This window comes from Cydia fagiglandana, chromosome Z, assembly GCF_963556715.1.
Source record: "Cydia fagiglandana chromosome Z, ilCydFagi1.1, whole genome shotgun sequence".
In the NCBI taxonomy this organism is placed as follows: domain Eukaryota; kingdom Metazoa; phylum Arthropoda; class Insecta; order Lepidoptera; family Tortricidae; genus Cydia; species Cydia fagiglandana.
Genome location: NC_085959.1, coordinates 22,089,132 through 22,233,310, shown reverse-complemented (window position 1 = coordinate 22,233,310; position 144,179 = coordinate 22,089,132). Strand labels below are relative to the sequence as shown.

The 144,179-nt window shown below is 39.3% G+C and overlaps 5 protein-coding genes across 15 annotated transcripts in view; 2 read left to right on the top strand and 3 right to left on the bottom strand.

The window, feature by feature from the left end:
* The window catches only part of LOC134678220 (uncharacterized), a 4,221-nt gene extending 4,039 nt beyond the window's left edge, over window positions 1-182 (bottom strand). Inside the window, exon 1 of the mRNA XM_063536690.1 lies at window positions 24-182. Coding sequence (XP_063392760.1) covers window positions 24-98 — 75 coding nt within the window. The 5' untranslated portion in view covers window positions 99-182. The remainder of the gene's footprint in view (window positions 1-23) is intronic.
* A 3,935-nt stretch (window positions 183-4,117) lies between these two features.
* Window positions 4,118-17,653, top strand: LOC134678071 (E3 ubiquitin-protein ligase UHRF1-like). The gene is made up of 16 exons (XM_063536513.1): window positions 4,118-4,345; window positions 5,084-5,246; window positions 6,395-6,779; window positions 7,241-7,381; window positions 7,632-7,834; window positions 8,422-8,522; window positions 8,749-8,953; window positions 10,354-10,442; window positions 10,811-10,895; window positions 11,908-12,034; window positions 12,409-12,558; window positions 12,969-13,107; window positions 13,778-13,982; window positions 14,347-14,516; window positions 15,178-15,276; window positions 15,773-17,653. Exons 1-16 carry the CDS (start codon window positions 4,196-4,198, stop codon window positions 15,917-15,919), a joined length of 2,559 nt encoding a protein of 852 aa, XP_063392583.1. The 5' UTR covers window positions 4,118-4,195; the 3' UTR covers window positions 15,920-17,653.
* Window positions 17,654-18,191: 538 nt separating this feature from the next.
* On the bottom strand, window positions 18,192-54,190 carry LOC134678711 (proton-coupled amino acid transporter-like protein CG1139). The gene is made up of 8 exons (XM_063537368.1): window positions 53,993-54,190; window positions 30,579-30,658; window positions 26,638-26,775; window positions 22,373-22,645; window positions 20,868-21,228; window positions 20,605-20,786; window positions 19,726-19,901; window positions 18,192-19,461 (listed from the first exon to the last, which is right to left on the bottom strand). Exons 1-8 carry the CDS (start codon window positions 54,059-54,061, stop codon window positions 19,133-19,135), a joined length of 1,608 nt encoding a protein of 535 aa, XP_063393438.1. The 5' UTR covers window positions 54,062-54,190; the 3' UTR covers window positions 18,192-19,132.
* Window positions 54,191-64,735: 10,545 nt separating this feature from the next.
* LOC134679386 (intermembrane lipid transfer protein VPS13B) lies at window positions 64,736-130,618 on the bottom strand. Its single transcript, XM_063538284.1, has 94 exons — window positions 130,518-130,618; window positions 129,961-130,086; window positions 128,993-129,170; window positions 128,342-128,405; window positions 127,058-127,242; window positions 125,716-125,854; window positions 125,009-125,208; window positions 124,050-124,228; window positions 123,360-123,542; window positions 122,901-123,056; window positions 122,223-122,380; window positions 122,069-122,171; window positions 121,881-122,023; window positions 121,710-121,826; window positions 120,521-120,651; window positions 119,858-120,071; window positions 118,216-118,448; window positions 117,388-117,519; window positions 116,804-116,923; window positions 116,077-116,134; window positions 115,039-115,199; window positions 114,879-114,946; window positions 114,571-114,696; window positions 114,220-114,425; window positions 113,297-113,394; window positions 112,398-112,675; window positions 112,004-112,077; window positions 111,858-111,882; window positions 111,419-111,544; window positions 111,272-111,361; window positions 111,125-111,214; window positions 110,978-111,067; window positions 110,831-110,920; window positions 110,684-110,773; window positions 110,537-110,626; window positions 106,727-106,854; window positions 106,409-106,512; window positions 105,967-106,147; window positions 105,481-105,594; window positions 105,043-105,106; window positions 104,815-104,960; window positions 104,272-104,383; window positions 103,889-103,935; window positions 103,529-103,661; window positions 102,969-103,069; window positions 102,341-102,511; window positions 101,564-101,685; window positions 101,220-101,376; window positions 100,758-100,893; window positions 100,080-100,208; window positions 98,233-98,355; window positions 97,642-97,789; window positions 97,229-97,347; window positions 96,913-97,012; window positions 96,510-96,723; window positions 95,566-95,746; window positions 93,191-93,333; window positions 92,371-92,509; window positions 91,918-92,041; window positions 91,323-91,432; window positions 90,580-90,761; window positions 89,894-90,040; window positions 89,485-89,692; window positions 88,950-89,152; window positions 88,454-88,524; window positions 87,244-87,419; window positions 85,811-85,926; window positions 85,104-85,192; window positions 84,706-84,836; window positions 84,131-84,270; window positions 83,217-83,342; window positions 82,771-82,882; window positions 82,258-82,434; window positions 81,427-81,582; window positions 81,094-81,195; window positions 80,939-81,030; window positions 80,021-80,252; window positions 79,595-79,738; window positions 79,140-79,299; window positions 78,042-78,184; window positions 77,196-77,270; window positions 76,856-76,895; window positions 76,295-76,537; window positions 75,800-75,913; window positions 74,293-74,441; window positions 73,278-73,515; window positions 72,437-72,657; window positions 71,928-72,063; window positions 71,455-71,733; window positions 70,889-71,076; window positions 69,579-69,731; window positions 69,010-69,105; window positions 68,857-68,928; window positions 64,736-68,221 (listed from the first exon to the last, which is right to left on the bottom strand). Exons 2-94 carry the CDS (start codon window positions 130,045-130,047, stop codon window positions 68,039-68,041), a joined length of 12,822 nt encoding a protein of 4,273 aa, XP_063394354.1. The 5' UTR covers window positions 130,048-130,086; window positions 130,518-130,618; the 3' UTR covers window positions 64,736-68,038.
* Window positions 130,619-131,784: 1,166 nt separating this feature from the next.
* On the top strand, window positions 131,785-142,834 carry LOC134679055 (protein angel homolog 2). 11 transcript variants are annotated; one of them, XM_063537890.1, is made up of 11 exons: window positions 131,799-131,928; window positions 132,736-132,840; window positions 132,980-133,234; window positions 133,699-133,850; window positions 134,302-134,459; window positions 134,920-135,084; window positions 139,383-139,594; window positions 139,994-140,083; window positions 140,498-140,618; window positions 141,275-141,483; window positions 142,661-142,834. In XM_063537890.1, exons 3-11 carry the CDS (start codon window positions 133,173-133,175, stop codon window positions 142,812-142,814), a joined length of 1,323 nt encoding a protein of 440 aa, XP_063393960.1. In that variant the 5' UTR covers window positions 131,799-131,928; window positions 132,736-132,840; window positions 132,980-133,172; the 3' UTR covers window positions 142,815-142,834. The 11 variants fall into 11 exon arrangements, with proteins under 11 accessions (XP_063393959.1, XP_063393964.1, XP_063393962.1 ...); XM_063537889.1 differs by lacking the exon at window positions 132,736-132,840 and having other exon boundaries at window positions 131,785-131,849; window positions 132,983-133,234; XM_063537894.1 differs by lacking the exon at window positions 132,736-132,840 and having other exon boundaries at window positions 131,792-131,834; window positions 132,983-133,234.
* Window positions 142,835-144,179: the final 1,345 nt, after the last annotated feature.

Below are 144,179 nucleotides of genomic sequence, written 5' to 3'. Positions count from 1 at the left end.
GGTAACTACTAAGTTATATTTACCAGCGATGGCAAACCACTAAATACATTCTGAATCCAAAAAGCGAGGAAAATAAAATAAAATCCCAACGCGTGCATTTCTGCTCTAAGCAAACACGAACAAAAGCCAATTGTTAAAATAATAACGAGAGTAATCAATTTCTCCAATTAGTACCACAGTTTTAGTTTTTTTTTAACATTTAATTGACGCAGTAATAGATTACTCACCTAACGCGCTAGATAAAACATATACCTATACCTACCTAGGACTACTACGAAATATTTAAATAGAAATACCGACTCAAAGTGTTGGTAGGTAAATATGTACACCTACTTGTACTATACTTATTATAATAAATAATAACTTACTTAGTTAATGCGAATGACACTACTTCGTCCCTGGCCTCGATAGGGTCAAATGACAATGCTTATGTGCGTCAAGCAAATCTTGTCAGTAGCAATGTAAAGCAAACTAAAGAAGGGCAACACTCAAAGAGTAGTATTGCGCTAAGAAAAGCAGCAATGTACAATGTACATCGAACCAAAACTTTTTTTTCCGCTGAGCGCGCCTTGTCACGTACGTCAATTCAAATTGTCACTCGCGGATTCTCTATTGAAAATGTTTGAAATTGTTATTAATAGGTATGGACGGACAATTTAAAAGCGGTGTGTGATGTTGATAAAAATGATTAACTAATTTGAAGATCTCAAAATAAAATTGTAAGTGGACTATGCCGTTAAACAAGAATGTATGAATAAAATCATTGCTTCAGCAGGTAGATGTCATACTGGATTTTCATATTTTATTAGATTTCTCAGTTGGCACTGTAGGCATTGTAGGCACCTTAGATTTAATTAAGCACAGTCTTATTTAATATATTGGTATTTAATGGTGACACAGCAGAAATATCTCTTGAAATAGAATCGATTCAGAATGTAAACATTGTAAACCATTTGTAAACAAACAAGATGATGGCTGTCATTCGCGATCCACATTCCACAGATAAAACACAGATGACACGCGATTTTCGAATTATTCGAACACAGTGTTGCTAACCCGCGATTTTTCAAATTTGCCGCCGTTTGCTACTGACAAGATTTGCTTGACCCAGTATAGTTTATTCTTACATTCTTCATACAAAGTTTAATTTTGGGATCGAAGGAATGATAGGCAGGTGCAGCCATTAACTACCTATAGGTAACTTATAAGTACGTAGTTCTATGGGACGATTAGAGTACCTACCCTTCGCGCATAGTAAAATTTTTAAATATGCCGCTTTCTTTCTACTGGCGGAAATGGCTTGACAGACTTATAGAGTCTGTGCGGAAAGAGAAGAGTCGTGGGATTTGAGGGCGCGCCAGTGCTATTTTATGGTTTTTGCTATGCTGACAACACTGGTCACGTGATTATAGTACGACACTAAAGGTCATGATACTTGAATCCCTTTTGTTCCGGTTTTTTACCACGGCTTACTAAATGGAGCGGGTGGTGCTGTCGGCTCGTCAACTCAATCCTCTGATTTAGCACAGGCACTAGTTTTCTTTTTAAAACACACTTGTTTTTATGTCTCAGATTCTAAAAAGTGACAGTGCGATTGACAAAACTGCTAAAACTAGTTAAGAATCTGCCCAATACAACTGTAATTTTAGTACCAAACAAGATTTATGTACTGCCTAATAAGTGCAGTTCAACAGTTATTAAAACCTGGTAGATCGTGTAGAAATTGGGCAATAGAACTGTAATTTTATCTGGGATATATTTCCCATTGTAAAATTGACTTGTATTTTAATGTCTTCTTCTTCCTCGCGTTATCCCGGCATTCTGCAACGGCTCATGGGCGCCTGGGGTCTGCTTGACAACTAATCCCATGATTTGACGTAGGCACTAGTTTTACGAAAGCGACTGCCATCTGACCTTCCAACCCAGAGGGTAAACTAGGCCTTATTGGTAAACTTGACTTGTAATATATGTGTACATTATTAATAATAAATAATACCTATGAATAAAAATAGTGCATAAGTAGGTAGGCCTTATTGGGATAAGTCCGGTTCTCTCATCTCACGATATTTTACTTCGCCGAAAAGTCACTGCTAAATATGAAATATAATTTCGTAACTAACAGAACCTACAAATAAAGAAATATTTTATTAGAAAAAGTTTTATTCAGAACCTAGTAAACGAACTTACAAATAAAGAAATATTTTATTTGAAAAAGTTTTATTCTTTGTAATCGAAGTCTGAATTAAAATATTCTTATGTTTGAGCTAGCTTCAGAACAACCGGGGACACTCATAGAACTATCTTCATCTGAACTGGATGTGCTTGAATCCGGCACGTAGATTACGAATTCTTGCATATCACCTACTTAGCGGTCTTTTATTCCGATACCGTAGGTACTTTTACAGAATCCTGAAAAATAAATTACATATAATATATGCATAAAATGACAAGTATCAAGACTATTTGTCAGTTATTTTAAAGATCATGAATGACCTGCATATTTATGAAAATTAATATATTTTGAATGAATATACTTACCGATTATGTACCGGAGACAAGTTACTTAGGGAGCTTATTAAATAGGTAATTATTTAATATTAAATACAACATCAATACCCGCGAATAGCGGAAACACGTTCCGCGACTTTTTGTAAGTCGATAGTCGGCTTTTAGCCGTTTTCTTCCCGCTGACAAAACCGAACAATGTTAAATATAATTTTCCTTGTGGTTTTATGTACGGTTTAATCGTGTTTTGAAAATATTTTATACATAAAACATGCGGTTTTTGTTAATAAAAATATACATTGACAGAAGTTTGTTTATTTTTACAAGACAGGTGTCAAAGGTTTGATTGCCATATAAAATTTAAAATGTTAGTTCCCGTTTCTGCCACGACTCTTCTCTTTCCGCACAGACTCTACAGTCATAATAGAAGAGGACGAAGAGGATTAAAGCCCCCCATTCACACTTCTACCGTGTAGTCCGCCTCGTTGGGTAGGATTGTGTATGGAGGTTGCGGACTACGTGCCGTCCTACAACACCCAAGTAGGATGCCTCTTGGGTCCTACGGATCCTACGAGCCCCGCCCACCGTTGTAGTCCGCCGCGTAGGATTGTGTGTGGGTTGTCGTCCTACGTTGCGGCCTACCGTGATTGACGTATGACGTTTGCTCCGTAGTCCTGCAAGGCGATCTACAGCGTAGGATGGTGTGTGAGCTATAATCCTACGCCGTAGTCCTGCGAGGCGGACTACAAGGTAGGAGTGTGAATGGGGGCTTAAGGAGTTAGAAGATATAGCCGGCAAGACAACTTTTTCAGTGGAAAAGCGCCAAATTATAGTTGGTCAAGCAGATCAGTAGAAAAAGGCGGCAAATTTGAAAAATGTAGCTGCGCAGGGGTATTGTCTCAGAAAATTAAAATTTCGCGCCTTTTTCTACTGACAAGATTTGCTTGACCATCTTTGATCTATATCTATGAGAACAAAACCCTTCGCACCTACTTTTTTAAATTTCGTTTTTTTATACTGACGGAAATGGCTATAACTAGACCAATAGACAGACTTTATCTAAATCCTTATCGTCCTATAAAGTAATCTTTCTGTAATAGTGCTTATAATTAAATGAATTGGTTGCGAGTTTAATTTTTTTAGGTATACTGCTAATGAAAGAACAATGAGTGCAAACCTCGTATGTCCAAACTTGATCCAAACGTCGCGCATTAACGTCGGGGTGTCGTGCGGTAGTCTGTTACGGCAGGGGTAGGAAACTAAGAGAGTTAGACCAAGAAAAGTCTGCAATCGGTCTGCAATGATTTTGATAGCCCACGCAGTGCAAGTATTATTTTAAATGTAAAATTTCTATGAAATTATGGCGTATAAATAACACTTGCACTGCGTGCGTTACGGTTATAACACTTCACGCCTACCATGCGCCTTCATTTTTTAAATTTTCCGGCCTTTTCTACTGACGGAAATGGCTTGACAGAGTATATTCATTGTGTTAAATGAAACATAGGTGGCAACACTATCATAAAAACCGCGCCTGAACCGCCAAACCACGCCAAACAAGTAGATCATAAAAAAAAAGTCATTTGACGTTTGTCGCTGCCGTTGAGTCTCGCGACTGCTGTTATTACACACAATTTCGCGCCATTTCAATGATTACTACTTTTCATTGCTGTTTGGCTTTATTTAAATAATGCACGTACGTGTAAGAATATTTGGCAAACCCGACACCGTGGTCGCGGTTAACTCGAAACTAACTAAAATAGAACAATTTCGACATATCATAAATGATACGTTTAACATAGACCCAAAATCTCAACGGCTGTTATACGGCGGCAAATTGGTATGTATTCTTCAAATATTCATCTTGGTTCAATTTTGTTACAAAAATAACATGTCTCGTAACGATATGCATGATATGCGACTCTTTTTTGTATGTTTTGTTGCTTTTCTAACTTTGAGAAAACCATTGAATTGTGAAAAGTCTATTGTTGGCTTGGAGATATGGAATAAGAAATCTTACACTCATTGATCTGCTATGGCGAAATTAAATTCAATGGCGTCTTTGCCAAAATGAAACAGGGCCCATGGCCAACGCCTCTTACATTACACTCCCTGTCCGCAACCCAGCCACGAACATTATGCCGCAAATATACATGGGGGCAGTCTAGATACTTGTTTATGTGGCCCTAGCGAAAGACCACACCAATTTAGTAGATACCAATTAGTGACATACGTTACTAATTGGTATCTACAGTAATCTCATGTTTTCGTTCCTTGTATTTAGTTATATTAGGCCCACTTGCACCATTCCACTAACCCGGGGTTGACCGGTTAAACCTGGAGTTACCATGGTTACCGGTACAATTTGACACGGTTAAAGATTTAACTGCTTAATCCCGTGTAAGTGGGATGGTGCAAGTAGGCCTTAGCTCTCTGATTTCTATGGACTCTATTGAGTCTGAAATGATAACAAATTCGATTCTGAATTTAAAACCTACAGGTTGTTATATGGCTGGTAAATTTAGGTCCTTGGGACTAAATTAACTATACACATATTAAAAATAAACTAATATTACAGCTGGATGATGGATACACATTCCATGATTACAACATTAAACTTAATGATGTCATACAACTCATGGTGTGCTCACAACCCGAGGCAACTGCCGAGGTCAAAAAAGAGGCTGAACCCAAAACTGAATCTAAAGAAGACATCAAGACCAAAGAGAGGAATTATATAGGTATGAATCATGTTGTTAGTATTTAGTAAGTTTTAATAATAGATGAGAACAAAATTATGTTCTCTTTACATTGTTGAAAACAAATTGTTGTAATAAACTAAGAATACTTGTTCTACATATATGTAGAGACAATATCTCTTTTCGTTAAGCTGTTAGTTTTGTGGCTTGTGGTACATTATGTTGTAGTACTGTATTGAACTGATTAATAATAAATTTCTGTTTTGTTATGGTTGTTCTGAGCCCTTTTACTGTTTTATTGAATCCTGTGTATGATGTTAGTTAGGACTCTTTAGATAATAATTGTGTGTTTGTGTTTTTTCAAGCATATATACCCCACAACAAAGTATCTCACTAACTTGATAATTTGAAATGGCCCTGGCTTGTACAAGTAGTATTTATGTTTAATTTTATCTTATACAGGATGATTCAGGAGACGTGAGCAGGACTAACACTGCGCATTTCGTAAATTATAAGCAACTGTTTCGTATCAGTATTAGTGAGATAAACGTTAATTTTCTAGTCAAGTTGAAAAAAAAAGTTATTAATTTATTTACGACATGCATGGTCACCCTAAAATTACAACACTAAACTACCGATACTCTGTGTCAAATTTAATGTCATCACTATGTCATCACTGTCATCAAGGTCTGGTTACTTTTGAAAACTCGTATCTCACTCAAGTTTGACAGTTATTTTCTTCGTAATCATAACGCTGTCATTACGGTTAAAAAGTTTTTATGTTCAGTGATTAGGTCTTGTAGGGTGACCATGATTGTAGAGAATTAAACTAACCCTCACTAAAAAGTTAAAAAATAGGAAAAACTGTTGTTGTTCGCCTAAATACGACGGTGATCGATCAATTATTAGTTACTGAATGTGCAGGATTAGTCCTGCTCACGTCTCATGAATCACCCTGTATAGCTATTATAAAATATTTTTGTGTTAAATTGAAATAAGATCTTTCTGTACCAAGTGTGATGAAAATTATTTTTTATCCCTTGCTTTTTTTTTAGGATAGATAAAATACTAGATGTAGTATTTTTAGTTAAAGATACTAGAATATTCAATTCATGAAATATTTTACTTTGAGCAGAATATGCCCAAAGAAAGCTAGATGTCACATTTTAAGAATGTTTTATTTTTTTAAGATGCTGAAAGCATAATATATCAAATTGGAGATTTAATTGACATGAAAGATCGTGAACAAGGTGCCTGGTTTGAAGGTAAAATAGTGAGGATAGTGCAGGATCCTGATGCGCCCGCTCCAGCGCCAGCCATTACCAACACTACCACCACTAAAGAAAGTGCAGGGGAAGAAAGTGATTCAGAGAACAAGCCTCCAAGCGACTCAGAAAACAAGCCACCAAGTGAGACTGCTAATAGTAACTCTGCAAAACCAAAAAAGAAAGGTATTGCTGATTATTTCACAAAAACGCCAAAGAAGAAATCTATTGAGAAAGTAGTGAAGCCTAAGAGTCCAAAGGATCTGCCCACCAGCGGGCACTTGTTGTACAAAGTGCAGCTGGATGACGAGTAAGTACCAAAATGTACCCCCAACACAGCCGAGTTGAGTATGCTGCTGAATACCGGGCCGGCAGTATCCAATGAAGATTCCCTCCACCTCGCAGCCGAGTCGGGCATGCTGCAGGATACCGGGCCGGCAGTGTCTGATGAGGATTACCTCCACCTCTGACAAAAAAAAAACCCTGTCCATAAGATGTATATCAAAATGACTTAAGCAGATGTTTCTAGTGAGCCCAAATTCGATGGCAGTAAAGTATTGTGTAACTGTGGGGAACCAGGGTACAAGTTCCATACGACTTCCCATGAGACTTATACCTCTTTCACCTAAGCTACAGAAATAATACATTAAAATTGGACAGAATTCAATAGTTAATATTCAAAATTCAATAATTTATTTTACAAGTAGAACATGTTAACTCTATTATGAAACCATAAATGTTAATATTAATTAATTTTTTTTTCAATTACAGTGATTCTGACACATTCCACTATTGTAAATTGAAGGAGATAAGACCAAGAGCAAGAACGGCCATAGATATTAAAGATCTGAAAGTAGGACAAACAGTTATGATAAACCATAACCCAGAGAGCCCATTAGAAAAAGGATATTGGTATGTTATTGATTTTATAAATAACTCTGATGCTAATTTTATATCAATGTAATTATTTTATCTTTCTTAATTTAATATTATGCTGGTCAAGCCGATCTTGTCAATAGAAAAAGGCGGTAAATTTGAAAAATGTAGGTGTAAAGGGTTATCGTCCCATAGAAAATTTAAATTTCGCGCCTTTTATTTACTGACAAGATTTGCTTGACCAGCTATAAATGTATTTTAAGTGGCAAAGACAACTGGTTTGTAGGTATGACTTTAAAGTAGAAGAAATAAAGAAACTGCGTCTTACTCATGAGCTCATGGGTACACTGTACCTGGGCCCCGAAGCAGTACCGCAGAATGACACTAGAGCCCGTGTGCACGACAAAATCTTCGCCATTGAAGACATCGTGCCGCTCGCCGAGAGAACTGACCAGTACAACCAGATGATGATAACTCAACCTGACAAACGTAAGTAATATTATCCTTCTAAGGCCCAGCTATACAAATGAATAACCCAAAATTTGCCACTGAAATTTGAACCTATAGTGCAGGGAATAGAGTTCATTTTTAATTGTTTGAAAATTTAACGAAACAACAGAAATGCAATGCTGTTCCAATTGAATATGTTAAATTTGGTACTATAGGTAGGACCTTGGGCCTTAGGAGGTTATTAAATTTCTGCGAGTGTCCAAGTGTGATTTGTTCGACTCAGTGTATTTTGTAGTGTAGTGGAGGCCTTGGTCACTTTTTCTTAGTATATGACATTTATTTCAGTTTATATTTTAGTCACATTTTTGGTTATGTCTATGTCTTCCTTAGTCTACATCAGTGGTCGGCAACCTTTTAGCAGCCAAGGGCCACATAGTAGTTAACGGAGGTGACGCGGGCCGTACTTTGTTAATATTTATGACTTTATGAGACATTGTCGTTTGTCACTATTACATACAAAACAGCCAAGGCGGCACTCGGGCCGCAAGTGACAGGTTCACGAGCCGCTTGCGGCCCGCGGGCAGCATGTTACCGACCGCTGGTCTACATCATAACTAAATTTTCAGGTTCAATGCCTCTGAACTGCTTGACATGCCGCGATAATGAAAATGCGCGTTGTAAGGATTGCGGATGTTTCCTGTGTTCAGGAAAAGAATTTCCTGATAAAGTAAGTATTTTACGTAATATAGTTAGAATGATATTTATAAAGCAGGTCAAATCGTGATGTCAGCAAAATTTGATGATCATGAATCATGGATAATTCTTTATATTTATTTATTTGTATACAGTGGCAGGACGTCCACAGACTACTCACCTGTCATACTTATACTCATCTGTCATACAAGTAAAGACACGATCAGTGTGGTGATATTGTATTGATTTCCGCATTGCAGATAGTGCTATGCGACGAGTGCAACAAGGGCTTCCACATGATCTGCCTGGAGCCGCCGCTGACGGAGCTGCCGGAGGACGACTGGTACTGCCCGGAATGCAAGCGCGACGCCAGCGCGGTGGTGGCGCCCGGCGCCAGCAAGCAGCGCAAGAAGGCGCCCGCCTCCACCACCACCAGGGACTGGGGCCGCGGCATGGCGTGTGTCGGTAGGACACCAGTTTTTTTTTACTCCTATGACATGCATTTGAATAACTGGAAAGCAGGGTAATTTTAAAATCTGAAAGTATCGACTAAACTAGATGCACTTGTAGCACGCAAGATGTCTTGATAAGATAAGCATTGCAGTAGCCTAAGGCACTGGTCCCACCGCGAGCTAGTAAGCTATGAGCTATCGGCTATAAACACGAACAAAAGATAAGCACTCCCGTGTAAATAAAAGAGACACGGCGATATTTATAGTTACTCGCCCAGCGGTGAGCTATAAATATCGCCGTGTCTCTTTTGTTTACACGGGAGTGCTTATCTTTTGTTCGTGTTTATAGCCGATAGCACACAGCTTACTAGCTCGCGGTGGGACCAGTGCCTAAGGAACGCAAGCAGTGCATATAGATGTTGTGTGTGGCAAGTTGTCTGGTGCATGTTTCGCATTGAGCAGATTGGCCCGAATCTTGCCCCACCAGCAGCTAAGGACTAGCTACTTCTCGTTATTCCATTCGGTGATGTGTTACGGTCTAGAATTCTGGGGCACAGCTGCGGAATGGCAGCGTGTATTCATTTTACAAAAACGTGCAGTACGGATTATATCATACGCTCCACACGGAACCCCCGCTAGGCAACTCTTCATAAATTGCAATATAATGACACTCACGTCACAATACCTATTTTACATAGTTAAATATATTAGAAGTAACATACACCAATTTCCAATAAAAATATTCAAAAGTGCACGTATTACACAAAAACACAACAATATGTTGGACTCGACATGTTGTTGACTTGCTAAATCCAACAAAACGGTATCCGTTGCAGGGCCAGGTATCTATAATAAACTACCCGACACCATTAAAAATATTGAAAATGACCTGACATTCTACTCCGAATTAAAAAAATGGCTAACTAGAAATGCATTTTATGACATGTCAGAATATAATAATTATGATTTAATCGTTACTTAATTTAATATTTTATTTATTTGAATTGTATTGATTATTTTTATATTGTTTTATTTTATTTTAATGAATTGTAATTTAATTGAAATGGACCTAATTAATGAATAACCCTTTTGACATGTAAAGTTTGTAATTTTATGAATAAATGAATATGAATATGAATAAGTGTTGCTCAAGTATAAAGTACTTCTGGTTTAGTATTTAGTATCGATTATTTAATTTTAACTTATTTAAATTTTATTGCTCGATAGAAATAAGTGCAAATGGCGGACTTTAATACTTAAGGCATTCTCTACCAGTCAACCACAGGGCGAAACAGAGATGCAGTATAGACTGAATATACCTTTATGAAAATACCAGTATAAAATAACCAATTAAATCTTGATCCTCCACTGTGTTTTTAATGTTACACACCAGTGATGGTTGTTTCGTTTTAGGAAAGACCAAAACTTGCTCCATGCCTGCCAATCACTTTGGACCCATTCCCGGCATCGAAGTCGGCATGTGCTGGAGGTTCCGGATACAGGTATGTCACGTTTCGCTCACGCTTACGCTCGGTGAGAGTGAGAGAAGGACACGAACGTCCAGTATGTTCGTTACAAAATTATACATGCTGTAATTGCCTACTTTCCTACTAGTCAAATCAGCTTCTATTTTAGAACTGTCAAAACGATTTGCTAATATGGAATTTATATGAAAACGTGTGTAGCGACGTCACAGTCAAATCACGTACTTTTCATACTTCCATCCGATTTATTAAATAGAAATTGTGTTTAAAAATAACTGCTATGTTTTTCTAATCATGAATATCATGATCTGGTGCTTTATTTCGTGCACGGTGTGAAATAATTTATTTTAAGTAGAGGAAAGTACCCAATAGTAATGTGGTTTCAGCTGTCGGAGTCGGGCGTGCACCGGCCGCCCGTGTCGGGCATCCACGGCCGCGACGAGGAGGGCGCCTACAGCATCGTGCTCTCAGGTACCGCTCCTACCCAACTCCCATACTTTGTCTCCGTCATACAAAGCAACAACAACAACTCATACTAACGTGCCTGTGTTCTCACATTTTAGAATAATTTTTGCCATGTAGTAGTTTCAAACAAAATATTTGTAATATATTTCAGCCAAAGTTAAAGTAAATAATAAATAAATATTATAGGACTATTCTTACACAAATTGTCGAAAAGGCTTATGTTGTGGGTAGATGCCTACTTAGATAATGTTATTTATGATATGATATATAAATATGATAGAACACACCAATAACTCAGGAACAAATATCGGGTGTTGACAGCCCCTTAACATAAAGCCTGGTCCATGTTCACAAATTATCAAACAGCGTCTTATTCATATTGCCGATTTTGGAAGCAGGCCATGTCGCGAGTTTCGTGATCCGTCGCGGTAATATCATCAGATTGTGGAGCGAGCTATTCTGTTGCGATTTACGTAGTCCTTATTGATGGTTGCTAACAGATAATATCACGAATAATCAAACATCAACATTTATTCAGCAAATAGGCCACAAGGGCACTTTTACATGTCAACATTGAATTTACATAAAAGCAAAAATAATAACATCAACAATTTTATAAATAAAACTAACAATTCAATCTAACGTATTACAATTACTAAGAGATGTATATGGTCTCTTAAGGTCGAATTACATACAAAATACAGATACAAAACACACAAAAAATAAAATCTCTATTTAGAGGTGTAAAAGTCTCTAGGTGTCAGAACTATAAGATTATAGTTTATCAAGTTATCCTTAGAGATGTATAGGGTCTCCAAGAGCCAATATCCTGTATAATTAATAATACATTAGTTAAGAGAAAAGAAACATACGAGAGCAGAATGAGGCGTCTCACTGTTATTAATTAATAAAAATATACCTAATTGTTTTTTTATAGTCGATACTGCACGACGAGGTACCTAAGAGCACTATAACTATACGACTTAAAAATGACAAAGAGACGTGTGTGATTGTGCAGGCGGGTACGAGGACGACGTGGACCACGGCGACGAGTTCACGTACACGGGCAGCGGTGGCCGCGACCTGTCCGGCAACAAGCGCACCGCCGGCCAGTCCTGCGACCAGACCCTCACGCGCGAGAACAAGTTCGTTATTTACACTACTTTCACAACACGAGCGTTGTGTTTGCGTTGGAGGCGGTTTGACGCGCTATTTCCTCAGCGTTCACTGCAAAAACTGCCTCGCTTTATATTACGCTCACACATATTCCCGTCCACTGTAAACCACAGAGAGGTTTTTAATTCTGTTTTGTTTTTTAGTTTAACGTATTTGCAGTTAATTATTACTCTTTTTTGAGTTTCCATAGTCAAAAAGTTAATAAGTTTTGTCAGGAATAAAATAAAGTATGATTTTCTGTGCTTATGCTCCACTGACAAATAACTCCAAACTATACCCATTATCATCAAATCGGCATCTGATGACGGGTTAGAAATAAAGGGTGTTTTTCCGTATTGTACAGAGCGCTGGCTCGCAACTGCGCGGTGGCTAAGGTGTCCGAGGAGGGCGGCGACGCGGGCGACGCGTGGCGCGCCGGCAAGCCCGTGCGCGTCGTGCGCTCCTACAAGATGCTCAAGCACTTCCCCAAGTTCGCGCCCAAGGAGGGCATCAGGTAGGCCGCAGTTGCTTCCATGACAGGACGAGTTCCGGGGACTTGTACAGAGGGGAGAAATTTTACCTTTTCGACGCTGTGTCAAACACAAAAGCTGTTATTCGGACGCCACGTCACCGAAGTGTCAAAACTGAAATTGAACTGCACGTATATAGCATATGCACGTAGGTCTATGTTGCTGTGACCGATTAAGCCGTCTTTGGCGTTGGACCTGCGGTGCGGATATATCGGTCATTGGCGTCCAAAAGGTTAAACAACATTTCCATAATACTGTGTGGCGGTCGGTTCATAGACAATTGGACATCAATGCGATTTAGGCGATTTTTACAAAGTCCCACTCGCACGTGATTCACAAGCAAAGGATGACGATTTCATACATATTATGTAAAAATTCAACATTTGTATTTTAGATACGATGGCATCTACAAGGTTGTGAAGTACTACCCGGAGCGGGGGCTGGCCGGGTTCCGCGTGTGGAAGTACCTGCTGCGCCGCGACGACCCCGAGCCCGCGCCCTGGGCGCCCGGCGCCAAGAAGTACCCGGCCATCGTCAGTATACTCCACTATTCCGACTGACTGTCAACCACTTTTCACTTTCCACTATACCTTGTATTCACAAATGTCCCTCAACTATCGAAGCAAAAATACCTCAATTCATTCACTAAGCTGAAGATCATCTTTTTCAACACCCGGGTTGAGTTCAACCGGGCAAAAAACGGCGCACTACCCCAGAAACCGGTCGTCTATATCTGCGTACAAAACAACCCGCTGGGCGGGTTGCACGGCATCTGAGCAAACATTACGAGTGCCTACCAGGCGGGTTCTCGGTAGTCAAAGTGTTAACAGACTGTTTGTACACTCAGCTGCAACAGTGCATGGCCAGATTATAAACGAATTCTTATCATAATAGGTCCTAGCAATATTGCAAAATGCTGTACGTTACATCTCGTAACGCTCGTTATAAAAGAGCAACATGTTTTTAACGCTACGTCTACAGTATGTACCATCATAAACCTTATCGGAATGTATGAAGGCCATATTACATACACTAACAGCGCGCTTATGAACGTCTGGCGGTCAAAGGGTTAATTCGTAAGCAAAATAACATAAATGTAACTCTTGTGATGCTCTTCTGTCTTTGTCTACATTAAAAAAACCCTATATTTAAAAAATAAAAGTTAATGTTACCTTAACTAATACATTTACGTTTAAATTCTAGTACCCCGAGGGCTACTTAGAGGCTGAAGCACTGAAGCTGGCACTGAAAGCAAAAAATGCTAAGAATGCCAAAGCGCAAAAAGCAGGGAAGAAACGTGCCATCCGCGAGATGTCCAGCTCCTCCGAGGAGGACGAGGCGCCTCCGAAGCGACGCAAGAATAATACTCCGGCGCAAAAGAAAAAGAGCCCAGTTCAAAAGAATAAAAGTAAATAATTGAACCCTTTATAGTCGTATATTCTTAAGTACAATAGATGATATTATATAAACTGAAATATGTATCATACACCAAAGAAAAAGTGATTAAGTTCACAACAAGTGGTCAAGTCGGTGGACTTGGTCACTTTTTATTTAGTGTATGATATGTTACAAGTCCTACAGATTTTGTACGAATGTTTTATACTACAACATTAATAACTTCCATTTCTGTGTATGTAATATGAAATATTGTCTTTTTTCGTTGACTTTAAACTAAATGATCACGATTATTCGCAGCTCTCTATATTTCTCTACATTTCATTGTTGGCATTCCTTTTAGATTAGAGCCTAATAAATCTTACCGTTTATTTCAGTATTAAAATTCACATCTCCGACGAAAAAAGCGGCCGCGAGTGAAGCGAGTCCGCCAGTGAAGACCGAGAGAGGGCTGAGCGAGGAGGAGCGGCAGGTGATCGCGGCCGACGAGCTCAACGCCAAGCTGTGGAGCGAGTGCCTGATGGTGGCCGAGACGCGCGGGAAAAAAGTGCGTACCTTGCATACATACATACAGTCTGCAGCAGAAGTTGCTAAGCGGGCGAGGTGTTCAAAATTACCTTGACGCGCTCTTATTCTCTTGACAATAAAGCCGCGTCAAGATCATTTTGAACACCTCGCCCGCTTAGCAACTTCTGCTGCTGACTGTACATGTCCCGTATATTTTACTGACGAAGCTCCTAGCAAAATGGCAATATATCGTGACGTCACCATGTCATAGAAATTACGATTTTGGCGGTGAAATATTGCGTTTCGTTATTTATAAAAAGAACTTAAATTAGAAACTGCTGCAACAGGTCTTATTGTGATAAATTGCTAATAGTCAATCTATTTAACTATATTTAGTTATAAAATTCAACACGTGTCAACAACCCTATAGAATCGTACGCAGCCGTTCAGCATAGAGTAGAGCAGAGGTCGGCAACCTTTTAGCAGCCAAGGGCCACATAGTGTTAACGGAGGTGACGCGGGCCGTACTTTCTTATTATTTATGATTTTATGAGACATTGTCGTTTGTCACTATTACGTACAAAATAGCCAAGGCCGCACTCGAGCCGCAAGTGACAGGTACACGAGCCGCATGCGGCCCGCGGGCCGCAGGTTGCCGATCGCTGGAGTAGAGTGATAAGAAGTGGTGTGTTGTGTAACAGGAGTTCGTGGAGTACGTGGGCCAGATGTTCCTGTGCATCATCTGCCAGGAGGTGGCGGCCGGCGCCGTCACCACGCCCTGCCTGCATAACTTCTGCGGGGTCAGTAACACACACCTTGTCGTTATGTACATTATAATTCATTTTTTGATAAGTTGGAGAGAAACTACATATATTAATTACTAAAAAAATTCGAATCGTTTTTAGTCTATTCTTACCCCCTTATTTATAAAACTTTACGGGTCTGATTTAACTCAATTATGTTTTATCCCTTTCTTACAAATACATGAAGTCAAATAGACAGATAAAGACAAACGATTAGCTAATTGAGTCTTGTAGCGCGTTTATGAATAAGGGGGTTAGAAAACAGGCATTACTCAGTCGTGAAATCTGAAACAAATGAAATTGTAAGTGTATTTGGATAGGTTATAATAATTATCAGCTTTCATTAGATACCTATTTCTTTAGGATTGTATGAAATTTTGAAAAGTCATTGAGCGGAGAAGCCATACATGTGATGCGATTTCGTTTGTTTTCTCGCCGTGTAATACCAAGCTTAGTTAGGTTCCGAGTTTAGGAGTCAAATTGTTTTTTTCAGGCATGCCTGAAGTTAGCTTTCAAGTCGACGGGAGCGCGCACGTGCCCGTGCTGCCGCGCGGAGCTGGGTGCGGAGCCGGCGCACAACGCGCAGCTCACGGCCGCGCTGCGCGCCGTCATGCCCGGCTACGACGCCGGACGGAACTAGCCACCACCGCCCGCCTACAGACCCACACTGCCTACCAGGTACATGGATATTTTGCGGACACCAAACCGACCTCGATTTTAATTACCAGCGATGATTGTTTTACTTATTTTATTTTTTAAAGTTGATTTTAACTGTTACCGAATAACACAGGAGGCATATTAGTTAACCGTAATTAACAATAAAAGTAACGACTTGTTCTGATACACTTTATTGGAACATGTTTTTCACAAGTTGATTTATCGGGGACTTCGCCCAGCGTCAGATATTATGCAGAATAATGGGCAAAATTGTTTTAATATACAGAGGTAATTAAATTTATAACGTTTTTTTAATGCTTAACTCGAATCACCTGAGACTGATACTAGAATCCATAGTACAAATTTCGATCAAAATATAACAAACCGTAAAACTTACGTACCTAATACGAGTTGGGCGACTAAATGAAACAAATTGAAATGTTCAACAAAATTATGCAAACATTATAATTAATATCGAATCAACGCCGCACATAGACTATAATAATTGGAGTTGATTATCTCAATTTGTATTAATCAAAATTAACTTCGATCGTATTAATTTCGTCATAATTAAGCTAAAATGTACCTACGTGATTAAGTGTTAAAGACTGTTTAGTCTAATGTTGATTATTTTACTACCTCTATAGATTTAAGCAGGCATATTGTATTACAGGAAAGCTAAGAAATGATTCTCAGGCAATGTGGCTTGTTCATATGACATATTGCAGCACAAGGTTATAGATATAATGATAATTATACGTTAAGTATTTAAATTGTGTAAGATGGGCAGCCCGAAGAAGCTGAGCTTCTGTTGCTGACGCTGCGCTCGACAAGTTGCACTTAAAAGTACAAGTCACAAATAGAGCCTTGTAATAAGGTATTTACAGACATCGTACATTTCGTAACTTTATCGGTGCAGCGTAGTTGAATCAAAGGTTAGTAGTTGAATTAAAGGTTAAACTTATTGCTAAAGACAATTTTTAGAGAGATGCTCCATTCAGGTTAGTTTAACTGTTATTCATTATGGCCGGCTCATGTAGCCTGGGTTCCTTGTGCTTGGCTCATAGTCCCAAGAATTGGCGTAGGCACTCGTTTCTACGAAAGTGCCATTGACCTTCCAACCCAGAGGAGAAACTAGGACTTATTGGCATTACTGGTTTCCTTACGATGTTTTTATTTTTGCTCCCTTTGATCCCTTTAACGCAACAATGCTGCACTGCAATAGATACAAAATTTACCATAAAATATGCCATTTAATTAATCTCCATAAAAAAATACTACACCGTAAAGTCAGTTTTTTGTTTGGCCATATACCAATAGAGGATAACGCTAATGGCTGTGTACTGGTATATTGTGTCAAACGATTGTGTTTGTCGAGCGCAGCGGTTAACCGCAATAAATCTTCGTAAGAATTCCACTGTTTTTGTTGACGTTTTTTGTTTTTTATTTCTTGATTTTAGTGGAGATCGCAATGACGTTCTTAATTGACCTTTTAAATTATGAGAATACCCAACTGGCAAATTAATACATTTTTTAAATTTAATAGATGACTAGTTCTTTTTATTAATCTAAGTATACTTTTATATATTTTACCTCGCGAAAAAAAAAATACACCCTTCAATTAAATTTTATCATTTCATTTGTAACAGTATGCTAGTTGGGTACATTTTCTTAGCACATACTATTTAATTTTTTTAATAAAATTTTAAAACTTTAATTTTTCGTTGTTTCTTTCATAACAGATTTATGATACTTTATCCAGTTCTCATAGTTGGCATGTAATGCAGTCTTCCTATAACTTGCCCAACCGTAATATATTCTAGAAAAAAAATCATGCCACACGTAACCTAGGTAGGCGATAGCTAAGTATACATTAAATTTTTGAGTTCTCGTAATTCGAAATAATTCCGAATATAAATAGTAGATCCTGCTCTTACATCATAGTTGCGCCCGAAAGTTACTGGACAAAGACGCCAGTGCTGCCACGATCCACTCACCCATATTATAGCTGCCGATAATGTAGATACGTTGGTTGCCGCTGAAGCCTAGTCAAACAAAGTACTTTCGCAATTGTATCGAATGTATTTATGTGCATTATTACTTTGTAAACGGCTGCCGTCTCGTCACAAACAACTCTGAACACGTCTGTCGCTGGAAAATACCCATCTGCTGAATATACTTATCACATGTATGTGCGAAATAAAACTGTTATACTCGTACTAAAACTCTTAAGCAGGTAATGAAAAGTCACAGGATAATTTGTAAATAAGATAATAGTTTATTTATTGACCATACAACGTCGCTCTGAGCACATTATCAGTATTATCACTGACGTGTGAAACACGTCCCATATACAATATCAATAAAATAGTCAACCAAAAATAAATCCTATAAATATTTTATAACTATCACATCACAGATTTCAATATTATAATTTGTGACCGAAACATGACGACTAAGAAGACTTTCTGGTTAATTTTCAACATACAAATTCACAATTAAGATTTTCTCTTTCATGTAAATGTATTTATTTGGAGAAGGACTGGCAACGTACGCCACGCGACTCCGGTCACAGCAGCATTGATTCATTACAGTAACTACAAGTAGTTGCGAGGCCAACCACGGTAGCGCAGTGTCCGGTCGGTACGGCGCGCCGACTCGACCAGCGATTACAACCATTGGACATTCATCAACAAACATTTTATAATTTATTCGCCATCATTTTTTATTTTGTACTAAAGTACTTAATATTTAACCTTAATCTATCGAAATGCCATGCTTCACTTTAAAAGATTCTCACTGTCATAGGATTGTAAGCTTCAACGTTCTCTAGTAAACTATACTTAATTTAACTGTAACAACCGTAGCGTCTACTATCTACACTATACAAGTTCTAATTTACTCGCGACCCCTCATAGTGGCGCGGCACAGTTGTCTCGAGTTACAGATTATACCACTACCTTTGTCACAATCTAGGATACATCTGGGAATACTGTCAAACGGTTGCGGCAAATAATTCTATAAAAATCTTACAGTAAAAAAATAAAAAATGACAATAATTACCTAACTTCTATCTTAATGGTACCTACCTACGTTTAAAACGCTGCAACAATTGTACTTTAAATTTACAATGTATGCCACGGACGGTTACTAGCATAATGGCACTGTCATTAAAACTACACTTGAACAGAAAAGTCTACTCCGGGAGAGCGGTGGTGTTGAAGGGCGCGAGTGTGGTGCTGGTGAAGTTGGTGTGCGAGGGGCTGAGGTCGGAGGGCGGCGAGCCGAACTTCTCCACGATGCGCTCCAGCGACGTCCACGTGCCCACGATGAGCCCCAGCACGCCGAACAGCACCACGATGGCGTTCTTGACGAGCATGCGCAGTCGCTCCGACCGCGACACGTAGTACCAGTAGGTGCACGTCTGGATGATGGCGGGGAAGGCCAGCCCCAGCGCCGACAGGCACAGCGCGCCGAACAGCGAGATGAACGCCTCCAGCTCCGGCACCATCGCCGCGATGCCGACTGAAACATTACAATTTCGTTACATTATCCAAGTGAGTTTTGCTGTTCATATCTGTAGGTACTGTACATAACACCAGAAATATTAAAATGATCTAGCTATTGTTAATATGGTTTATAATAAGGTTATCCGGGAATCCAGGGCGATTCTTAATCTATGAGCGATTAACGCTGCAAATTAATCATCAACAATCTTCTAATACGTGTACTTGAGTAAAAACATTAAAGTTAGTCTTAAAGTTATAGTAGTACATTCGTGTTACTCACATGTAAGAAGGACTATAACAGTTCTGAGTAGGTATTCCCAAACGATCCTAATCTTGCTGTTGGAGAGGCGCACGCCAATGTACTCGTTCCACAGGATGTCGATAGCCACGTAGCAGGCCAGCCCGTGCGTGATGAAGATCGCTACTGCCAGCAGACACTGCACCGTGCATGCCAGCCTGCGCAAAACAACCTTGCTAAATTGTGCTTATGCGTACCGACGGCAGGCCCGGATTTAGATACCTAGCTTGGTATTAGAATTTAAAAGGGGTTCTTCTCAATCTCAAAAAATGTTTTTTACAACAGTAACTCAAAAGTTCATACTAATAGCGATTGCCTTACGGCGCTACCGTGGACAAATCGAAGACCGTCTATCTCCATCTCATATTTAAGGATAAATACAGAATCTTTGAAGTTCCGGGTGGCCCCTCTGGAAAGACCGAATAAGTATTTAAATAAAATTAACTCATGTCACCCAAGTCAATGGCTATTATTTACCTACCCGATACGCACGCGTAGTTACGGTACCTATGCAAACTTGGCCTTGTGTAGCACTTACTAATGAGTTCTTATAGCGAATAGTTTTAGAAGTGATTGCATAAAACCATTGAACCGCGCCAATGAACTGTCGCGCTGTAGGTACTATTATTATTAGACTTACCTATCTTAACCTAACCACAATTTTATTGACATTAATAAAATAGACTTTAGTGCTATTTTATAGTTGTGCGAACGATGTAAGGTTTAGGTACAGTCGAGCTATTAATTTTTTTTTGTGCTTAATCATTTATTTACCTACAATATATATACAGTGGTACAACTAAACAATGTACAATTAATAATTAAAATTAGAGTAGAATATTGAAAGTGAGTTTATCTTACGTTTCCGTGTCGCCGGGCAGGTTGAGCGTGATGCTGCCCTTGGCGTCCTCGCCGTACTGTAGGTAGCCGAACAGCCCCATGCCCACGTATAGTAATATGATGCTAATCATTGCCCTGTTCAGTACTCCGAACTTCCCTACGAAATCCTTAGGCGTCTTCATCTCATTCTCCAGTGGTAAAATCTGCAACAAATAGACGTAACCTTAGAGTCTGTTAAATGTGTTATTTATCAATTTTAATTTGAAACGAATGCTGAAACTTACCACACCGATTGCTTCCAGCGCAAATAGCACGGTGCCAAAGAACAGCGGGAAGTTGCTAAGCTTCCCAACGGGCGACTTGCCTTCGAGGGTCAGCGTGTCTCTGAAGATATAGTAGCAAATGATTCCGAAGCTCACTATCGTAATCACGTTGGCCAGGGCTGAGAATGGCGCCAAGTATTTTAGGTCCCGCACATAGTTGATGAGGATGAGCGGCACGAGGAACCCGCACATGACTTGGAACACAGTCACTTTTAGGCCCAAGTAGTTGTGTAACACGAACTCGATGTTCTCCGCCACGAACACGACGTACACGCAGCACGTCCCTATTTGGTACACCAGCAAGAACGCGTTTACCACGTGCCTGCAACAAAAAGGTAACTCTTTACTCACCTATACTTACGTTTATGACTAAACGTTACCTATATAGCATATAAACAAGAGAAATGAGAAATAGTAAATACTAGCAAATTTTTAAACAACACTAAGCTATCTGACCTTTAAACGAGCAATTCTTGTATATACTATATATTTATTTCGGGGATATAGGAAACGGCTCTAACGACTTCGCTTACCAAATTATTACGTGACATTGCGGTCAAATACGTACCTTTTTTCTAATAAAACATGTACTTTGCTACCCTTTATTAGTACAATATATAGTACCTTCAAATCAGTGTGTACCTACTAGGTAGGTACATACCTTCAAAACAGGAAAAGATAGGTACTGTTTGAGCAGTAGACTGACAATCAAACCTATAGTAAAGAAGGGTTAGGTACAGGTGACAATGGAATCCTTAAAATGATTGGTATGTGTACCTAGAATTAAATCCGATTACTAACGCAACGCGTGATGCAACGTGGTTTTCCACGGAAAAAATACCACTCAACCTAAATAGTTGTAGTGCCAGCAAACAAAAGTCAGGGACATTATATCGATAAACGATAAGCGGAGACATGTTGAAGTGTTTTCATCTATTATAGGCTCTTTAAACTGGTTTCAACTGTATAAACATATCACTCATTACTTAAGGCCGGTACAGACGTAGGTACTATAACCCGTCTGTAATTTAATTGTATGGGAACTTACGCCGACGTTGCAGGCCGTCTGTATCGGCCCTTAGAAATGTGCCTACTGAATGATTATCAATAGAGTAGGCCAACAGTTATTTATGTGAGTGTGCAATTCGAGTTTTTCGACCAACGAATACAGTCAACAACAAAAATATTTAAGCGGGTGAGGTTCTCATTACTCACACTCTTAGTAGTATTTATTCCGTTAATTTTGAACACCGCGATTGATTAGCAACTTTTGTTTCTGACTGTACCTACATATATATTACCTACCCGATTTTCAAGATCATATCAAAATATTAGCCGATAACAACAATATCTTAGTATATTTTAGGACGCCTGTTTGAAACCGGAGCCCGTTAATTATACGTTATCGGTAGTACATATCAGTTGGACATGAGAGTTTAGGAGTTTAAAAGTAGGTAAATACTTACGCAGCATATGGCGCGCACGCCTTGCACCAATCGGGCCCCTCAGAGAGCGCGGCCTCGGCGGCGGCGGTGTAGGTGAGTGAGGGCTGCTTGCGCCGCTTGCACAGCACGTAGCAGGAGTCGATGAGCACGTGGATGCAGTAGGTGCACAGCACGCCGATCACCACGGTGCCGATGGCGCCTACCACGTAGCCAGAGTTGGCAAACGCGCGCGGCATCGCCAGGATGCCCGTGCCCAAGCTACCTTTCATCAGATGGAGGAGCGTTTCGGTATTCCTATGCAACACACAAGTTAGTTCATCGTTAATATAACATTTATTTCCAATAACAAACAGATTGACCTAGTTACCTAGTCGCAACCGAACGGGGTTTGGGACTTGCATTTCAGGTTCTAGGCGAGAATATACATAGAACCCACCTATGATACACAGATTTCTAGATTATAGAGAAAAGACCAATTGTTAACTTAAAACACAATTACCTATACGTGTATAAGGTACTTATTCTGAGAAAATTATTACATATAGCCAGGTATCTATCTATTTATAAAGTTGTCATCGAAAGATCTCTCTGTAAGTACCTAGAGCGTAATAGGATCAATCTATTAGATGAGTGTTTGGATTTTCTAAGGTTCTATGGGCTAGAAATATTAAGTAAGATTTGTTATAAATAATACTTATAAATCATACTATAAACGGGCGTCAAACATATTAAACAAGCCCATTTGACTTTAATTACTTTGATAAATTTATTTTTCAGTGCAAGAATGCTGCCGCACCGCACAGATATTTTAATAATTTTCCTAGGGAGTTTTTCCGAGTCGGGAGGGGCAGCAGTAGGGTTATTGAGGAAAGTAGTGAACGGATTTAATAAACGGCAATGTACGATCGAATTGCAAGCGTCGTGCGTAAGTAACCGGTATCATATAATGGCCTCTTTTGGCCATTATCGGGCTATGAAAAAGCTAACGTCTTTAAACATGTGGTTTTTACCATTTGTGTGGTAAAATTGTTGCATAGATAATAAGTACATGTTATCTTTATCCTTATAATTTACATAAAATAAATGACGGTAAGTATGTGGAAAAACATGTACCTAACTTAAATCTGTTTAACTTGTTATTCCCCTCACATTGGTTTGCCTAGGCAAATCGCATAATGAAAGGTTTTCCTCAACGATTTGCAAATCACAAAGTTTTGGCGAGGCGGCCCCTGTAATGATTCCTCCGACTTAGGGATCATCCATTAATTACGTCACACGAATTTCTAGGTTTTTTGACCCCTCCTTGTCACACTTGGTCACATTTTGCAAATCCCTCCCCACCTGGTGTGACGTCACATTTTAGGCAATTTTGTTTTCAACGAAGTCAGATTTGTTTCTTTTTAAAAATAAAGGAATGTCTCCTTTAAGTAAAATGAGCCAGCTTAAGGATTTAAGGTAGTTTCCCTCCAGGGCCCGACTTATCTTTCCACACTGTATACCTAGAAGTAAAATACTACGAGTAATATATTTTTCTTTAAAATCCTGTAATTATATTGCGGATACCTACTATACCTAGGTTCCATTGAAAAAATGGACCCTCCACAGTCCATTATAATAGACAGTCTAAACAGGCTATAGAATAGGGAAACAAAACGTAAGTAATGTTTAATTCATGAGACGTTTAGCACATAAAACTGTGTAACATGTAATAATATTTATGTACGGAATATTATAGGTACGACTACACTTCCGTATGAAAAGATCGACAGTTTATATATTTATGTAGTATACATATTATGAATACCTAGGTAACTTAATATGTAATTAAGTATGTGAATAGGTATATATGTATATGTGCTAGTTATACTCTGTATAATAGGTGCAAAGGTGCAGTGATATTATTGTTAACGGTTTGAACCCGTTTTAAATTTTGGTTTTAATGACTGGGCATGTAACATTACATTTAACTACCATCTACCATTGCGTGTGCTCCTTAGAAATAGGTAGCGTAAATGTAAGAATTTTGCTCAAGGTGAAGTGTAGCGAATAGCAGAAAGGTATTGTAGTACCTAACGAGTGATTTTGAAAGGTATTTGTATTTCCATAACAAAACGCGCTTGCACTATATTGTGCACGGCCTGACACCATAAGCGGTGAAGACATCCTTACGGTAACGGCGCAGATTATACATGGGCAATACTGAAAGTATCTATAATGAGCAACTATTTTTATTAGAAAATATCTCTATGTCTATTTTTTGAGATCCAATTTATTTTGTTTATGAACGCTGGCAGTTAGAAAATTGTATGTCGAACGTTTTTTTTATAATTTTAACCCGAGATAGTTTTCATGTTAGAATTTTATACGACTTTCAACATGCCCTCAGTTGACACAAAATATATAACTTATAATGAAGTTCACTTAACGTGCGACTGATTGTAGTAGGTACCTAGGTTTTATAAATTTAGTCTTTCGTATTAATCTTTGGTAAGTACCTACGGGTCATTATCGAGAAGGACAGCAGCGGTCTTTCAAAAGCGACACCCTAAACTAAATAAAATCGCATTTGTGTGCTCGGTGATACAAGTTACTTACATACAAAATCACTGAGATCCAAATTTTCATACAAAAAGTGCCCGAGGAAAAATGGGTCATGTACTTTTCAAGTTGATCCCATCTTAAAGAAATATTTGTACGCACTTTAAAAAAAAAAATTGCATGTATACCATAGTTTTTTGAGACTAGGTATAGCCTCCTAAGGCCCAGCCATACAAATGAAAAATTTGTCACTGAAATTTGAATCAATAATGCAGGGAATAGATTTTAGATTTTGTTTCGTTTGAAATTTTAATATAACAAAACAATTGCAACTCTATTCCTATTTTAACCCTTTAACGGGCAAGACTGAAAAAAATCCTCAATTCAAGCCTCATCGCCAATCACAAGTCCAAAAAATTCTGTACAAGAAATAAATACAAAAAGATGATGTTACAGAGTGGTCTTTTTTGAGACCTTTGCCCTATAAAGGGTTAATACCTATGGTTTAAATTTCATCGAAATGATTAAGTACTTATAGGTAGGACTTTCAGTTTGACCTCGTACCGAGAGTCACAAGGTTATACACCGTGAAATTTTAGTGGTTGTTTTCCCGCGGCAGGGCGCTTTGCTATCGGTAGTACTTCCGAATTATGATAGACAAACTTATAAATAAACTGTTTTCCAAAAAAAAAAATACAAAAAAATAACCTAAACTCGAACAAGCGAAAAACAATAGTAACACACTAAAACTGCAAGTCGACGACAGTTCCCGATATTGTAAACAGATAAACAAATAAACAAGCACATGTTACTTTTTTAAACTATGTAACAGGCTAGAGTGCTTTACTGTTTGACAACTGAAATTAAAATTTACTTAGACTCTTCCTTCACGATTAACAGTTGAAATAAAACCTTTTTATTAGTTTGATGATTGCCATTACGTTGTGTCAACTTTGGTAAATCGAATAATTACATCCTCTTCGCTTATTAAACTAATGTGATAACAGATCCTGTCAATGTCATCACTGCTATTTGTAGTAAAATGGATCGGCATTACGAATATTCTAATTTAGAGTACGTCGCGATGGTGCAGCTGTACGCTAGGGCTAACTACGACTCCCACGCCGCCCGGCGACTTTACGCGGAACCGGACCATTTACAGTCGCTGCGTCTTCGGGGGATTTTAAACCCCCAAGTTCCACACGGACGAACAATTGTCGCCGCAACACAGCGGCTGCTTAACCACGGGCAGTTTCAAACGCCAGCACATGCACAGGGCAGAGGTAATTGTGTACGTCGTACGTTGAACGTGGCGGATTGCAGTTCGAACAATTATTGCGGTATCGGGAAGTTTAAGTGTTTGTTTAAGTTTTTGATCATTAAAAGTTTGATCTTAACTTGTTATGTTTACTTTTAAGGATCTGCAAACTAACTGCACGTTAAATGTGTGAAGGAAAAATAAATGGAACTACTTTTTAGGTTATTTTGTTTCATTCACTCAAAAGAATTAGGTAGGTACTACTGCAGTGCTACTACTGGTGTTAGGTCACTTTCGAGTTTCGTTCGACACATTTATAAATCTGGCATTTCTTAACATTATTTAAAAAAAAGATTACACATCGACTGTATATCGATAGCAGAATCATTTCGTTGCGGGAAAACAACCACTAAAATTTCACGGTGTATAGGTTACATGTTAAGTAGGTAGGTACCTATGTACAAAAGAGTAGGTGTAGGTACAAACTCACGTGGTGGGATGGTCGACGACTCTGTTGTCGTAGGGCTCGTACTCCTCCACGTCCTGCATGTTTTTCTCCTTCATGTTGACCAGGAAGATCCCCTTGTCGTTCCCGCGCTTCTTCTTCTCATCCTTCACCGGTGATAAGCTGTACATGCAAACAATACATTGATATTAAATAATAAGTTTTTGGCAAAAATTTGATTTTTGGTACAAGCTTTTATCGCTGACTGTACTTGTCTTTCGACAGACAACTAATACTCATCGAGACAATTCTAAAAACCACTAACACAATTAGATTGCGTTGTTTCATCACAGAGTTCCTATGGCCACCTCCTGTCTCCATCATCAGATCAGCTCGATGGTACCATAATATTGCATTGTCATCCGATTTATACATGCATGCAAAATTTCAGCTCAATCGGAAACCGGGAAGTGGATCAAATTTAACTTGCAAGATTTGATTACAGACACAACGGTCAGGTGAATGAAACTAAACAAAAGCTTGTAAAAACACTGATATTTTTATTATATTTTAATGTCTTATATACAGGGTGTCCCAGAATTCGACGTCAAGCCGTAAACGGATGATAGACCAAGTCATAACAGTTATCATAAAAATACAAAAAAAAATCCACCTCAAGTTCTTTAAAAATTATGGTCACTTTAAAAATTCACTAAAAAATCCACACCCTGTAATTATTCAAGATTACACAATAATAAAAAAATTAGAATAAATTATGGAATTTGTAGTAACAAGAGTTAAAGAACCATTACAGGGTGTGGATTTTTTAGTGAATTTTTAAAGTGACCATAATTTTTAAAAAACATGAGTTGGATTTTTTTTTTGTATTTTTATGATAACTGTTATGACTTGGTCTGTCATCCGCTTACGGCTTGACGTCGATTTCTGGGACACCCTGTATAATTAGGGGTGAACTGAAAACCAGCGTTGTGACAGCTGCTAGTCTGTAACACAGCAAATGCTGAGTCCATCCCTATTGTCACACTATTGGTTGTTTATAAGTTTTATAACATAAGAACGAATGTCAAGCTACGTTAATTTCATTGTTGCTGGTTCAACATGTGTATTTTTTGTTTGTTTTGTTTTCATCGTCTTTGTTTTCTTGTATGTGTGTGGCAATAAATAATTCTTATTCTTATATTTAACAGGTGTCTAAATACTTAAGTATATAAAAATCAGTCTGGGAAAATAATATCTTTCAGCTTTTTTAACGACGGTAAAAAATCTAAATTAGAACGAATATTTTACGAGGGCTACTCGCACGCAGAGTTTATAATTAAAAATATTTAAGGGTATCACTTACACAAAATCTAACTATTATGTATATCGCTCTAACATAACTCCTAATGTTGTGTTTAAAAAAGTATATAAATTTAACGTATTCTTGTTATAGTAGGGAAGTACTTAGGGGAACCCAAGTGGAGATCACCTTACTACTTAACCACTTAGCCATCTACATTATTGACAAAAATAATAAATTGTACTAAAACCATACTGCGGTAGGTAATCGTGCCTATGACCTCTTTTACTGTCCTTTATTATTTGTGAGAATATATTAGGTATCTACATACATACTTATATACACCGTTTTTTGTATAGTCACATAGGTGGGTAGGTATTTATTACTTCAAATATAAACCCGTTGAACTTAATATAAGTACTTAAACTTATTTTAGAGTTCGTTTCAGCTAGCTTTGCGCTTACTTGAACCTTGAACACAACAAAGTGTGAGAGTGTCATGTCATTATAAACGTTAAATTTTGCAGAGGTAGCATAGTCCCACTCTAGAATAGTTTTACTTTACAGAAGTTAGACTTAGCAGAGTGCTCGTCACTGTTCCAGTACTTGCCATCTTTAGGTACACTTTTCATTGTTAGTACAGGTGACAGCACTAGGACGTTTACCCTACTAAGTGTTAATTTTAATGAATATTTGGACTACATACAACGGTAATATTTTAATAATGAAGTTGGCAAGCGCTCCTGACGGAACAAAGCACATGGGTAAATCAAGTAACCCTGCGTAACTAGGTAATTTTATGTATTTATTCTCACAATTGCATGGCAGTTGAGATCTAAAGACAATGAAAGAAGTATGTAACCACAAGTCAGCGCTTAGCAGCATTCACATTTTATTACAAGTGATAAAATAAAAACGAAATATAACGCAGGTAAGTTGGTACCTAAGTAGGCACCTACTTTACTGATTAATTGTAGGCACACCACTCTCACCTGGCCATTGCTTGATAGTAATAAAATATATTTAAAATTTACATGTCAATCACCCCTTCATATCACAATTTTAATATGTATTACACTGAATATAGATATAGTACAGAACACTGCTATTTGTAAAAAAATACATACTTATTTTAAAGTTAAATATTGTAATTATATAACCGATTTTTAACGTGCAAAGGATTGAGTACGCGTGCAGGTAGCATGATTCAAGTTCGTTTCGCGGAGTTTGTTTGCTAGGAAACGCCGGCCGTTATATGCACTGTGTATTGATTTATACGGTTACAGCTGTTGGTGCGGCTCTAACCTACTCCAGCCCCGTGGCTCAACAACTATTACTCGGAGCCGGTAGAAAACTCTGTCAGTGAATCATGTATGTAAATACTACCTAATTGTTATAAATAGGTATGCTTGTTTAATTGTCAAAGGTACTAAAGTAACACTACTTACCTACTTAGTCATATTGTAGTACCTAATCATCTTTTCTTAGTTAACATACCTAGGTAGGTAAATACCATTACATTTTTTTGTCATAAATAACTGCATTCCTGTTGCCATGGAGGTTTTGGGATTATACTTAGCAACTATTACTATGGGACCAACCCCAAATTCGAGACAAATAATTATCCTCCCGTAGAAAATCGACCAGCCAAAATGCATGAAACAGCCAAAAATTTTTATCGCTATTTCGTGGTTGGTTCCATAGTAAAAGTTGCTCAGTATAATTCCAAAGCCTCCTTGGCAGTTATTGTGGGAACGCAGTTATTATGTAGCTACCCTGTACTTCTATATGATCATCGGTCTTAAGACTCTTAAGAGGTGTTCATGTTCCAAAACTATGGTTCATTGACGCGTGTAGTTGATTCTGTTTTCGTGACTCAGCGGTAGTGGCAATAATAAAAAGTATACAATGGGTTGTTAAAGGTGGCATCGGCAGACGACGGGCATGTATGACCATGGCCAGTTTCTAAAGGTGTTCCGCGAAGATCGCGTAGGATCGTAGGTACTCGCGTAATACTCGTAACATTATTGCAATTAATGGCTGCATTCGTCATTCCAATTATCTATTATAACATATATATATATAATATTAAACGGTGGCATCCAATTTGATGCTTAGGCCGGTAGTTATTAACTGTCTTAACTGAACTAGAATCACTCAATGTTTGGCGTATTGAAAACAACTGGTTCACTAAGCCAAAGTAATATAACTTAACCGAACATCATAAATTCATTAATGTCTAATTTAACTAAATGACTACACAACAATCAGCCCACTGGTTTAACGTTGCGATCAATGACTTGGCTGGTTGTTCTTCAGTCATTTAATTAGATGTCGGCATTTAATAAAAGGGCTAGCCGTATAATTAGCTGACTAAATTAACCAGTTGCCTGCGAGTCCTGCGACATATCCACTATTGGGTTGGGTACTGTTGAGAGCATATTAATTTATCAAGGCACATTAAGCGTGGATGTTAGGTACGAGTATTTAACTGAATAAGATGTCTGTCATAATCAGACATCGTAACTTTTAACATTCGTAAATTATCTATACCAATTCCGTTAACACCACTCTGCTGCACCAAAAATGCTGGAAAATATACGATGTCTGGTCATAATTTAGTGCTTCGCGCCGGTAGTCTACTACGCTACGTGAGGAAACGACCTAAGTAAGTATATGTTACTTACCTTTGTGGAAGGAAGTCGTCCGGCTCGAAGGACGGGTTGACCATGGGGCCACTCGACCGCCGCGCCCATTCCTCGGCTTCCTGCAACATACATATAAAACTAATAATGTTGTAATGTCTTACAACTTGTTTATACGACAACGGTTTCACTCACTTGAATTTTTAGTCGCTATTGGCGACATGTTTCGGGCCCGTCGGGGGTCCTTCCTCAGGCTCGAGTGCTCGCGGCGGCTGCAACTCGTGCACTGATCGCGCCGCTCGCCTCGTCGCTCGTTGCGAGGCGAGCGGCGCGATCAGTGCACGAGTTGCAGCCGCCGCGAGCACTCGAGCCTGAGGAAGGACCCCCGACGGGCCCGAAACATGTCGCCAATAGCGACTAAAAAAAAATTCAAGTGAGTGAAACCGTTGTCGTATAAACAATTTAAAATATGTCTCACGAAAGTTTAATATCGTCTTACAACTTGCTAGTTACTTAAAACATATCTAGATTAGAGGAGAGTTAAACCGATTGGACTCCAAACAGGCACTCATTTACACACGGAAATTATACCTTATTCATTTACTTTACTTTATAATTTGCCAATTTGGCCAGCTGTTTGTGTCAGCGCTGGTGGCGTAGTGGTTAGAGCGTGCGACTTTCAATTCAGAGGTTGTGGGTCAACGGTGTAACGTTGGCTCGTACAAATGAGAACTTATGTATGAAATATTATTTGATATATTTGCCAGTGTCTTTTCAGTAAAGGAAAACATCGTGAGGAAACTGAACTAATCCCAATAAGGCCTAGTTTTCCCTCTGGGTTGAAATGTTAGATAGCAGTCGCTTTCGTATAAATTATATAGTACCTACGTCAAATCATGGGATTAGATATCAAGCGAAACCAAGGCTCCTATGAGCCGTGGCAAAATGACATATACTTACATACGAGTTTAGGTCTTGCCATTTTAGAACAGGGCGAATGAAATCAATTTAAAGGTAGGTTAAAAAATCTAAGGAGATAAGAATTCATAATTTTAAATGACGCTGATTGTTTCATTTTTATAGACGACTGTTGTTGTGTGCGGCCGCTCTCCTACGTGTCACGAATTCTTACGAATTAAATTAAAGGTGGGGTGCCAACTACGGGAATTAGAATGACAAAAACTGAGATGTTTACCATAATACTTATATTGTTGTTTGTTCGTATCATAGATCGTGTCCATCAAAGCGGTAACGGGTAATATATACACAATGACACATAGGTATACTTACTCTCACATATACATACTTACATCGTGATCGTGATCGATATATTGAATATAAGAAACTGAATACCTATTAGTTTTGAAATACCTATACATGACTCATGTTGCCTAAAATGTCGCATTACCTATATGTATACACTCTGTAATCGTATGAAAGCATGAAGTCAAATATTTCGCATGTTTGCCGTGACTGACTCATCTTGAACCTGCCCCAATTCATTGAAGACGACCGGTCTGGCCTAGTGGGTAGTGACCCTGCCTGCGAAGCCGATGGTCCTGGGTTCGAATCCCAGTAAGGGCATTTATTTGTATGATGATACAGATATTTGTTCCTGAGTCATGGGTGTTTTCTATGTATTTAAGTATTTGTATATTATATATATCGTTGTCTGAGTACCCACAACACAAGCCTTCTTGAGCTTACTGTGGGACTTAGTCAATCTGTGTAAGAATGTCCTATTAAAAAAGAAAAAAAAAAAAAAGAAAAAAAAAAGTGTAGATGGTGTAAAACATATGTACACATACAAGTGTACATAATTATGTTGCCTTGGCAAAGGCGGGCTCTTGTGGCTATATCTAGTACCTCCCTGCCTATTTACTTGTTATTCTTTTTAAACGACTTCAAAAAAAGAAGATGTTATCAATTCGGCCGTATTTTTTGTATCTCCGTTAGGTTAGGTACTCCGTAATATTTGAACCAATTTGAAAAAAAAAATCTTTGATCAAAAGTATACAGTTCCAAGTTGGCCCCATTAAGGGTGAGAGGGTGACTTACGCTAGACCGGACTTTGGCCGAGCCGAAGCTCACGGAGCTTCGTTTTCTATGGAAAGCACCACGTGATTGATCACCGATGAACCGTCATAGAAAATGACATGTCGGACGCCTCGGTCCGGTCTAACGTGAGTCATCCCAATAGGTATTGTCGATTCCAGTTCTAGATGGGATCCATGAGGAATTAAGGGAACTCCTCAAATCGTATAGGCAAACATATAACAATAATTGTATTATCATATCAACAAATCAAGCATTCAAATAAGTAAAAGTGTCATTTGGTGAAGTGGAACTGCTGATGAGGATCAGGGGGCCGATTTTTGAAATTCGACCGCCCGATTTCGTGTATTTCGTTCAATAATATCTCCACTACTAGGCATTAAAATTCTACCAATAGAATTTAAAACGAGTGGTCAATACCAATCGATTCCAAATTTCTGTCGCTCGTATTTCAAAAATCTGTGTTAGGCCGGAAAAAGAGTGAGTCCTGCGGAGTGCTGCGTCATTCATTAACAAAAACTTAAAACGGGATAATGATGTAACCTAACCCTTAAAAAGAAAGATAACCGACTTCAAAACGGATAAAATTAATCCCATTTATATGAGTTTCCTTTTTTTAAAGATTTTATTTAATTTTTTTTATCAAAATCTTTAAATTTCCGTTCTACTGTACCTCGCCTTAATTTTTGATTTCATAATAGTATAGTTAGGTACAAAATATATAACAAAGCTTATACGGTCAACTCTTCAGATGGTCACTTAGTTAGGCTACATATTATGACAAATTTGTACGTGACTCTCCCATGGTTTGCGAGCAACAGGGGAAGAAAAACAGCGGTGCCAGTATGAAGTGTGCGGGTGATGGTGACTGACAGCTTATTATTTACTACCCTACGGGCTATTTTGTGCCAATTATGCCTAACTAAGAATTACGCTACGTCTTACGTAGGCGAACAACGCGCGAACGCGGCGCGGCGCGGCGCGGCGAAATCAATCCTTTGATGCCCATAGAAGTGTCCTACGTAAGACGTAGCGTTAGCGAAATACTCGTAGGATACGAGTGGGCTTCCGCTTAAGACCTTCCAAATCGCATGATCCAACCTATGCTTCGAGCAACACCGGCTTCCGACACGAAGAACCTATGATATAGATATATAGACTATTAAAATGCCTTCATTTCAAATGAATAGTACAATGTGTTGTTAAGGCCACCGTTATTCCACCTACATCGTGGAACTTAAATGTCAATAGTCGAGAACATGTTATAATTTTTGGAGCTGGGTAAGTAACTGTTGATTGTTCTCAAATTATGTCAATGCCTTTTGATAACATGGTTACCGTATGTATGTAGGTACATTAAAATATTACAATACAATTGACACTCTTCATTTTATGACATCGGACGGAACATCTGGAACGGAAGAGAAACATCGCTATTGTGGTGGGCCCAATTGTGTTAATGAAATTTTTGTTTTATTAGAATGACTCATTATTTAATAGTAAGTAGAAGTTAAATTTATTTCAACAAAATGACAATAATAAATTTGATTACCTGTAAATTTTAGCATACCTACTATTTTAATTATCTTAACACGTTTTTAGGGTTCCGTGTACCCAAAGGGTAAAAACGGGCCCCTATTACTAAACTCCATTGTCTGTCTGCCCGTTTGTCACCAGGCTGTATCTCATGAAAGTCATGAACCGTGATAGCTAGTGACAGTTGAAATTATCACAGTATTTCTGTTGCAGCTATAACAACAAATACCTACAAAAACTACAGAGCTCGGTGGGCGAGTCCGACTCGCACTTGTCCAGATTTTTGGCTTATACGTATGGTTTGCAATCCGGATCCGAAATGTATGAAATTATCCGGATCCGGATCCGGATCCGCGGATCTTTCCATACATTTCGGATCCGTCGTGCAAACCCTACTTATACGTTATCATAACTTGACTTGTATAGTGTCAAGGTCATCACTCAGCACGTCACCCGCTTGAACGCTGTTTTAGTAACTGCAGCAGTCGCCATCCGAGTGGAATTTTAAAGGATGGCTGACGTTAGACCGGGCCGTGTCCGGGCCGCAGCTTCCGGCGGTTACTTTTCACGCGTTCACGTGGTGCTTTCCATAGAACGGCCCGGTCTAACGTGAGTCATCCTTAAAAGTGACGTTAACTGCAATTGCAGCTACGTTTGGATGTAAGTCACAGCCATGCGCACTATGAGTTAACTAATTTAGGGACATCTTAGGTATGTCTGTACTTAATTGACACTAATTAAAAACATGTACATGTGCACTTTTTATTTTGAGTTTCTTAGGCTCTTTTATCAAACCCATTCTGTTTCTTCACGACATCCAAAGTAAAAAAAAAAATGACCCTTTTAAGCATATGGCTTTGGCGTGGCTCCGCAATATGTACAGTGATTTTTTTTTTACTTGAATCTCATACTCAAAATTTGTTACACAGGTAGTTATAAAAATTGTATTTTACGTGTTACTTTATTGTCTTAATTGGCAAATATAATGACAAATGTAAGTAGGCACCGATAGTCCGCGATGCCGCCGGGCGCCGGGCAACGGTGAGAGCCGCATCCCCTTTGATCTAAACTTAGCAAAATAGTCCTCGGCCTCAATTTTCCGGCCGTCTGTAAACGTAACAACTGGCATCCTGCGATGATTTGCGGGATTAGATCCTGTTTAAAGGTTAGATGCGGGGCAGCAACTTATAATATACTAATACTACGTATATAGTTGTATCCGCGTCTTCATCTGCGTGGAATTCGGTTAATTTTCCGTCTTTCCCGTTGCGCTAGAGAACGAATTTCCAAAAAAAGTAGTGTAGTTAATTTAGCCTCAGGGCTAGCTTATATGGTACATCACATTCCATCGGTTCAGTAATTTGGCCGGGAATGACACACAGAAAAGAGTTTTTTTGGCTGTGGCTGAGCTAAATTTTGGAATTAGATTGCCAAATAGGGACCCCGGGCTACTTTAACCCTTTACCAGGCAGACATTTCAATAATGACAATCGAATGTCAGTCTTACTCATCTAAAATAGAACACATGTTTGAAGTGCCGTATGTGGGAAATATATATTCCTTAGCCTCTTGGGTTAAGACGCAATCTTGAAAAGGAGTTAGGAGTTTATTCCTCAAACTTCTAACTATAAACGATTCCTTATCAATATCATGCCTATGCCTATGCTGCGCTTAAACACCGTAAGTGACATGTAACTAGAACCGTAATAAAACTTTCATCACATCAAGCATCCACGGTGTCCATGGTATCCTACCTACTCTCGTGGAATAAGTATAAATATATTCCACCCTTTTTTTTCCTATGACACTTGTTATGCGTGAGGGGAAATATAGTTAGGTAGTTAATTCACGTGTGTATTCGTTCGACTTCTTTAGTGTATCAACGAATCTATAATGGCAATATTTAAGTTCGCGATTGCCGTAAAGGGTATGCAGATGTCTCAATTATAGCCTATCATCGTACATACTCGTGAGTTCACTTTGGCAATTGAGCAGCGGCTTCGGCTCGTTTCGCGTAGGTCAGCGATCTGAGATTACCTCCGGTCATTCAACATATCCAATATAGGAAATATAAATAACGTCATGTAGCAAGTGCTCATTATTACCGTGAAGCCGGTTACACACATGGTCAGATTTTATTTGACCCATCACATCTATTTAGTAGGTATGGGTAAACGAAATGCGATGCGATGTGATGCAGCCAGGTAGTTAGTTACCTGTACATACCTCGTAAACTCGAACCAACTCGTATGAATTTAAAATTGCTGATACATTCGTGAGCCCTTTACGTTTTGTGCGTAAATACTTACAGAAAGTTTTGTTTGACCCTAGCCATAATTTTGCGAGGCTTTTCCGGGTTATATACAGGTTGGTCATATTTAACAAGTTCTACTGTTGCATATTATTGCGTCCATATGTCTTTAAAGACCCTTTCGGGAACGCGTTGAGGTATGATATTAAAACCGTACACTCAAGTCCCTTGAAGTTGTGAAAAAATCAAACTACTCAGTTAACGTAAAAAAGATACGGCCGTTTATACCGCAAAAAACAGGAAAGTATCGACACTACGACGACCTAGAACGATGAAATTTGGCAAGTATAAGGTCGTCTTACACTACACGGCGAAAATCAAACACCTAGCTAACATTGTAAAAAAAATCTACACAATAAGTTAATTTTGTAACCCTTGGTGGGCGAGTCTGACTCGCACTTGTCCGGTTTTTAATGGTAGTTCCTAACTAGCAATTTTCCCTTACATGCCTATTTGGACCCCATATTATACAATCAGGAAAAGCGTCTGACCTTCACAACCAGCTGTATTCTCAATATGGGTACAACAAAGTATAGGTAACAGTTGCATAAATGAGTCATGTTCATGTATAGTGGCTTATCGTTAACATACCGGTACAATTAGATACGTGTCTTCTTCGAAATTAACCTAGTCTAACAAACGTCGCGGCTGGTCGCGGTCACTGTATGGCAGCGTGCTTGGATAACTAACGTCCATAATTAAAGCTGTCGTTTTCTTGGCACGGATTTATTTACTATTGCGGACACTGGTATAATCACCTATTAGATATTACATTTATTTGCCTTCGCGCCGACGGCACTTGTTCAAATAATTCAATTTAGGTACATCAATCGAACGAATGTAGGTTATATTAGTCTTAAAGGTTTCGTATAACATTAATTTGTATTCCATCTGCCTGACTATCAACAAGCCGTTCTTCGTGAAAAGTGGTTGAAATTTTCACAGGCGTTATTTGGGGGTTTTACACAAAATTGTACCAAATTACAATTTTTTGGGTTATATCGAATCAGAATCAAGAGGACTACTAATTGAAGTAAAATATTGACCCCAGATTTTCATACAAATTAAGGGTTTCAGTTTTGTCGACAGTCACAACATTTCGTCCATACATTTCGTCGGTTCATTTCGAAATATATTTAGATGCTTGCTACGTTGTACAACTGGCTGCACTATCATCTGATTTAAGTACTTCAGTCATATTATGGTCGACCAAAGCGTATAAGGATACGACGGGGAAATCCACTTTAGTGCTAAGCTTTTTGTGCAAACCAGTTTATTCGAGTACGGGTGTCTGGTCAATTGAGGTAAGTATAGTATTTTAGGTTGAAATTGCTATGCTGTAATCCTGTTGTCGACGTTCTCGTTATTTCGGTATTAGCTATATTATATACGTTAATTAAGTTCAGTTGTAACTTTATGTATTAAGCAACGGCAAGAACGTTTAGAATTCTGTGTAAATATGGAGCTCTATTTATCTCACACCTATTCAGTCATTTAGGTTTCTAGGGCTCAATATTTACCTACTAGTAGTCAATTAGTAAAAGTCCAATTGTGCAAGCTGTACGGCTGTAAAGTAAAATTCCCATCATAAAACTGTTTATGGACTGGCAACAAAATCGTTCTTATTTTTTTTTATTGCGGGAGTACGTATTGAATATTAAAATTGAAGTTAAAAGGATTTTTGCACTGATAGTTTGTCGCAGCGTGGTGAGGAATTATTCGTAAATACAATTGGTGAAGTATTCAGATCAGATTAAAATTTAAATATTGGATTGAGATATGTAAGTTAAGGGCATTGGCACCTAATATTCACATTAGGTTGATTATATGTAAGCACATTTAAGGTACCTATATGAGCCATATTATGGCTCCTTTTCCTGAATCAAATATTCGATTTTTATGAGTGTGAGTGTTAAAGAAGGCATTGTACGCTGATAAAGTATGCCTCCGAATTATAATAATCTTTGTGTTTATCTACGGATAGCTAATGCGTATTTAATGAGTTTTACGCATTCACGACGATCGTAAATACCTGCATGGTATTATAATTTTCTGTGATTTTCCAAATAACCGTACCTACGTAACAAATGCGTAGTGCGGCTGCGACTTGTGTAACCGACTGTCCCTGAAGGAGGAAGATGCCTATTTGCCTAAGTTTTTTTTATTGAGTAGGTAATTATGTTGTTTAACTTGCGAAAAATGCTTGGTGAAAATTGCACAATAGGTGGCTTTTACCTACGTACTTAATTACTTGTGTATTTACCTATAGAATATGTAAATTATTGATGTGACAGGTACCTACACAATAACTTGATAGCCATTATGTTAGGTCAGAACTTCGTGAACTGAGATATAAAATAGGTACCGTATTAAGTACATCCTTTAGGTAACTTAACAACCGCTGAATTCATAAATTATGTGTTATAACAACAAAAAACATAGTGGATAGCTACCCACATTTTGTCTGTAGGCAGCTGCCTACAGACTAAACTTAAGTTTAAGCATAAAAGATTTATGTTTGTTGTTTATGTTTGTTTAGTAGGTTTATGTTATAAAACAAATCCATTTAAGTGGTTTTAGTACCCACGGATCAAGAAATAATTTAGTTTATGTTTGTTATACCTCCTTGAATGGATTACAAATTATTACCGCAGATGGCATAACTATGTGAGTGACCTCAACGAAATGAATATGATATATTATAGGTAGGTATATTCGAGACGCCATTAGTAAATTATATAATCCTTCTAAATACAACTCCAGTATGTCGATTAACTGTAGTAAAGGACTGCTTCACAATAAAAATGCAAGTAATTATGCAATGCAATGACATGCATGAAACAGAGCGCCGCTTGATGCACCGCTCGATAATGTTCTCCGTCCACTGATTGAAGCAATTATTGTGCTCGCATCTCCGTGTCCGGCCATAGCCTCCGTTCGAATACCTACAGTTTTGTTTACACTAACTAAGTAACTATTTAAAGGATTTTTCCGCCGCCGTGTTTTTTCAAGTGTTGTCACAGTAGGTAAAATAAGCGACAAAAGTAGCGCGAGCCGGAGGAGATGTGACTCGCAAATTACCACGTATTAAAGTAAAATAACAATAACAAAAATATATTCTTATTAAAAGTAAATATTTGCATGCTATTTACACCAAAAATTTAATAATTTGTTTTTGTTGCTTGTGTGGTAGTGTCGGTTATGCTCTAGTTTCCTAGGATAGCGGTGCCGTCATATAGCGGCCGTCTCCATACAAATACTACGACATATTTAGCCGTATTATTTAGTATGGAGTCGGCCGCTATTGACGGCACTGCTATCCTAGGAAAACCGATCTTTAGTCCTCCGAGCGGCGTGCCGTGCCCGCTACAGCGCAGGCGGACGCTGCCGTGGACGCGTCCTAAGGCCGCAGACGACTCAACCAGATATAACCGGATTCTGCTGAGAATAATGAATGACAGGGTTCACTAGTTATTTATTAACTCGTCCCCCACAATTATAGTTTCATATCATAACTCATAATAAATTACATGGAAAATTATGCTAACTGTATAAATATTTACCCGACGACATACTTAGGGTACGCAACTATGTCAAAATTTAAAGGCGTATGCGTACTTTGATATTATTCTAGCTAACAGTTGCCCTGATGTATGTGGTGTGGCAGCTCCCCCAGAAAAATACAAACAGGAAAATAAAGAGAGGTAACAATTTCTTGAAATAAAGGAATAGGAAAATGAGGCTTCGAACTCGTCACCTTTGCCCATTGAGCGACCTAGACCTAGGTATCAGTCTGCGGTGAATATTTCTAAGTTGCAAGGGTAAAAGTACTAAGTACCTACCTAATAAGTACTCTTACAAAAATAGTAGCCTGAAAATTGTAGTGCAGACAAAACCTAAACTATGTATAGTTAATCCCGCCTCGGTTTCGCACAGGTTAGCAAATTATATACTTAAACCTTCCTCAAGAATCACTCTTTCGATAGGTGAAAACGAAAACCGCATGAAAATCCGTTCAGTAGTTTTTGAGTTTATTGCGAACATACATACACATAGACGCGGCAGGAGATTTTGTTTTATAAGTTGTAGAGTTTTTTTTATTAAAAAATGCACACACTGTTCTCGACTTAGTTACCCTTATACGTTACCTACATAAGGTTAACGTACTAGTGCTCGACATGCTAATGCCCAATAGATGACACCTTGCTGTCACCTTTTTTGACAATGACTTAAGTTTCATGCTGGCATGTATACTGGGATCGCGTCGAGCACCAGTACGTTTACCTTACATATGTATAGATGCAACATAATATGTGACGACCCAGGGGTAAAGGTACCTTATGGCGGTTGACGCTTACGCTATTATTAATGCCGCTCCAATATTATTGCGGCGCTATGCGACGTAACCGCCAGCCGCCATAAGGTACCTTTTGCCGTGGAACGTCAACGTACGGTGCAGGCTGCGTCGGGGACCCGCGCCGCTTGTAATTGCAACAACCTAATTTGACCGGTCAGGAATTACGAAAATTATTTTCCGACAACTGGTTTGAGACAGGCTCAAGCGCATCCAACTCGCGGACGGTCTCTGCGCAAGGTTTCTGCGCGATTGCCAAAATATTAAGATGAAAAGCATAAGTACCATAGTTTAAACCATCATATATGTAGTAAATGATAACGATAAAACTGTCACTGGCATTAATAAATTTTAAACGTCAAACTTCTATGTAATTGTATGACGAATAAATAACACTTGCACTGCGTGTGCTATCAAAATCGTTGCAGACTTATTGGTCTAACTCTAGTTACGAGAATTATTAAGATAAAGACCCGGTGAGGAGAGTCTAATTTATACCAGGTATTTATGTATAGATTGTGTGTCATTGGTATCGCCGTGGCCTTTATTTCCGTCTGCAACAAGGCCACTTGCGCAATGTACAGGAGAATTCTAATGACCCCACCATTATACATTTCAAATATAAGTACATATATAATTCATATAAATATGTGAATCGTGTACTTATTTAGTGATAAGGTGGTATTTCATTAAATATATACGGAAGCGCAGTAGGTGGGTACCTAGACATCACACATGATACGCTTTTAAATATAATATTAGGGTACCAACCCTACCTAACTACTAGCCTTCGCTTACGACTTGATCCGCATTTAAAAAACAGAATTAAAAAAAAAACTTTTTTAGAGGAGCTATACCAACCATGTTTGAAAAACTACATAGGTACCTATGTAATGGACGACATTTTTTAGCTGATATAATTATAATTCATAAATATGTACATATAAGTAGGTACATTTCGTCGCCTTAATCCATTGCATAGAGAAAAAAGGTGGACAGAAAAGCTGTTTGAGATTGTTTGCAACGCAAAGATAAAACCAATTAAGTGTCTGAGAAATTTACAGGTATTCACGTCTGTCTCTATTCACGTCATCAAAAACAACTTAATATGCGACTGATTAATTTTAATTGTAAAGGAACTTTTCGCTTCGGATTAATCTGTATTAAATATCCTTTGTAGGTACATAAACAAGAATATTCCACTCATGTATCTCAAACGGGTTCAGTTTAGACGAAAACGTTTAACTTTGACGCACTTTGGTGACATTATGATTCATTAATGTCGTCGACTCTGTATCATTTACCTTACCTAAACAAATAATAAGATTAGACAGGAAAATAAATTTAATTTAACCATCACACCGACCTCAAAATAATAGGAGCTATGTAGTTGAAAATGCCTAGTTATATTTTTAACATTTGCCTCTATATAATTCAAAGTTCAAATTACAACTGCATTTTCTACAGTTTAAGGTCCTGGTTCTGGGCAAACGCAGTAAGGCTTCATTCAAAAATCCCGGTAAGGGAATTTATTTATGTTTATCAGAAATATATATTCATTTTGTGATTAATATATTTGATATTAACAAGAAAAGCAACATATATCGACGTATAAGTAGTAACGACAACACAAGCTTTGGTGACTCGCCAGGTGATCCTAGTATATTGAGCGGTCGGCAACCTTTCAGCAGCCAAGGGCCACATAATTAGTAGTTAATGAAGTTAGTAGTTAACGCGGGCCACACTTTGTTAATATTTATGACTTTATCAGATATTGTCGTTTGTCAATATTACATACAAAATACCCAGGGAGGCTCGCGGGTCGCCTGTTGCCGACCGCTGAGATACATAATCATGCCATCCGGCTACAAGGCAAAAACGTCTTTGTGGCTCTGGTAAAAAAAGGTTGAATATATTTGGAGTAGATTTACAGTCGGACTTAATAGGAGACGCTGCAATTTAATTAGGAACTAAACTGCTAAATAATAGCGCACGTTCGACGTCGCTTACGCATCATGCCACCTCCAATTTCAGTACAAACCACTCTGTACTAACTGAATACCTTCACAATTGTTAACTTACCCAACATTTTCTAGAATAAAACCCGAATCAACAATCCTAAAATAAAGTTATGCAAATACGTCGTGATTTCCTCATTACTACGATCATGCTAAACTTTCAGTAACTAAAAAAAAAACATTTTTGTTCTATCTACGTAAGTGCGATAGTTATGTACAGGTAGTGTACCACATGCGCATACTGATACTTGTAGGGTACTTGACGTTATAGCAATAGGGAAATTTCCGGTTCAGTGTTAATAGTCTTGTCACGTATTTGGACTTAAACAGCGGCGTACTATAAAAACAACATAGTTAATAATATTTTGTACATAAAGAGGTACGCAAAGAAAATGCTTTAAAAACTGTTTTGTGGGAATGGAGTGCGAGCATATACGTTTACAGGGTCTATATTAATTCGCATAACGTAGTTCTCCTAATTCAATTTGGCATAACGTATGTTACGCATAATTTCTAAATCGCATAACGTTATTCCGCATAACTGAGTACGCATAATGTTAATGCGCATAACATACATTGTCATAACGATAACTTGGGATAAATATAATAAGCATAAAGTTATTTTGCATAATTATTGAATAGTATAAATATAAAAGGCAAATAAATAAAAATATAGACAGAGCGGCTCGAATTAATGTTCAGTAGGTTTAGAGAACGAAGTTTTAATTAAATGTAGCGCTTTTTTAGATCTCAAAGATCACAATACGGCTGCCAAAAATTTAATCAGTAACCTTGCGGTCTTTCTCTAGGGACTTCAGCGATTCAAATCCTGAGTTTATGACTTTTGCTCGATAAAAAAAATCACTAAAATAGGTCTAAAATGCACTTTAAAAAAAAATCCCAAAAAATCAAAATATGATAATTATTTCTAAAACCTAAAAAGAAAACAAAAATTACTAAAAAAAACACGAACTTACTACAGTTACTACGCCTTAATAATTTTTTACAGCAAAAAGATTATTATTTGTTAGAAAAGCTTCGCTTTGTTTCGCTCGATCCTGCCTTAGCCTTGTGAACCTGACCTAACCGAGTTGGTTTTGCCCTGATCCATTTAATTCTCTTGCTTTATTAAATTAGGCTAATTCAGTTTGTGCCAAATAATGTTATAGTTAATAATGTTATGCATATTTAAATTATGCGGATTCATTATTATCCGCAATAAGTGTTATGCTTTTTTAATATTATGCCTGTTCAATGTTATGCACAATTATGTTATGCCAAAACTGTTATACGAATTCATATTATGCCAATTAATGTTAGGCGTATTAAGGGGCACCCACGTTTACATCACGGTTTTTCAAACATCTTGAATCTAGAAATACAAGGAAACTGGTGTAGGCAGGTACGCGTGACATGCATTAGTAATTTTGGGGAATTCTATGGATACAAATGTCAGAGAAATATCGAATGTGCTAATATTAAACCGCTTATTATGATTCGTTCTCTGTTGTATTGTCTCTATTTTTATTACGTTCGGCTTCACATGTCATTGATATGTTGGCAAGTACGTAAATGTACCAATGAAGCGAATTAACGATGATAGTTAAGTAATAACTACTAAGTGTTACTCTGTATCTTTATATAAGTATCTTTACTATATGGTAAATTCATATTTATAGCTAGCTAGCTCTACGTTCAATAAGCGTTTGCTTGCGCGAATAATGCGCGCCGGGCGGCTGTTGATTGTCAATCTTACTTGCGTAAACATAGCAAAAAGTCCCTCCCAACAATGTAACGCCAGAGATGCGGACATGTCGCAGCAGACATTCACTCAAAAAATAACCTTGATCAACAACTATAGCTATTTTTTGTTAGATATTTCGCCGTAAAGATTTCGATTAATCGCTTCACGGTATATTAATGTCACAAACAAGTAAACCAATTTTACACACATTGAGTAACACACAGACATTAATTGAAAATTGTTATTACATTAAATTGGAATCAGTATCTACAGTAGGTACTATGAGTACCTATTAGTGCATCTTTACGTATTTTCATATAATGAGAAAAACCCGCCCAGGGTTCGCACCGGTAAACCTTAACAAACTATTCAATAAACCTTCCTCAAGAATCACTCGTTTTATAAATGAAAACCGCATGAAAATCCGTTCTTTAGTTTTTTTTTTCATACATACGGCGGGGGACTTTGTTTTATAAGATGTAAGATGTAAAAAAGATAATTAGCTACGTGGCTGAGGTGTCTGATTTTATGGTAGGTAGGTTAGGTATACATATGTATAAAAATATTAGGGAATATTAGAGATGAAAGACATTGTTAAGAAAAGCTACCCAGTTGTAGTATGCCGGGAGAGAATTAGTGGTAAAAATTTGAGTTTTCATGTGAGTTTAAAAAATATTGAGATGAATGCCAATATGGTAGGCGTAGGACGGCGCGGCGCGGACGCGGGCGCCGCGCTGCAGCCGCCGACTCAGACGCCAGTCAGTCGCTTGGCACACTTCCCCTACAAATTTTCCTATTCAAGTTTAAACGAATTCTAAGCGCACTAGCTAAATCTGGCATCTCAGGCTTGCCAACGATCTCTTTGCAATACATTACAACTGGCATTTTGCGCATATCTCAGATTCAATATAAGTAAGAGATTTTCTTATCCACTAAGAGCACTCAGGATTGTTGGCAGGAATTTTAAGTATCTGCCTCTATTAAATATTATTCTCATATTTAATTAATAAAACGTTGTGTGTATTTTTTTTAAAGTAGATATTTTTTATTTCCCCAATATCTCAATAAGTATTAATATTTAAGAAACCATAATTAATATTATAAAAGAAGAGGATATTTACAATCAAACATGTCATACTTGCAGAACTGTATCTCCATTATTTATACTTTTATTCAACGCTGAACACAGCCCTCCGCGCCTCATTTATTATTGTATTTTAATTAGTTTATTGGTTTTTAAATATTTATAACATGTATAACACCGATTATTTCACATAAGTAGGTACCTATTGTATTGAGTGAGGAAAGTTGTTTACCCCGTGAGCTCGAGTGCTGAAAAGGAGCCACTTAATACAAACGAACACCCTCTTGAATACCCTGATGTAAATAGACACACTGTAGAAAATAAACATTACAAGTTGTTTTATATAAGCATTTTTATATTCAACGTCACACATAGGGTTTGAAATTTGAACTTAAATAACTGTCAATAGAGTATAATTTATAACGGCCATAAGTATATGCTATATGGCATAACATGCGGTAAAGGCTTAAAAATATATAAAATAGCGTAGGCACCTACCCTAAAATTTATTTACATTTTTTTTATTATTTTACCAATTTGCTGCCATGATTTATGTATCTCTGCCAAATTGCAGCTTTCTAGCACTAACGATCACCGATCACGGAGCAAAGCCGGACAGACAGACGGACATGGCGAAACTATAAATTCCTAGCTCCATTATTTTGTTACTGTGAAATAATTTAAATACCTACTTATGTATTTTGATTGCCCTTTTACATACTTTCCCAAAGTTATCAAACGAATACAAGCAGTGAGCAGAGAAGGAAAGTGCGGGTATTTTCCATGCAGTGACCGGTCCGAGGCGCACACGCGCTCGCGCTGCTGCCGACCGGTCTGGTGCAGCCGCATCGCGACGGGCAATTTGTACGCACTGTGCATGCAGCGGTCGCGGCCCGGACACCTCCCTTAGACATGCGCAAGTGACATAGTTTACTGTTCTTTGAGATTATTTGCGTCGTTTTAAATGCCGGAAATAAAATTGCATAAGTACCGTTTTATTAAGGAGGCGTCCTGTTTTTATCCCATGGCTGTATGAGTAATGCCGTTGATAATTGATAATACCTGTATGATAAAATCATTAGTTATATGCGCACAAGCTGTTAACTATTGCCCACAGGAGTAAAATAGATATATAGTTGGTCAAGCAAATATTGTCAGTAGAAAAACGGGCCAAATTTCAAAAAATGTAGACTTGAAGGGTTATCGTCCCATAGCAATATTAGAATTTTTCTACTGACAAGATTTGCTTGACCAACTATAAATAAATAAATAAAAAATGCTCGTTTAAAGGATTATAGATAGATTATCCTGATAATCAGCCAGTTACCGCAAGGTGTCTGCTGAGCTCGTTTGCGTAAAAGAGGAAGCAACACCTACACGACGCGAGTGCTTCCCGGCGCGGCCCGGCGACCCGGCGGTCGGGTGTCAGTGTCATGCCATCCCACCATCCTACTCCAGCATACACCAATTCATACTAATCAAATATCTTACGTTTTGTGTGTACCTATATCTTTTTAAACATATTTATATAAAAACCCAGCTAAATCAGATTTGGGCCATACATACCAATACTATCACACAACTTTTACAATGCCGTAAAATGGTCCTACTTTGCTCCCCGGTGGATAACTATGATCCAATTAAGAAAAACGGAGTAGGACTCGCCCACCGAGGGTTCCGTACAAATTTTATTATTTTAAATATTTTTTACAGGTTTCAGATTTTTACCCGTATCTGTAGTATAAGACGATATTAAGTACATACATGCCAAATTTCATAATTCTAAGTCACCAGACCGTAGACCTGAGTATATGGTTTAAATTTTAACTCGATACCCCCACGTGTTCCAGAGATAAAGGGTCTTCACAGACACGGGCGGACGGACAAAGTAAGCATAGGTAGTTAGGGTACCGATTGTCACTCTTCGGGTATGGACCCTAAAAATAGTTATTGCTAAAAGAATATCAGCCAGACTGACATACTTGCTTAGTAGGTACTTAGTATATGGACCCATATACCTAATCAAAAACTTCTTGGATCTATGAACTGGTAGGCACTCATTATCTGCCCGGTAATTGTATGGAATTAGTAGTACTTAAATATATATGTATTTTGTAGATAGGAATGTCATTATTGAAATGATAACATTTTAATTCTTGCGCAGTTAAGAAACGATCTCGTGCACGCGGAACAGAAGTGGTTATCCTTCTGCTCCGTACAAACGCATGACCGTCTGTTCTCCTACTACTGCATCATTTCATTTAGTACGTATCTATTTACCTGCGTTTTAATATTTTCTGCGTTTTATGTAGTATTTTTTAGAATTTTGATAGTAGCTTGCAGGCTGCTGCTTTCAACATCTTAGCAAGATCGCGCTTGCGCGTGAAACTAATAAGTACGTTTCCGATCTTTCAACACATCATTAGCACATTCGAGGCAAACCACTGCAGTAGCTACTGATACATCGTTTTATAAAACAATTAGTTCAATAGTGATAGTTATATAACCGCATTTAGTTAACTTAATCGTAGATATTCTAAATGCGATTAATAATTTAGAGCGATTAGTAGATATCAGACATACTTATTGGGTACGTAAAATATCAGTGAGTTACATTATTCTCAGAGCTATGAAGGTTGAAATTGCTTACAATTGAGCAATCTCAATATGTTTGTGTTTCTACCTAATATTAATTATATTTTTTTTTTTATTGTGAAGATAAAAAACTAATTTGAAAATTTTAACGAAATAAAAAAAAACGTTTTAAAAGTAATTTAACATTAATTTTAGGTAGGAATTGGCGATGTATGTAGTTACCTACCTGAAACGCGTGACTTAAATGGCATAAATATTAACCACCCTTCTCCCGCGTTTCCGTGTGCCAATGTCGAGGGTTTCAGCGGCACACATTTGTGTTAATCGAGCACCAGGACCAGTTCCGCAAGTAAGTAAGTCATGCAAGTACGAGTAGCAGCGCTGCAGTCGGCGCCATTTAACCAAGATCAAGGCCAATATTGCAAGCGTCAGAATCGGGAAGGGAACTCTGACGGCTGCGCTTTGTTGATCAAACTGTTTTTGTTTTTAATAAAGTTGAATAGATACGAGTATGTACCTAATGTACAATCGTTGGGGCAAAATCAAACACGCACGCTCGGGTTGTCTAACAAATAAATAGATGACTCAACGCTAATGTTTAATCCAGTTACGTTTTATTAATTAATTCGTTAGCACGTCATGATTAACAACTATTGAATTATGTAAACATTTTCCAAAGGTTTAGATAAAAACTTTTATTTTTACCAAATGTTTCAGACAAACGAGTTCTGAAGTTTTGAACAGACAAATTAAAACTCACAGACTTCACATACTTATTGGTTTTTGGGTTGAACGAAGAAAAATGTGACCTACCTAAAACAAACAAATGTTTGTTTAAACAGTTGTGACCAATGCAATAATTATCTACACTAGTATCTGCGCAAATAAAATTTTGAATAAGTTATTTAATGCGCAATGAGATGCGATCAACAACAGTTACAACTACCTCAAATGTATTAATTTTCTTTGTGAATAATACTTTGTGTTCGCCTTGCTAGTTAAAATTCGCTAAATAATGCACAGCACAAACAACATTTCGCATTGCCATTAAATCTAGGTGCTTTACGAGTATCGAGTAAGTAATTCCACGCTGGCATTAATAGGCGCGATATTACTTCCAAGGAAGTTATAGACGTTTTAACCATGGCACCAGGTCTTGGGAGATCAACCATTAAAGTAGGTAATTAACCAAATATTTATTTTAGATAAAGCAAAGAAAATTATGTTGAAGATCATACGATAATATATAAAATAAAATAAATATTTGATATTTTTTAGAGCAATAGCGCTCTTCTTAGTCTTCTCTTCTTCAATCGGGACTCACATTCCAAGGGTTCCGTACAAGTCCGACTCACGCTTGACTGCACATTTCTAATAGGTTTTCCTGTCATCTATAGATAAAGAACTATTTTGTGTATTTTTTCATAATTTTTGACCCAGTAGTTTCGGAGATAAAGCGGGGGGGAGGGGGGTTGGCTATTTTCTTATATAACTTCTAATCTATATAGTTTAAAATTATATAAAATAATATATATATTTGAAATTCTCAAAATGAGCTCTTTCATTTGACATAATACACCATATAGTTTGAATAACTTTATTTCTAATATTCTCATTTACCCCCCAAAAGTGACCCCCATGTTGAAAATTTATTTATTTACGTTACATGTCCGTCTTTGGGCCACTAATTTACATATGTGTACCAAATTTCAACTTAATTGGTCCAGTAGTTTCCGAGAAAATAGGCTGTGACAGACAGACAGACAGAAACACGAGTGATCCTATAAGGGTTCCCTTTTTAAATAACTACTTTTAATAATAGTTGGTAGAATAGATTTCGTGTGTTTTTCTCAATGACTGGCCAATTATTGCAAAATAATAGTAGGTACTTATATAGTACTTTAAAAACCTGTTTCTATAAAATTATTAGATGACTGTATGCTTATGATGACAATTGCGACGAAAATTTTTATATTCGACTATATATAAATTCAACGGGTTGCACTCCGGGAGTGCCGACAGAAGTCAAAACTCAATGACTAGTCCAAAATGTCTGCAGCACTATGTATAATTGACCCATCCTCCTTTCTATTGAAAAACTTTAGTTCCGAAATTGCTGGCCAGTGAGCTTTTTGTAGCGTTAATTGTTGAAAATTCGAATAGAAATTGTAAAGTTGCCTTGCAGACCTCGCATCTAAATATATTTGGTCATGATATTTTCAGTTTTATTCACCAGATTATGATACGTTATGACTTAAGTTCTTTGGTGAATAACATTGTCCGTGACACATGACGTCAGCGTTACGTTACGCGTTACGCTGTATCGAGTTTATCATTTTTTCCCCTCAAAAAGTGCACAGCGCCGCTAAAGAAGTTTTCACTTCAAAAATCAGATACATAATAGGCCTTTTATTATTGTATGCAGGCACGTACCCACCCGACTGCGCAACGGCGGATGTCGGGTTGTTTCTGATTAGATACACCTCATGGTGTTGATGTAAGTACTTAACATTTTGTTAAAGAATTGCAAGGCTGGCTCGTTCAGGGCCAAACGTAGTCGAGATTAAACACTAATGAAGCAACATCTCGAAATGTTCCATGTTGATTAGCTAAGTGATAAGTATACTTAACTGGAAAGTGGTGCAATAAATCTAGGCTTAAGATATGGCGTACTTGTGGTCGTACTCGTACTATATTTAAAGTTAATTTAGATTGTAAATCACCCAAAAAAATTTTATTTTAATATAAATAAACACGTATCTTCTCTTCTTTGAACTGGAGTTGAGGTTAAGGCCCTGTAGGTTCAGGTTCATCTGTCACTCTTACTGAGCTTATTAAGCGTAAGCGAGATGGTTAAGGGTGCCTGGGATCGCAATATATGTTTTTGAATTTAAAAAAAATGTAAGTATCAATAATTCAGTATCAGTAATTGATAAGTTCGATCAAACATTTTTATATTGTTAATTTTTAATTAAATGCTTTTTTCATATTTATTGCTTATGTGCAAAAATTTTACATACTTTTAAGGTACGTTTTAGACGTATCATGTTGTTTTTTATTCTATCGGGTGAAAGTCAATAAATCAGGATTTGAATCATTAGAAGAGAATTACCTTAAAATGATTTTTCAAAACCTACGTTCTCTGAACATACGGCACCTTAAGTAGGTTTAATTTTCTCACATTTGTGTCCAAAAGTTATAAGTGTTATAACTACCAACATCAAAGCATCAATAACAAAAACTGAAATACTAGTTTTATTTGAATATTGAATATCAGTTTACTTAGAGACTAATTTACAATGATGTAGATTATGTAGGTAAGTATTTGGATTTTTCGAGTGTCTAGCTTTAACACTATGGAGATACTAACTAAAAATAGCGTACCACTGTTTTAACCATCGTAATTTGATATGTCAAAAGTAGTTAGGTATTTATTTTACACATTAGTGAATAAACAACACGTGAAAAACATGATTGATTCACCGTATTGGCTCGGTGTGATGTGTGATGTGGTAGTTAGCGAATCTGAGTGTGCGCGTGTTAGCGTCTCCGCTCCACGCGCTGGTTGATGCAATACCTGCCCGCTAATTAGCAGTTCTAGTAGCTTTCAGATACCTGGCCGTGCCTAGCCGTGTGTTCCTACGAGGACTGGCATAGCACCGCTTAGGTGAACCGAACCAGTGTGGTTATGGCCTAGATACCATAACAACTGCACATAAATACATGTACCACACACAGCATGCGTAATGTAGCACGGCTCCTAGTACACCACATGCCTTATGTACTCTTAACAAATGCATAGGGCACGCAACGCAAGCTATGCAAATAATTAGCTAGAATTTCGGTTAATTATCAATTAATTGTTCTCAATTACAAATTCTGCACTGCACCCAACAATCGTAATTTTTTGGCTCAGTGGTTGACTGGTAGAGAAGGCCTTAAGGCATCAAGTCCACCATTGTACTTTTTATTGTATGTGCAATAAAGTAGTTATTGATAAATAAATAACCTTTAGACGAAAAACTCTTAAAATGGATATTAAGCCTATTAAGGATATAATTATGTATTATTTATTTAGTTAAACCTGCCTATCTTTGTCTTTCTGCGTCAATATTCAATACATACTTAGTGTACCTTCACATTTGTGCAAAGTTACACCTACATAGTTACTTAGTATGCATATAAATATGATAATTAAGTGCTTAGCATACGAGTATGATTAAGAAGCCCGCTGAGTTTTAAAAAGTGTTCGTAATTTATAATGTGTGTATAGTAGTCGTCGTCCATGACATGATTAAATATATTATATTTGGGTAGATACTAGCCCATAGAGTAGGTATCTAATGGCATTTATGTTACTAGGAGTATATAAGTAATTACTAAATAGAGCCGATTCATGTCCAGCTAACTAGCTAGTTAGCTAGTACCTGATAACCTACAAGAATATAAGTAAATTCTCAACTCGTTGTCTACAAATGTGTTAGTTACCAAGCATGCTTAGCTTGTAAATAGTTATAACAAACTGTGTATAAGTGTCAGAGATAGTAGGTAGCGTATATTTATTGTAAAAATTATAAACCTATGAAAATGGGCACTTTAATTGAACCCTTATACCGTTTTATTAATGAAACTGATGTTAAAACGTTAAAGTAATTTAATATTTTAGATGCCTACTGGTAGAAGTGGCAGAACCTATCCTGTCGGAATTCGGTAGTATATTTAAATATGAATAATATAGTTCTTGAAGTTGTAAATTACTATTACACAATTGGCTCGTGCTACAATATACCAAATAATAAAATAATAAATAGTAATATTATACCAAAAATATCAAATAAACTAAGTACCGGTTAGGTTCGGGATAAATCTAGTCGGTCTTAAGAATCTTGATGTTGGCATTCCACGAGATCTTGTGTTGCTTCGAATTCGTTGTAGGTAGGCACATTAACAATATTTATGTATGCTTGGTTTTAAGATTGTTCCGCATAATTAGCAAAATTTCACGCAGTTTTCTACTACATGAAATACACACACTACGGGAAAAGATATTAAGTAACACTAACATTTTGTCTCACAAATATATAAAAAAATTGGCTGCTTTCCAAACTCAAACAGTACACACTAGGAGCGATTACAGGCGCAATTCGTTTCAAGAAAATCGATTTCGCTGCTGCCGAAACAAAATCGATTTCTTCCATGTAAGTAGGTATTTATCATAATATGGGGACACAATTATTTACTTTATTATAGGTATAATTTCAAAACTTCATGAAATTCAAAAAGAAATACATAATTTTATTATCGTACTACTTAATTAAGTATGCTGCATGCTTTGCAATTGAACTTTTCTTCAGACGAAGCTTTAATAATTTGTACCAATTGTACCCTCATGGCACTTAAAAAAAAGTTATGAATTGACAACAAATAAAATTCTTAATATATTTTCTAGATATATAATTTTACTGATTAAATGAAAAGTGTGCGATATTGACATTGCTCTCGGCATGGCTGTGCGGGTAGTGGCTATTTCGGGCTGACCGTGAGCGTCTAGCTAGCCATTCATTCCGCACAAAGTTTATTTTGCCGATCACCTAACTCTGAAAATATCTGTGCCATTTACAAAACGTAACATGCTACTGACGCGACTTTAAGACGACTCAAAGTGAAGTAATACATTGCATGGCCCTAGCATCTTCCTACCCTAATGCTTAATAATATATTTTGGTAAATAAACATAACCTTTTTTATTTGCCGCTTACCTTTTTATTCTGGCGTGCTGGAGTAAGGCCCACCTGGGAGCCCATCTCCCCTAATATATTCTTCGGCATTTTGGTCACTAAAACAGTTTGTACACAGTATAATCAAAGTTCGCGGTCATGCACTAGTATTGTGGTCCAGGCGACGCGAGGCGCGCGTCTTGCGCGCTGTTTAGCGAATGAGAATGGGCGCGCGGCTGCGTCCGCACAAGCTTATAACGTCGTGAGCGCATGTGACGTCACATACGCACCTTTTCGCAGCCTGCACCCTTTTATAAGCCTACATTAGTTTCCATATAGGTAGTTATAAAAAAGGAAAATTTTTAGTCGTACTTACCTGCTTTCTTACACTTACTTTTTTTAAGGTTCATAATACGGAACAAAAGACGGAATATATTAATTTCATCTTTGCGAGAAAAATTAACATTTGTGTTACGCGTAAAACATCAAATTTAAATAAATATTATAGGACATTACACAAATTGACTGAACCCCACAGTAAGCTCAATAAGGCTGGTGATGTGGGTAGGTACTCAGACAAAGATAAAATTATATACTTAATATGCAAATACTTAAATACATAAAAAACACCCATTTACTCAGGGTCAAATATCTGTGTTCACCACACAAATAAATGCCCTTACTGAAACTGCAACAAGGGTAGGTATCAAAGAGTAAAGTAAGTATATAGGTAAAGAGAGCCTGTAGGTATCTACTTCCACTTGGTGGGGATGAAATTCCTATTTTTCGCTGTACCTTGATTCGTGGGTACAAAAACCTAATATGAAAAAAAACCATCAAAATAAAACTTAATTATCTACGACTATTTTTAAAATGACAAGTTAAGTCGATTTATAGTTATCGCAAAAAGTCATCCGTCTTTTTAAAGTTCGTTTTTTTAGCACTAGAAATAAGTTCGTAGTAGTTAGTTAAGTGTCTTTTAATTCAAAAACACATTTTAAAAATAAGTCACGGCAAATATGTAACAATTATGAATCTAATACGATCATTTATATTCCTCTGCTTTCATAAGTAATAGTGATTTTTAAAACGCGTTTTTTAATTAAAATCATGTCAAAATCGCTTATCTTCTTTCAAGTTCTTTCTAATGCTAAAATACGAACTATAGTAAAGTTGGTAAAAGAACGAAGGGTACCTACTGTGAAAATACTCTCTTTTAGGGTAGTATTCCACCTGTCCAATTTCTCATTAAAGCAAAATGTATACGACTCATTACACATTAGACAAAGAAATTGGACAGCTGGAATACCACCCTTACTTAGGTATCATGTCATGTTTGCTACGAGCGGGCAACCAGCGGGAACCTTACACTGAGCATAGCCCGACATGCTCTTTTTAATTGTAAGAAATGTCAAGTACCTAGTTCTTAGGGTTAGAATATCTATCTAGTCGCCGAAAACTTTTTGACAAAAGGGATGTAAGTAAATATTCCCATTTGTAGGTATCCGGTTCCGGCCCACGTGAGGCGATTTAAAGGAATTATTTTAATATTTCAATATTGAGGAGACCGAGGGCATGAATGATGACAGGAGGGCATATTTGTTACACAATATGCGAGGTCTAACGTCTAAAGACCTCCCATTAGTTAGTATCTTCATTGTCGTGAATGTCATAGATAAGTATATATAATAAGTAGTAAGTAGGACTTATACATATTTACTAGGGAAAATCCAATCCAATTTTACTTCGGGTTTTTATGGTGTTGGTATTGTAGGATTATTGGCTAAGGAATGTTCAGAATATTTAGTGAAATCCATCGACGTAACAAGTTTATTACTCAGTTAGGTACCGATATAGGTAAGCAATCAGTTTTCCTCAATACGATGCAATAGAAGCGCTGGTGGCCTAGCAGTAAGAGCGTGCGACTTTCAATCCGGAGGTCGCGGGTTCATACCCCGGCTCGTACCAATGAGGGCAATGAGTTTTGCGGAACTTAAAAACGTCATTTGATATTTATCATTTGCTTTTCCGTGAAGGAAAACATCGTGAGGAAACCGGACTAATCCAAATAAGGCCTAGTTTCTCTCTGATGGGTTGGAAGGTCAGATGGCAGTCGCTTTCGTAAAAACTAGTACCTACGTCAATTCTTGGGATTTGTTATCAAGCGGACCCAGGCTCCCATGATCCGTGGCAAAATGCCGGGATAACTAGAGGACGAAGAAGATACGTATTAGAGATGGGCCGAATATTCGGTTGCTCATACCAAACCGAATATTCGGTTGGTCTAAAACTGTTATTTTGTTCAATAAGATCTCCACTATTAGGCATTTAAATTCTACGAATAGAATTGAAAACGAGTGGTCAATACCACTCGATTCCCAATTTCTATCGCTCGTATTTCAAAAATTAGCATTTCTCCGTTTTTTCACCGATTTTCGAGTGCCGAAATCGAGCGATCGGAATTCAACCGATCACGAAGTGCACTAGCGCAAACTAGCGGACGCCTTTTAAAAAAAATGTTTATCCGGTAAATATTCAGCAGTTCGAACCGAACTATTCGGTCGAATACAAACATTGAAAAATATGCCGAATGCCGATTAATTATGGAACATTCGGACCATCTCTAATACGTATAAGTCCATATCAGTAATTTTCGAGCGATCCTTATTAATGTGCTGCCCCGAAAACTTCAGATGAACAGTGTCGATTGCAACACCTGCCGGTATTCGTCGGCGCGTTAGTTAAGGAAGCTCTGAAAATAACTCGCGGCCAGTATCAACCGGTTGCAAACGAATCGCTCGTCACAGAGGCCAACAGGCCAACGGGATGACAGAAGGCCCACTGTCGGCGGATGGGAATGTGTATAAATACTAAAATAGGTATTAATAATACAAATTAAACAACTGTACCGCTATTCGGAACCTAATAATAATATTGAGAGTGGCAACACTGTTGACGGTCGTATTGTCCTTTTCTAGCATATACGTCCCTCTCTCTCCCACACTCCCACCACACAGCAGTTTGCTTTTTGGCGGTTGTCGCAAAAACAAATTTCCAACTCATTGGCTTGCTGTTTTTCCATCTGGAAGGTCGTGAAGCTAAACTGCTGGTGAGTTTTTGAATTTGTACCCCAGTTTAGCTGACTATATTGAAAAACAGTTTCTAACGGCTTTTGCCGTTCGAAATAAACATTTAAATTTAGTGTCCGTTAAACTATCTAGCAAATAAAAACGATCCGGAATAGTAATGTGTAAGTTTTCAAAGGCTGCCTGCGCGCACCGTGGCTATGCTAATGAAAATACTAAAACACATAATGTTAGAAAACACATCGAGCTGGTAAAGCGTGCACTTGTCACCATTAGAATTTAATTAATATTATACTTACATTAAGTCTCTTCTGAGTCTTATTACTTATTACTTTAAATCTTTGTGTGTCTATAATAACGGTTGAAATTAGGTATAACACTTAAATGGTGATGTGTGGAAGCATACCCTTCAGTTTTCAAGTGATTTGTGTTTTCGAATACGAAAGGATCGGATAGTTAATACGTGTTACGTAGAACCTACGTATTAAGGTAGAAGCTTATAGACGTGTAGGGTTTATCTGTCCAAGTATCTATCAGCAACTTGTCGGTTTATCCCGTTCCGGGTTAAATATAATATTGCAAAATTTTTTGGTAATAAACTTGCTGATAAATAACGTGTACCCGCTTAGGAGTCGACGAAGCCCCGCTTCGCGGGGCTTCTATTTCCGCTCTGAGGGACACAAGGTAACGAACAAACCTATATCGCAAGCATTGCATTTATTTTTGTGGAAAGTGAGTACTTCGGCAGTACGTAAACTTAAGTCTGACTAGATAAAGAGAGAGATTAGCATGGCTCTGCGCAAGAATGACATGGAAATCCTTAAGTATTTCACTCCTTATCTACCAATTTATATCTCTCCAACTAGATCTTTGATTTAAAAAAAATAATAATAATAATAATGTTAAAATGTAGGTAGATAGGTATCTCTTTAAATAAATAACAGGTACTAACAGCTTAAAAGAACTCTTGCATGTAGTTGCTATATGTGCTTGTATTATTTTGGATTTGAATAACTTGATTATTCAATCTTTAAGCCTACCTACCTACCTACATAAATAGTACCTACACTTGTAAACGTTTTAAATAAAATCGGAAGCCTGTGACTTGAAAGGGCAGTAACGATATGGGAATGTTTAGATTGATTCATTGACGAAGACGCATGGTTTGCTTCATAATTTCAAATTATATTCACTAACGGTAGAGTTAAAGTTTAGTTATGGCAAATCTCGTCACCGTGAATGACACTTTCTAAAAGTGCCTATTAAAGTAAATCCTTTCCCCTTGTCGAGCGAAGAACTCGCAACTAAGGGAATATTACCCATAAACTTCATTTGAATGATATTCTTAAGCTATGTCTGTTATGGTTCCACCTGCGTAAGGTGTGCCTAAGAGAATATTCAGTCACAAACTAACGTCAAGTTATTTGTGATGAAACCAATATGTTGTGTACCTATTTAAGCCTGCGCAAGGCTGCCATGTTTCCACCTGCGTAAGGTGTGCCAAAGAATCTTTGATTCATTCACAAACTGATATCAAGTTATTGATGATGATATTACAACCTATATAAGCCTGCGCAAGGCATGTCAGAAATTAAATGATATGGTCATAACACAGGCGAGCGAGTAGGCCACAATCATAAAAATATAACAAAGATGAATATGTAAATACCTCCTTTTGGACAAAGGACAAGTGAAAAGGGTTCTAACAAAATAATGTTCTGGGTAAAAAATCAGTCTAAATAGGCTTCGTTATTCGAGGTTTCATTTTTGTTTACCAATCTATTTTAAGGGTCCCGGACACCCTATTGGTTAAACCCAAAATTGGACTAATTAACATTTCTAAAATTATAATATAATAGGTATAAAATAACCTAAGATTCCAGGCCTATATCGACTCATTTTTATTTTAAAGATGAAAAAATCTTTGCACCCTAATATAAAATTGTGGTCTGGAGACGCTAAGCCTCATAACGTGGGTGGCATGGATAATACTAAGAGATTTAGTCACCTAAATTCGACCATAAGCCCAGGCAGAATATTGATATTTAGAATAAGGTGTGGTCAATCCTCCAAGGTCCAGATAATCTGTGGACTCTAATTAAATCAGGCTCACTTAAGCCTACGACACAACATAGCTTACCTTTCAATTCTGAAATAAGCTATGTTTAATATCACTCATGGTGTGAAAATAAAATTACAAGAGCACAAACAGCCTGCTCAAGGTGTACAAAGGGTTCCGTTTAGCGGCCCTATGAATATCTAAAAAACCTTTGAAGTCTATGCCTGCTATGACAGACTAGAAATTAATATAAATTATATTTGCCTCGAGAGCACTAGTCTTTCAGTTACCATTTTTACGAGTACCTACCTATGTAGGTACACGACATAACCAAGGTTACCTATTCAATTATTATATCCCTGACTGGCATGGTATAGGAAAATTGCCATGTGCTGCACAAGCATGTTGGAAATAAAAATATACAAAACTGACCTAACGGGGCGTTTATGAATGCTTTATTTTACACCCTTATGTCTGCCTTGTGAACCTTGAGGATTCGAATCACCTTGATCGTAAGTGCTCCTATGCACAGATTAAGTTTATTTTAAACTACCCATGCACTAATCTCAAGGGCACGTGCTTCTATGCACGGACCAAATATTGTTATCACTTAATTCACTTATCATTATTCGTCATAGTTTGATACTATACGTTTAACAAATGTACCCACCGTGGAATGTAATGTACCCAGTCATAAGGTTTTTAATAAACAGTGACATAATGGTTTGCACGAACGATTCTAGTATAACTTCTGGGCGGTCACGTCTAGGGCATGACCCTCTAGTTCTCAATTTATACAAAATTATAGCATTGCGATACTGTTTGCTTTGCAACAGTTTGCTTTGCTGTGAAACAGGAGCAAGCCTTGCGAAAAGGCGAAGCTATTTTGAAAGGCGAGTACTTTTCAAAAATACATTGTAATATATATAAATATGGTTTTGTCGTGGAACAAGTACACCCAAACAAATGCAGTCATTTATTATAATATGTTGGCAAAACTCTGAAAAAAAAAAAAAAAAAGTTATATAGTCTGTACAGTGTAACTTGAAGGCATCAATGCACATGAATCTCTTGAAACATGGTGGATCAATTAATTTACACCCCGTCTGTGTCTTGCTCCTATTACCAAATCCACAAGTTAAGGACCTCAACCTATATATAGGTACCCTTCTTGCTCGAGACCTGTAAAAAATGTACACAATAATTTCATGCAGTCAAGTGTCGGAAAACTAGGTTCACATACTTAGCGATATCGTGAATATATATCCAAGAACTCTGTATATTGCCTCCCAGGAGGCGGGATGTTATTAGACTAACCTATAGTAGGTAGTAGGCCAGAGATATAGTATACAAAAGTACACTGGCCCAAATTAAGTAATATTATATTTCAGAATATAAAATAATTCACAATCTTGCTATTATTGAAATATAAACAAGTAACAATTATCCTTAGTTCATAAGGAGGATAAGTATACCTAAATATCTAATAGATTCGACAAAGTGTTGATTCTAGCATTGGATAAAATAGCTCCCTCTTAAAGGGCCTCTGCGCTGTTGGCTTTGGGGCCACAGGCGCCCGGCAAATGGTAGGGAACCCCCTGGTTTCCCACAGAAAATAATGTAAAATCACGAAATAAGCACATAAATTTGTATTTCGGTTAAAAGCACCTACGCGATGAGCTAGGGTTTCGAATTAAGTATCTGATTCCTTATAATTTACACACTGAATAGAGAAAACTGAATATTCAGAATTAAGCAATGTCTATGAATAGTTTACAGAAATTAAGCCACTTTAGCGGTCAGAACCAATAAAGTATTAAGGCTTATGTCTACCAGTAGGCACCAGATAAAGTAAACCACTAAGAAACTACTCTTACTACATATATACAAATTTTTGAGTAAAATTAAGGTTATGAATTATGATAGCTAAACATGAATTTAATTAGAATGACTCTGCAAATATTATTGATAAAGTTCTGTAGCAATTCTACACAAGAACACCACAAAGCGTCATAACTAGTGCCATAGCGCAGTGAACACATAAGTGTTGTGGCTTAAGCTCTCATAGTAACCTTCACACTTTTAAGCAAGGTTTATTTATGTACACTGACTTGCGTTCTCGTTAGTAAAGCGTTTAAAAGGGTTAAATGCATTTTATAGCTATAACTATAACCTATAACCAAGTATATGGCTTACAGTCATTAAATAAATTTAGTGATTCCCTATGACATTTCAATAAGTACCTAATTTTATTAACTCTGTTTGTGGTGATAGTGATATAACGAATAATTAAAATATTCGTCTACTTAATCCCGAGGGATTCTGGAAATAAGAAATGTCTTGTCCTTGTTATATTCCTGCAACTGCTTACTTTACTATTATAGATAATTATTATCAAATTTGATAATAATTGCGACTTATAAATAAATACGACTCTAGTACTTTATTATTTTTATCTTTTCATACTTGAATTACATTACTCCTTATAACAGATGTGTATGCTCCTTGAAGAGTAGACTGACTTATCACATCTTCTTTTACCTAGTTTTCACATACATTTAAATAATTAAGTATAGCACCCTTGTGGTGACTCACTTATTCTTTTTGAACATTTATAAGTACATTAAGTACGTATATAAAATGTTAAGTTAGTATCATAATATAATGGAATATCAAATTGTATGCTTTACCAAATACCTCTCTCCTCACAGGTGTTAAAATAAAGGGTGTACTGCATAATTAATTAAACACTCATAATATAATAATATTACATATACATAATAAGTACATGTATAATCACATTGGCTTGGCGTCTTCCCACCACCAGGCGATAACAAACACGTCTCAATATTATTATTAGGTTCCGAATAGCGGTACAGTTGTTTAATGACAGCGTTTTACACAAAAATAAAACGCTAATTAAATAACTTACCCTATTCGGAACCTAAAGTTTTAATCCTGCCTGGTGTAAATATGTATAATTTTGAGACAATGAGTTGGAAATTTGTTTTTGCGACAACCGCCAAAAAGCAAACTGCTGTGTGGTGGGAGTGTGGGAGAGAGAGGGACGTATATGCTAGAAAAGGACAATACGACCGTCAACAGTGTTGCCACTCTCAATATTATTATTAGGTTCCGAATAGGGTAAGTTATTTAATTAGCGTTTTATTTTTGTGTAAAACGCTGTCATAAATGTGTATGAGCTCATACGTGTATTGTACCTACATGTAAAAACATTTCAGTAGATTTTGATGAATGAAGATCGATCGATTTGTTTTCGTGAAATGGGTGAGATTTTAAGTGTTTCGTGTATTACGGTCAATAATATCTCCACTACTAAGCATTTAAATTCTACTAATAGAATTGAAAACGAGTGGTCAATACCACTCGATTCCCAATTTCAATCGCTCGTATTTCTAAAATAAGCATTTCGCCGTTTTCCACTGATTTGTGTGACGAAATCGAGCGATCGAAATTTAAAAATCGCCCCTCAGCTAAATTTTTATTTAGAATTTGAAAGAGGTTTTTTTACGGTATGGGGTAGTATTAATATTATAGTAGGTAATATTGTATTCATTTCCAAAATCAAAAGAAATAAAAATGTTCATAGAGAAAGGGTGTTTTTTAACCATTTGGATTGAAGCAATAGCAGCGGGATTGAATCTAATAAATAGGTATTCTATGAGTTTTTTGGATGACCGTTAATTATTAATTATCGCTAACAGTAAGACTCCACCTTGGTTAAATTGACTTGAGGTTTTATATGACACACATAATATTAGCGAAGGGATGGGTAATCGTGATAATGTCGTTAATTATTGGAGGTAAATACAGTCCAAAAAGTATGTATTACACAGTTGTGTGGTATATGTTGTATAAGTAGGTAACTACAAATTAACTGTTAAAAGAATGAAAATAAATGATCATTGCATCACTAAAAATAATAATTACATTACCTAATAAAATCTAGGTAGCGGAAGAAGGTGAAATATACATACATATATCAGTGGGAATGACACTATGAACAGCCACCAAACTTATTACACAGCACCAGTCTTTGAGAGGGATCAATATGTAGGTTCCTCTAGTACCTATTTGAAGTTTAGCAAGGAGGGGCGCCGCTGCCACCGGCTGAGATTGATACCAAGGTGACACTCAGGATATAGGTCATCAACAGGAAGATGCCCATTTTCTACTGATGCGAGGGTTAAGAAATTTGCTATTGTACTCACCGAGAGTATTTGCTGCTATTCTATTTTTACTTACATTACAGCACAGCTATACTTATTACAATCGTTGACATTTAAAAAACTATTTATATTTTACCAACCACTTTTCTCATTTAGCCTCTTCTTGGCTTCAGTAGTTTAAAACGTGTAATCAGCAGACAATTGTACCGTTGTGTTGGGCACCAACAGTTTTATTACTATAGATGACAAAAACTATGTAAACGGATCATAAGTCTTCGGGTAAACGAGCTCAAGATACCGCGAGAAGCAAGAGACCCATACGAAGACTTCTACAATTGAGCGCAGGCCTGCCGTTCTGCCTTTTGTCAGAAGAGTCACATACAAGATCAGCCACATCTACGTGCTTCTGCTTCTAGTAAAACCTATTTCAAGTCACAATTCCTGAGGCCTGTAATATGTAAGCCCCTCTACAGAATGCAGGAGTGTATATACTGTATACACCCCTCTACAATCTGGACTATGAATGTTGTGTTTCATTCATACGAGTATGAGGGCAGACGAAGCGCAACATTTCAGAATATAGCGTGAGGCCATTGAGATTAAGAAATATCCAAACTTTAGTAGAAAAGATGGCTTATCTCGAACACGGGGCCCATTTCTCGAACGATATTACTGATATTAGGCTAATATTATTGGTGTATTGTCATGGAAACCCAAACGATTTGACAGTTCGAGGACTAATTTTATTAGTTTAATATCGTTCGAGAAACAGGCTCAGTTTGGGATCCAGTGGTCTATCTAATAAAGGAACAAGCAAGACATATTACTGTAAGACCAAAGTGTTGAATGGTGTTTCCTAAATAATTGTAACTAGCCTTATGACCCTATACTGCATGTACAACCAGCCTTAAAATTTTGTAGCGTTTCTTTCAATATTTTTGTATGTGGGTAGATATGCAAAATGTATTTTTATATATTTATTGTCATGACATGAGTCTCCCGTTGACCAAGAACGCCGTAGAGGGTTCGAACGTCGGGATATATTTTAATTTCATTATACGCGATATTAGGTATCCGTTTACATTGTGTTACTTCGCGGTAACCAAAGACAATAGTAAACATTGCTTTGACCTCCTCTTTCATAATTGGAGCTAACCACTTTACTTATCTATATTACATAATCTTCCTAGGCCTTCACAAACCGTTGACTTCGGGTAAGGTCTTCGTCCGTAGAACTCCTATCAGCCATCTGTCCACTTCCCGACACATACATTTTCTTACTGAAGAATATCACACAATTGATGTTATTGAGATATCTTTGGGCTAAATGAACCCACTTAAGAGTAGGTAGAAACTGTATGCCAATATTGTCACTATCTGAACCAACGGGGAAAATGTGCCTAGTGGTAGTACTTTACATGCAAAGTAAGGTTACAAATACAAAGTCAGGTTAAAATTCATAGTTTTTATTATTTACTTCGTTACAATTTAGACAAGTAAAAAAATTATAGCATTAAAAATTTCTAATATACATAAGTAATATTGCACGGTCTGATTATTGATGCACACCTATTTTTGAGAGTTAGATGCAACTCATATACATTTGATTATATGGTGCTAATACTTAAATATATTAATATTAATATGTACAACACCGTGGAATACTATTAGGTATTTGTCGCTTTCGTCGACTGTACCTAAATAATCACAATGAATTCAATTTTATATTAACTCCTAACGCAGTGGTAGTACTAGTATATATTTACAAATGCCGTCAGTCTCGTTTTATTTTAATAGACAAATGTAGATCTTTTCTCTCTAATATACAGTAACTAAGTAATAGATAAATAGAAGTAAGATATCGCTATCTCTCTCACTCACTATGTTGTGTGAAAAAGGCTACAAAGATTTTAAACTGTCATGAAATAGTTTCAAATTAGTTAACAAGTTTAGGGCGTGTTGGGACTGTTAGTAAATCTTAGGTATTTTAGCATCTAGGGTAAACTACCCAATGTTTGGCCCTTTACACGTATTTGGCACCTACCAATAGTAAGGTATATCCTAATCAATATTGTAAATTAGTAAATTCCTTTGTCACAATTCATCTAAGAGCAATGATTAAATCTCCTCGTAATTTAATACCATGTAATCTACCAACTAACTCGATAGCGTTCCACCTTGACTTCGTAAATACGTACAAAATTTACATAATTATACTATAGGTACTCAAGCTGTACAACCTTATAGTCCGGTGGCCGGCTGCAAAAAACCCACCTGATAAAAAAATTGAAAATACCTACTCTGTGGGGGTAGCTGACTTTTAGTAGCTTCAACTGCTCTTGGTGGGCCGCAGTTTAACTTGGCAGATTGTGTGCAATTGGCAAGAAAGTGGTACGTAAAATCATCAATAAATCCTCATCGAAAAATAGAATAAAAGAAACGGATTCTAATCAGTTACTTACTTACTCACTTACTCCATTGGCTCAGCGACCCAAAATGAGACTTGGCCTCCGACACAAGACAGCGCCACTTTTCTCGGTCCTGTGCGACCTCTCACCAATTGTTGACTCGAAGTTCTAATAAGTAATTGTTGACTTTAATAAGCATCTAAATTAAACCTGTTGGCGTGGCGTATGTCTTGGTCAGCCTCACCTTCGCCTGCCAATCCGACCAAATTTATAAGTAAGAGTAAGTATTTTCTATGTTTTTACCAGGTGGGTTTCATGCAGCCGTCCACCGGACTATGTTTATAAACATTCACGTGTTTTTCATCTTAATTTGATTAGGTGTACCTAACCTACTACATATTATGAAGTTAATTTAATTAATGTAATTGTTTCTGCATTAACATTTGATTCGATTAAGCAAATATATAAATAAATAATACAAAAATTTTAATTTTATAATACTGTATTAATACACTTCTAAAAGCGGTTTGACAGAAGGTCAAGTCTAGGTGTTAATAAAATTCACAAGGAGTCAATCTCAAGGCGTTATGTAAAAGGTAAAATGTTATTAGTAAAATTTTGACTAGGACATAGCTCTCAAACGACAGTTCGAGGACCACATATTCACAATGTGTTTCAAAGTGCTGTCCAAGAGACTCAGAAATGGTTTGCAAGAGAGTCATACTCGTACATATCGTACATTTGACAGCAAATAATAAATAACCAAGTAATACTACAGCGGGGAAACACGGCCAGCCTTCTGGGCACCTTGCCCGTTGACGGCGATCTGGGGCAAATTTTTTACCTATCGTTTTTGTAAGTTTTATTATGTTTGTTAATTTATTTCTTTGTTTCTATCAATAAAGTAACAAAATGTATTAAAGTATGATTTAAAACACAGTAATACTTGTCGAGATAAATTTGGTAACCACAGGACAAGGGTCATGATTGCATTATTTTTCATTCAAGGTAAAAATAATTTCCGTAACTACAACAATTGCTTATTATCCTTTACCTACTTTTAAATTTTAACGTTTTGTGAACTGTATTTGTTTAAAGGAAAGGCAATTTATATGAGTCATATTTAAATTAACGATAGGCATGTCTACGTCATTCGTGCTAAAGAAAATCTTACGATTGTGCGGTGGCGTTGTTGACGATTTACGTTTAAAGCCTATTTGGGAATGTCACGCGAAATTATTAAATGCAAATTGTTGTTTAATGTCATCATGGATGACGTGCAATGACGCAATTTAACCTGGTACTCAGCCAACACCATATATGTACATACATGTACACTGGATCTACTACTCTAAATACTTGAAGGAATGTTTTATTGTAAAGGATATAAATAATATTAATATACATTTGGGATATAATTGTAATATTTCTCAATTGAGCTTCGAATGATCCTTAATATTCATGCCCGATAAGCTAGCCTCGTATAAAGACGGCTGGCAGCACATCAACCTATTCGATGTAAAGTCTGTTTTCTCTATATACTTATATTTAAATGAGAGTTTACAATTTACATATATAAAAATGAGAATAAATAAAAAAAAAACTATGTAAATACATAAAATGTATGCCAAACCATTGCGAGGCTAACCGGACCATTTTACCTGGGCATTTACATGTTACAAATATACGACATTCAAAATGGTTCATTAACAACCCCATTTAAGTTCGCCTTTACACTTATAGGGAAGTCTCGTTTATTCTAAAACCTCAAACAGTTTAGCAATTTTTTTAGTAGAATATCAAGTGTAAAGGCGGCCTACCTTACCTAATATGCTCTAGTTTCCTAGGATAGCGGTGTCGTCATATAGCGGCCGTCTCCATACAAATACTACGACATCCATATTTAGTCGTATTATTTAGTATGGAGTCGGCCGCTATAGGACGGCACCGCCATCCTAGGAAACTAGAGCATTAGTGAGTAAATATTACTGCAATGTTCTGCCGCCAGAGTGCAGCACTAGCATAGTAATTTATACATACTGTTTAGTAATTTACAGTTTATTGACCAGTTTTCATAGATAATAAAATAAGACATTGATGCATCAAGATGGTTTGTTTACAAGGGGCCTATCGAGATACGTTACAATCAGAATTTTGTTCTGCCTCTTTATGTATCGAATACTCAAGAGTGATAGAGAGGTTAGATAATGAAATTTAGATTTTCTTGTTTCATGGTGGACCTTTCAATTGTGTGCGCCCTACGCAGAGTTTTGCGTAATATTCCCTATTCTATCTACGTATGTAGGAAGGTGTCACGTAGCTGGTGTCCGGCGGGGGCGGGCCGGCTAGAGCAGGTGCAGATGGTCGTCGGAGACGGCGTGCAGCGCGGCGGTGAGCGCGGCGCGGAGCGCGGGCGCGTGGCGCGCGGCCGGCTGCAGCGCCAGCACGCGCGCCGCGCCCGGCGCCGGCGCCACGCCCCCGTCCGCGCCCGTGTACCGCGCCACGCGCGCCATCGCTGCGCTGCTTACCTGTGTACAATCATATTGTTCTTTACTACCGTACCTACTTACTGATCCATTTACCAAAGCTGAGGTGAATGTAATTACTGAATTCATATCTATAATTGTGTAAGAATGCTCTGTCATTAACATTCATACGCAAAAACTGTTTCATAGATTTTGACCTTTTCACATAAATACTCTCTTTCACTTATAAGATGTGCACTTCACAGTTGTAGAAACAACTTGTATTCCAATATAATTAATTAATTTAGGTTTAAATCAATTAACACGAACATTATTTCGTGCTATTGTGTAATATGTATCAGTAGTAAAAACAATACAACAAAAACCACAGAGCAATGAAATAATGTTCTAAATATAACATGATCGATATATTGCCTTTACACACTGGAATCATAATATTCAATCTTCGTTCCAAAGCTTTGTTTAGTTACTTAATCAGATTAGTTTGCTGTAATATTACACAGATTTATCCTGTATACGTACTGTACCGTACTGAATAACTGCATTATACTACCAGTTTACACCTTAATCAGTAATCACATGTCGTACACTTGTAGCTCTAATAATTAAAAAAAAATTACTAACCTTCAAATTAACATAAATACGATCTCATGTGAAAAACGTTAGTCAACAATTACCTGATATTCATCGTCTTCGTCCACAGATTTAGATTCTGCTACCTTCTCCTTCTGTCGTCTCGTTACCACTAACTGTGGAAAGTCAAAGATAAGTATTAGAAAGTATACATAATTTCAAATTTAGTAGGAACTATAGTCGCCGTGTTATTTTACCTCGACGATAGGTCCTTGGTGCGGCCTTAGCGTGCAGAATCGAAGATCTACCATTTCCACGATTCTCTCTGTATCTGGGTCAGTAATCATGAGGTACTGAAACAATATAAACCATATAAAGAAAACCCGATAAGGTAAGTTGATGTGTGGAATTAATTGTATATATTTCAATGTGATCTACTTCGAAATGTAACAACCTTAAAACATGACATTCATTTATTACATTTTATTTACAGTTGGTATAAATACGTTGACCGTTCGACGTATGTAGTTCGTACGTCGTATTAGATTGTCCTTTATCCTTGTGGTCTTGTGCACGAAAAGGAAAGGACCATCATAAATTTGCTTTGACTTTAATTCAACTTTAATCTATAGACTAAAGCCCTATTTAGGCGATGCGAGAACTCGCATGCGAGTTTCATTACATTGCGGTTTTAAATCGGGCAGTTGTATTGGACGTAACCAACAGTCCGCAATGTAACTAAAATTGCATGCGAGTTCGCGCGCCGTCTAAATCAGCCTTAAAAGCTATCCTCGGAAAATGAGTATGGTTTGGTTAGAGCAGGTACCTTGTGCGTGAGCAGCAGACGCAAGGGCGCGTCGTCTAGCAGCACGTCGAAGCCAGCCAGCGCGTGCGCCTCGGCCAGCCGGAACGACCAGCGCACGCAGTCGCGCCGCCAGCCGCACCCGCCGCTCTCCAACCCCGCACACAAGGAGCGCCGCTACAAACAAACGCATTATATAAACTCCTATACCTGCGTGCGTTCAATAAAAGTGTGACTTTTCACGCAATAAACTTAAACTTGATTATTTTTATGACCAACAAGGGTCTTTGGTCGTCTATAACTGAATCTGAACATTATCAATGGGCACGTCGTAAACGTTCATGTTTCGTTATTTTTCTCCACTACAACACACCGTTTACTGACTCCACCATGCAGAACGTTTGCCATATGAGTTCGTGGTAAAATTCGCTGGCCCAATATTACAGGGTTCTATGTTACATTATCAAGATAGTTGAAATTCGACTTAATGTCACTATGACAATGTTCAAATTTCAGTTCGATAAAAGTGAAACATAAAGCCTAATGCCTCGAGCCGTCTCGTTTGACATTACAAGTCCTTGCTGGTACACCCTAACTGTCCAGAATTACCGGATCCTCCTGGTGTCCCCGCGGCAATCCCGGAATGACATCAGGGTGTGGCAGATTTAGACTCCGTACTTCTACTTTTCCGCATAGTGATAAGGAGCTGTCCTTTAGGCTGACAGCCATTCATTGTCAGCCACGTCAATTGCCTATTCTAAAATACCACAATGATTAAGCACTGCAGAACTGTCAGTCGTTCCCATTAAACGGTATAAAACGTGTCATATACATATATCACACAACATTATGATGTCGACAGTATGTGTCATCGCCGCTGTTTTAAATATTGAGACAATGGGAAAATTTGTTCAAGGAAAATGGTCTAGTAAATAAAATTTTACCATCATTTCTACTTAGTAATGATAACTTGTTATTTCCCGAACATATGTAACTATAAGATATGTTGTAAATTTCAACATGAGTCAATATCGCACTTCATAAACAATTAATAATTTGAAAAAAACGCTTTGTTTTCTAGAAAAACAATTGACGTGATCAACCGTAATTTATTATCTTAGGAAATAACATTATACTCAGTATCGATTAGTACTTCCTATATTTTTTTATTAAAATCTGCAAAGCATAAATAATTTGATGACGTTGAATCTATGAAGCACCAATTTCAAATAATTATTATTTCCTCTTCGTTAGACTGGACTACTATAACACGAGATTTCAGTTGCCTGATTTTTGGGTTAGTTACAGTTTCATAGTTATTAGAGTGGGCATACCTGCGGCACGGGGTCCCAGCCGGTCTGGCGCAGCAGGCCGTGGCCGGCGAAGGCGACGAGGTCGGCGGTGGCGGAGAGCGGCTTGGTGAGCGCGCCTACCAGCCCGCGCCGCAGCGCCGCTGCGCTGCCCTCCACCTCGCCCACCGCCACGCTCACCAGCGGGTGGTGCGCCAGCCCGCCCACTGCGCCTGTACAACATCGTTACATTTAGCGTAAAAATAATACGTACACAACGGCCGGTTGTTTAAAATTGTTGGTAAAGGTAACTTGCGTCTGTTAATTTGTTCTTATAGTTTTGCCAAGCCTAATTTTATATGAACATGACATCAGGATTTTATGATACTGAGAGCGATATTCTGACTTTATAATTTGAATTGCTTCGCATTGCCTCTGGTGATGCGGGTGTTCATTGGCGTCGGTAATCGCTTACCATCAGGCAATTTGTTTGACACAACTCCCTGTGCATTTCGCGTGCACACATCAGCCTGAGCAATCGTGAAATCTTGAAGGTCGTATCATACCATAATCGTAGCGTCAGTATGTAAAACCATTGAACCGTATATTACCAAGTATGTTGATAGCGAAGTTGGTGATGCCGGCGGCGAGCCCCTGCACAAAGGTGTCGGGGTGACGTCGGCGCGCGGCGGCGGCGCGGCGCGCATGGTCGTCGTCGCCGGCCAGCAGGTCCAGGTTGCGCGCCAGCGAGCCGGCGCAGGCGCTGAGCGAGCGCAGCAGCGCGGCCGCCGCCGCCGCTGCCACGCCGCGCACGCCGCCGCGCGCGCCCCCAACGCGCGCTGCCAACGCGCCCGGTGCACCCAACAGCTCCAGGCCGCCTACGACCCAACCTACCGACACAATATCCATATCACATCTGGGGTTCCAGCAGTGCCCCCGCCAAGCCGAGTTTACTTATTTTTCTAATGAGACAAAATTAGTTCAATTCTATTTTTAATTGTACATGATGACTTTAAATCTAAAATATAGGAGAGCAAAAGCTGATGAATTCATAGCAATTAAAATGATGAGGATAAATGTATACCTGCGCCCAGTATGGCGGCGGACAGGTAGTGCACTGTTAGCGCGTGCGTCAGTCGCTCGGCGCACGTCACCATGTCCGTCTGCTGGAACGCGCTCAGGCATAACGGACTCTGGTCCAGCGCAATGTACATACGCACCTGCACATCAATATTCTCTATTAATCTTAGAAAAATTAAAACAAGTCAAAAATAATTGGAATTATCGAATATAGTATCAAATCGTGTTCAATCGAATTAAGCCCTTGTGAAATCATGTGACATTTGGTTTCCTACGGTCGCTTAGCCTATAACCTAGTTTGTAGCGATAAAGATCACGTACTCCTTAAAGCACGATACACATGAAGTAGCCAGTAAACATCCTACGGCAGTAAGCGCAGCCGTAGTATGCATTAGAGCGCGCGCGTCGGCCGCGAGAGAGCTCCGGGCGAGAGTGCGGCGCGTGCCCACATAGCCTTCCTCCACGTACTATGTATCCCTTAAGGCCTGAGACACATATGAGTAAACATCTTACGGCAGTATGCAGCGTGAGCGTGAGATCCAACGGGTGCAGGTGCAGCGAGCGTAGCCGCAGCGGACGCTGCAGCGCGCGCGTCTCGGCCGCGACGAAGGCGCCGGGGGCGGGCGCGGGCCCCGCCGGCCGCGCGGCGCGCGCCAGCCGCACCAGCGCGCCCACGTACCCGTCCTCCACGTACAGCGCCAGCGGACCCAGCCGCAGCTCCACCTCTGTCAGCTCTGAATCAAGTTCCATTATTTATTAATTCATAGGTTAACTATTTTCACATTTAGGTCTTGAAATTTAGATACGAATGATGAATGATTAAAATCCCATATATAGGTTTAAAAAAGTACCGAAAAGTTTAAAATTATACTGAAATGGCTATACCTATATTTTCCATCACCCATTCTTGTACTTTGTACTTTCTAGGGCCTGGACATCACAGCGGCTCCCATACGTTGCCCTCAGTGGCTCGCACGCTTTTATGACCACATCCCAGAAATATATTCGAGATGACAGAAATATATTCTAACTACCAAACCTAGTCACAAAATTTGACGCGGATCGGCTGAGAAATGCGACGGACGAATGTTCTCCTCTGCAAGTGTCTCGTATGTGCATACGAAAGCATTTTTGCCCAAACTGGAACTGAGACCTTCGCTGACGCTCGGTCATTCAGTTTCATCGATTTCATTGTAAACGCCATATACATATGTAAAGAAAGTTTCACCCGGGTGTAATAGGCTCTATATATCTATTTAAGATTTCATTGTCATTTAGTTAGCCGTTGGATCTCCTTATGTAAATAAATAAATATATCACGGCGACACAGTACTACATTTATAATGACGCTAACCTTTATAAGCGGCGTCGATAACAGTCCACGAGTCATAGCACAGGCGAAGCATCAGGCGCGCTTCGTTCTCTCGCAAGGCGAACGCGTCGCCGGCGGCGCCGGGCCACAGCGGCGGCCACGCGTCGCTCGCCGGCGGCTCGCCGCGCGTCGACGCTACCACCGCGAAGTCGTAGTTGCCGCTCTCGTATTGCAGGTTGTCTACTTGGATGTCGGCGATCGAAACTACTGCTTTAGTCCCCTGTTGAATACAAACAAAACTAACCTTATCACAGCATTTTGCAAGCTTTTAGAATTGGTACAAGTTATGCAAACAAAGTTACTTTAGGTGAAATTTTGTATATGGTCATTCGCTGAGGATCTAACGCTGCCGTAAGAGTTTAGCATTGCATGTAACATGTTTTTCTGTTGTCCGTACTGAAAGCGTCAACTTTCTGCACGCTGCGCTAAACGAAGCAGTAGCTTTCCGGCTCGATCGAACATAAAAATAGCACACAAACCTCGGCCTGTAAATAAGAAATAAGGAATGCAAATCGGTTATTTTTTGTATGGAAATAACCGCGGTTTCGGTTAAAAACCGATTATTTCCATACAAAAAATTACCGATTTGCATTCCCTAATAAGAAAGCTTCAGTTCAAATGTTTGTGATCATTAGTGTGACAAATAACTTACGTGTGATCTAAGCATGAATCTACTATTTAATTGGATCTGGTGTGAGGGGTGGGCGAAATGACCGAACGGCATAGTCTTTATGTATCTTTCAGTAGGAATAACAGCGAAAGCGCTTTTATTGTTTGTCCTTAACAGTCTCACATTTTTTTTATTCCCTACCGTAAATCTAGTATGTATTTATTATGGTGGGAAACAAATAAACTCGACCAATTATAGTGTCGCATTGCGTATATGTTTTGTCCCTCACGGAGGCACGCGTATACCACTTCTATAGGACCCTTCCTGGATCTAAGACATTTCTTACTTTTACTGCACTAGGTATATAAATACTATAACGTTACTTACCGTGCTGTCACATTGCACCGAGAGAGCGGCCCGGTCGATGTGCAGAGCGAGCAACGGACTAACGTCGGGCGTGGCAGCCATTTCGATAGCTATGCCGGCTACCACGCAGCGCACTCGCTCCACTGACGACCATCCCTTGTCAACCCATTCTACAAATAGTAAGCTACGATATAAGTATAATACCTAACCAAATCCGGGTATGTGTTTTAAGTGACACCGGCTATATGGCTACGATGAATATTGCGAGCATATTCGAAGTCGATATCGAAATATTAAGTTGGGAGGAATGTAGGTAATCACACATAAACAATTCAATTACTTATTCAAAAAACAATATAAATATAAGTAGTATGAAACTTAACGATTGAATATTAAGTAGGTATTATTAAGATCTGGGAGACCGAGCTTTGCTCGGAAAACATATAAAAACTCAAAAATGGCGCGCATTCCCATGGATAAGACCTAACTAGATCGATTTTTCGCCCCAGCAAACCCCTATATAGCAAACTCCATCGAAATCCTGAGAGCTGTTTCCGAGGTCCCCGAAATATATAAATATTTATACTTATATGTCTGAGCGTGACTCCAGAATGACGTATTGCAGCGTTACATTTCATAATTTTAGATGCCTGTATAAAATCGATTAGCAATATTTTGCTACGTAGTACTTGGTTGTAACGAAATTACTAACGTAGAGAGTAACGCCGTCTATTGGCGTATTGTTGACCTAAGATGACAGGTAAAAGGCTTTGGAACGTCAAGTGGTTTAATTTGCGTGAAGTTCGGTACGAGGTGGCATTATTGTCGTTATGTTGGTAGACTGGTCGAGCAGGTTTGCCAACTGGACTTTGAGGCGGGAGCAGAGAGACTCCGCCGCTGGTAGTTCATCTTGATCGGACCGGGTTAGAGATCGGACGTTATCGTTAGCCATACCTCGTGCCTAACTCGCCACGTTCCTGAAGGCTTATACCTGAAGGATTATTCTGAAAGCTTATAGAATCCAACGTTCTTTAACCATTTAGCTAAGTGTTTTATTTCAAGTGTTATTTAATTTCTTATGTTTCATTAGAAGCTCACTTTTGTGAAATAAAGAAAGGATGTGTTGTTTTGAAAAGATGTGTCCCGCTGAGTTTGTTGCCGGACCCATATAGGGCTAAATCTTCTCAGGTCAGAGGTGTGGGGTTGGAGCCGGCCTAGTTTGACTTGAATAAAGATTTGAACGGTTTTATTTGATCTTTTTATTTTGAATCAATCCTTTATCGAAATAGTGATTAGTTATTATCATTTATCATTTAGTACTGAAATATAGTAGGCGCTAGTATGGTTAACGAGTTCGAATGTTGGTAGGGTAGCATACTAATTTAGCTGAGAAGTAATACATCGAGTTACTACGCCCATCCGCCCACCGCCATTAGGACCATCGTTTTCCGATATATACATTACATCCAATTACAAGCACGATACACATGTATTATAGTTGTTATTACTGTACGCGTTGTGTTTATACCTGACTCGGAGATACTTCGCAGAACTTTGGCGGATTCTTCGTAAGACCTTACGTTAGCGATTGTGACCATGCTGTTCTCACTGCGGAATGTAGGTTCCGTTTTCAGCATGACTCCTGAAAAAGGTTAAGAACATATAACTTGCGTTACTGCTTACATTAATTTATAATAAAAGTTTTACTCTTTCAGCGTTTCTTATCTGTGGTAGTATATGACCGTAGTTCTGTAGAAAGCGACCAACTTTTTATTTTTGTCAAAGTGACTTACACCCTAACTCAGTGGCTTTGGTCGCTTTCTGTATTGATAAAAAATTGAGTTGGTCGTTTTCTGCATAACTACGGTCATATTAGGGACATAAAAAAATTTACAGTGTAATAATTACAGCATTAAACTGTATTTATTATCTGCGAATATAATCTGAAAAACTTTAATAACGATTCTCATTGACGAGACACATCCTAAGCATATTCTTATGTAATAAATGTGAAAATACAAACCTGAATCCTCCTTTTCATCATCTAGCAATTTTATTGTTTCATTAACTTTCTCTAATTTACAAGTAGTACTAGTTGACTCGTCATATTTCTGCAAATTCAGAATCTCTTTTGTTTCCAAGCCAGGTTCTAAATTGTCATTTGCACTAGTTAAATTCTTGCCCTCTTGTTCAGAAGTGTTGGCCGGCGCGGTCGAGAAGTTCGTGCTTACAACAGGTACTCTAGCAAGTTTAGTTTGAGTGGGGGCTGGAAAGAACATCATTACAATTACTGTCATTGTTATGTACTCGTATTCTGTTAATACACACAATTTAAAATACACGTTTCATGCGATATGCACAATTTAAATTTATTACAATCATTCATCATTGATTTCAATCCAAGGACTTGTACCTGAAACTAAATAACATGGCAACCACAATGAGCAAAGGTTCATAGCAAAGTAAGTAGACCAATGTCTACTCGTTGTTTTACGGCTGCGAACACCACATCATCTTTGATAACAATCTAAAGAAATAATTCCGTCACCTTAAAAATACACTGCAGATTCTTATTTATACTTACCCGTCAGTTGAGAAGAGGCTACCGATCTGATTATATTGACCTAGAAAGGAAGATATAGTTCTATTAGATGTATTAGAACAAATTAAATTATTTTAATTGAAATTATTTTCATAAAATATTTTAATTTCTTTTTATCAAGTAGAAATACTATATAAATGAGGATAGCGGGGCTGGGAGGCCACAGATGACCCTCGCGCAGGCAGCTTTCTCGCGCAAAAATTGGCCATAGCAATACAGCGCGGGAACGCTGCCTGCGTGATGGGAACCATACCAAGGGCGCAAAATGTTCTATTTAGCATTAGAAATATGTTTAGAAAATTGTGGGCTCTTCGGCACGCACCTCGTTTCCTGTATCTGTATCGGCACAGAAGGATCCTTCCAGCCGACGTCTTATCACGCTCGCTGATATGTCGTTCTGTAATAGGTATAATGTTAGCAACATTTTATTACTATCCCAATGGTGTAAAACCAGTGTAAAACATAACATCAAGTTAACAATACAAGTATAAGGTTGACTATTACTGTTCACTTATATGCTGGTTTGATAAATAAAAATACATCTGTTATAATATATGCAAATACAAATATGTAGCTGCTTTTACACCATATATCCATTCCCGAATTCTGCCCTGTCCGAGTCCTTTTCCCACCAGGCTAACTTCAGGGATAACTCTGAGCGCAAGAAGTAGAGAAGTTAGAATAAAGCCGCACAAGGTTGACGGTGCTTATATTCCGGCTGAGCCCCATTCCCTCCACTCCACCTACTAGTATAGCATTTAGTGCATTGGTTCGGAACCGGAGGGTAATACATATATGCCCCATATGTAATACATATAATACATATTAGGAGTAAAATTGATATTCAGTGGGATAATAGAGTTGGAGGTTCATTATTTGTATTTATATGCTGTTACTGGTAGTTTGAAATGATACCATACACGGTGTTTTGTTTTAAACTTCGTTAACTTTGGGGTATGGCTAAGTACATTTAAGGAAACTGATTGGCATTTTTTTTTTGCTACTTTTTTACTTGTACCTTAGTTTAAACACGGTACTCGACTGAAAAAATACTATTACGTATCCCGAAATTTAGACAGAAATCTACCAATCCCGAATTTAAATACCATGGTGCCCAAATAAGTATGAGAATTCGGATCAGGTAAGAAAAGTATAATATATGAGGCACCTCGTCGACGTCCTTCAACTCGAGCAGCGAGGAGTGCGGATGGGGCCGCACGCGCAGCTTGACCGTGTCGCTGTCGGGCAGCTGCACTAGTTGCTCGCCGCCCGCCGCCGCCACCCCCTCGCTCCACTCCGGATCTTTGTGCTCTGCCACATCACCACAAATAGCGTGTTTAACTAAAACGTAATTACATATACCAGTACTTACTATCGGCGTTTAATGTTATGTAGCTGATGACAACCAGAAGGCTTACCGCGAACCACTTTCAACGTGTTGCCTCTCTGTCGCACTTGTACATTCGTACGTAAGTGCATTGAACGTGGTTCGCGGTTCGAACTCACTTTCCATCCATTCCGCCTGCCGAAAGTATTATCTTTTATAATATATGAGGTAATCGAACAGAAGAGTCGCCTAATGTTACCATCACTCATGGCTCATGGACACCCGCAACACCAGAGGAGTTACAAGGGCGTCGCCGGCCTTTTAGATGGTAGTACGCACTCCCACAGTTACATTTACCAATCTGCGGTCCCCGCTCAACTGAAGACTCATCACCAGTTGTGTTCAGTGGACAGGTCAGCGTGAGCCTTTGTGCTTCTCTCAATTGTGAAATATATACAGTGTGGAAAGATAAGTCGGGCCCTGGAGGGAAACTACCTTAAATCCTTAAGGTGGCTCCTTTTACTTAAAGGAGATATTCCTTTATTTTTAAAAAGAAACACAACTGCATTCAAAGACTTTTTCTATTTTTCTTCAATTTGGCTTGTCTAAAAAAATCTTGAGTACTAAATATTACATTTTATGGATATTTTGTACGACGGACGAGTGTAAGACCTAATGTTTCTTTGAGAAATGTTAACATTAACTGTATCGACTAGTAGAATAAAATTGCGAGTTATTATTTTTTTGAATTTTTAGGCGGTTCGAGTCCCGGGCGAGGCTAGCGAGTTTTAGAAAATTTTTGAAATCAGTTCTGTTTCTTTTTCAAAATAAAGGAATGTCTCCTTTAAGTAAAATAAGCCAGCTTAAGGATTTAAGGTAGTTTCCCTCCAGGGCCCGACTTATCTTTCCACACTGTATATAATAATAGAGTGTCCGTACCGTTGAGTTTGCCGATAGTGAGGAAAGGAATGAGGTCCGTGTTGGGAGCGGCGTTGGGCGGCGGCGGGAACCGAGCGCTGTGCGCCGGCGTCGAGTAGTGCACCACGCCCCCCGCCTCCACCGCGCAGTGCCACCGAGTGCCCGGACATTCAGCTACCGTCTGATATGAAAACACCAGTTTACGCATGTACTTGACCACATATACCGGAAGAGCGCCAAGCGTCTCCGTTTCAGGTTAGCAAAGCTTTAAAATGCCCGGCTGTTCACCTCTACAGGTTGCATTACTTGCATTTCTCAAGATTCTCGTGAAATTCTGCGAGCTGGTTCGATAATTATAGGGTTTATTGTGTAGTCATTTTAATCAATTTTTACAAAATGGCGGATTCATGGGGTCTCGCAAGGTCTATAGCTCACAGAGCCAATAGCATCCTATAGGCTATGTATGTGAGCATTACCTTCGCTGGTCCGGCCAGGTCAGGCTGCGCTATGAGGAGCGCGTGGCTCGAGTGGTTGTGTACCACGAACTGCGGGCACGGGTCCGGCGCCACCGTCACCACCCACCGGCCTTCATGCTTCTGCTGCACTACCACAGCTGGTATCTGTAAACATTACATAGAAACTGTGTTCTAAACTCGTTTAAGTTTAGTTGAAGTAGAAACTATGAATGACCCAGTGACATGGCGTGTGGGCTTATCACATTGACAATTAGTATGAAAACCGCTCGGGATCTCGCATCAATGTCCCTGTTACCTCGTACTAAGATGTCCAGAAATCATACCTTAATAATCATACATTGAAATGAATAACCTTGTGGTATATTGCAACAGCGCTGGATCCAACGACTAGATTAACTCGACGTGTAAATACTGTATCACGCTCACCGATCTGCCCGCATGATCTCGCAGCGCCACGGCGCGGCGCACGGGCGCGGCGGCCAGCAGCACCGGTACGTGCGCGTGCGCGGGCTTCGCGGGGTCCTCCCCCTGCGCGGGCTCGGCGGCGTCCGCCCCCCGCGCCGGCAGCGCCAGGCACAGGTATGTACGCAGCTCGCTCGGGTCGCCGCCACGCCACCGCTCCAGCACCCAGAAACGACTCAGCGCTTCTCCGTCGAGACTGGATTAAATGTTCATTTATTTCCATTTGTACATCGTTACCATTGTAAATGACATAGCCGAGGGCCCTGACGAGCAAATATTGAATAAATATTTTCAGAGTAATTGAGATAAAATGTAAAAATCGGAATGATGACTATATTTCTTGTCGCCATTTCGCGTACCACGTCCAGTTTCTTTCTAATTTCCTAATGTTACGCCTTTTCTTAATTGCTGCACACACATAAAATTGTTGACTGGCAAACCCAACGTCTGGTTACCCTAATATTGTTTTATCGCTTTTATCCATGCTATGCTCATTTATGGAGGTATATATTATACACAAGGTAATGGTACTGGTTGCCCTGAAAACCAGCGCCATGACTAAGTATCTTAGTCATCGGCATATGCTGAGTGGCATCCATTTTGGTGTTAGAATATACATATTAGAATAAGATGTATTATAGGTTAAGTTTTATGTTTTACACCAAATAAAGTATTTCTATTCTATTCTATTCTAATGAGACATGTAGTACTTTATTCGTAAATACAAACGTAAAAAATTTTCAACAACACAACTAACAACTTATGACAAGATAATACGAAGTATAAGAATAATAAAATGCAAGTAGTTGGTATGACAGCGCCATTGATAATATGTACTTGTGCCTACAATGTTCTTTATTTAATACGACACTATGAACCTACCTTCCTTCATTAGTCGGACTGACAACTTTGTAGTTTTTGGGCTGCAAATTCACATCATCCGAGTTGGTAACAGGAACGGCTATACCTGAAACCTGGCACAAACAATCAGTTTACAACTAAAACATTGAAATAAATAAACGTGTTACTAAACTTACCAATAGATTAGTTTCCAGTCTGTTTATAAGTAGGAAAGTCGAGGTCACTCCCAAAACGTTAATCTCTTCCTTTATTTCGTAGTGCAGCGTCAGGAAGGCCACCTTAAGTTGTCATAAACGTAAGTTGTTAAATGTTTGTTGCAAATATGATGTATAAAGTGTGGTTGTGAATTAACACGATTCTTTATCAAATAGTTTTTACAGTCACTTTAGGTAAGAAAGCCTAAGGCGGATCAAGGTCAAGCTTTACATACTGCTACATTATATTGATTTACGGCGTGAGAGAATAGAGGTTCAATATAAAAATTGGTTGGAAATTGGTTTGTGTGGTACCTTCTGTTTGCAGTGTATGAGGAAGGGCGCGGGGTGGTCTAGCGCGACGCAGCCGCGCGGCGGCGAGCCGTAGCGGCCCGGCTCCTCGCCCCACACCTGCAGCTGCCCGCTCACGAATGTCTCCCGCCCCATCTCCACCGACATGAAGAATGGTTTCTGTTGACACGAAATCACCGCCATTGATTTAGATGACGTATTTAACCTTTTGGAGGCCAAGAAAGGAGTACATACGTATGGCATACGCTGTCAATGTAACCTTCATATTGGCTATGACGCTTTTTTACAAGAAAAATAAATATCCCACTTTAGGATTTGGATCAGTGTGCGGCAGTTCGTTGCACAGTATACGGGTCAGTACCATCGCCCACACTGTTAACTGTACATCGTTGGACCTTATGATGCCTTTGTAATAAGGTCCACCGATGTACAGTCAGGAGTGTTGCTGTTTGTACTATCTAAATTCTAAAGTATAACAACAACTCAAACTCAAAGGTTATCTACTCAAAGGTTAACTGGAACAAATCCCTCCAAAGGATAAGTTCGCCTTTGTACTTCTTACTAATTGTATGTTATTTTTAAGTAATATGTCTTTTTGCACATTAAAGAGTTTACTACTACTACTACAACATGTACAGCGCCAATTTGATACGGCCATTTGACGGATAAGGACCTTCAGTATGCTCTAGCCGTGCCGGACTCGAGCCCGCAGAGCGGCGCGGCGGCGAGTATAAAGTGCGCTGCGGTGCACAGCAGCGGCACTGATAGCGGCTGATATCGATCTACCGCGAGCAGCCGCAGTCACCCTATTCATCTAGCACGTCAGGTACGGACCTGCATAAGGGCGCTCGGTGCGGAGACCGCGGCGCCGGGTTCCAGCCGGCAGAGCGGCGCGGCGTCGTGCGCGCGCAGCGTGAGCGGCACGCGCGCCGCGTTGCACAGTAGCGCCACCGGCCGCAGCGAGATCTGCAGCGAGCACCCGCCGCCCGCGCGCACTGCGTCGTACCGCACCTGAATAACACACAATCATTACAAATAGGAATGTATTGGAAAGTATGGCGGTATCAACTGCTATGTTACAAAATAGAGGATAAATACATAATAGCAGCAAGATGCGCTGCAATTGTTTAGGTTTCAGCTTCCGGTAGTGTTCCAGTTTGAGCTATTGAATAAAAATAAATTACTATCTATTGGCTTATATATTTTTTATTTATATAGTAATAATATATGTATATGAATCTGGCGGTTGATTGAAGTTAGAAGATACACATACTCTTTATATTCAAAAGCAAAATGCAGTTGTCACATATACATGATCTGGGGGTTTTAACCTCGTTAGAAACTAACCGTGACGTCGCAACGTGGTTGCAATTTCGCCGGGCTCCACGGCCCCGACCAATGGGACGCGACTATGGAATAAGGCCAGTCGCTCGTCGCTCGTCGCGCCGACCGGTCAAACCTACACCAAAAATAGACACAAGTACAGGTCGATTTACTACTGAAGTGGGTTGAATGTATAAAGAACAAAAAATATATCAAAGTCTCACCTAAAAATACACTCAAAACATTGAAATATATAAAATTCGTTTCTCAAGCAATTTACTTGGAATATCGCTGGATATGTTCCTATTTTTTTGTTACCTATGACAGGAGCAACACTTGCTGCTACAGTTCATATTGATCGACATACGACCTAAATTACGTGAGTGACTGCGTTTACTATATTTCAAAAAATTTCAATGATAGATGTAAATCAACAAAATGCTTATACTTATACAGTTCAACTGTCTTACCATTCGCGAATCTCTTCAACGATTTCATTGATGTTGTTCACCGGCGCCCGTTTGTCGAACACGGAGGTGTCGGTTACACCGTAGTGCAGAGGAATCGCCTCGCGGGTGACCGGGTGCTCCACGTCTCTGTAAGCAATAGGAATTTGGTCAATTTGGCCAATGTTCATAATTATACTTTCAAACTGAAGTTTTCTGAAAAACTTAAGAGAAAAAACGACTAAACTTCACATCGTTGTCAAACGTCATGATAGATAGTTTAGGAAAAGATTACCCAGAAAATACCACATTTAGTGCACCTGACCATGGGGACTAGACCCTAAGTAAAGGACATGATAAACAAGCTAATATCACCATCGATAAAGAGTCGTACAAGATAAGAAGTTGATTTTAATTCATAAATATAGCCGGTCAAGCACGTTTGTCAGCAGAAAAAGGCGCGATATTCAGACTTTTTATGGAACAAAAACCCCTCGCGCCTGCATTTTTTTAAAATTTGCCGCTCCTTTCTACTAACGGAAATGCTTGAGTATATATAGAAACAAGACATACACAGGTGAACTTACACAGGTCGAGCAACGCTGAAATTTCCAGATAAATGTAAGTATTGAACAGAAGGTATATATTTGAACTTATTACTATAGCTTGAATCGAAATTGAAAACCGGCTAGCACACCGCAGTGTGCTTGTCCGAATCTGCTTGTGAATGAAATGTAATCCAGTAGGTAAAATTTGATCATGTTCCTAGTGTTCCTGGCTTTTACCCAAGGCTCACTAAGGGCCGCTATAACCTAGGGATCGCTAGGCCACGGCTCGGTTTTCTCAAGGTTTTCCCTTCCCCTGACTTCCCTTCACACAAAAGTAAAGGGTGAGCGAGTCTGCGTCGGTGTTGTATAGAAATGTATGTGATAGGTTACTTGTACTGGAAGGACAGCTGGTGGCGCGCCGCGGTTGTGCCGGGCGCCAACAAGTGCGTGCAGGCGCCGCGGCCCGGCGCCGTCTGCACCAGTGGGGACGGCGCGGGCTCTGAAGTCTCTATCTGCGTTGTCACTAACACCTGAACAAAACGACTGCCATGATTGGAATCGTATTCCACTAACCTCCACCACCTACACAGCATTGAGTCAAGAAAAATACAAAAGCTTTTAAAAAGTCTGACAAAACTATAAAACAGTACAAATACCCGGTATAGTTAATTTGTTATTTCCCATCATTTTAACATTTGGAAGAAGACAACAGCTAATTATAATGAAAGGAGGAGTTCTAAGCTTTACCGCTTTACAAACAAAGGCATAAAACGCTACTTTCGTTTTGTGCAGATTAGGGAGCTGAAGTTGGCGCGCATTCTAGCTGCAATTAGAAACCACACCGGAACCGCCATATACGAATTTAGCGCGCCAAGAAGATAATGCGACTTCTCGAAATTTTATGACGCGGTTGCACATTAGAAACAGAATTGCGGCCACAGAATTCTACTGTGCCTAGTACTAACGTCAGTGTCGAGCGGCAAGTGCGAGCACAGCACGTAGAGCGGCCAGATGGCGGCCAGCACGCGGCCGTCGGAGCGCGCGCGCACCACGCGGCACCACACTGACACGTACGCCGTCTCACCCTCGCTCGGCACTGGAAACAGAGCATGTCAACCATCAAAATATTCAGGCTTAGGTCACGAAACGCACGCTCCGAGCGTGCACGCTTACGCTGACGCCGACATCCACACATTTAATAAACATGTATGGCGGTCGGAGACAGCGTCCAGCGTGCATTTCAATCAATTACATAGATAGTAAAAAAAAAAATGAGCCATGCCCACTACACGCCGTGCTTACACGTGAAACTGTTAATATTATTTGAAATTGATAATTAGGTAATGTAGTAGTATTATCTTACCTTTAACTAACCACGGCACGTTTTCTTTTGGACATTCCTTAAGCGGTATGTCACCAGACCAACCGGTGTCTTGCGTTGTAAACTTTATTCTGAAAATTGTTACAATGTCAAACTACAATTGTATAGAAAACATGTAAATTAAGGACTTATTCCAAGGATTTATTCCAAAATGTGATCTAAGGAAAGATGAGTAAAGGTCGAGAAGTTAACTTTCGAAAGAAAATTGTTTGACGTAGACCGTAAAATGTCAGCTGCAGAGACAGGTGACGCTCTCTGTATAGAAATTTGTTAGCAGATCTCTCTCTGCAGCTGGCTGTATATAACAATATACCCGACTCAATGGAGTGGAGCAATGTTGGCACTTCGTGTAATGTATCGTACATTGCTGGATTTATTGCATGCATGTATGTTAGTTTGTAAGGTATTTATCTATGGGCCTTAGTTGCCTGATAATCAGACATCGTAACTTTTACAGCATTTATGGTGCAGCGGAGTGGTGTTAACGGAATCGGTATAAACAATTTCAACTCTACTGATTAATTAGCATTAATTACGTTAATATTAACCTTAATTTACCATTTCAGTTGGAATTATCTATACCAATTCCGTTGACACCGCTGCAACAAAAATGCTGTAAAAGTTACGATGTCTGCTGATAATAAATGACATTTAATTTATTGCTGTATTTACGATGTAGGGTAACTTACTTAAGCACCATTTCGCAGTCCACGCCGCACAGGACGCTCCGGCCCACGGTCTCGGCGTGCAGCTCTCCCGAACACACTGAACACCACGCCTTCGAGCCTGCATTCTTCGCTCGCACCTTTCAATGAAGCGATCAGCATGTACATTTAAAGAAACTGCCAGTTAGTAGAAATAGTTTAGCGCTATATATAGTATTAGAAAGTTAAGAAAATACGATTGAATTGAAATTAATTAAATAATAATTAAGAGTAAGACACACATGCTTGAGAACAGGTGACAACCAAAACTTAAACACTAATATGTTCTTCTTCTTCCTGCTAGACCTGTTCCCATTTACTTGGGGTCGGCCTTCCTTGTCCTCAATTTCCATCTAGCGCGGTCTTGCGCTACGTCTTTATTTAAATGAGCTTCTTTTAGGTCTTTTTCAACCGTCGTCCACCAGGTGATAGGTGGTCTGCCTGAGTTGCGTGTAGTGGTTGGCAGTTTTAGGGCAAGCTTCACCATATGGTCCTCTGAACGCCTTTGGACGTGACCATACCATCTTAAGCGTTTCTCCTTGACCTTTTCGACAATCGGGGCAATCTTGAAACTTCCTCTGACATACTGGTTTCGGATTCTATCCAGTAGCGTGACACCGGCTGACCAGCGTAGCATACGCATTTCTGTGGTGTGCAGCTTGTTCAGATGCTGCTTATTGGTTGCCCAACATTCTGACCCATACAGAACAGCCGGTCTTATTGCGGTCTTATATAGATGCCCTTTTACTTTGAGCGGCATCTTTCTGTCGCACATCACGCCTGTGAGTTGACGCCACTTCATCCATCCAGTTGTAGTTCTGTGCGTAACGTCATTGTCAATTTTGCCGTCATTGCTGAGCACAGAGCCTAGATATTTAAATTGCGTAACCGTAGGTACAAACGTATCTCCTATCATAATCTTGATACTTTCGGGATTGGTGACATTATCGAAAATGCAGGACATATGTTCGGTCTTCTTTCTAATTTTAAGGCCATTGGTTTCCAGTACCTCTACCCAAGAATCCAAAGTCCGCTGAAGTTCCTCCACGCTATCCGAGATTAAAACAACATCATCGGCGTAAAGAATGTTCCAGGGCAGAGGCTTTTGACATTTTTTCGTGAGATGGTCCATGACACTAATATGTTCGCAGTAAGAAAGATTGGTTTACGGCTTTGTATGATGTACTGTTGCACAGAATAAATAATAGTACTAGGTACAGAGGACTCACTCTCTAACAAAACGCGTCTGTTACGATCAGGACATATATGGCCGCTAGGTGACGACAGCGCCACGCGCGGCTTATGGCTAGCCATCAAAATTGGTATACTTGTAGCTACCTGTTGCAAAGCGACGAAATCGCGGAGTGAGCCACGCCTGGCTGTAGTAAGGTTTTGTATGAAAGAAAACTGACAGTTACCTTGTAATGCAGCGGGCGGCGCAGCGCGTTGGCGAGCACTAGGCGGCCGGAGAGGTGCAGCGTGCGGCGCGCGCCCGCCACGTCGCCGCGCACGTGCACGAACACGCCGCCCGCCGCCACCGCCGCCTCCGCGTCCGGCAGCCGCACGCGGCTCTCGCCCGATGAGAACGGTATACCTGCACGACAACAATATACGACGGCATTTGTCAATAGTACATTGTAGGAGAGGACGGAAAATCGCTAAAAGATGGACGAGTGAGTTCGAGGGCCGACACGTTAGTGGAGGCCCTCGAATAATACGAGTCCATCTTTAGCGTTTCCGGCCGAGGCATTACATAGTGCTTTTCACGACTACTGCGAGGAAATAAGAAAACATTTGCATAACTATAAGTACTAGCCCGCGATTTCTCTGGTAGCAATTTACTAGCCACTGCCTGTACTGTCTCTTGAATTTCGGTAGGCGTAAGCTTAGGCGGTCAGCGTAAGAATATCATTTTCTTCACTAGAAGAACTCATTTTTATAGCGAGCGTAGATACGCGTTTCTTATATTTTTTAGTCAAACATAATTTACACTATCCAATTCAGTAGGTATTTTCAGATCCCGCCTTTTTTTACTTTTTTTACCACTTTTAAGAGGCGTTTTTCTGTTATTTGCTTCAAACCGACTCTAAAATGGAAGCGTTTTTGCTAAAAAAAACCACAAACAGCTACAAAAGTAAAAAACGCCTTAAGCGTGAACTGAATGGATAATTGTTAAAAAAAAAATGAAGGGAATGGTTTTGATATTTCTTTTTTTTTTAAACAAGATATTGGTGCTATAAATAACCTAATTTTATTTTTGAACCAAAAAAATTGCGCAAAAAAAGACCTTTTATTGATTTTTATGTTTTAAATGATACTCATTGCTGTAGCGAACTGTCACCAATGACAGATGATGACAACAATGAAACATTGTAGTAGTGGTGCTTCAGGTGCTACAGCTATTGCCTACTTTCCAGCTTGGTTTTAGACCATCTATTGCCACATTTCCGAACAGTGGCGTGAAAACACACTTGTTAAACTAAAATGTCATCATGAAATTATTTGTTATAAAAAGAAAAAAAAAATAAAGTTACTCGCTCCTTATGCTTATTCTTGGCTCAATCTTGAATATTTTTAAAAATACTGCTGAAAACAACACTGCTTGTGTACAATAGGCGTAATACTTACTAGAGGACCATTCTGTAGACGGCCCCGCTAGGGCAAATCGAATTTTGAACGGTGCATTTGGAGATGGCCATCTGAAACGATGTAGAATTTGATTACAAGCAAATTACAAGACGTTTTAATTATTTTTAACGCCTCGAGCCGGGCTAATGCTCTGGTGTCCTAGGATAGCGGTGCCGTCATATAGCAGCCGTCTCCGCACAAACTACGAACATCCATATTTAGTCTTATTAGACCGCTATATGACGGCATCGCTATCCTAGGAAAACCGATCTTTAATGCTCTAGTTTCCGAGGATAGCGGTGCCGTTATATAGCGGCCGTCTCCATACAAATACTACGACATCCATATTTAGCCGTATTATTTAGTATGGAGACGGCCGCTATATGACGGCACCGCTATCCTAGGAAACTAGAGCATTACGGGGCCTATATTTACGCAGCTGTTGTAGAGCCATCGCGACACGCGGCGTCCAGCTGTAGTACATAACGTATGTTACCGGTAGGCGAGCCTCGCGCCGGGCCCCAGCGGCGCGATCTCCTCGCAGCCCTCCTGGCCCACGCGCAGCGCGCTGCAGCAACTGTTGTGGACCCACAGCGACACGCGCCCCTCTAGCTCCAACACTACAGACATATCCTCTTCGGAATCATTACAACTGTCCAAATCTTTCTCTTCATTCTCCGTGGATACGTCTCCTTTGCACTGAAATTTCAAATTACGTTTTACTAGGATACCTTAAAGAACTTAAATTAGTAACGTTGGATGACATATTTCAGTAAAGTAGATGTAGTCCTCAAACGGTGGTTTACGGACCACTGTGTTCCCTATAAACACTCGAAATGGTCCTATAATTTATAAACATAATCAACATTTATTAAATATATTCCTTATAGGTTTTTACATGTAAGCTGTCATTCCTGTCCATGGCATCATATAAATTTGTCAAATGATCCCTTATCACCTAGATTAAGGACCACTAATTTAGTCAGATCGCAGTGGATGACACGACAGTCAAAATATAAGTTTGCAAGTACCTGTCGTAAAATTGGCCCCCAGTCGTTGGCGAGCGCCCGCAGCGTGCTGAGGCGCGGCACGTGCAGCGCCACGCGCACGCACTCGGAGCACGCGCGCACGCGAGCCTGCGATACAGCGACGTTGCTCGGTACCGAGGCACTCGCTTGCACGCGCGTCGACCCCACCATCTGCTCGAGCGTGCCCGTCGAACAGTCTAGGACGTCGCATCTGTTTGATACAGTATGTTTTATGTTTCAACACGCAAGACTACACTTATACAACACTAATTCGTGGAAGTACGGTGTGAACGGTGGCGTATACGGTGAACAACGGTGTCCGCCGTGCTCACGCACATCCCGCGGTGGCTACGTATTAGCAACCGATACATAGTGCCTACCAGCGACCGTAACAAGAGCACGCCGTACTCACGAGAGTTTGGTGTCGAGCAGCAGTACGCGGCCGGCGCGCGAGCCGAGCAGCGCCTGCGCGACGGTGTCCGCCGCGCTCACGCACAGCACGCGGTGGCTGCGCATCAGCGGCCGCGAGACGTAGTAGCCCTCCAGGGAACGCGCCTTTCTGCAACCGACAATCTTACGTCACCGCCGAGTATCAAGTAGACTTACAATTACTAGTAGAAACAACGTGGAGTTGTTATCAACAACAAAATTTGATATCGTCAACCGGGGCGAATAGCGATAAAAAATTGGGAATGACATTGACGTGACAATTAAAAACTACTTACACAAACTGTATCATGCAAAATATACTAATATTTTAGGTATTCCACCGTTACCTGTTGGCCGACTTTAGTTTGACTCGTTAGACATTTAACATTCAGTTTATGTTTTTGTGGCATAAAATTAGTTCTTTCGTGAAAAATTAGCAATCAAGATAGTTCGAAGACGCCGTCCGATATATTATCGTCGGGTGACAAGCAAAAGTCACTAAGTACTATCAAAAAATTAAACTAACAATGCACTTTATTACACTTCTAACACGGTTTATTGTCCAATAATTTCAATGGTGTTAGTTAGTGACTTATATTTGTCACCCGACGTTATATAAAGCTGCTTAAGCGAGCTATTTTTAATTAAAGTTAGAGGTTACCCCTATACCTGGACAGAGAGGGGAGCGAGTTGTGCGCATGCAGTTCGAGCTCTGTGCAGCGCAGCGCGACGCGCACGCGCGCCACGGAGCGCGGCGAGAAGTACGAGTCCACGCGCAGCGCGCTAGAAAGCTGCTCGGCGCTGACGAGGCCCACGCGCGCCTCCGCTGGCGGCTCGTCGCGCCCACTTGCCTGCACGGGAAAATACTCCGTGAACCCATGTTCATCTAATTACTACCCTTCCTGGTACATGTATTCCGGGTCAAAACAAAGGCAATTTGGATTAACAAAGTTACGGGTTGGCCCAAAATGATGATAATTTAACCAAAGCTTTGCGTTTGTGTATCAAAACCAAAGGACAATATTTCGATTTTTTTTATCAATCATAAATAATTATAGTTTTGTGTTTTAGTGAGATTTTGTAAAAGACGTATTGTAAAAGAAAAATTGTAAAAAAAAAGTTGACACCGTATTTTTGGGCCAACCAGTATACCGGAGACGTACGACGGGGTACGTCATTAAACATTCTACGGATTTTACGTGTCTCATCATGTGTGACAACGGGAAAACCTGACCTGATGGAACTTGAAAAGTTCTGGAGGAGATTACATTTCACAGCAAAAATATTTGCCGAATTCAACCGAATATATTGGCCGAATAATTAATAATTACCGAATGGTAAGGCCTACTTCTAATGGTCACTGTATGACGATTGATTCTCAATATTTACACGCGAAATATACATAATCCTACCAGGGGGTCGACTCTGGGCATAAACTTGGTGATGTCGAACTCGAAGGTACGTTCTTGAGGCTTGGTTTCAGAATCCGCGCAAAATCGCCACAATGTTGCAAAAACCGCATCTGAATAGGATAGAAATACGGCACTGGTAAAATAAAATAAAACCAGACAAGTGCAAGGCGGACTCGCTCAACGAGGGCTCCGTACTTTTTAGTATTTTTTGTTATGGCGGCAACAGAAATACATCATCCGTGAAAATTTCAAGTGTCTAACTATCACGATTCATGAGATACAGTCTGGTGACAGACTGACGGATAGACAGACCGACGGACAGTGATGTCTTCGTAATAGGGTCCCGTTTTTACCCTTTGGGTACGGAACCCTAAAAAACATGGTATTAGGTAGATTTCATTACTGACGTGCCGACGAAAAGTTTTGAATCTTGATATGAAAATATAAATAGAATACTTCGTAATGGAAACTTTCTTCATTGTTTATGAACATTTCCTGAATTTTCGGGGAAGTTTTCCAGCTTATTGGAAAGATTCTACAGCTACACTTTACACAACATTTGTTGCTAATTTAAACAAAAAATTGAATCACAAACCTGGTGGTTCTGCATATAATTTTATTTCGTTGGGCTCTGACACAGGCAGAGTAACATACGTATGCGGCTCCCATCTTTTCAATAACGGATCGTAGAACTCCAACTTGCATTTCACTTCTTCGTCCTATTATTAAAAATACAACAAATAATGATTTTAATGACGGAAGTTTACTAATTATAGCCATTGTTTTAAAAGCCAATACTAATGGTCCTAATCCCTTCATGAAACGTCTAACTAGAACAACAAAAAACTATATTTACTACATTTACTATACACACACATACATTTACATTTTAATTTTTTTTTATTTGCATTTAGTATTTACTATATTTACGCAGTTATCGAGGTGAAAACAACGACAGAATAGTTCGTTATTTGAATAACTATGACAACGAAAACCCACGAAAATAAGAAGTTAGAAGCGAATAAAAGCTACAATGCTAAGCACTCACAATGCCAGGTATGGGGAACACCGTGATCCTAGACACGGTCCGCGGGTGCGGGTAGCGCCAGGACATGGCGTCGCCGTGCAGCGTCACCTGGTAAGCCATCGGGAACTGGCCACCGGTCACTATTTTAAAAGCTCCGCTTCTGTAAGGATAGATAACTGCCATTGACACTAACGGCTACCCAGAGAATGGTTACATACAGTCACCATCAGATATATCGCAGCGGCCAGCGCGCTCACAAATATCTGAACACAACTCTATTGTCAAGGTGCTAGAGTGCGTGTTCAGATATTTTTGAGCACCTCGGGCGCTCTGATATATCTAATGGCGACTGTACAAAGCAGAAAAGATTACTGTGAACTTCTGCGCTAAAAGAAGATTCCCCTTTTGTTTCTCCGAGGACGCATAACAATTACAATAGATAAACATATCAAATTACCATTTTAATAGCTGGGTTATCATTGCACAAGAGTATTTGAATTTATTAACATTCTCTGTACATATAAGAGTTAGTGGTTTGCAAGTGTAAGTATGCAAAATAAGATAATTAATTAACGTGTAAAGTACAAATTCAATTCCATGTAAAAAGTCACATTTAATATTTATTATACGAGCACTTTGGGTAACTGTAAAGCGTCAAATAAAGCAGAGGAGAAAAGAGGGGATATATTGGGGCACTTTCGATAGGGAGGGATGGAGTTCAAAATTACGTAATTTTTACGTGTTTATTTTCTACGTACTTACTAGATATTTAGCTGGTGGCCAAAAAGCCAATAATTTATTTATTGAGATATTTATTATAAGAAAATGTTGTATATTATACTTGAGGTCGTCCTTGTAATGCTGGTCGAAGGCCTCCACGGACTCCAAAGTGGGTAAGGCGCGGTCGGACATGCTCCGCGTACTGTAAGACCGCATAAAGACGCTGCTTTCTTCCTGCAGCTCTAGGAGATCCGTTTCGTCCTCCTTGACACACAAAAATAATTAAACAAAACATTTCTACATTGACACAAGTATATGTGGTGTACTTTCGTTTCGGCCAAATACATTTCGCCAAATTTCACTTCCCAACAAACTTATCGCAATAGTTTCATTTCCCAAAGGAACCTTTAGCAAAGTTACACTTCGCATATAATATATTTGGTCAAATTATCATTTGGCATGATTTTACTTTGTCAAATGTTATTAGGACAAAAACTTATTTAGCAAACGTTTTTTATTGCCTAATATTATATTCCAAAAAGATGTTTGGTCAAAATTGTCAAATAGGCATCTCTATTTAAATTGGTACTTTTTGTTATGTTAATATAGGTACGTTAAATTCTACGTAATTTGGGTGGGTTGGGTTAGGTTTGAACTGCGCTGCGATCCTCACAAAACGGAACCGCTATCAGAAAAGTGGGTTAGGTTAGACCCTCACAGAATCGAAATGCTATTAGAAAAGTGGGTTAGGTTAGGTTAGAACTGCGATCCTTACAGAAACGAAATACTATGTACTAGAAAAAGGTCATCTAAGTGGAATAATTAATTTAATAGAATAACGAGATGTAAAAAATTTGCTTGACTTTTTAAACTAAAATGTGGTTTAAATATTGGTGGTTTTTTACTATTTTTGGGTTATAATGATTACTTTGGTGTTATTTGCTTTAATAGAATAGCAAGATGTAACAAATTTGGTTGTCATTTTACATTAAAATGGAGTTTTAATTTTAGTGATCATTTATTACTACATATTTTTGGCAGTAAGAATGTTTTTTTTTGACGTTACATTTTACTATGTATATGTAATGATCAGTTAAATACTAGACAAATAAAATTCTGCAGCCTCCACTTTATTGGTATGTAAATTGTATGCCATGCCATATTTTGGGACACGTAAGTTATGCTTAATGATACATTTGACTAAATAATATTTGGTAAAATGAAACTTGTCCAAGTAATTATTTGCTAAACAATAACTTGCCAAAAAAGACTATTGCTAACTGAAAATTTGCGATAAGTTGTTTTGCCAAACATTTTTTTGGGATATGATAATTTGGGAAACATAGTTTGGGATGTGATACTTTGGGAAACGATTTTGGCCCATTCGTTAGTAAACCAGTATATGTACTAGGGTGGTTCAAAAAACATTTTTTATTTATTTTCCGACGGGCCATCCCCTTATTTTGTTACACTTATTATGCTGATAAAATACACCAAGTTTCGTAATTTTATCTCAACTACAAGGGGGTGCTCAACCACTTTGAAAATTTTGTATGTTGTATGAAAACCAAAAAACAGAAGTATTTATTATTCAGATTTTTATTTAAGTATCTGTTTTCACATTATTTGCACATGTGATTTATAAGTTTTTAAGTAGAAAAACAGTTTTAATTCTATTTTTTATAATTTTTCGAAAAGTAAGATTTTTAGAATTTCACCTAAAAAATAGAATTAAAAATGGTTTTTCATCAAATAACTTTAAAATCGCACTTTCAAATAATGTGAAAACTACTACTTACATAAAACTGAAAAAAATAATAACTTGTTTCTTTTGGATTTCATACAACTTTGAAAAATTTCAAAGTGTTTGAGCATCCCCTTGTAGTTGAGATAAGATTACAAAACTTGGCATATTTAGTCAACAGAACACGTGTAATAAAATGAGAGGGTGGCGCTTTTTCTAGCTGGAGTTTGAATTTTTCCCATACAAACGTGAACCACCCTAATATGTACCTCTAAAACGCAATTGCGGATGATAAAAAATCGAAATATTTCGATAAAAACCTTTTTTGGATTTGAAATAATAATCAGTCATGGATCCCGCTTTACGAAAGCTTGTAACTTGTAATACAAGCAAGCTCTTCTATTTAAAACATGTATAAACAACCAACGATAATTTAGGTCAGTGTGGAGAAAACTTACAATTTTTGGTTGGGAAGAGCATCATATGGCAAAAACTCTCGAATTTGTATTGGGAACGTGCGAAGTCGGTGGCGCTGATCGTCACAAACATAGATAATCTTATGGAATGTCCGACATTAGTACTAGCGGCAGCCGCTTGAACTAATTTTACTCCATAAAATTTAATGTAGACATTCCGACAAAATGAGGGCAGCACCAGTCGTGCACATAGCGAATACCTTCGTCGCTCAGTTAGTCAGAAAGGAAGAGCTTCGCTCCTGCTCTCTCTTCGAAAGAGATTGTAGACGGTGTTACCTGGTAGACGGTCTTCAACGTGTTAATTGCTAGTTGTACCCTGCGGAGGGCGGCGAGGTCTTCCGGGCGCACGTCCAGCGTGACGCGGTCCAGGTCCACGGTGACGCGCACCGAGGGCTCGCGCGCCGACACGCCGTCCTCGGCCCTTCGCCACGCTTCCCAGCTGCACTCCAATTCCATACTGCCCATAAGAAATACATTTTAGAATTCATCGCAATGAAATCATTATACGAAGAGACAGCCTAGTTGCAGTGAATTCTAGAAATTAGATGAAATTTATAACTATTCTGACTCATTTCAGTATTAGAGACCTTATTGAGTCCGATTATGCTAATTTTGCAATGGCAATGACCAAGTGTGGCAATGTCAACATTTATGTGAAATTTCGATGAAAATATGAGCTAACGCAAGGCTTGGCTCACTCCGCGATTTCGTCGCTTCGCTACAAGTACATGCGGCCCACGCCAAGTTATTATTATTATTATTTCGTTTTAGACAGGCAGCTGATGCTGGTGCGTCTAAATCATAGTTCACTTAGCACGATTTCACTGTTTAGATAGTTTATCGAGTCTATTTTTAAATTGATTCACACTTGTAGAGTTCACAACTTCTGAGGGTAATTTGTTCCAAGCATTTACTATTCGGTTTGCAATGAAGTTTTTCGCGATATTTGTTTTATGTTTTGTGGTTACTAGTTTAAGGTAGTGTCCTCTTGTGCGCGTGTTTGGGTTTCGAGTGAACAGGTCGCTTAAGTTTAGTGTCTAACCATAAGTTTGGTGTCTAACCATAGAAGTTGCCGCGCACCGCTACGGAACGGACACCTGCTCGCGTTTGCGCCACCTAGCGGTAATATCTGTCGTGATAGACGCGTTTTGTTAGAGAGTGAACCTACTGTACCTATTACTATTATTTGTTCTGTGCTGACGCATACAGAACGTAGTTACCCTAGCATCATCGGTTGCAGGAGGACATGGCGCTGGTCGCCGGGCGGGCCGGCGGCCACCAGCAGCGCAGACACTAGTGCGCGCGCGACCAGCCGCTCCGGCCGCGCCGCGGCGCCTATCTGAAGCGACGCGCTGTCCCACCCTATTGTGCCTTCGCTGCCCGACACCCCGAGCTGACTCATTTGGATTACGATATTCTCCAAGTTGTGACTTGCTGCAAAAAAATTAAAGGGGCTATAGACGATCCATTTATAATAAAACCAGCCAGTCCAGGCCAAAGTAGCACAATTGTGTCAGAACGCAAAGTAGCAATTTGATTTCAAATGCAATGGGAAATATTGGAAAAAAACGTAGTTGGCGGACAAATTCATATCATTCACTTTCATAAGTAAAAAAGGCTCACCCATTAATTTACGTAATTTAAGGAACGGAGGTGTATGATGTTCGACGTGGCTCAAGGTGATACTTCCTTTCTTACTATTTTTCTGCAATTTTTCTTGGACCTATAAAACAAATTTAATATTAACATCTAATCTGTACAATTAAAAAGTACCTAAATACAGAAATATACATAGTACCCAATCGGGACAGTCGTTTTCAAAGCTTATTTGGGCAAACTTTCTGATTACCCGTTTTTAGTTCTAGTTTTTAAAAACGCGACCATAGCATTCAAAACTCCAACGACAAATTCACCCTTTAACCAGTCATAGTAGAATTACCAGTCGATTGATGAGTGTTAGCCGGCGCAGAGTATCCGCGGAGAGTCCCAGCAGCACCGGTCGCTCCACGTCCACCGTCGCGGATCCTTTCACACCACTGTAGTTGCTTGGCCCGCTGCCTGTCAAGCAAACCTCATTTTTATATTTATATGCAGGAAGAGGTAAAATATATTGCCAAGTACATATTACAAATAATGCGCAGCGCTCTCAGATTAATCAATAAATTAAAACGCGACATACCACCAGTATGTCAGGATTGACAATCTCGACAGTAGCGAGCACCAGCGATATGTCGTGTGTTGGTGGTTTCCTTCGCCGTAGATAATAACGGCCGACTGCCATCCGTCTAATTTGCACAGCACAATCCACGCAGTAACACCTAAGTCTTATATTATATAGAACATTGACTGTACCACCTGTCGGCGTGACAATCTTGAGAGTGGCGAGCGCCGGCGGTATGTCGGTCACCGGGTCCGGCGTCCCTTTCGCCGTGGATAACAGCGGCTGACTGCCATCCTTTTCGCCCGCTCCCAGCCCAATCCACGCGTTAAACAGTGACACCTATAACGTGTTTAAGTAACAGTAAATTTATAGACAACTGAGACATTGCATGTTTGATAAATTTCATCTATTCTTCTTCTTTCTGGCGTTATCCCGGCATTTTGCCACGGCTCATGGGAGCCTGGGGTCCGCTTGACAACTATCAAACAACAAATATCATCTATTCGAGGTATCAAAACGAAGCAAGCCAATATTCAATAATAACATCATTGTTATTCGCACCCTTAGAGCATTTAATAACTAGAGTGGCCAGCTTACCCCTCTGCCGAAAAACTGCACAATTGTGCAAACTTTTGTATGGACTGACATGGCTATTTGTACGTTACGTCATGTAGAAATAGCAATTAATTTGACGTCCCCTCCCCCGCAAAAATCGGCAAACTGTTTGGTAAAGAAAATGACAGCGATGACATCTCCAGTTACTAAATGCTATAAGTTCGCACCTGTAGATTTTTCCGTGTCTTCTTCCTCCAGTAGTACAGATTGGGCTGGTGTAAAGTGATGTGCAGCAGCGGCAACTTGCCGGAGGTCAGCCTGGCACGGGGCAGGTGCAACGCCGCCGGAGCCTGCACACAACGTGTTTGCATTAGAAATATGCTCATACCCGAAACATCATTAGCATAAAGCATGTGCCAGACGGCAGACAACCACATCCACAGTTTCTGCAACATCTCTATCTCATTTCTACCAAGGTCAGAAAAACAGTGGTTTTAAGCCATGTAGCAAGTGGTTGAAACCAAATTCTGCATGACCTTTAAACGCCCTTGGTAGACAGCCGTGCTCTGCCAACCATTATTTTTGGGCTTGTTGTAAACCATGTAGACAGCCGCGGTTCTACCTCGATTCTACCTAGGTCATGTTGCAGAAACTTACAGAAACCGTATGAGCATTAAGGAAACTTATTTCATTGTCGGCATCAACCAGAAGTGAAGTACTGCGCTACTCGTATATTCATTCAGTCTGCTTGATCTCAATGGAAACTATTGTTTTAAATTAGAGTAGGACCAAAAAAAGTTTGCAGCGTTTTTTTTTTTTGTAATTGAGTAATTGATTTGAGTCAAACGGTCCTCGCTAGAGATACGGGCGGCCGTTTGCTCTTTGATTCAGTAAGAGCTGTGTTGGTAGTGGATTGCGGTGTCTGTTTAGTGGTTTTGGACAGGTTCCCACAATAGTACGGGTGAACCTGCCCCAAGTTGTTGGTAGGGAGGTATTCGCCATGATGGGCAGCAGAACTGCTGCAAACCAGGTAAGGGTAAAACCCTCAAGAATCTCAACAAGACGAATACAGGTAATAACCTATATTATATTTTGTTGAAATTCCTGAGAGTATCTATTATATATTTCGTGTATGTTATGAATGAGTCCAGTGTTTCTTCTTTTCCTGTGATATGTTTTATATTGTACGGGTCAATATCCTGATATTTCCCACAGATAGTCTCGTGGACACACCTTGCATATGCGTATCTTGGACAGTTCCTAATCAGGTGTTCGATTGTTTGTTTTGTGTCCTTGTCACATGGACAAGCATCATCATTGATTATGTGGAAACGTTTTAAATAGGTTCTATTGTAGCCATGGCCTGTTAGTATTTGTGTAAGCTGGAAAGTTATGTTTATGTGTTTACGGAGATGTTTGATGTCGTCCAGAGTAGGTAACCATTGTTTGACGTGTTTCCCCGTGGTGCTGTCTGTGTATGCTGTGTTGCGTGTAGTAGTTGCTTCTAATTTGTGTTTGATGGTAAGACAGAGGGAAGTAGACGTAGTCCGGTGATTTTCGTAGTGTTGCCGCATGCTTGGCCGCGAGATCTGCCCTCTCATTTCCATCTAGGCCAGCATGGGCCTTAATCCAGCAGAAGCTGATCTCCATTTCCCCAGACTCCTTGATGTTATGTAAGATTTTATGTATTTTATTTATGTTTCTGTTGGTACTGATAACCCACGCAATGCAAGTGTTATTTATAAGTCATACTTTCATAGTCTGACGTTTAAAATAACACTTGCACTGCGTGGGTTATCAAAATCGCTGCAGACTTTTCTTGGTCTAACTATAAACGTAATTATTAAGAGGAAAATATTTAGGCGCCAGTCAGAGTTTTCCAACCTTTTAGCAACAAGCTACGCTAAACAATAAAAAAATCTTACATACCCCTTTTTCGTCATATAAAATCACAAAGGTATATTTTCTGGCTTTAAACGTCCCTTTGCTAAACAGGGGTATAAGTGGGTGAGCATTCCTGTCTTATATCAAGAAATAAGTTAAAATAATAAATAATATTAAACAAAGACATTACGTGCATGTCAATTTTTGAGTCCATAAGCCTAACCCCATGGGTAATACTCAATTGGCTAGCCGTCGACTTTAGCTCAGATGCCGAAGTTCCCTCCACTTGGTCGGCGTCTTTTTCTGAATCGGCCGAGTCCTAAATAGATAGATAATACGCATTGTGATAACAAAAAATAACAATAAATGTTAGTAGTAATGACAACTTACTGAAATGTTATTGTATTGGCGATTACTCAACTGTATTTTTCATATAAATTGCGAACACTATTAAAACTGACAGTATGTAGTTAATTAAAAACTGGCGTGGGGTTTGGACAAATCGCTCCTTGAGAAACATAGTGTCACTATACAATATGATTAGTGCGTGGAAATGGAACAAACTCACTATTCGAATGGTTCTTAATTTTGTATAGTGACACTATGTTTCTCAAGGAGCGAAATCTACCGAAACTTTCGTAGACATTCAGTGCCAGCTTTAGTGAGTTTATGGTATATATTAGGTTACAAAACAATCATGAAAGTTAAAAAGGACAAAAAAATCCAAATTTCAGTTATACGCATTAGGGGATTCTTTTTTGATATGTTTCCTGTGATATTATAGTTAATAAAGTGATTTAGAATATGAGACGCATGTACTCGTATAGTGGCTAAGTTAAAAAGTTTTGTTTAATGTGTTATTTGTTACCTCTTCCGTATATTGCTCCGGTTTGGGATGCGGCCTCAAATAAATTGCTGCGGGGCTATTGTCATCTTCCATATAAAGCGATATCTCGATCTCGCCCATTGTCACAAACACCTCCAGATGTTCTGACACATCAATTCTGAAAAAATATTGGTTCAATTATCAAGTAAAATATTGGGCTTCTACGTACGACAGTAGTGTCGCTGGTGCCTTTCGAAACACTAATTACTTCTCGTTGGAGATGTTTTATATTTATGCCACAGCGCGCACTATCATATCAACGACTAATCTAGCCCCACTAAGCATTTCACACCAAGCTAACATTGTAGTAGATGTATAGTGAAAAGCTTTCCTATGTAAAAAAACTTTCCGCCACAAACGGTTTTTTTTGCTAGACCTGTCCTACTAAAATGTTAGTGACATACTGTTTGGTGCAATGATTTGACCTTAGGAATGATGTCTTACATTTCCTCGGCAAAGGCGACGTTGAGGTTTTTCTTCGAAGGTGGCCTGTCTAGCTTCAGTCTTGACGTTGATGTGGCCACGTCTATACCTGAATCCGTTGTAAACCCTCGATCGGATTTACCGGTGTTGCTTGACTCGTCGATCATTTCAGCAACTCCTAGTTAAGAGATTTCACACATATACATATTTCTGTTTAAAGTTACATCTTTAATAAAATCTTTACAAGGAGCTTATAGTTTACTGAATATAAATCCATGGATATTCATAAATATAAATATATTTAATACGATAAAAAGATTCGGGAAACCAATTGATATTATTAAAAATAAGTAAATATACAATACCTTTAAATAATGTCGGGTTACTATCTTGTAACGTACTCTCAGGCGTTTGCTTCGGGTTCAAAAATAAAGCCGCATACGGACACACGGCGGCTGTGGGGACCGTCGAAGGAAGAGAATCTTCACTAAATAGGAAAAAAAAATTTAACTCCTTATATCTTTGCAGTAACATTTACAAATTGTCAGTTAAAAGCGTGGACGATAGCATATGATTGAATTGAAATCCGCGAAACTTCACACTGTATGTGTATAAAAGTTGAGCCTTAATGTTCTTACATAAGCGTCACTGATACTGCCACGAGACTGAATCGCATCTGTGCCACTACAAAAAGCCGTAGTGGCCTAATTCACCCTGTATTGGTTAAGCAGAAATAAAAAATTGCCAAGACGAAAGCAATTGCGATGTGTCAAAATAAAGATTCAATTTACAATGGAATAGAAAGACTTTACAGGCCACTGGGCGGTAAGCTACTAAATATCACGTGATGTAACACCGGCCGGCCGGCCGGGGTGTTTGACGACCGGTCTGGCCTAGTGGGTAGTGACCCTGCCTATGAAGCCGATGGTCCCGGGTTCGAATCCCGGTAAGGGCATTTATTTGTGTGATGACACATATATTTGTTCCTGAGTCATGGTTGTTTTCTATGTATATAAGTATTTATATATTGTATATATCGTTGTCTAAGTACCCACAACACAAGCCTTCGTGGGGCTTAGTCAATTCGTGTAAAAAAAATGTCCTATAATATTTATTTATGTAACAGAGAGCATGGAATGTACCTAGAGCTCTTGGAAGAGCTGGCCTCAGAGAACAAGTACTGCACGAGCTTGAGCTGCTCCAGGCTGATCTCGAAGGCGCAGTCGGAGGCCAGGTTGAGCTCCACCGCCGGCCCGCACGACAGCGCGCCGTTCACGAACAGCGGCGGCGCCAGAATGCAGCTTATGTCCACACTGGAATATTTGTTGGAATACTAATATGTCATTCTATGGAACTTGCTATGTAAACAAACCGCCATATTGAAATTGACTCTGAATGATGAATTTACTAGTGACTTTTGTTTACTCAGTTAGCAAGTTCCATAGAATGGGACTATACACACAGCCTCACCTATCATCGTACACTAAATCCTACTCATAAGCATGTAAATGAGATGGAAAGAGAACTAGGTGGCGTAATATTTGCTCAAATATACGGGTTTCTTTTCTTTCCTTAGTTTTGAGAAACAACAGAGACTCAGAGCCGAATTTACACAAAACAGCGATGTGAATATGCGCCATAACATGTAACTTAAGTCCCGGCTCAAGGGCGCCATCGATCATAAACTGGTTTAATTTGTAACTGATGGGAACAGCAGTGTTGGTGTAAAACATCAGAAGAGACTTCAGTTTTGTGTAAAATAAAACTTACTGATGGAGAATAGCTGTCACGACGGGCGAGACAGGCGGTTGAGACCACTTCACAGCCGGGTTCTCGCTACCGGTGCCTTTATTGTAGATTTCTCTTGCCTCCTGCGCACAAACATGATTGTTTTAGCCTTTGGGGCTATTCATAAATTACGTCATTTCAAATTACGGGGGCGGGGGGGGTCCAGACATCTGATGATGGTAGCATTACGTAGGAGGAAACGGGTTCGAAGCATTATTTTTGGATAATTTTATGTTAAATGTCAATTTATGTCATAAATCGATGGCGTAATTTATGGACAGCCCCTTTCTCAGATGTAGAAAGTAGTTGTAGCAGTAAATGTATATTTCAATCACATTACCGCCTCCACCACGAAACGTCCGTTAGGGCTCATTTAGACAATGCGAGAACTCGCATCCGTGTTTTATCATTGCTGTTTTTGATCGGTCGGTTGAATCGGACGTAACGAAACACTCCGCAATGTAACTAAAATCGCACGCCAGTTCGCGCGCCATCTAATTCAGCCCTTAAGTGGCCGTCTGGTAAGGGTAATAAATACTGACTTCTTGTTTGATAATCTGCTGGAGCTGCGCGGACTGAATGGCGACGTGTTTGACGTTGACCTCGTACTGCCGGCCTTCCGGGCTGCCTCCGTTAGAGGTCCAAGAGCCATCCAATCCAGTCGTAACGGATTGTCTAAAACACGTTTTATCTGATTATGCAACCAAATAAATACCCGTAAAAATATATATTATTAAGATGTAAATAAATCAATTTATCTTTATATACTTAAAAATAAGTAAGATTGTTATTTAGTTCATTTTTGAGCTTACGAGTATATGCAATAATTACACATTAGTTTACCTTTTTAGCAAGTTATATATTGTTTAAAATAAATAATGAAATGTAAAAAATATCCTTACCGACAAATAGGATTTTCCGGGTGCGGATTGATAGATACTTTGCCGACCTGGAAGCACAAGTCTGTGTAATTCAATGTAATAAAATCATATAAATAAAATAAGCAAGCATTTAAAAAAGCTAGCCAAAATTTAAACACAAAAGAGAGTTTAAGATACTTGGACCAAAGGTTCATAGGGGCTATTCATAAATTACGTCATTTCAAATACACCGAATGATGGTAGCATGACGTAGGACGAAACGGGGTCATTCGAAGCATGATTTTTGGATGATTTTAGGGGGGGGGGGGGGGTCAAAAATCGTGAAATATCGATGACGTTATTTGTGGACAGCCCCATAACATAATGTAAAACAAAAAAGAAGTATTACAATCCATAATACGAACCAGTAAGAGAAACGTATCGTCATTTTCCGGGTCGTGGACATCGGTACTGACCAGCAGCCGCAGCCCGCCCGCAGTCACGTAACAGAACGGCCACTGCCAAGAGCTGCCGTCACTGTTAACAAACAGACTTTCAAACCTTTTTCTATTCGAAATGTCTTTGACTAAATATGACGTTCTCAATAAAAAGGTTCTTTACCTATACATAGATGACAGGAAAACCTATTAGAAATGTACAGTCAAGCGTGAGTCGGACTTAATTACTTAGTTTGCGATCCGACCCCTACGGGTTTTTAAAGACATAACAATGACGTTCCACATAAAAAAAGCATTGTTAAAAATTGGGTAATGTCCGGAACCCCTGGAACGCGAGTCCGACTCGCACTTGACCGGTTTTTTTATTTGTACTCTCCCATACGACTTGACAGTTCGTGGACTAATATTATTCAAATACCGTTCGAGAAATGGGCCCCAGTTTACGCACACGTCATATTAGTTATGTATAACATTTATGTGTGTCTGTATATATAATTCTAATGACTGTACCTTGGTTCGTCTTCGGATTGCAGAGGGCAAAAAGACGGTGGGGCCATCTCACGGACTAGAGACATAATGTTCTCGATGAGAGAAGGCTGCAGCACCGCTTCTAAAGGCGCGAGTGTAGCGTATATTTCCCACATACTGTCTCCGGCCTGAAAATATACATCAATGGTTATTATAAAAGACTGGGCAATATACTTCTTATTTTATTCAATCACAATGAAACATTCATACCCCTTTTTGTTGTAACAGCTTGGGATGTAGCTCTTCTTTCCAACTAGCGGGCAAATTAGATATTCTGCAAGAGTACGATAACGCGTATATTTACTATCACATAAAGGCGTGCTCTCGTTTCGGAGGCCAAGACCCTCTTTGGGTCGCTGAGTCGTATTAGTTAGTTAGTTTTGGTTAGTAAAGGCGAGGTGAGCTCAGGCCAGTAAGTGAATTTGGGATTTTCTATCTAGTACATGAATTGGTATACAAATTTTTTAGCAACGGCAAGTTCTGCCTTGAGAGACATCACAATGCACTAAACTGTTGTTTGACTTCGAGTATGATTATATAAAGTTAGCTTGATATTGTCCGAGCGCGCTTGGTCTTAAAGAATAAACATATGAAACAATATTTGTTAAGATATCGCGCACGTATACATGACGACGTAGGTAGACTCACTGCGCCTGCGTGATAGTGACAGCGAGGAAATGGTCCTCCTCCTTGGAGTCGATGGGCTCGCGAGCCACCAGCACCCGCCCGCCCAGCACGCCGGCTTCCCAGTCCTCGTGGCTCCTATACCAAACATTTTAATATTTGACACTCTATAATAGCAGACCGAGAAACCAGTATGCAGTAGCGATGAACGAATATTTTCTATGTAAATCCTTAAGATATAGCACTTGTCGGAATTATCAACAACTAATAGGTATGGCATCTTATGCGTACGTTTTCCGCACAGGAAAATAGTTGTTTCAATGCTTATCATACGATTTTTTTTGTAAAAGTGATAAAGCGGCAGGTACTCGTATTAAGTACCCACGAAAGTAAGTATCAGTAAACTATTTCGTTTAGCATCCATTTGCAGTATAAAGGTACCATTATGTATCGTACGAATAACAGAATATATTCTGCGATATGCAGATGATTATGTTTATTTTTACTAACCTTTTGTGATGTCGAACTGACGCAGACGCGACTTTCACTTTGAGTTGATTGTAATGTTCCTGAATGTCTACTGTAGATATGATGTCGTCAATTTCCATAGCCAGCTTTGATTGGTGGGTAGCCACGACCAGCGTCGCTCGGCCCACGACCCATTGGAACCAAAAGAAGGTTTTCAGCTTCACTAAAGGTTACAAACAAATAGTTGCATCAGTATATTAAATTTGAGTAAAATAAAAAATACAGTCACTTCGATTAAAAGTATGTACCTAAGGCCCCAGTGCTCGATCGATAATCGACATGCTAATGCCTAATAGGACTTGTTGATTCCCTGCTATTAGCTCTATTGCTAAAGATGTACTTAAGTTTAAACATGACATGTATTGGGACAGTGATGAGCACTCAAATGTCTATCTTTATAGAAAAATACAATAACGTGACAAACCTTCGGGAATTGCTCGACATTCAAATATGGGAACAAGTTCAGAATAACTTTCACTCATATTCTCATCAGACGGGGTGTCCTGCTCGTTTAATTCTGACACTGATCTGAAATTTTATTTTAAAATTATTAATAACATTTAGGCCCACTTGCACCATTCCATTAACCCGGGATTAACCGGTTAAACCTGGAGTTGCCATGGTTAACAGTACAATTTGTCACTAGGTTAACGGTTTAACCGTCTAACCCCGGGTTAGTGGGTTGGTGCAAGTGGGGCTTAATCAATTTATTTTTTCAAATGAATTATGAACATTACGTTACCTTACTAAAGACCTGTGATCATGAGAGCCAGGCAATGACGTGTATGACCGAGACACGGGGACCGACGTCCGGCTCATTACCATGTGCAGGTGTTTCAAACAATGCACCGCTGCAGCGACGATGTTCACCTGCCATTTTGTTAACTTTTGATAATAATGCCCCAAAAACATTATACATTTACAAAACTCATTTTCTTTTTCGTACACACATGTTACATTTGGTATATATATTGTAATAAGTACAACTTTCAAAAGGCACCAATTAAGAGCCAACAGGAGTGGTCATTTCTCCATACAAACGTAGTCCTCGTTTTCCTCCGTGGTTTTTGAAGCTAGAGCAATGATTTTTTCAACACAGATTAATATTGTCAATATCTGTGTCGGACCGTTTTGCTTTTTTTAATAAATTTGTTTTTTAAGGCACTAGAGCCCATCAAAAATGGCCAAAATGGCCTAATTGACTATGCCGCAATGAGAAGCGTGGTATTCAAAACTGATATCAATTAGCCAAAAAAGCAAAACGGTCCGACACAGATAATTTCATAATCATGTAGATTTCCAAATTTGGTTACGATTGGTTAAGTTTTGGAGGAGGAAAAAGAGGAGTACGAAACCTCGATTTTTGTCATTTTTACGCAGGATTTTTCGCCTCAGCTGCAGTTGTCCCTATCGCACTAATTTTAGGGGCGGAGTCAAGTTTCTAAATACGTACACAGCCAGAAAAGTGATGGGCAATAGTCGACATTTAATGTCGATAATCTAGTGATGTAAGAAGTTATCGATAAACCGTCTTGTGTGAAAATATCTATCCTCCTAAGACACAAGGGGTTTTGCGTTGAGAGGGAACACATTTTTGTAGTTACATAGGTACAATCTATTTTGAACTTTTTGATTCTAATATTTCAAATTAGAAATCAAAATCAAAAATATTTTATTGCATGGTTATGGGTTTACAAAATTTTTAGGTACAGTCACGCTCCGTAATTGTCGAGCAATTTAAGGTCCTAGCTAGGGAATGCAATCTCGCACCAAGATTGGCGATTCGAGATCTCGCACGAAAAATCCGAATCAAGATTGGGTGTTTCGAGATCTCGACAGTCAGATTTTCGGGATCGAGATTAATATCTCGACGAGATCGAATTTTACAAAGTAACTAAAAATGTGTTATTTTAATCAATAATCTCTAAGAATTCCATAGATATAGACATCGTAAAATCGGGCGTATCGAGATATTCCTAGGAATATAATGAAACGCCGACATTTCATGATCTGCCTAGCGAACACCAGCCATTTTGCGCAAACCTCAAGGTGTGATATTCTGATATTCCTATAGTCTATAGGCAAATTAAACAAAAGTCGTCTCCTTCACGATTTTCGTCGACATCTCTTCTAAATACCTAAAACTGGTATGGACGTGTTCCTCGTGGTCTCCAGAATATAAATAAACCGGTTTTTATTTTATGGAGGGGGGGGGGGGGGGTCGAAAAAAAGGAAGGAAAAAGTGGGCGGCCGACCAGCATTGATATTTGTTCACGTCTTTAGTCCTATGGGACCGATCGGTTCGTGTGAGATGTCGTTTGAAAGAGTATTAAACGTGCAATTATTGTTTTATAATAACCGTAGTCATGACTGTAGTCATTTACAAAATATTTAAAATATATGATTTTTTACCGTGCATGGATGGCATAAGTACTGACAAAACATGCGTCTAACTCAATAAATTATAACTTTACCGCAATTAATGTTATTATAAAATATACGAAAAATTTCATTAGCTTTCCAAAAACAGAAGATTTATTGCTGTATGATATTATATTACAAAGTAATGATGAATTTTGTTCCGTCACGTAAATGGCGGGCGACCGACCTCAACTGATCATTATTTCTCGGGTTCTATTTTACTGATCAATTGGTGATGCATACCATTAGAAAGAATATTAAACATACTATAATTGGTTTCTAATAACCGTAGTCATAACTGTAGTCATTTACAAAATCATTGAAAATATGTATATGATTTCTCGATCAATTATTTTACAATGCGCCCGCTATGAAGCTAGGAATATCAAAGAATGCATTGCTCTGATGGATCTGCCGTCTCTTTCATAAGGAAGATCGTGATATGCCTGGGTTAATATTAGATCAGGAAATGGTGGCGTTTCATGATACGCCAAGGATTACGATTTTACGATATGCCGCCGACATACTACTTATTTAAGGTACCTCATGTTATATTTTGAAAATAACAACAACAAATTAAATATTTAACATAAAATCAATTTTAATTTTTACTTTACTTCTATGAAATGCTATCGATGTTAAACCACTATTTACCTTTACTTAGAAACTGCGTAACAATAATAGAGCTAAAGCCGGACACATAATAGCACTGCCTGAACAACATGAATCTAAGGTCATATATTACTTAAAACAAAGTATTTCACTTTCAGTCTTGTTCCAGATCTCGAATATATTAATCGAGATCTCGACCGAGATTGCACATATCGAGATTTCCTGTCAACTAGGTTAAATTTCGAAAATACGTGCGAGATCTAGCGAGATCTCGAAATTGCGGGATCTAGATAGCATTCCCTAGTCCTAGCTGAATTGGTTGTTTCATACACTTACTCTTACTCTATAGAATGTCCAACCCTGCCTTACAAAGACGTTAATATTTATATTTGTCACGTCTATACTTCGTTTCTGAGCATTATTGAAAAAAAAATACTTACTTGATACTAGTATTAACCACTAAGTACATAAATAGGGTAATTCGCCAGTAACAGGCCACTATTAGTAACTGGCCACGCCAAACCAAAAATGAATTCTATTCACCTATAAATAGAATTCATTTTAGTATAAGGTGGCCAGTTATTGAAACCTTATACCTACTAAAATGATTCCGTATAGAGGTGAATAGACTTCATTTTTAGTTTAGGGCGGCCAGTTACTGGCGAATTACCCTATTCGATATCGAGTTCCGTAAACGTAAGCCGGGTAAGTAAAAAAGTTCAATCGCAATAGGGTAATTCGTCAGTGGCCACCCCAAACCAAAAATGAATTATATTCACCTATAAATAGAATTAATTTTAGTATAAAGTGGCCAGTTATTGAAGTTATTGAAACCTTATACTAAAATGAATTCTGTTTATAGGTGAATAGGATTCATTTTTAGTTTAGGGCGGCCAGTTATTAAAAGTGGCCAGTTACTGGCGAATTACCCTACTTAGTAGTAGCAGTAACAAAAAGTGGCAATGCAAATTGCAATCAGCGAGGTGCGTGCCAGCGCGAGTACGGGCGCACCGCACGCGTCTGTGTGCGTGCATTACACATACAAATACAGTCTCTCACGCCGCGGTTACGCCCCGTCAGAGCGACGGGTATATTCAGCTTGAAATCTCAAAATTGACTTTTAGCTCAGCTCCCGTTTCATCTTAATTCTGACGTCGATATGTTAGCCGGTGGAGCTACTCTTAGGGTCGGTTGCACCAAACTGTTCGTATCGTTAAAGAGTTCGCTTAATTTTGATGTATGGAAAGTTTCATAGTGGCGCGGCGGGGCGCGCCGGCTGACGTTGATCAGTCTGTCAAATGTGGTTGGTGCAACTGGCCCTTAGTCTCGGCTGTCTTTAGAAAGGACTTCGACTTAAGTAAATCGCGGCTTGCGGTTGGGACTTTTGTTAGGCTCCTGGGTTTGGAGAACATGTACCATCAGGTTCAAATTTGCATGGTCAATTTATGAATGATTTCATTCATAAACTATCCATGTACTTTTGAACCCTACTGTACAATAAAGATATGAAGGTGTTGACCTGGTCGTGGTCCAGCCGCACGGTGACGGGCGGCGTGTCCGCGTGCAGGTGCACGCCCATCGACACCACCGGCCCTTGGGTGGTCTTCTCCTTTATTAGGCTGTTGGGTTAGGAGAACATGTACTATAAAGATATGAAGGTGTTGACCTGGTCGTGGTCCAGCCGCACGGTGACGGGCGGCGTGTCCGCGTGCAGGTGCACGCCCATCGACACCACCGGCCCTTGGGTGGTCTTCTCCTTTATTAGGCTGTTGGGTTAGGAGAACATGTACTATAAAGATATGAAGGTGTTGACCTGGTCGTGGTCCAGCCGCACGGTGACGGGCGGCGTGTCCGCGTGCAGGTGCACGCCCATCGACACCACCGGCCCTTGGGTGGTCTTCTCCTTTATTAGGCTGTTGGGTTAGGAGAACATGTACTATAAAGATATGAAGGTGTTGACCTGGTCGTGGTCCAGCCGCACGGTGACGGGCGGCGTGTCCGCGTGCAGGTGCACGCCCATCGACACCACCGGCCCTTGGGTGGTCTTCTCCTTTATTAGGCTGTTGGGTTAGGAGAACATGTACTATAAAGATATGAAGGTGTTGACCTGGTCGTGGTCCAGCCGCACGGTGACGGGCGGCGTGTCCGCGTGCAGGTGCACGCCCATCGACACCACCGGCCCTTGGGTGGTCTTCTCCTTTATTAGGCTGTTGGGTTAGGAGAACATGTACTATAAAGATATGAAGGTGTTGACCTGGTCGTGGTCCAGCCGCACGGTGACGGGCGGCGTGTCCGCGTGCAGGTGCACGCCCATCGACACCACCGGCCCTTGGGTGGTCTTCTCCTTTATTAGGCTGTTGGGTTAGGAGAACATGTACTATAAAGATATGAAGGTGTTGACCTGGTCGTGGTCCAGCCGCACGGTGACGGGCGGCGTGTCCGCGTGTAGGTGCACGCCCATCGACACCACCGGTCCTTGGGTGGTCTTCTCCTTTGGATCCCGGTCTCGAGGATTGCTCTGCTTGCGCTAACAAATAATCTACTTAACTATATATTCAATTGTTTAACAGCATAATATTAGTTTTACGAAAATAATAAAGTCAAGTATATTTTTGAGCTTTTATATTTTTTTATCAAGCAAACTATATAAAAGAGTGTGGAGTCATCGCTTTCTAATTATTGCTGTGTCGTCGCTCTGACTGCGTAGAAAAATCGTTGTGACTTTTATAAAGGAACCGATTTGGTTTGGTAGTATAATAATATATTTAGATACATCTTGCCTAATGAATGTACTACAAGTAAGTTTTAACTACTAAAACATAAACAATTTAAGTTCTCACCTCTGGACTTTTATTTCTTTGGAGTCTGAAATAAAAATGACTTTTATTCATGAAGACTGTAAATAATTCATAAAGTAGCACTTTTTGTTAATTTGTAGACAAAATGTAATAAAGAATTAGTGCAAAAATTACGAATTTATATATACCTGGATGGACCCCGAACGAATTCCTTTAATGTTGATGGTTTGAAGTCAATTCCTGATTTAAAATATTTTACCCTCTGGAAAAAATAAAAAAGTCGTTAAAAATTTTACTCTTATTTAGATGCCTTCCAAGCTTTAACCCAGCCTTTTGCCACGGCTCATTGGAGCCTGGGGTCCGTTTGGCACCTAATCCCGAAAATAATTAAAATTAAATATGTCAATGTTGTTGGTTGTTAAATCTTGAATCACACATCTAAGTTTAACTGAAAAATACCCAAGTTGTATGGCTTCCTGAAATCCTGTCTGAACATCCCATTTTTCCATTTGTATGACAAATTACGACAATCTATTAGCTAATTGTAGCTCAATAACCGTGGTAAGTAAGGTGTATAATTACCAATTCGTCTGGGGTCGGCTCCGACCGCTCAGTGGATTTCTGTTGTTCCGGCGACACCTTCCACGAGCGTATCTGCATGTACTTGGTGACGACGGAGAGCGTGACGGTGGTGGTCACGGCCTCCAACACCAGCCGCGTGGAGATGGGCGAGGCCTTGAGCGTGGAGCGCCGCACGCCGCCCTGCACGCGCCCCGCGTCCGTGTACTGGCGGAGCTCCAGGGTGTAGCACGTCACGTCGGCTAGCCGCAACTTCCACGGGAACGATTCCATGGGTTCCTCTGTAAATATACCGTTTTTACAAGCTTTTATTTAACTTGCAGTGTTTATTTGTAGTACCAAACATAGGTACTTTTGGTCTATGCAACTCAATCCAGTGATTTGTGCCCGATGTAAGACGTTCGGGGTGTTTTTCACAATTGATCTCTGTTTTGACATTTTGCTGGGACATCAGTTAGCCGCGACCATGACCAGTGAAACCTGTGTCGAAACGTCGGTAAATAAAGGCAATTAAATAAATTTCGCGTTAGACCCGTCTATAAATGTGAGTTAATATTACTATGTGTTCAATACGCGGAAGTTTTAAATAATACAATTACCATTATCCGATTAAGCTGAAGCTTTAGATACATACATATGTAAGCTGGGTAACAATGCAATATTAAGGTACCATCGAGCTAATCTGATGATGAACACAGGAGGTGCCCATAGGAACTCTGTGATAAAACAACACAACCTAGATGTGTTTGACTTCTCATTTACGTTTTTCAATGCATTTTTAGATCAGCATTCCATTTAGTTACCAATTGCGTAAAAAACAATTATTGTAGATACATTAATTAATTTATTCCTTGGGTATGATTTTACTTTTTCTTAATAACAATAATTCTTTTTTCGATTACCTGTAGTTGGCTTTGTTATAAAGGTAGGGCCATCATTGCGGACGGTATCCCAAAGATGGCTCATCATAGAGTTTGAGCTGACTGTTAAGCGCCCCATACTGAAATTAAACATTACTTACATGTATATATGTACTGTGCAGGGGATAGTGTCATAATTTTTATATATAAAATATGGAGTACTTATTAAGCATTAGTCTATAAGACCAATTATCAGACGACAAATATACAAAGTAATAACGATCTCAGAATCTCCACAAGTATTGGTGAGCGCTGCCCTAAAGGCTTGGCCACATACAGAGCGCGACGCAGCGCTGCGTCCGCGCCGCGTCCACGCCGCGCGACCGCTGCACATGCTAACAGGTTACCGACGTCAAACAGACTGCGTCCCGCCGGTATCACGCCCCGCTTCTGTCGCGCCCCGCGCCGCGCGGCCCCTTGCGTCCGCGCGGCGCGTGCGCAGCGCTGCGCCGAGCGAACGCGGCGGCCCGCCGCGTCGCGCAAGGTCACATCAGTAGGATCGGACGTTAGGCAGCGAGCGGTGCGCCGCGTTCCCGCGCGGCCGCGCCGCGTTCACGCGCGCCTTGAGGGCGTGTTGAGAGCGTGAGGCCGGCGCGATCGGCGCGCGCCCTGTTTGACCAGGCTTCGCGTCGGCATCACGCGGCGCGGACGCGGCGCTGCGTCGCGCTCTGTGTGTGGCCAAGCCTTAATGGTGTTGGCCGGTCGAAGTATTTAGCAGATGGCGCCAGCATAGCTTGCCCTGTCAATCGCTTGATTGTGTGAAGTTTTTGTTTTTTTAATGCCCTGGATGCCAGCTTTTTAAGCCAAATCTCATAGAAAAGGGGCAAGCTATGATGGCGCCATCTATGCAAACCTTTGACAGTTGCCAAACCCATTGAACAAGTTTTGTTTAAAGCACACGTTACCTGAGCACTAGCACCTGCTGCTTGGGCAAGCCGGCGGCGAGCCGCTCGACGGCGTCGCGCATGGCGGCGCAGCCCTCGGCCGACGCCGTGCCCGTCGTGAAGTACACCACCGCCGTGCCCAACTCCACGCACACCAGCAGCTTCTGCAGGCGCGCGTGCAGCTTCAGCAGGCGGTCGGGGTTCAGGAACGTCTCCGGGGTTTTAGCCTGCATAAAGAAAATGTTTACAAATAATGTAGAAATGTAAAAAAAAAAGATTTTCACAAAACGATATATTAGTCGTTAACGGTGCACCAGCTCCAACCCCGCCGAGCTTTGTTATTGTCACCCGCTACTGACTACACCACGTTACCGGCGGAGGCGGCGCGGGCCGGCGCGTCTCGCCGTGCTCGCTGCTGGAGCTGAGGCTGCGCAGCCGCGCCGCGTGCACCAGCTCCGACCCCGAGGCTGTGCGGCTGGCGCCACGCCCGCTCGACGACTGTTCAACAGATTGACATTTATAGAACTAATATGCGTATGCTATAGTAGCAAATATCAGGAAATAATAAATATAAATGTACTTAGTACATTGTAACTTATTACCACGTTAAATAGCAATTTAAATTTATAGTGTATGTTTTAGAACTAAAATAAAAAATAACAATTAATTTCTGAACTTACAGGTGGCGTGAGGCGGCGTCGTAAATAAGAGTGTGACGATGATGAGGCCCTTGACACCGGCGCTGCGTCTGTAAGTTACCATGACATAAGCCAGTATTCATCATTAACATAAAAAGGTGCGCATATCCATATATAAAGGAATAGTGATAAGTTTGCTTACCTAATATTGTTGTGGGTGATTTGTTAAGCGGTTTGTAGGCGAGCCACGCTATGAAGAGCGGGTCGGCGCAGAAACCCAGCGGCTCAGTCCACACGCCCAGGTAGTCTACCGTGTCCTGCGACTGCTCGGCGCACCACTGCAGCGCCACGCGGACGAACGCTCTAATACAGACAAACTGGAATTGTACGCTCAGCGTCCTAACGTATAATTTCAACACTACATAACTGGCAAAAATATTAAGCAAATGTGGATTGAACCCAATAGCGTCTAGTTTGTGTAGGAATACATCGTTACCCACGATTGAAGGCTTTTCGGAAATCATAATACAGGACGTCTACCAAGATATCCATATCCAGATGCTCTGAGATGGTGACTAGCGAATAGACAACCAAGTTCAAAAGTATCTGAACGATTGACTGAGCGGTTCGTAGGCGAGCCACGCTATGAAGACCGGTTCAGAAGGCTCCATTCACAGGAAATGTAAGGCTCTAATTATAAACGAACTAATGTAATTTGAGTAATATTGTAAAATCAGCATCAAAAGTAAATGATGGGTGAACAACAGACCAAAAAGACCTGTCTGAAGTTTTACAATTAGATTAGATACATAAATCTATAGTTCGCGTTCAAAAGTATCTGCCGCACTCTAATAAGGTTGGCAGCTGTCAAAGGTATTTATATTTAAATCCGCCAGCTTAGGATTTTCAGTTTCTATTTTCGTTCTATGGGATTAGCCTGAAAGGGGTAGAACTAAAAAGATAAGAATTTGACACTATTGGTAGGATTGATAAGAACTAAAATTTTAATTTTAAAGTTGTGATTGACAGATGCGGTTAATCCATTGCATTGTACACATTAACGCAAGCAATGAAAAAGTCTACTGTACCGCCCAACCATATGATGGTACAATAGTGTCAGGGCCAAAAGGTGCGACGATTCCAGAGCGGTGTGGTAAGCATTTTAATGAACACTAACTTCAGTACTAAGTGAAACCAATTTATTGTCAATCTAAAATATAAGTATAGAGAATTTACTTACGTGGTAGTTTGCGAGTCAGGAGCGGAGAATATCCATGCCTGTTTAACATTCCCTTCATCTAGGTGAAACAAAAATATTATCAAAATTTAGATGGTCATTTTTCATACTCACAAACTTCATTGGAAAAGGGTCCGACCAAGCTAACCCTGCATAGCATTGTAAAGTTAGTCTATTCGGACTCAAGTTAGTAAATATGGACAACGATGTTAGGTTGTTAGACGAAAGAAAAATGAATACATGTAAAGGGAAACTTCTTCTTCTTCGTGTTAGGGGCTATATAAGGCTCCAAAGCTTATGTATCACTGCGACCATAACTGATCTATTGTGATCGCCACCTACTACAACTCTCGATCCAAACCTGCAACTTCATACAGCTGCAGGATCTTTTTACAAGCTTTTATTTAGTTTCACCTGACCGTTGCCTGTAATCAAATCTTGCAAGTTGAATTTGATCGACTTCCCGGTTTCCGATTGAGCTGAAATTTTGCATACATACGTAAGTCGGGTGACAATGCAATATTATGGTATCATCGAGCTGATCTGATGATGGAGACCAGAGGTGGCCATAGGAACTCTGTGATAAAACAACGAAGCCTAATTGTGTTTGGGGTTTTGAGAATTGTCTCGATGAGTATTAATTGCCTGTGGAAAGAAAAGTACAGTCAGCGATAAAAGCTTGTACCAAAAATGAAATTTTTGCCAAAAACTTATTGAAAGGGAAACTTACTCGGCGAGTAAAATGCCATGACGCGCGCGGCCTGCACCATGGCGATGTGCGTGGTCACCGTCCTCGTGATGAATCCGCGCAACGACGCTTCCTCCATCGTCGCGTCGATCGCCACCGATTCTGTCACAAACACAATTCATATCGTTGTATCCCTACTAAGCAGCTTTAAAATGTCCCGGGGTACAGTCACCATCTCACCATCAGATATATCGGAGCGGCCAAAGTGCTCACAAATATCTGAACACGCCTCTATTGTCAGGGCGTTAGAGTGCGTGTTCAGATATTGTGAACACCTTGGCCGCTCCGATATATCTGATGGCGACTGTACATAAGAATCATTTTATTACAGAAGTCGAGGGTAAAGGCATACAAGTCGTAAATGCGAAAATCTTATGTGAAGGGAAGTTGCTTCTACAGGGTGGCCAAATAACAGGTATACACCTTAGTTTTTGTAATTTTATTCTATGAAATGAGCGTTTCTTTTATTTTTTGCCATTTTTATACCAAACTACCGTCGTTGAGGCAACAATATTCTGAACCTAGAACTTAAGATTATATTAAAAAAATAACTAAACATTCGCTACCTTCGTCGCTGAGTGCATCTCTGACTAGCAAAGTGTGTCGCAGCACGTGAGAAGGGCGCTGGTCGATGAGCGAGTGCAGCACGTGCCAGGCCGCCTGCAGCCGCGCCGCGGATCCGCACGTGTTCATTTCACCTTCAATATTAAATTATAGGTTACATCATACGTTACAACTTCCATTTCTCACAAAATTATAATAACAAATCAAACACCGGGAACACTATTTACAACAAATAATTTGAATGATTGATAAACATAATTACTCAAACATAATAATAAGTATTGATTGAGCCAAGTGCATCCATGATGAAGATTTTAGTAACATGTACAGAGTCTGTGCGGAAAGAGTCGTAGAATGTGGTTCTCATAGGTATATTCCACGACTCTTCTTTTTCCGCACAGTTTCTACAAACCTAAAGTTAGATTCCACAAAGTTTATGTGATTGAAATGAATTAACGACATTATAGTATTTATGTTTTCATACACCTATTTGTACGTAAGGCTTAGAACGCACTGCGCCGCGATTTCATAAGCGCTCAAACTTGCAAAACTGAAACCGCAAGTAATTAACCTCACGGCTCGGCCACGACATTACGCGACTGGCGACGGTGGCAGCGACACCCATAGGTGGGAACGAAAGGTCCGATCGCTGTGTCTCGCTCCAACCTATGGTTATCGCTGCCACCGACGCAAGTCGCGCAATGTCGTGGCCGAGCCGTCAGTGTGTTCTAAGCCTAAGCCCTTATATTTCCTGTCTCGTATTAGACTCATTCACTCCAGTTTTAGAACCGACCTGAAAAAGGTTTACGAGGGTTATACCAAAAACATACGTATATTGAGATTGTAGCTGGTGTGGACAGTCTCCTTCTTAGCGAACATCTCGGGGTGCAGCAGGAGGTGCAGCACCAGGCGCAGGTCGGCGCGCGCCACGGGCCGCGACTGCCCGTCCGCGAGCCGGCACAGGTGCGCCTCGACGGCGGCCAGCGTGGCGGTCACGTGCAGCCGCGCGCCTTGCCACAGCGGACCCTCGTCTCTGGGCATTTGGCACGCCGCGGAACACACTCTAATACACACATTAAAATAATAGTACGTTATAGTTCGTTTTTAGGGTTCCGTACCCAAAGGGTAAAACGGGACCCTATTACTAAGACTTCGCTGTCCGTCCGTCCGTCCGTCCGTCCGTCCGTCCGTCCATCCGTCCGTCCGCCTGTCTGTCACCAGGGTGTATCTCACGAACCGTGATAGCTAGACAGTTGAAATTTTCACAGCTGATGTATTTCTGTTGCCGCTATAACAACAAATACTAAAAACAGAATAAAATAAAGATTTAAGTGGGGCTCCCATACAACAAACGTGATTTTTGTCCAAAGTTAAGCAACGTCGGGCGTGGTCAGTACTTGGATGGATGACCTTTTTTTTTGCATTTTTTTCCGTTTTTTTGCATTATGGTACGGAACCCTTCGTGCGCGAGTCCGACTCGCACTTGCCTGTTTTTTTTAGCATTAGAAATAAGGTAAACAATCTTGATGTGTCTTTTGATTGAAAAACACATTTTAAAAATAAGTTACGGCAAATATGTAACAGTTATGAATCTAATACAATCATTTATATTCTTCTGCTTTCATAAATGATAGTTTTTGATTTTTAAAAAGCGTTTTTCAATTAAAAGACGTGTCAAGATCGCTTACCTTCTTGCAACTTCTTTCTAATGCTAAAAAAACGAACTATAGTTATGTTACGTTAAAGGTGATGAGTAACAACGGTAATTGTATTTCATTATGTGTGCGTTTATGATCAAATATAATAACGAGATTCTGTTCTTCAAATATTCAGTATAAAACATGTTTACTAATTTCCCAGGCGTACAATAGATATAATACTAAAAATAGTTATTTGTACAACAAGAGATCAAAGTTTGATATTTCTTCGAGTGCTTATTTTGAGTCCCGTGCAAGCGAAAGACTCATAATAGATTCACGAGCGTAGCGAGTGAATCTAATTTAGAATCTTGAGCGTAGTAAGGGATTCAAAAGCGCACGAGATGTAAATAACTTTGATCTCGTGTAGTACACAAAATTTTTCACCCAAAGCAGTGAGAACATACCTAGATAATACAATACAGAGATAATAGAATCCAAGTATATCGAACTTGTATTAGATCCCGCATGTTGAAATGATATTTGACTATAAAGGTCACATGAATGACATTTTGTCTCACTCGGTGAGCAAAATGCGATTTTGCTCACTCATTTTGCTCACTGTTTTTAAGAAGCAAAGTACTCTTGTTCGAGCTGCTGAGGTGAAAAAAATATTAAATTGTTAAATAAGCTTATTTTAAGACACACTGCTGCGCCTCTATTGAATTGATCGGCGACGTTCCATTCGTTAACAGCCTTTTTTAGTAACCATAAGACCATAACTTTGCAGGTTTTATGACACATATTACCGTCACTAACAAAAACTATATATTACCTATGTGGATAAAGTGGTCCCGACACAATCAGCTTCACTTCTGGCGATTCAACATCTAACACCAGCGATGGTGAGGTCTGTTTTTCCGACGGAGAGTGATCCCAAGGAAGGACCCGTAGGCGCAACCCCCGCATCACTAAGAAGGTCCGACGCTGAGGTATATTGGCGTCTAACGCCTCACACTCTTCTACTGTAAGTGTTCTCATGGGTACATCTGTGAGGACAACACAGCGGAATTACATTGTATGACAATTGATATAGTCGCATCTACTCCCATGGCCAACTACGCGCTCCTCCTTCTTCTTCTTCCTGGCGTTATCCCGGCATTTTACCACGGCTCATGGGAGCCTGGGGTCCGCTTGACAACTAATCCCATGATTTGACGTAGGCACTAGTTTTTACGAAAGCGATTGCCATCTGACCTTCCAACCCAGAGGGGAACCAACTACGCGCTACGAGACGATATCACGTTTTTTCCCGTTTGTAGAAAAAAACGCTTACTAACAGAGAACCCGACTAGCTGGTCACTGGCACTGAGTGTATTAATGTATGATAAATTCAATGGTGTGACAGAGACAAAATGAGTCGTTTGGATTTTATTGATATGAGAATCAAAGGACATTTAAGCTAGTTAATTTTTGTTGTAATATATTACTGTTTTACCTGGAACTGGTATCGACGGAAGATCTTTAAAAATCTGTTGAATAGCTGATATCCGATGAAGAAGACCCATTCCGAGATAAATGTCCATTGGCTCCAGAATTATTTTCAATTTGTTCTCCTCTTGCCAGTCGCTGAAACCAGAATGAATAGCTGAAAGTGAATCAAACCTACAAAACCGCCATATTGTTGTTTGTTGTTATATATATTGCATTGTATAAATTGTTCATTTAGCGGCACAACCGATATTTGAAAGATTGGCCTTAAAGAAACTTATACATACTTACGGTAAATTTGAACTTACATAAGATAATGATTCTGAGTTCTATTCATTGAAAAAATTTACTACCATGAAAATATTTTGACTGTGACTATACCAACGTGTAATCTTAAGCAGCAGGATCACGGGCGACAGCGCCCGCCACAGCTCGTCGGTCGTCCTCTTCCATCCTACTCAGTGTGACGGAGACGGAGCATCCTCTGTAACCTACCTGTACTGGAGGTCTACGGGGGGGGGGCTCTCGTACGGGTTGGTGTCGTTGGGTGGAGAGCGCGTGAGCGAATACCGCAGCAGAATCACGAGCGACAGCGCCCGCCACAGCTCGTCGGTCGTCCTCTTCCATCCTACTGGGTGTGACGGAGACGGGGCATGGGGCATCCTATGTAACCTACCTGTACTGGAAGTCTACGGACGGGACCTCGTACGGGTTGGTGTCGTTGGGTGGAGAGCACGTGAGCGAGTACCGCAGCAGAATCACGAGCGACAGCGCTCGCCACAGCTCGTCGGTCGTCCTCTTCTATCCTACTCGGTGTGACGGAGACGGGGCATCCTATGTAACCTACCTGTACAGGAAGTCTACGGGCGGGCTCTCGTACGGGTTGGTGTCGTTGGGTGGAGAGCGCGTGAGCGAATACCGCAGCAGAATCACGAGCGACAGCGCCCGCCACAGCTCGTCGGTCGTCCTCTTCCATCCTACTGGGTGTGACGGAGACGGGGCATGGGGCATCCTATGTAACCTACCTGTACTGGAAGTCTACGGACGGGACCTCGTACGGGTTGGTGTCGTTGGGTGGAGAGCACGTGAGCGAGTACCGCAGCAGAATCACGAGCGACAGCGCTCGCCACAGCTCGTCGGTCGTCCTCTTCTATCCTACTCGGTGTGACGGAGACGGGGCATCCTATGTAACCTACCTGTATTGGAAGTCTACTGGCGGGCTCTCGTACGGGTTGGTGTCGTCGGGCGGTGAGCGTGTGTGCGAGTAGCGCAGCAGGATCACGGGCGACAGCGCCCGCCACAGCTCGTCGGTCCTCCTCTTCCATCCTACTCGGTGTGACGGAGACGGGGCATCCTATGTAACCTACCTGTACTGAAAGTCTACTGGCGGGTTCTCGTACGGGTTGGTGTCGTCGGGCGGTGAGCGTGTGTGCGAGTAGCGCAGCAGGATCACGGGCGACAGCGCTCGCCATAGCTCGTCGGTCGTCCTCTTCCATCCTACTCGGTGTGACTGAGACGGGGCATCCTATGTAACCTACCTGTACTGGAAGTCTACTGGCGGGATCTCGTACGGGTTGGTGTCGTCGGGCGGAGAGCGTGTGTGCGAGTAGCGCAGCAGGATCACGGGCGACAGCGCTCGCCACAGCTCGTCGGTCGTCCTCTTCCATCCTACTCGGTGTGACTGAGACGGGGCATCCTATGTAACCTACCTGTACTGGAAGTCTACGGGCGGGCTCTCGTACGGGTTGGTGTCGTCGGGCGGCGAGCGTGTGTGCGAGTAGCGCAGCAGGATCACGGGCGACAGCGCTCGCCATAGCTCGTCGGTCGCGTCGTCCTCTTCTATGCTGCTCAATTTCAGTTCAGCCGACTGGTCGAAAATAACATGTCATTCTTTTGTACTTTGTATCATTAAGTCATTATAAAGTTGTAACTCTACAGGATTTTGTCTTAAGTCATATAAAATAAACATATCGACTGACACTTCATTTATTAAAATCTGCTCTGTAGTTTCCAGTCTCCAGTGAAATATATATAATAATAAGAATACAACTATATATGCATACAATACGAATATCATAATCTATCTATTGTCGGCTACAAAACTGAAATTACAAATTAAGGCTGAGCTATTAGAAGTATTTGAACGAATTATATTATAAAAAAAAATGTTTTTTATCAAGTAGAAACACTACTATATATTTTATACTACTACTATACTACATATACTATATAAATTAATTTCCCTTTATAATAAGGCTGAGCTGTTTTTAAAGCAATATTCCGCATAGCTGGGTAGTATTAAAATATTTTGGACATATTACCAAACCAGTCTTTTTTTCATTCGATATCTAATTCACAAGTTTCACAACCCTGGACAAGGTACTCACTTCTGTTGGGTCGGATGTTTCACTGTAAACCTCCTCCGCCGCTTCCGCAGTCTCAACCTTACACTCCAAGGTCTCAAAATTGTCAGGCCAACCCCAAGGCACTTTGTCGTCTTCAGAATTTCTCTTCTCCAAATATATTGTAGGCTCGTCATTAATCTGAGGAAAGAAATATAAACTACTTAAATGCATTGTACTAAACATAGTTATTAACAAAAGCCATCTGACTCAGCTATGAAAAGAGGCTCCACTATTTCTTATTTTACAGATGTATCGTGGTCGATAGGGTCAGCCTTACACGATATCTCTTGAGGCGTTTTTATAGCCCTCGGGATACAACTCTTTGGCGGTTTTCACGTTGGATCTTGATCCGCACGCCGCTGCGGTATGCCGGCGTGAGATCTCTATATATGCGCGTAGTGCTGTAATATTCGCGATGTAGAGCAAGTAAAATGAACTAACCGTGTTAAGATTCTGGTGTCCGCAGATGCACTTGCCGCGCGACAGTAGGCGCAGCTGGCGCACGCCCACGCGCACGCGAAGAGTGGTCGGCGCGCACAGCGCCGCGCGCGCAGCCGCATGATACGCGCTAAGCTCTATCACGCCGCGGGCTCGTTTGCGCGCGCTGCCCTCCGCCTCCATTACCTTAAGAGAACAGTAATCCTAATTTCCATAAACATTCTCAACGCGATTAGACTCCGTCAACGCTAAGTTTTCTTTCGTAGAAATACGATCGATATACCCATATGTATTATGTATTGTGACAGCCAAGTCGGTGCAAACGTAGTGTGATTGTTCCAGTTTAAAGCAAAATAGATATTTTTAAAGGAACATCATTAAGGACAATAGCAGCCCATACCCAATAAGCGTAAGTTTATAAACAATAATAAGATGAATATCTTCCTACGAGTATTTTACTTGAATTTCCGACACTATTACATAACAACCTTAATTTACGGGTTAACTCACTCGCGCAGGTTCGAAGAGCCTAGATCTCTATTTTAAAGCACTAACAGTGCACGAGTAGCGGATACGGTGGCCGCGCACCGCGTACTGGCGCTCACCGCGCAGCGCATTAGGCACGTGATGAGATAACCGATTGGGGGTGATATTAGTACACACGACAGTTTAAATACGATTAGATGGACTTGCCTTAAACACTAGAGACACGTGGTCTAGGTAGGCGCTGAACAGGACCGGGATGGGCGTCGGAGGCATCGTGGCCTCCTCCACGCCGCCCTCCTTGTCCATCCACGTGGGCAGCCACGACCACGCCCACTCCGACCAGCTCCCGGACCGGACCGGCTCCGCCACGTTCGACGTTAAACTGCCTACACGGATACGAATTGAATTCATTATTCTAATCACGCTTTACAGTCGCCATCAGATATATCGGAGCGGCCAAGGTGCTCAAAAATATCTGAACACGCACTTTAACGTCTTGTCAATAGAGGCGTGTTCAGATATTTGTGAGCGCTTTGGCCGCTACGATATACCTGATGACGACTGTACATACATATTAGCCCCCTTATTCATAAACGTTTGCAAAAGTTGACAAGCCGATAACAATCGTTTGTCCCTTTCCGACGTATTGGCATGATGGAAAGGGACAAACGATTATTATCGGCTTGTCAACTTTAGTAAACGTTTATGAATGAGGGGGTAGGTATATATCATTCAGATATTGATTTAAATAACGCTCCGGAAAATCAATGTTCTGCAAATTAGTTTAAGTTCCTGTGTTAGGAAATAAAACAACCACATTTTACCTATGTACAATGGAGATTGAAACAAAGCGTTTTACATTTATATAGGGGAAACTACTATTCCTCGTTTACTAGATTATTTATTATATTGTTTATATTATGGTCAGCCAATACCACACACACACTGTAATACAGATGGCAGTCGCTTTCGTAAAAACTTGTGCCTACGTCAAATCATGGGATTAGTTGTCAAGCGGACCCCAGGCTCCCATGAGCCGTGGCAAAATGCCGGGATAACGCCAGAAGATTATGGTCAGCCAATGTCATTCAACGCGGACAAACGTTAATTAAACCTCAAACGGCCAAGTTGAAAATCCAGCTACAACATGTAAAACGATTACATACCCTGTGGGGCGACTGAATTCATCGCATTCTGTTTGGGCGGCGGCGGAGAGATGTTAACATGGTTCTGACGCTCTCGCAGCAGCCGCAGCAGCAGCGTGAGTTGTTCGCTGGTCACCCCCCACGCCAGCTTGGACGAGCGCAACTGGACGGTGAGGCAGGACGCTCGTCGGGTGTTGGCGGAGACGAGTCGGGTGAGAATTCTGGACAAGAATACCGTATTTATTATTGCCTTTGCTTGCTCGCAGTGGCGGATTTACCCTAAAGCCAAGTAGGCCCGGGCCTAGGGCGGCAAGATATTAGGGGCGGCAAATTGTGACAAAAATTGATGACAAATATGATAACAAGAAATAACTCAAGATTTAGTCAATTTGATGGGTGTTGAGAAAGGCTACAGCGCCTGGGGTCTAGGGCGACAAAGACTGCAAATCCGCCACTGCTTGCTCGAAATATTATATCGCATGGTACTGACCATATATTGAAATTTACGGGGTAAGCATTTTTACTCCCTTAAGTCGTTCCGTATAATAAATAAAAATATAATTAAATAAAGAACTTAAGCAAGTCCAGTCCATGTCTTTTAGATATTTTATTTCGAGTTGTACGGAACCCTCTGGTTGTCGTAGGTACTATAAATTTATAGTACTATTGATCTACGTGGTATTTATATCACGTCGTTATTTTGCCTAATATTAGGTTCATGAGTATACCTGAAGTCCAGCTGGCAGCGGTATAGCAAAGGTTCTTGGTAGAACCGTATTTTGCCGTCGGAATCCGCCCGGTCCAAGCAGAGCGTTAAGTCGTCCAGCCGCATTAACCGCCTCACCACTGGCTGACTCTGATCGATGTCTGAAATACAATTAAATTGTAAAAAAGCACAGTAGCTTTTTAGCAGGCCTTCTAGCGTTTAGACAAACTAGGAACAGCAAAGGTAGTACTATAAAGCATTAAAACTACAAAATAGTTTGTCTGTTATTGTACTATACTTGGCACCCTTTCATCACTTTATGTGCCTCAAATTGGGAACGTGCGAAGTCGGTGGCGCTGATCGTCACAAACATAAGTAATCTTATGGAATGTCCGACATTAGTACTAGCGACAGCCGCTTGAACTAATTTTACTCCATAAGATTTAACGTAGAAATTCCGCCAATATGAGGGCAGCACCAGTCGTGCACATAGCGAATAGGTAGGTTTGGTTTTTGGTGGAATAAGTACTCGTACGACTACTACGAGAGGATTTATTATTTTCATCATAGTGTTGCTTACTCGCTTATGAACTCAACTTTTTTAATTATTCTGAGAATGCTAGGGTGCTGATTTTTTGGTGTGTTGATATTCTATGTCTTGACTATTTATTACATTGTGAAACCAAGACTCATGCACTCATCACTCATAAAATTCTCAGGAACAATAACTCCGCGAACGATCGGAAGATGCGCTGTATTAAACTTTAAATTTTCATACAAATTGGACATTTATGGTGACACTTTCACACTTAGTCACATCACAATGTTGGTGTGCAGGGGTAACTTGGTGCGACTTGAATTTGTAGATCATCATCTGAGGCATTACAGCCGCGGTGGGCCTTAGCCTGGTCAAGCAAGTCTCTCCAGTCCAATCTGTTGGTGGCCTTCCTTCTCCAACTTTTCACTCCCAAGATCCTGATGTCCTGGTATACGCCATCCAACCATCTGAGCTTGGGCCTGCCTTTACCTCTGCGGCCCTCCGGTCGGCCTTCTAGAAGGCGCTTGGGTACTCTGGCCTCGTCCATTCGTATCACGTGGCCTGCCCATCGCAGGCGTCCGATCTTTATGGTCTTAATGACGTTAGGCTCATTGTACATTTGGTATAGCTCGTGGTTATAACGCGTTCGCCATATCTCATCCTCCATCACAGCTCCGAAAATGCGTCTTAGTATTTTTACGCTCAAATACCAACAAGAAATTCTCGTCTTTTTTGCTCAGCACCCAACATTCAGAACCGTAGGTGAGTATCGGCCTTAGTAAAGTTTTGTACAAAAGAAGTTTTAGCTGAGTTTGTAGATAGGTACCAGCAAAAGCAGGCGCCCAGTCGGCGCCGGCGCTCTCGACGCACAGGTGCTTCACGTTGAGCGACAGCACGATGTCGTCCTGCACGTACTTGACGATGAGGTGGTGCACGCGCAGCGAGATGTTGCTCACGATGCGCCGCACCAGCGCCTGCATGTAGCCCGGCGGGGCTTCCACCACCGTCGACCTGGCAATAGTTATTTGTTTCACTCGGGGGCAAAGTTGTTGTGCTAATATTGATATCCGAGCAAGCGAAAGATTCCAAAATTGAACCACGAGCGTAGCGAGTAGTTCGAAAAATGGAATCTTGATCGTTGCGAGGGTTTCAAAGCACGAGGGTTAAACAAAATTTGCCCCCGAGTGAAACACAACATTTTTCACCACACCAACCCGAAGCAAATTTTAAATGTAAAATAACAAACAAAATCAAACCAAATGAAATCCAAATGAATGGTATTAAATATTTGTCATCCAAAATCATCATTTAAAAGTCAATTCTACCAGCAAACATAAGAAACTAACTCAAAATTTGTATTTGATTACATTGTCTCACATGTGAATAAAATGCAACTTTGCTCTCAGTTTTCGAAGTGCAAAGTAAGCCTTTTCGAGCTGGTGTGGTGAAAACTTATTTTGCTCATTCTGTTCGTAGAGTGTACGCTGAGTGTACGGCATACAAGGTGGCTAAAAAATAACTGCATTCCCATTGCCAGGGAAGTTTTGGGATTATACTGAGCAACTTTTACTATGGGACCAACCCTGCAATCGCGAAAATTTACCCTCCCATAGAAAATGGACCACCCAAAATGAAACAGCCAATTTTTTTCCCAAAACCTCTCTGGCAACGGGAATGCAGTTATTTGTTACTCCTGTAGTGATTACCTATTGTGATCTTATATCTAAAATATTGATACGGATAAAGGGACAATACACCCTTACGTCTAGCTAGGCAATATAACATCAGTAGTCAATATACTATTGTCTATTCATCCATCCATCCATCCATTCATTCATCAAAAACATTACATGTATAAAGATGCAAGTCTCGCCGCGCTATTCTTCTACTACAAAAAAGTTTTGATATGTAATGTGAAAAAAAAGTCAGTTATTTTAGTCAGTGCCAGGGGGAGTTAAAACCATATCAATATAATATTTAACTTAATATTTAATATGTATAATGACTTGGCAATCCCACATAATGCTTTACTCGTACCATACTCGTAATTTACCAACTTCAATCAACATACATTTATTATACTAACCATTATGTTATAGTTTTATTTTACCTGGGGGACTCTGTAGGAAGTGTTTCTTCTGACGCTGCCGGCGGATGAAGACTTAGAACACATTCTAAAAACGAAAATGTCATAAAATCGACACGATAGGAATTAAGACAATGTTACGCATTGACTGTACAAATTATAGGTCTATTGTTAAACTGAGGCGGTAGGTAAGAAGTTATTATGGTCAACTAATATGGACTGGTTAAAGACTTGTCTTCATTTTCAAAACTAAACATTCCTATAATAGAAAGGTAATTTCGATAATAACAAACAATAATACAACAATGATATTGTCTTGGCCGCCCTAGGCCAAGTATGGAAGGGTTTGAAGTTAATATTTGGGATATTTCTGCTTTTATTTAAAAAAAGTTATTAATGTTATTTTACTCATTAGGTAACGCACTTTCGATATCAGCTGGAAGTTTTCTGATATCTGTTATATGTACGGAATTATGGCCTGGCCACACTTAACGATTACACCCTGTATTATATGCATTATGCATGCATGACTATTATGACTAACCTAAGTTTTCTTATAAACCACACATAAATACATAGCCCAAATGTGCAAGTAGTACAAAACAATTATCAAAAGCCAGCTAAAAATTTAAATACAATAAATAAAAATACATTACTCAAACGAAAATAATTTACCTATAGTATCTATTGTAACCACAATAGGCTCCGACATTATCTTAGTCCAGGGAACTTGTATAAGTAGTTCATGAATCCGTCCTGACACCAGTGTGAATGGCAATGCAACCTCATTTTGCAGAACATCTGCTTTGAGCACCAAGTTGTGTAGGGCCACACCACCACCCCACAGGGATACCTGTCAACCAGAAATATACAACTACAATATCTATTAAGTACTTATATATTATATTGTTTTAAGGCAATACCAGGGGTGGCTCACTCCGCGATTTTGTCGCTTTGCTACAGGTACTTAAGAGTGCATCCGTTCGACCCCAATTTTGGGGTTTGCCATAAGCCGCGCGTGGCGCTGTCGCCACCTAGCGGCCATATCTGTGCTGATCGTGACAGACGCGTTTTGTTAGAGAGTGAGTCTTCTGTACCTAGTACTATTATTTATTCTGTGGCAATACTGACTCTATGAGTGAGTGATTTAAACTTATAACAAATACTACAATAATTATCACTACATCTATAAAACAAAGTCCCCCACCAAGTCCGTCTGTCTGTTTATCCATATGTTTGTGAAAAACTCAAAAACTTCTTAACGGATTTTCATTCGGTTTTCACCTATCAATGGAGTCATTTTTGAGGAAGGTTTAGCTGTATTAACAGATTATACAATTTGTTAAGGTGCCGTGTAACCCGGGCAAAGCAAAGGGGTGGTGTTGATAGTAATTTATTTATAACTATTTACGATAATTAAAAGGTTTACTTTGGGTGAAGCCCTATGGTTATAATTTCTACTCTTTCATAAATTTTGTTATTTTATAAAATATGTTTTAATTGCTTTTTCTAATAAATGCTGCTTCAACTGTCTTTCATATATATTGTTATTTTCTTCTGATTTGTAAAACTGGATATACTGGTATCAAATATGTATGTCCCATAATATTTAAGTAAAAATATAGGTACATTATTATACTTACTTGTGCATCAGCTGGCTTGAAGTCTCGTACATATTTGTCAACATAGCTCAACAAGATTGGTGTCACATATGACTCGATTTTAAACATTTTGCATGTTATGGCGGCAACATTTCAGGATCACAGTGACTGTTAAATCAAATAAGAAAATTATTTTGCAATAAAACTCAATAACATAAAGATATAATGAAGATCAAAATATGATACAATATTGCCAATAAGTATAGTCTGTGACTTATGAAAAACGTATATCTATGATTGGGCATTTAAAATGTATTTTGTACCTAATTTGACATTCTTACAAAATTGAAATAAAAACATAAGAGTACCTTTATCGTATTACTAAAATAAGAAAATATATTCAGGATATTCTGTGTACTTCAATCTCAAAATTTTAACTCAAATGAATCAGGATTTACCATTATCAAACGTAACTCAGCCTGCCGCAAAGTTTAACAACAATGCAAAATATACATTTTGCCTCACATGTCAAATAATATGCTCAATATAATATCTAGCACGAACATTAATCTTTAATTTTAGTTGAGAATAATACCTACATTAGAACAAAAATTTAAGGACTCCAATTGAAACACCAAAATAAATACAACACAATAAATCGAGCGCCAGCTGGACTTCTCCGATTCGTTTGACGTTTATAATCAAAATCACCGTATGTTCCGAATTGGATGAGTCAAATTTTACGGATAAAATATAGGCTCCACCTTAGGGCTCCACAGACGTTCAAACAAACATCCATATCCTATTAATGTAATGTAGCCACCATATTTTCAAAGATAGTTTGAACACTGGAAAAGGTCCTAGGATAGTTTTTTTCTATCCCAAAAATTTATAGGGGTGTGGAAAGCACTCATGGGAAATCAATTACCGAATCGCGGAACCGATTTAGATGAAATTTGGTATGGTATCATCATCATCCTGAGAGGATATAACCAACGGAGACGCCATATCTAAAATTTTCGGTACAAAATAGTCTGCCGTTTTTTGCGGGGGAGGGGCACATCAAATGTATAGGTACGTCATGTCAGATAAACGTCAGTCCATACTTATGGTTGACATGTGGTTGACCATTGGCCGCCTATTTTTGACAGAGGGGAACGCCTGTTAATGGCGGCTCCATTGTTAATTACTCCGAGTCATCATCAAATCAGCCTTTTATCGCCCACTGCTGAGCATAGGCCTCTCTTCGAGGCATAGGATCTCATCCAAAAGTGACCCGCAGTCTTCCGGATATGGTATACCATATTGGATTTATCTGAAAATTATATAAATGTAAAGCCCCCTCCACGCCTGCGATTCACGCACATAGTCTGGAGGGGGCTAAACTTACTTTTTGTGTGAAAATCTTAATGCGGTTCACAGAATACATCTACTTACCAAGTTTCTATAGTATAGTTCTTATAGTTTCGGAAAAAAAGTGGCTATGACATACACGGACAGATAGACAGACGGACAGACAGTGGCGGATTTGCAGTCTTTGCCGCCCTAGGCCCCAAGCCCTGTAGCCGCCCCTTTCAAAGCACCCATAATACTGACTACATTTTGAGTTATTTCTTGTTACCATCAGCGATTTTTTTGTCACAATTTGCCGCCCCTAAATATCTTGCCGCCCTAGGCCCTACTGCTACTGTGCCTTAGGGCAAATCCGCCACTGCGGACAGACATGACGAATCTATAAGGGTTCCGTTTTTTGCCATTTGGCTACGGAACCCTAAAAAGGTCTTGGTCCGGTCGGTACGAACGTCTGTTAGCACTATGCATATGAGATGAGATGACAGTTCAGTTCATTCATTCAATTCAGCTCAGCTGACAGTTTGCATTTTGCTTTCAAGAGGTCGGCGGGTCAACAAAAATGTGTTAGTGTTGTTCTAGTACGTAGACTTGGAAAATATTATTCGTCATCATGGTTTTTGCTCTTTGGCTTTAAATATAATCTTGTTTCGTATGCATGTAAGTTATTATTTGATGTGGGATACATTTCATCTTATCTTGTTTTCATTCTAAGGTTACATGTATGATGCGAATGTTTTGTAGTTCTTTAACTGAACAATTTTTCTCGATATATTAGGTTGATATAATTCTTATTCCGCAATATAATATGATAGTAATGATTCGCAGATTAGTATAATTAGCGTCTCATGCTGTCTCACTGAACATGTACATTATCTCCTAAGATCTATGACCAATTAGGCACTAAGCTAACAATATCGTTTGCGCTTTAGGGGCTATATATGAACAGTGTTGTTATTTTACTAACTTTACATTGTGTTGAAATATACTTACATCATTATGGTTTTTGCTCCATCACACTCTTACACACAATCATACATAAAAATGTTAAAGTTCTGTATATAGATTCAAGGCCAAGTAATCCTAAACAATGTCTAAACACGTCAATTGTAACTATCCATACCTCTTCATCAAACTCATTGGGATTTGTCAATAGTAGTATTAAAGGGCTGCTTGAAGGATATGAACTGCTTTTTATATAAATATACCATTTTGCCTGTTAATTACCTATATCACACAACTTAAATATTTTTATTTTTAATTTATATGGCAAATTCTAAGGATGTCCGTCAATGAAATTTTCATAACATTCACAATTTATCAGTTATTTGCTTATAATAATTATTTACAATGACTATTTTGCCATATAAATATTTATTTCTAATAAATAAATATTTATTTTAATGGGTAAATTTTGGGAATATCTAGCTAATATTTCAGGATTAAATTAATGTATTTCTTTTCCAGGTCAACAAATATAAGACTCAGAGCAAATTCCATGCCCCTTCTTGAAATTCTTCTAACCACTCTGTTCTAAGTGGATATGTATATATATGCATGTTAACGGCTCTGGTAGCTAATCTACTCTGATCTGTCTATTGCATAATAATTATGTTGTATATTTTATATTACTATATATTTATAACGATATGCAGAAGTTGACTGATAGGTTTTGCAGATATTTATTGCTCACATCAAATTATTTTAATAGCAGGACACATATCAGAAAATACTCACATTTAAGTTGTAAGAGAAAGTCATGCACTGTGGACAGAGTTCAAATATCGAATTTTGGACAAATATACATCCCCGGCCATCAAGTGCAATCATATGCAAATGCAAAACCAAGGTTTCGTTTGAAGAGACTTACATTAAAATCCGATGATTTAAATAAGATAAAACAAATGAGTGAACCTTGGCAGCCCACTCCAAACCATGTTAGCTATGGAGGACAGTTTATTGAAATGTGAGTAATTTGATATTAATATTAGTAATAATCAGTACCATTTTTACCATAAGGGCACACGAGGCCCATGCCCAGGGCCCCATCCTCAGGGGGCCCCGAAGGACAGACAGTAACAGTGTATTTGATTACCCATAATAAATAGAAGATCATAGTAGAAAAATGTTAGTTTAATTAGCTTTCTTTACTTTCCAAAAGGGCCCCAAATTCTTATGTGCCATAGGGCCCCAGGATAATTTAAGATGGCCCTGCTAATGATAATTGTGTATTTCATAAACCTAATAATAATGAAGAAGTACAAAGTTACAAAACTTTCATGAATTTTATACATTATTAATATATTATTATTAACAAAAAAAAATTTAATGTGAAAAAGCTTTAAATTACTCTAGCTCTGACATTTCCAAAGCAATATTGTTTTCATGAGCCCATGTAATGTATCTCTTCTAATTTGTATGTTTTAATAGTTCTAGCGATGACGACAGTGCCACTGAAGCCTGGCAGGAGAGCTACAGTAGGGGGTCTACAAGTTGTGCTAGTCAAACTCTGAATTCTTCAAATATACCGCCAGATTTTCGGGTCTGGGAGTCAATTGGCAAAACTACTAAATACAGCAGTGGTAAATGAGCTTTTTGCAAATTCCAGATTACCTAATGTTATTTGTCATCACAATTATTCAAGATAAGCATAACTAAGAGAAACTGTAATTGGCTACTTTCATATTAGTCAAATCAGCTTCTTTTTTAGAACTGTCAAAACGATTTTCTAATGTGGAATTTTTATGAAAACGAGTGTAATGACGTCACGGTCAACTCAACTATTTTTTATATTTCAATCCAATTTATTAAATAGAAATAGTATTTAAAAATAACTGCTATCTATGTTTTCCTAATAATTATCTGGTGCTTTATTTCGTGCATGGTGTGATATAATTTATTTTAAGTAGAGGAAAGTACCCATTACAAATAACTAAATACTTTGACAGTAAAGTAGATATTGTACTGGATTATTAATATTTTTGCGACGTATGCTATTGTACTACGTAAGTATAAATAATATATGTGTTGCAGGTAACCCATTGAGGTTTCGCGTGCTGTCGTACAACGTATTAGCGCAGTATCTGTTAGAATGTCATCCGTACTTGTACACAGAGTGCACGCCTCGGAACTTGAAGTGGAAGGTCCGAGCGGCGCGACTATATGACGAAATATTGAAGTTGGCGCCCGACGTAAGCCTGAACATCACTTTTATTGTTACTAGCCTGAAACATCGTCCATGTAGGGGTTGAGGCTTGCTAATCTCATATCAGGTTGAACCCCGTCTTTTAATTCCTATAGGGTTTGAAAGAACCCAGGTTGTTTGACATGGTTATATTTCTATATCCTCCTGACACTAAATGTACATTACAATGTACACATTCGTGCAATCTAATTACCTTTCATGAACCAAATAAAGTAGCATTTCTTTTGTTTCATTGCTTTTTAAAACAAACGAAATTCGTTCTTATTTACTTATTGAATAAGGTACAAATAAAAATTCAAAAATTTCATATGCTTACGAGGATATGACTAATTTTACTGAAATAAATATGTTCGTCCCTTTTGGTCTCCCAATGTTCCCAATTAGGTAAAACAAAAAGAAGACTGTCATCAGACAGTCACATGTTGATGAATGTGTTTATATTTCAGATTTTATGTCTACAAGAAGTACAAGCGTCTCATCTAAACAGTTTTTACTCTAAATTTGAGAAAATTGGTTACTCTGGAATATTTAAAAGAAAAACGGGACACCGGCACGATGGATGCGCCATTTATTTCAAACACTCGCTTTTTGAAATGCAAGATACTGTCAGTGTAAGTACTTAATTTTTGATGTATCATAATCTTATATATACATATCTGATTATATTAATGTTTTAAATAAGGGTTCCCTTTCTCTACCAATTTTTCAAAACATGTTTTGCCGCGCAACTTGCGAAAGCGAGCTAGTGTCTTGTCAATTGGCCTGATGACAGTAACATAGAATCATGGAAGTAACGGTTTCAAAGAAAAAATGTTATTATGATTCTAAAAATGGCCTAGTCTCAGTATAAACATTAGGATTATTAATATCTTCGATAAAATAAAAGTACAAAATTCTCCAATCGGCCATTTTGACTGAAACACCAATCAGAAGCGAGCCAACCCGTGACGTCATCAATCCATGACATATCGTTGCTTATCATGAACAGTGGTACAACTAAAAATGAAATGCTATTGCATTTAATATTCTATCTTTTACTGGTAAGATTGAAAGTCGAATGGCATTTCATTTCGTTTTGTGTCGCTGTTCATGATAAGCGTCGATATTTCTTAGAGCAGGGGCATATTTCTCGAACCATATTAGTCTAATATTATTAGTGTGTTGTCATGGCAACCCATAGAATATGACAGTTCGTGGACTAATAATATTAGTGTAATATCGTTCGATATATGGGCCCCAGCATTGAGAACCTCATTGACCGTAATCTCTACATCCTCACCAAAGAGTTTGGAGGTTCAAACAATATCATTTCGCCATTAAACATTTATTATGGACGTCCAAAACATTATTACACGATATAAAGCAAGTATTTATTTGTTATTATTATACCTACATACAAATACACAGTGCTTATTTTTATTTTCCGTTAATTTTAAAGGGGGATCTTCAGGTTAAATAAAGTTAATTTCTCAGAAACTAGTATTTAAACTCTTACGGTTTTTGAGATATATATATATAATAAATAAATTTAATTGCTGAACCAGTGTAAAAGGTTCTTCATTGCTTCCAAATTTTATTTATTTTTTAAGTTTCGCCAGTAGCAGAGTTTTCCATTCACAGTTATTCACTACGAGTACTCTTATAGTAGGTATACTTTCTTAGGTTACTGAGGTGAGTTAGTTCGACTATTTCGACATTACCTATTTGCGTAAAATGCGAAGCAGCAAAATGTATTGACGCACGTGGCGCGTGCACGTGGCACGTGGTGGTGGCCTCTTTCATCAGCCGGCCTAGCCAAGGTTACAATCGCTATCGCTTCGACAACGAAAAGCATTATGTCTCTCTATCACTCTTCCATATTAGTGCGAAAGTGACAGTTGCGTTTCGATCGCTACGGAGCGTAAGCGATCGGCATCTTGGCTACGCGGCCAGATCTACTATGACCGGCTCCAGCCCTCAAGGTAAATTCGCCGAGACCAACGCCCTTCGTACGAATCGTAGGCGTGGTTGTGGGGATGTGGGGTTTGAATTGATTATTTTGAATAGTATTGCGTCTAGTGCTGATCGATAAATAATAAAAATACACTTAAAAGTACATAAAAACAGCAATTATATGTATTATTTATATGTTAAAACTTATGAGTAGATATAGCTGAAATATTGTGTTTTTCGGAACCAATACAAGTGTACTGACAATATTAAAAGGGATTTCAAAATTTGTCATCAGTTCAATTGGGGCCTAGCCAAGTTGACAATAAAATTGAAGGGATGTTTACAAAAACAACGTTACATAACTGCTTAGAGCGGTTGACACTTTTTTAAGAACATTGTTAATCGTTTCAGGTGTCAACCAGTGTAGTCAGTTATGTTGTTTTTGTAAACATCCCTTCAATTGTTTGCAGAAAACGAAACGAAACGAGTTTAGTTTAGTGCATTATTCAGAGTCTTGTCCCGAACTCTTTACATGTAGTCACTGGCGAATGTCTTCTATGTTTTCTGCCTCGATTACAAAATGTACTCAGCTTTATTATAGAGATAAAAATACATAGATAGAGTGCTCGCTCCATACATCAGTTTTGGTACCAAAACGACTATTATTTTCGTAGTCGATATCTAGCGTAAAAGGATAATTCCGCTACTCGATGCTAGATGTCGATTGCGAAAATAATAGTATTTTTGGTACCAAACTGATGTATGGAGTGAGCACTCTATTCTTACTATATTTCTCTATGAAAATATGTCTACTAAGGTTTTAGGTTAAGTCCGTAAGTTTTGGTACGCAAATACGTTTCTTAATACAATTAGAAAATTCTGATCCTGATTCCAACGACCCAAACTCGACGCGCTTGCACAGTTCCTATATGGCCCCATTCAGTCTTTATGGTAAAAGAGAGAGACGCCATCATTTATATAAAAGATACGTAGGTTAGTAATAGGTATTAATTTATCCTTAATTTTACGAGTACTTCACGTGGTCTCAGACGGCGTTGTATTAATGTTATGGCACATTGATTACATTCTAAAATGATTAACAATTTCGATATTCTGCACAATTACTACATTGTATACTTTTCTGTACAATAACTACACGGTGTAACATGAGTAAACCGAATAATTTTAACAGCGTATTCCTGATCATATTTAGAGACAAAAATGTCCTATAAACTCTTTCGAAATTCGCCTAGTTTCAGAGATAATATTAATTAAAAAAAAAACAAGTTTTTATTGTTACATAGTGTAAAAGGCGTTTTTGATGGTGATGTTATTATACTTACTTTACTCTTTGGTGATGTTGCTGCTATATCGACGCTTATCATGAATAGTGACACAAAACAAAATGAAATGCCATTCGACTTTCAATCTTACCAGTAAAAGATAGAATATTAAATGCAATAGCATTTCATTTTTAGTTGTACCACTGTTCATGATAAGCAACGATATATCGACGCTTATCATGAATAGTGACACAAAACAAAATGAAATGCCATTCGACTTTAAATCTTACCAGTAAAAGATAGAATATTAAATGCAATAGCATTTCATTTTTAGTTGTACCACTGTTCATGATAAGCAACGATATGGGACGTAGTCTAAATATCCTTATTGATAGATGTCAAAAAGTGACAAGTAACACTGTGCAAGAAGTAGGTATTACGAAAAAAAATGTAAAAATCAATTTTAATTGACAAGTTTACCAATAATATTTATTTTTTATGTACAAATACATTTTTTCCTTCTTTTGACCTCAGAAATGCGTGGTTAAAATTATTCGGTTTCCTCATGTTACACCGTGTATATCTAATTACGCTAAGCGAGCGAATTATATTTTACTAGTGTGATATACCGCTACAATCCTTTTAATTTATTTACGATTCTTAATTTGTCTGACTAAATAATAATAATAAAAACAGGAACTGCATGCTATGCGTCTTCTTTGATGACCCCTTTTTATTATCACTACATATGAATAATCTTTTGGTTAGATTTTGAATCAATGTAATGAAATTCGGAACATTCAGCGACCATATTATAATATGACCACAACATGTGTTTCTAGCAATATTTAAGCAAAATACTTCATGTTAATTTAATCCGGATTTAATTTGATTTCACAACTGTACAAACTGAAAACTTGAACGTGCATTAATTAACTCTATACTATATCTTGTGCAATGCTGCAGTCGCGAATGTTCATTCTTTTTTTTTGCGTATGTATAGGTATTCTTATTCACAAGGCGTGTGTTCTATTATTTTTGTAAAGTATCAGTACTGATGTAATACATACATGCTTTATGCTACAAATTTTAGTACATATATTTAGGTAACTATTAGTATTAGTCTGCAACAAACTTGTGCATAATTGTCACTTAATGTACAATTTTATCCAAATTGGGTAGTTTAAAATAGTAGACTGTACAACAAGGGCATAAAACGATCCATTTTAATACGAGACAATTTATTGCGAGCGCAGCGAGGGCCAATATAGTATAGCCTCCTAAGGTCCAGCCATACAAATGAAAAATCATATTTTTGCCACTGAAATTTTAACCTATAGTGCAGGGAATAGTATTTGCTAATACATATTATAACATGTGGCGAGTTGTTAAGGAGTATCGACCTCATATACCCCGCGTACCCGAGCGTTCCTGGGGAGTTCTGTCACCCGAAGGAGGGTAGGTAGGACGGGATTCTCTGCCTCTGACTTGCCTTGGCCGGCCGGCCAAAGTGAAAAATAATCATATTATTATATGCCTAATAAATGCTGCTATTTACTATTTAAACTAATAAGCTTTAAAAATGTCTTGCCCTGTTATTTCATGTGGTACACGTTCTTCGATAGGTACCAATTTTCACCATTGTTTTAATTGTATATTCAGCAAGTCAAGCAGGTATTCATTACTGCCTTTAGGTGGAGTTCTACCAACCGGAGCTCCCGATCCTCAACCGAGACAACATAGGCATGATGGTGAAGCTGGTTCCGCGGCACTGCCCCGACACCCCCATAGTGGTGGTCACCACTCACCTGCTCTACAACCCCAAGCGCACCGACGTCCGGCTGGCTCAGATGCAGGTGTTGCTGGCTGAGATTGACAGATTTGCGTATTTCGACAATGGGAGAGAGTGAGTCGGTTGGATTTGTTTATCAATTACTTAATATATTTGTACGATAACGAAATTATCCGAAGAATAATGCAGATAATGTGAAGTTCGTATATATTATATAAATATTAAATAAAGAGCGAAAACGATACTAAATATATTTATTTACTTATATGACAAATTGTTGAGAATGGATCCTTTTCGCTAAACTACGTCAGCACATGTCTACTTTGATTGAACATCGTGCAGTAAAGCATTTTAATCCATAAACTCTCAGGACAGGACGCCCACACCTCGCATGCTTGGGCACGATTATTGGCTATGTAAGCGCTTCGCTTTTGGAGCGCGCATAACGTAATATTGATGTTTTTTCATTTCTCTTAATAACTTTCAATTCGATCCCAAAATGATTGGTTTTAGATCGGGTCATATACCCGTGATCTTGACCGGAGACTTTAACTCGACGCCGGATAGTGCTGTCGTCAGGCTGCTCGACAAGGGACAAGTAAGGTAATACCGAAAAATATAGTTTTTATAACAGTTTATAACAGTTTATAATACTTTATAAAAAATCTTACCTATACATAAACTGAGCAAGCCCCTGTAACAATTTGTCTTTTTCTACATCTAAAAAGATACTCTATAAAAAGAAGAGCCTATTGTGGATTAGACGGCAAGTACGATATTGGCTGCCTTTAACCTATTGGACGCTAAATGACCGATATATTCGCACCGTAGGTTCAACGCCAAAGACCGATGAATCGGTCACAGACCACAGAGCAACATTACACTACTTGTACGTGGATATGCATAAAGTTCAATTTCAGTTTTGACACCTCGGTAACGTGGCGTCCGAGTGACTGCTTTTGTGTTTGACACGGTGTCGAAAAGGTTAATTATAAAACGTATCGTGGCCTGTTACAGCGCTAGTCCGTTCCGGGACAGCTCGGATTGGAAGAAAATTGGAGTGACAGATAACTGCCAACATCTCTCCGTTTACTTGAACCGGTCCAAAGGATTGCCTACTGATTTCTGCATGACAAAGGTAAATTGATTTACGAGTGTTATTCGTCACATTTTGCGTTGATAATGAAGGTAAAATATGTGCTGAAAAAGGGCATTTTGTCTTGCAATTTAGAGGAGGGAACTGGGACCAATACTGAAGTTTGGTTGAAGTGTGTAGCATGGCAATTACGAACGTTTCCAAGAAAATATGGCAAAGGATTGTTCATTCTGTACTAATATTATAAATACGAAAATAACTACCGATTAAGATGAGATTTGGTATGGAGCCTGTTTGGGGCCCCAGAACGGACATATGATAATTATTAAGATAAGCATATTGTATTTTTGACATAATACATATATTGTTGGCATAGTCTAATAAAACATGGTCTTCTCTCCCCAGAGTGACACAAGCCTATGTCACAATAACATGGCCGCTATATATAGCGCTATCGCATATTATCATATAGCGCTGTCGCATGATGACGTAGGCTTGTGTCAGTCAGGTGACCTAGAAAAGACGAGAAGAGAGTACCAGGCGGAGTATATTATTATACCATGATTGTTGGTAATCATATTTAGTTTTATGCAAAAAAAAACAATAATCATCATCATCCCACGCAGACTAAGTGGCGGGCAGAAGCTAGTACACGATAAATACATATTGTTGCATTTGTAAATGTGTAATTGTTGCAGATATACAATTCTGAATACCGGGCCAATTTGCCGGAGCTGGAGGACGCGTCAGCCAGCCGCGGCGAGGAGTACGGCGAGCTGTTCAACAGCGGCGCGGTCGGCCACGGCTTCAACCTGGCCTCCGTGTACGACAAGGTCAAGCACGACGGCAGCCCCGAGGCCACCACCTTCCAGGACTACTGGGTCACGGTGGACTACATTTATTTTAGGTGAATATACCAACTGGGAAATAATTCAGGGTGAATTAAATGTTTGTCTCGGTGACTCTTTAAAGCCCTGATAATTATCTTTGCCCATTAATCTTGGACCCTACATAGCATACAATAGCCAGGACGCTACCACCTTCCAGGACTACTGGGTCACGGTGGACTACATTTATTTTAGGTGAATAAAACTACTGGGAAATAGTTCAGGATGAATCAACTGTTTCTCTCGTTGCCATGGTGACTTAAAGCCCTGATAATTGTCTTTGCACATTAATCTTGAGCCCTACATAGCATACAATAGCCAGGACGCTACCACCTTCCAAGACTACTGGGTCACAGTGCACAACATTTATTTTAGGTGAATAAAACTACTGGGAAATAGTTCAGGATGAATTAACTGTTTCTCTCGTTGCCATGGTGACTTAAAGCCCTGATAATTGTCTTTGCCCATTAATCTTGAGCCCTACATAGCATACGATAGCCATAAGGCCACCACCTTCCAGGACTACTGGGTCACGGTGGACTACATTTATTTTAGGTGAATAAAACTACTGGGAAATAGTTCAGGATGAATTAACTGTTTCTCTCGTTGTCATGGTGACTTAAAGCCCTGATAATTGTCTTTGCACATTAATCTTGAGCCCTACATAGCATACAATAGCCAGGACGCTACCACCTTCCAAGACTACTGGGACTACATTTATTTTTAATTAACTTTTACTTTTCTCTCGTTGCAATGGTGACTCTTAGCCCCACATAGCATACAATACAATTCAATACAAATATTCTTTATTGTACACCAATAGAATAATCCCAATTTAGTATTTACCTTTTGCAAGTACAACGTACATGGCTCTCGTAATATAAGCTCGCTGTAGGTGTTGACGTAATATATTTCTTAGGGTGGCATTCCATTTATCTAATGTGTATTGCACATTTTGCTCAACGAGAGAGTACGACGTAATGACATTGGACAAAGAAGTTGGGCAGGTGGAATACAACCCTTAAGGCCTGTGCACACCGGCTTGCGCGTGCGCTAACATGTTGGAGCCGCACACGCACACGTCACGCAAGCGGTGTGCCGTCTCGCATAAGGATCTGTATACTATATACGCCGCACGTGCACGTCACGCACACGCAACCGGTGTGCGCAGGCGTTTAGATGTAATATTCGTTGCAGCTGCTGTAGCAGCTTGAAGCTGGTGGAGAGGCTCCGGCTGCCGACGGCAGCCGAGTGCCAGGCGCTGGGCAAGCTGCCCAACGACGTGTACGGCTCGGATCACCTCGTCCTCGGCGGGACTTTCGAGCTCAAGCCACTCCAATCTTCCTTATAACGTATCCTTCAACATAATTATATTGCTTTGAAAATTACCACCAGTAGCGATAAGCATAATTACTGTCGCACGCTGGTATTTTGTTGATTATTGACATGATTCAAATCTGCTGACGCGAACAAGATATAGGAAGTGCTCCTGCACGCAGTAGAAGTGACATTAACAACCTAAGTTATTATTGTTATTATAAAATAATATATTGGAATTGTTCGTACAATACCTACATACATAAAACTAGATTATAGACAGTACGAAAAAATCTATTTTTGGACTCATCATGTATTGCCAACATCAAAGAAAATTAAAGAAACATGCCAATAAGATACGTTTTTATAGGGTCGATAACGTAGTGTTGCAGCCCCCTGGAGTTGCAAGCTTTCATAGGCAACCATATTATATCATTTTTGACATCAGTTCCATATCAATTCTGTACATAATTTTCGTCGACCAAGGGCACTTCTTAGGTTATTTTATAATATTACCATACGAAGTTGTGACTAAATAGCATGTTGTAAGAAATCTTGAAGGTGTATTCAGGATGACAATATTGAATTGTTAACGCCAATAGAAAAGTAAATGTATGAAATACGACGTGAGTTTTTGTTCGCATGCGTCATTCTGATACATTTTTCACTTCCTTTTTTATCTTACATATTACATACATGAACGTGTTGGGATGCTGTTACTTAGGTACTTAATTATTATATTAGTGAGTCGAAGCTATTGTGAGCGTAGACGCAATCCAGTTACACGATCATATTATTATTCGATACTATCCGTATACTCTTCGTGAATGGCTACACATGAAACAAATTTAATGTTATGTTCTGATATTTTTTTATTTTGATTCGTTAAATGCATAAACGCTAGGAAGCTTGTTATAGGTTAAAAATATTATAATTGTGTTGATTTACATATATCTAAATTGTATGGTAATGTAAAATGGCAGCCGTAATTGAACGGTTACTTACCTAATAATCAAATTGATATTAAAACGTCAAAGCAGCGCTTCTCCATAAAAACGTAGACCCTATTTTCCTTCCAGGGTAATAACATTATATATTTTTTTATGCAATTTGATGTTAAATCATAACTATGCCTCTTCGTTTGATTTTTTAGATTTATAGTTCGTTTTTTTTAGCATTAGAAAGAACTCCACAGAAGTAAGCGTACAGTTTTTATCGGGCTCTTTTATTGTTAATAATTATTGAATTATCTAATGTAGCACGGTCAATACATATAATTTACTTCAAATTATTACCGCTAAAAGTGCCGGATTTGGAACGACAAGCTTACTTCTGCGAAGTTCTTTCTAATGCTAAAAAAAACGAACTATACAGATTATAGTGATTATAATAAGAGTTA

Coding starts and splice junctions, on each gene's coding strand:
- LOC134678071 (XM_063536513.1), top strand. CDS start 4,196: ATGCACGTACGTGTAAGAATATTTGGCAAACCCGACACCGTGGTCGCG. Junction 7,835..8,421: donor GATAACTCAACCTGACAAAC/GTAAGTAATATT, acceptor CTAAATTTTCAG/GTTCAATGCCTCTGAACTGC. Junction 14,517..15,177: donor CCGAGACGCGCGGGAAAAAA/GTGCGTACCTTG, acceptor GTTGTGTAACAG/GAGTTCGTGGAGTACGTGGG.
- LOC134678711 (XM_063537368.1), bottom strand. CDS start 54,061: ATGCCGAAGAATATATTAGGGGAGATGGGCTCCCAGGTGGGCCTTACT. Junction 30,659..53,992: donor CAGCACGCCAGAATAAAAAG/GTAAGCGGCAAA, acceptor TGTATGTTGCAG/GAAGCCGAGGAATGGGCGCG. Junction 19,462..19,725: donor TGTTATAGTCCTTCTTACAT/GTGAGTAACACG, acceptor GTAATGTTTCAG/TCGGCATCGCGGCGATGGTG.
- LOC134679386 (XM_063538284.1), bottom strand. CDS start 130,047: ATGTTTAAAATCGAGTCATATGTGACACCAATCTTGTTGAGCTATGTT. Junction 105,107..105,480: donor GTCACTATCACGCAGGCGCA/GTGAGTCTACCT, acceptor GTACTCTTGCAG/AATATCTAATTTGCCCGCTA. Junction 74,442..75,799: donor GCGAAGTATCTCCGAGTCAG/GTATAAACACAA, acceptor TACTATTTGTAG/AATGGGTTGACAAGGGATGG.
- LOC134679055 (XM_063537884.1), top strand. CDS start 132,918: ATGCAGAAGTTGACTGATAGGTTTTGCAGATATTTATTGCTCACATCA. Junction 133,851..134,301: donor AACTACTAAATACAGCAGTG/GTAAATGAGCTT, acceptor TATGTGTTGCAG/GTAACCCATTGAGGTTTCGC. Junction 139,595..139,993: donor TATTTCGACAATGGGAGAGA/GTGAGTCGGTTG, acceptor GATTGGTTTTAG/ATCGGGTCATATACCCGTGA.